Here is a 144,179-nt window from a genome sequence, read left to right as displayed (position 1 = left end):
CCTGTTAAGCAGGTGGGGTAGAGAATATCAGCTGAGATCACTGTGGCCTCAGAAATAAAGAAGAGTTTGATATTATCTATTTATATTCTAGACCCAACATCAGAAATGACCTTAATCTAAGAAATTACAGGCCTTTTTAAAGTTCTAGAAACACAATTTGTCTAGTGAAGGTTTGATACTGGGCAAGATGCCAACAGTCTTAAAGTCAATAAAAGCTATGCCCCAAAAAGGATTTTCTAATACTACAGAACACATATCCTATACTTTGCTGTCTTAAAGAGTTCAAAGAATATCCTCTTCCTAAAGGATGGAATCCTAAGGTAGCAGTTTTACAGCTGTTTAGGGAATTACTTACCTCTGCTATATTCAAATGTGGGATTAAACCTGGTGGGGTTGTGTTTTCCCTGTAGCTCCACTGGAATGTATTATATAAGGAAAGACCAGAATTTGGAACTACACAACTTACTATGGCAGAAGAGGCACAAGAAGCTCAGTTAAAGGCAATTAGAGAAACTCCAACTTGGATAGCCACTTGACCTACAGCAGTAATTTGACCTAAATAGCAGCCAGAAACAAATAGCCTAATATGAAGCAGTGGATATGCTCTAAATGGACACAATGACAGGGAATCCAGAAGTAGAATTAAAAAATAAATAAATAAATAAATAAATAAATAAATAAACCTACACGCAGTGGCCAGCAGGACTGCAATCAAAAGGCTAGAGTTTATAGTAAGGAATCTATCCTTTGGAAGATAGATAATTAGAGCAAAACCAACCTTAGGGAGACTGGAATATAAAGAATTTATTAATTCATAAGAGTTTGGTTTTATAAGGAGTAAGATGAGGAATTCTATTTTAGAATGTTCTACTGAGAGTGGTCTTACCAATAGGACCAAAGTCCAAGTTTTCATAGCTAGCCTACAAAGTTAAGACCAGACTGACTTAGCCCTAAGGTATCCCCCAAATGAGAGGCTGAGTCTATGATATGTAAGAAGGCAATTTAATTGAGAACAGTTCAAAGGAAAAGGAGCATAGGACATGTGAAAATATGAAAAGGAGAAAAGCCAATATGAAGGAACATTTTTAGAAAAACAAGGCAATTGGGGCATAATCCCTTCTGAGACTTTTTGAAGAGCATACAGTGAGGCTCTCAGAATTATTTCCCCAAATATGGATCAGGAAAAGTATTTTCTACTTTGTATCCATTTCCTATTTTAGAATTCCTTCCCCTACCATGCCCACCGGCTTCAAGTTCTCTGCAATCGAGGTTTGCATGTTTAACAGTAACTCTCTGGCCAATTTCTGTATACTAGAAAAGTCAGGGGCAAAAAGGGGGTCCAGAAGATGTCAGTAGGAGGTCAACAGAGGGTGGAAACCCATGTGGATGTGCTAGAAATAAGAATAATTGCAAAACTGGGTGGGGGTGGGTGGGGAGTGGGCAATGCTAAAGAACAAAGGATCATCTTGAGAGCAGCTCCATGGCCATGTGTTTATAATTTTAGCAACAGATTAGTCTTGAAAATGTGAGTGAATAATTTAAGTCAATGAAAGGCTTTAATGATACTCCAAAAAGAAGAGTTAAAGTGAAGTACACAAAATAATAAGTTGTATTTCTGGAGCATTCCCCACCTACACTCTCATCAAGTATTCCTTCTAAACATGTACAATGTTCAACCACAAAGGTGTCTGTTTTAGGTTTTGTTTTTTCCTCCTGATCACATTTCCAATGATATTTTGGTTCCTTGGACACATTTCAACACGTCTTATAGAAAGGCTGCCCAGACAACTGTCTTGCTGGCTCTCTCTTCCATTGTGTTCTGCTTCTCAAATTATATCTTACATTAAATATTATTAAATGAAACTTAAATTGAACCACACCATAAAACTTGCACCTTAGGCTTACACGTGATAACCATGAATTGCTACCCACGTCATCACATGAGGTAAAACACAAAAATGCCCCCCGACTTCATTTCCATGGCAAAATTTATAAAACACTTCTACATACATTATAGAATCTGACTTTGCAACAATCTGGAAAAGGGATTAGAAATGATAGTCTAATTATCCCTATATATGACTTAATAAAATAAGACTCAAAAGAATTTAAACACTAAATCTTGAGATGTATAGAACTAAGGAATGTTAGAGGAGAGATTTAAATTCAGGTATGTTCGTGCCAAAACACCGTTCCCACTACACAAATTGTTTTGAACAATTAAGAATAAATGCAAAAGAGATTTCAGAATTGATGAGAATTGTTTAAATGCTATTTAATTTGGAGGCAACTCCTTACAGATTTTTATTTAATTTCTCTATGATCATCTTTTATTACTAGGAAGATTTGCATGAAAATAGAATCTTTGCTGCTTGAGGCTTTTGTTTTATTCTAATGACCTGATAAAAATAAAAGCTATAATAGGTACAACATTATCTGATTCACCACATAAGGCAATGCTGTTTAAAAATAGGACAAGAGGAGACAAAATCATCTTTTTTACTTTAAGCTAGACACCTTATTTTACCTTGCCTGGAAATCTAATCTGATAAATTCCTTTTGTGCTCAATATATTGTTTTATTTGTTCTGGAAAACATTGCATCTGTTTCCCAAGTAGTGGGATTTTGGTGGCTGATTATTTCAATTAAATTATTGACATTCAGATTTTGCAGTGAGAAAGAAAGATAAAATCAACAAAAATGATGATAAATAAAAGTATGATTCATTTTAGTTTAGAATAAATCAATATACAAATAAGACTACTCTTATTTGTCTTATAGTCCATTACCTTTTGACAAAACACAGCTTTGAAATTTGTGTGCATTTTTTAATATCTTGATGTATTGTTAATTCTATTTTTAATTTTTTTTCGGAATTTGGTTTAGACATATGCTGAATAGGTGCAGGATTGGATCTGGGCTTTGTATGGTTGGAACTTTTTCAATTTGTGTGTGTGTGGTGGGGGGTCAGTCTTTTAAGGAAAAAAATATATGTATATGGACACAATATTATGTGCTTAAGTGGCTATTTATGTAGAATGAGGAAAAAAAAGAAACAGGACTAATTGTAAAAATGTGACAAACACCATTTTCACCAAATCCAGAAAAAAATAAAATAATTTAATCTCTATAATAATTTTGTCTACATTTTTGGCGGCTTAGTCTATGATCACTTGCCTGTTCATATGATGATTTTACTTTTTTTTTTGAGACTGAGAGGACAAGCAAGCATAGGGTGGGGAGAGGAGCAGAGAGAAAAAGAGAATCTTAAGACGCCCCACACCCAATGCAGAGCTTGATGAGACTCAATCTCATGAACCTGAGATCATGACCTGAGGCAAAATTAAGAGTTGGGCACTCAACTGACTGAGCCACCCAGGTCTATCTTACATTTTTATTGAAGACAACAGAAAGATAAACTAATTTTTCTTCTAACATGATTGATCAAAACCTGATAGCATAAAAATGTTTATTTCAACCTCACAATTGTTAACATAATGTAAATTTTTAGAATTGCTGTGTGCTCACTTCAGCAGCACATATACTACTAGAATTGCTGTCAAATTGAGAAAAACCTCTATCAAAGTTCTTTTAGGTGTGAACTGTTAGATTTCAAGGCATTCAAAGTTTTCTTGGGCAGTGAGTAAACTTAGACATTCTTTGAATTGATACACTCATTACCAATTTGTCACTGCTATCCTCATGTCATACACTGGGGAAGAGATGGTCCTGAGGGTGATAGGAGTATTCCTGCAAGTCATTCTTGCATCAAGACAGTAGTGATAACTTAATTATATGTGCAAACCATAAAAATGTGTCCCAATAAACCCATAGTAAACTTCCCCATTAGACACATATCCTAGGTGAACTTCTATTAAGATCCCAAAATTGCCTACAGCCATTCCATACTGTATCATAGGAGACGTGGTATTAACAGAAAAAGCCAGAGAGGAAAGAGACAGTGGTCTTAGTAAATTATAGTTAAAAGACCTTATTTTTAAATGACAATGTAGAACAGATTTTAGGCTCCCCAGCAAGGACCCTGGAAGGAACCCATGCAAGTGAAGGAACTTGAGGCTTAAGCTTCATTAACTTAAGGGTAAATCTCTTTCTTTCTTCCTTTCTTCTTGCCTCTGAGAAGTTTGAGGGGTAGAAAAATTATGAAGACAAGGTGATATTCTGGTTCAAACTTGAGTCTGATAAGTTGTTTTAAATATAGCCTTATCCATAAATAGACAAACACTCAAAAAAATATGAAGAACAAAAATTGTCAGACTAGTTAGTGTTATGAGACTTTTGATAACTGGAACATTGGGCAGTAGTCCCTGCTTGAATTTCCAATATATTGGAAACTAAGCAGAAAAATATTCCCATTCTTAGCCCTCTACTGTGTGTGTGTATGTGTGCACGTATATTCTTGACGGCACCCATGCTAATTCTAACAAGATGGTGTCCTGGGGGAATAAATATGATAGGTTCTCAGATGAAGGAAAAACATTATATTATCCTGAAATAATATAGTGTCAAGTAATGTCCACTAGAGACACTTTGGTAGGTAAAGATCAGTAGCCAGCTGATGGGCCACCCCAGGAAGAACTCCTGGAGTGGAACATGGAGATGGAGAAGCATAAGTATTCATGAGGTTCCATGAGGCTCATATAAATCAATATGCTCAACTTATAGACTAATTTTTTAAATCATTTTCCTCTTCCAAAAATACAGCTATTGAAAATGTAAACATCACCACCCTCCATTTTTAAAATAGAGATTGTCTAAGATGTTCACAAATAAGTAGTTCTTTTTGAGTTTGGTTTACTACTAAATACAGGATGACACTGACTTGCTCCTGATGTTCACCCAGGTTGGTGATTTGTGTCCTCTATAAAGTCCCCAGTTGATAAATCCCATTCAACTCTGAGACTGTGGTTTACCTGTCAGCTCAAAGCATGGTATTCTCCTGATACCAGGTTATAGTTACAGAGAAGTAGCAACTTTTATTTTGTCTGAAGTGGAACTGGTCGGCTCTGGGAACAGACTGCCTAGATTTAAATCCTTTCTTCATCCTTTATTTGTTATGTAACTTTGGACCACCTTTCTCTGACTTGGTTACATCATCTGTGAAATAAAGATCATGAGCAACAATCAGAAGGTTGGGGTAAGGTTTTTTGAGTCAATCTACATAAAAACTCTAGAACTATGTTCAGCACAAAGTATAAACTCAATCATGTTTCCTATAAAGTCTTGGTTGCTGCCTGTGCTATCTCAATTTACTATTTACTTCATTGTGTTTTATTGTGATTTAGTTACAATTCAAGGGTCCACCCGAGGTTCCATCTTCCTGGAGAAATGCAAGTGAACTGTGATTCAGATCTCTTTTGGAGACCCTTAATTATTTTATTTTTACAAAATACTGTTGGTCTTTTCTGCTGCTTTGCCACTGCTGATCATTTCCTCCTTCTATTGATATGGTTCTTTTACTTTATATATCTATTTGGCTTCATCAAAATTTCCTTTACCCTTGCTCTGCACTTACACCCACAAGAAATATGTGTACATACAATTTATAGACATAATGTACACTGAAGAGAAGTTATTTAAAATTTTTAAATATTGGTAGTAAAATACAAGTCAAATTTCTTGGATAACAGTTAATAGATCTAAGGGAACATTATCAAAGCATTTTGGAGATATTGCTAGTTGCTGACATCAATAGTGTGAACATCCTGCTGTGATTTGTCAAGCCTTCCAATCACCAGATTGGAGAAGTATGTCTAGACTGTATAAAAATATGTTGGGCAAGAGATGCTTAGCCACCAAAGTATGCTGTTTAAAAGTTGTGATCTTTACCAGCAGGTATCAAGTCAACCTGACTAGAGGTATTCTGGGCACATATTTCTCATCTTAAAAAAGTACACAGCTGTGTAGGTGGTGGGAAGAGCAATCTACTCACCCTTCATTCTCCTAATTAACACTTACCAGCATTTTTGTTTTCTGTAAAACAAGACTTGTAACTCAGAATTGAGAAGTGTAGGAATAGGCCACTGATAAGATAAAATCTTCAATAATTTCACCTTCCTATGTGTAATAAAGCTTAATTATTGAAGTAAGCTAAGTATTTAGAGACCATTATCAATAAGGCAGACGAATACGAAGAGGTTCACTCAAATCCTTTGGAAATATTTGACTTTCACTTTTGTTAAACTCTTAGAACCTACAAAGAATCCAGAGAAGACAATGTACCACATGTTATTTATGTCATTGAGTTTACCATAATTCCATGTTATTTTCCCTTTATTTCTTCTGCTGAAAGGTGTGAAGTGATAACAGACAAAAGGAATTTGTTTTTACTCAAAATAAATGAGTAAAATATAGAATCAGGTATTTATAGGATTTGAACTCACTGTTGGGTGCAAATATTTGAAATCTAATGCCTTTATGATGTGGAAAAACACTGACTATCCGTAGATGCTTAGTACAACTGATTTTTAAAAACTACTTAATATCTATATGACTCAATGTCTGCCTTAGACTTTTGAGAGGCTCTCACATTCTTCAGTTCAGGCAGGAACTCCCTCCCTACTCAGCTTTTTTCTTCAGTACTGTTAGAAAGCATAGACTCATTTGTGAAGCACAGAAATGATAAAAGAATGGAAACTCTGATTCACAAACACACAAGCATGCAAGCATGCACATACACACACACTTGAAACCCATGTTCACTGCACTTCTCATTATCTACTTCAACAGGCTAGAACTATTTCATAATTACCCTCCTCCTACAACTCCTTTGATAGTGCTAACTGACAAGTAGGAGTGGCCGCTACAATAGAACTCCTCTATGAAATGTTCAATAAAGAAAATGATACTGATATAATAAAAAGAGGGAGGAAAGCTGCCTTTGAAGCATATATAACCACTCCCTCTTTGAAGGTGGTTTAAAAATACATTGACTCTAAAATGCGGCATACTTTCCTTTTTATTTGTAACTGCTGAAGGGATTGATGGGATAGTTCAATGAAAAAATACTGCAAAAATAGAGGCCACATGTATTGAAAATGATGACAATCAGGATTGGTTCAACATAGCATCTGATGAGCAGCCCTCAATGAAACTTTTAATTAAAGCAGTCACAAACTTAGATATGCAGGAATTTTTGTTTTGTTTTTGTTCACTTATTTATCTAAAATTGAACCTAATTTTAAGTATCCATTCTAAGGCTGACAAAGACTTCATTCAGTTTGATTGAAGGGGTTCCTGTGTGCCCCTATACCAGCATTATGTCAAATTTCCAAGAGGCCTTATATAATGCCCATGATTTGATGTTCTGGGGTAGGGTCAAGCTAGAAGGGATGAGAACATCTTATTATTGATGTCACTTTCCAATGGCATCTGTTAATATGCCATTGCTGGTGCCCTCCCCACCCCACCCCCCACACATATACACAGAAACACAGGTCAGTGATGGATTTTCCCATATTCTAGTCTCCAAAACCACTTCAGGTACAGTGATTGTAAATCCTGTGCCTCTATTGAAAACCATCATTCTGATGCTTGTGAATCATCTCAGCCTTGAGAGTCATTTTCTATCTTGAGGCGTAGTCAAAGGTGGTCAATGATGGTATTTTTGTTCTTCCTCATTCCCAATGTAGTTTTTCCCACTGCTTATATTTTAAATGCCAAGTTTTAGAACAGAAAAAATTTACATGTAAAGCTGAAATACCTAAAAATACATTTCTGTGTAGGGAAGGGCTCCCAGAACTGCCACTAAACAGTCAGGTTGCCACCCTGAAGAATGGGAGTAAAAAGGGGCAGGCTTTTATTCTTTTACATTTTCCTATACAGTTCACACTTTTTTTTTTCTACAACACAAAGTGAACTTTGGAGATGAAGGAGATCAGCTGGACTGATCACCGCATGCACTTCCAACAGTGTGTTCTTCCCTAACCCTTGATTGGCCCCTGTGCATACCCGCCTAGGCCACCCTGGAGCAAGCTCCTTCCAAAGCATAAGGGTCTGGCCATGTGTCCCTGGGCCCGTGTCCCTGGGGGAGGTTAGACGGGCCCTGCATGAAGACAGCCTTGTAGGCCGGCCCACCAAAGAGCATGCAGGAACTTGGGAGGAGGCAGCAGGACAGGGTGGCCCTCCATGGCCCTGAGCGCGCGTTAGAGAGAGGATGTGGGCAGGTCAGGCCTATGCAGGGAGAGGAACATGAATTTTTTCCACTCATCTGTTTAGTCCTCTGAAATACAAAAAGCAGGAACAGACTCTTTCTACAGTCATATTCCTTTTGAGAGATCATCCATTTCCTATGTAATAGAGTACTTGATTCAGACCAGAGGAAACAAAGCAAGAGATGGAGTAATAAAGAAATAACTATAGCTATAATATACATTTAGTAAGGATGTAAATATTGAAAGAGAAGTATTTATGCATGTAATGTGTATGACACTTTGTATCAATCTGTAAATTTGTATTGTTATCTTAATTTTATTGATAAGGAAAGTGAGGTTGATTGAAGTAGAACCTCTATACAAATTAGAATGTAATTAAAGATAAATTGCTAGGCTTTAAAAAAAACCCCTACATCTATCTGATTATAAATCCTATGTTCTTAAATTCTGTTAAAATAATCTATATTATCCTATATATTAGAGTAATATGTATACTAGATTAATGGTTCTATGCAGTAAATTTAAGATTTAAGCATGGCATCTATCATATATGTATGCTTGATCTTGATCTGGAATCTAATGAAGTCTAATAAAACTCCAAATAATTCTGCAAATTAGCTGGGAAAGAAATATCAACAACCTTTTAGATAGGATCCAATGGATCTTCCTGGCTACTTTGGGTGGCAATTGTGAAATATAGGTGTACACACTGAAATTTGAAAGTTTGCATAGACTTCCAGGGTTGTCCTTAGAAATTACTGGTTAGTTTTTTTTATTATTATTACCCTCTTTTTATTGACTTGGATCTTACTCCAATTTATCAGAAGGTGTGCTTCATTTATCAGACAACAAAACACAAATATTTAACAACCATTTATGTATGGTGCCTCTAGATTATAGCAGTGGACACAGCTACAGAGTTTGAACAGTAATGCTTCAATCACAGATAAGTTAATAGGGAAATAAATGCTTTTTTACAAGTTTATTAAAAATATTTATAATGCTTCTTTAAAATAACCTAGCATTTTTAATGAAACATAATTACTTAGATTTGTATCCTGTTTTCCTCTTATAAAGCACATAATTATCATATTAAGTTAACTAATTAATAGTACTTTTAAAAGAAATGATAGTCTCAAATATATTTCGGTGAATTTCCCACTAAACTTTAATTTCATTAAAGCAACTGGAATCTTAGTCTGGGAGTTTATTTTCTCAGTTTTTCCTTGCTCATCTTCAAAGTGACCTTACCTTTAAGTGGCCAGCTAGACAAATTCTACAGTCTTTGGTGCTAAGAGTAAGTAATAGGATATTTTAATTTAGCAATTCAGCTTTGTGAAAGAAAAATAAAAATATTATTATTTTGTGTTTAAAATAAAGGCTTTCTGGATTCTGTGCTTATTTGCTAAAAATTTTCCTTATACACAGAAAACATGACCCAGAGTGCACAATCACTAAGGAAGAATACTCTCCAAATAATGGGAAATTAGATAAATTATTACACTTAGTTTTGCTCAGCACACAGTTGTGAGTAAAGCAAGATGGTATCATCAAGAATACTAAAGGAACCATACAGAGGATGATATAAAAACTAACTTGTTTAAGTCTTCCTGGACATTTTGTTCATCAATTACTTCAGACATCTGAGTTGCAGAGCCTGTACCAACTATACAGCTTAAGATTCAGTGGTTTTAAATACATCAAAATGGAATCACCTATACAATGTAATACCTAAATTTTGGAAACAAATGAAGAGTGTAGAAAAGACTCTGATAGTTCCAGGAAGGGAAAAATACACATAAGCAAGATTTATGACATTAAATAAATATAATTCTCATGAGGTAGAAGGAGAACACAATTTTGAAAACAAATTATTGCAGGAACAAATGTATTTCAGATTCTATTTGCTTTAATATCACACAGAGGTTAAAATGTAGTCTAAAATATTATTGAAGGGATCCCTGGGTGGCGCAGCGGTTTGGCGCCTGCCTTTGGCCCAGGGCGCGATCCTGGAGACCCGGGATCGAATCCCACGTCGGGCTCCCAGTGCGTGGAGCCTGCTTCTCCCTCTGCCTGTGTCTCTGCCTCTCTCTCTCTCTGTGTGACTATCATAAATAAAAATAAAAATTTAAAAATAAAATAAAATAAAATAAAATAAAATATTATTGAAAATAATATGCCTATTTAGTTTTTGAAATATTAAATATTTTTAAATTAATCACATGAGAATTGGAAAACAAAATCACCATTTTTATATCATGTAGGATTGTATAACCGTCACAATTAAAATAAAAATAATAATTGACAAATTTATGTTTTCAAAAGTAGAAAAAAAGAGTAAGAAACATAAAATGAAGTAAGAATAAGATAACATAAAATCCCAATACTGATATTTAGCCAGTATTCATGGTACAATAAACCCCAAGTCCATTGTAAGGTGTTGGTGTCTTTCTTGTACTGCTTGTTAAGTATTTTAAATATCATTCCAATTATCATGAAAGTGAAATGGATTAAAATTTCCCAAAACATACAAATGAAAAGTTACAACAAAATAAAACATTAATGACAAAAATTAAAAAAGAACAAGGGCAACAGCATATCCAGTTAAAACAGGATAAAAGATATGATGACTGAAAAAAACTCCACAAGCCAATAACTCTTTCGTAAAGAAGGACAAAAGAACAAAGAAATATAACAAAGTTAGATGACAATCCTGGATGATAGTATTTGATTAGTAGTTGTTCCAAAAAGAGAGAACAGAGAAGAGGGAGGGAAAAATTATCAAAAAATACATTGCCAGAAATTTTGCTAGAAATGTAAGAACATGAGTTTCTCAAATGAAGGGCTCACCTGTGACCTATACATTTGGTAAAAAAGAAGACCCTACCTAAAGAATGTAATATTAAAAATTTAAAAACTCCAAAAAGAGAGCTAAGTAAAAGTTTCTTTTCTTTTTAAGATTTTATTTATTCATGAGAGACAGAGAGAGAGAGAGGCAGAGTGAGAAGCATGCAGGAAGCCTTATGTGGGACTCGATCCCAGGACCAGGATCATAACCTGAGCCAAAAACAGACACTCCATCACTGAGCCACCCAGTTGCCCTAACTGAAAGTTTCTAAAGTGGGAAAACAACAGTATCATGAGATGACTGCAAAGCAACCCCTTCAGAATTTTTAGGGAAAATCATAGTCATTCTAGCTGTCTGCATGAACTAAAATGACAGTTACATGTGAATGTAGACTCAAATCATTTCAGACACGCAAGATCTTAAAATATTTATATCCTGTTCACAGTGAAATAGTCTGCATGTGATTGACTTGGATCTTTTCTGGAGCACAAAAGAGCCAGTGGGTGCTTCTCACCCTTCTCTCTCTTGTTTGTTCCAACAATAAAGCCAAGTTGCCTGTATCTCCCTGGATGAAGCTTGTTCGTACGTCTAGCACCCCAAATTTTATGGTTGCCACCCAAGAAACAGCCCCCAAGTCACTCAGCTCTCATTGTCAACAGGGCTTACACTCATGAGTCTCACAGGACTATTGCAAACAAAGTAACAGGTTTTAAACCCATTATAAAAACAAGCCATCATATTTTTGGTATTAGTTTTGTTTAAACTTCATTCTTATTTTAATTAATTAATTTATGTATGTATGTATTTACTTATTTTTTTAAATAAAGGCCTCTTCAGGCTTTTTAAACATTAAAAAAGTTATTTTAGCAAATACACTCTTCTGTTATTTCACACTCTCGGGATTTTCCAATGTATTAGATAATAGAGTGCTCACATAACTGTAGAACTAGAAGGGCCTCCACAAGATCACAAAGGATATCATGATGCTTCCAGGAGAGACAAGCAAAATTTTTCCACATTTTGCATGTAAATTCATCAAAGATTGAAGAGTTTTCACCAAAGATTATAGAGATAACATAAACAGAAATTTATATGTCTGCCATCTTGTTTCCCTGAACAGTCTTCATTCTACTAGACCATGGTAAAACTGCTGATTTGAAGGACAGGCAGGTAGTTCATCCTTTTGGTCAAGATCGTGATGTGAACTCTGGAGTCAAGCCTCCTGGTTTGGAATTCCGATTTGAACATTTACTAGCTAGGAAATACTGGGCAACATATCTCATGCATACATACTCCACTTTCCTTATTTGTAAAATAATTCACACTTCTTTGGCAACTGTGAGAATTAAGTGAAATTTTTATATTTAATGTACTTAGAACAGGACCTGATACACCACAAGTACTAAGTAAATTAGTACTTAGCTATTATTAGATAGTTTAAAAGCAAAAAAAAAAAAAAAGTGTGGATTGACTCCTCATTCCTTTTGAATTTTTTCTAAAAAAAAGGTAATGAGGTTTCTGTCTGTAGTGTGACTTATCTAGGTCATTCTTTCTCTAGTTTATAATGGCCATAGAGGTCACAAGATCACTGATTGTCTCAATAAAAAATTAGGACCTTATTGCCAATCTAAAAGCTCACTAGCTCTCAAATGACACCAGACATAGGAAAATGGGCAACAAAATAGCCTTTAAACAGTTATTCATAAATTAATCCCCCCTGAAAGATCTGGAGAAATTATAAAATGGCTATTAAACTAGATAATGGTCCATGCAGTTTTCACATTACACAGAAAAGAATACCAATGGATTTTAATTGTAGATATTTTCTAAATGAAGTATTTTATAGATGTTGAAGAAAACATGACATTTTTAATTTTTGATTACACATATGACTTTCTTAATGTATATTGTTTTCTTAATAACATTGCTATTTTTATCCAATTTAAAAATTAATAATTGCCTATTGTAGAAAATTTGGAAACCTAAGTAAAGTATATAAAAAATTCAATCATCTATAATCCCACATCCAATGATAAACACTTTTAAGTTATTTTTCTGTGAGCATATTATACATTTGTATATTTCACACATGCATATGTATAATATATATATTTAAATTACATACCCTCCTGATATTTTTCTTATGTGAGTCTCTGCTCTAGGCACTGAGGATCACATTGGCCCCATTTTAAGGGAGCTTTCATCCTATTACACACAAAAATATGACCATAAAATTTTAACAAATTTACTTCACTCTTTTAGGACTTGTTTTTTCATTCATGTGTGAATGTCTAATCCAGTTTTTATATTGAAACTTTTAACTACCACCCAATTTTAACTTAGCTTCTTACAACTGCAAAGCCATGTCTATCTTTTTGGAGTAGCCCATGGATATAAATACAATTAGCATTTATAGTTAGAACTATTTAACTAAAAATGTGTTTATGTCCAATAGATCTAAGAATGTGATTGTTTTACCAAAGCAGCAAAAGGAAAAATAGACACTGTTCGATTGGGAACATATTGGATCATTTAAACTTGAAACATACTGAAATATATTCAGTTATTATACAATAAAATGCATTTGTAGATGATTTAATTACCAATATATTTGCAAATATGTGCACAGTTCTGCAATTTTCTATATCTCTAACGGGGTTTTTCAGAGCAAAGTTATTTAATTATTTAACTTGGCACAAAGTCTAGATAATTAATCATAATTATTTCAATCCCAAATCAATGTATTGTGAGTCTTTTGTCCCTTAAGATAACCTTTATTTAAATCCAACATAAGATTAGAAAGAGGATTTTTTTTTAAGATTTTATTTATGTATTCATGAGACACACACAGAGAGAGAGAGAGAGAGAGAGAGGCAGAGAAACAGGCAGAGGGAGAAGCAGGCTCCACGCAGGGAGCCCGACGTGGGACTTGATCCCAGGACTCCAGGATCATGCCTTGGGCCGAAGGCAGGTGCTGAACCGCTGAGCCACCTAGGGATCCCCTAGAAAGAGCATTTTAATGTATATTCTCTACCAGTAATTCTGTAAAAGAACCAAGTTTAGTAACACGATTAAAGGCTTATGTTGAGAAATCATGTGTTCTGAACTTATAGGCAAGGAACTGGTTTGCCAGTCCTCTTCTGGCTGCCACCCAAAATCCTAGAGCACCCAGGTTTACTGTTTTCTGTCTGAAAATTTTTTTATTTTATTTATTTTTTGTGTGTGTCTGAAAATTTTAAAGACAAAACTTCTTTTCTTCCTTTTTCTTCCTCTGCCTCCCATCCCTTAAGCAAGCAGTTTCAAGTCCAAGCAATTCTTCATTCTATTGTCTCTTGAGTCTTCTCTTTTTTAAAAAAATTGCCACCACCAATGAGCCCACTTCCAAAGCTTTCCAAACAATTGCCAGTTTGCCCCTTTTCAATTCAACTGTTACTAAACCTCCTGCAAGAAAACTTTCAGCATGTGTTACATAAAACAAAACAAAAAACTCAGTATTACTTTAATCTCTTATAGGCATCTAATGTTATTAACTTAAATGGGATAGGCTTTACTGTAATTTCTTCCTTCATGAATATGGAAGAAAGAGTAGTTAATATTTCCAATTGGCTTCAGAAAGAAAACCCAGAGTGTTTGTGAGAAGACAAAGCTTTGGGCTTCTGGATAGATGAGAACCAAAGGCATGAGCCACCATAGGAATATTCCACCAGTGGGGCCTAACCTCACCTGAGCTGCCTCAGAGTCTACAAAGCTGAGAACTTAGGTAACAGGGACTTGGAGACAGAATGAGAAAATCTAGAGTGGGAATGGTTTAAGTTGCACCCAGCTTCCAGAGGATCATGAGCAAATGCTACAGTAGCTTTGCCTGACAGGTTCAAAGTGGACAGATTGAAAGGTGGGGTTGTGTTGCCGTTACAGGAACATCAGATGCCTTCAGAAACTTTCCCCTAAAGGACCTAGCCTCTTCCTAGCTGCATCTCTGGCTGCAGGACCAAGAAAATGGAAAACAAAGACTTCAACCTAAAGTGTATTATGATCATAACCTAAGTATTTAATAATTTCAAAAATTTCAGATTTCAATTTCAGAATTGCAATGTTTTTTAGAAATTAAAATTAGGGGACAAAATTTAGAAAATTAAAATTTAGGTGGCACAGTCAGTTAAAGGTCTGACTCTTGGTTTCAGCTCAGATCCTGATCTCAGGATTGTGAGATCAAGCCCCATGTCCAGCTCTGCACTCAGCGTGGAGTCTGCTTGAGGATTCTCTCCCTCTGACCCTCCTGCTTGTATTCTCTCTCTCAAATAACTAAATCTTTTTTAAAGAAAATGATCTAAAATTTAGTATCAGAGGACATAGAAACATTATGTGAAGTCCAGGTACCTTAAAAAGTCACCTCTTTTAGATATAATAGTTGTAAGGAAGATGTTATGACACAAAATATAATCTGTAGTATTGAGGGGAGAAAATATTTTTCTGTCTATCTTTCTTAATCAGCATTTTGAAAGACCTTTAATATTTAAGGCAATGTACTAGCACTACAAATGCTAGAAGTGAGAGATAAAAATAGAGTTGAAAACTTCCAATGTGCAATATGGAAAAAAACAAGTATAATAAAATTATTAATAAACATAATATGACACAACATGTTTTACATCTAGAAGGTTTCCTTGATCTGACCCCAACTTGCACATTCAGTATCATTTTGTTTCTTAGTTGTTTACACATAATAGCTACCTAACAATAACAGAAAAAAGTTGAATAAATGGATGAAGACCCCACTGCCATGACATTAACCTGGTCAATGTACTCTTCACAGAAGCCATGAACTTTTATACCATTGTGCCTTTGCTCGGGCCATTACTTCCATCATTTTACAAGGCTTATATTACATTTTGCCTGTTTAATCAGTCTTCAGTGACCATTGTCTCTTGAATCATCTAACCATTCTCTAAACTATTGTACCTTATATTACTCATTTATATTTCTCTAACTCAATTGCCTGTTAACCCAATAGCCCTTAGCCCCTTTTCTCCATTGTAACACAAGTATTGTACTTCTCAAAATATGAGCCTGAGACTACTTATTTAACCTTGTTCTGCCTAATTCTCCATATCTGTAAAGTATGGGTAATAATACTGACTTTCCAGATAATGACTAAAATATTAGATGTAAATGGATTAGAACAGTGCCAGTGCAAAGGAAGCATTCAGTCAATTTTAGTTATTAAACCTCTCTTTCACATACACATATACACAGGCATGTGTGCATGTCTGTGCATGTACACATATACACACACAACAAAACATGCAGGATCTATCTTCTTTTTTTCTCTTCTGTCTTATGTTCTGGCTGCTACATTGAAGAGGAGTGAAGAATATTTACCACTCAAATGTTCACTATAAGAAATGATATTCACTCCAAGGATGCTGCCTGCCAACACTCCCATGGATTCTGATCGATGGGCTGCCAGAACAGAGCTGGGTTCTATGCAGTAGGACAACACCTTCCACCCTTGTTCAGTTCTATCTTTGCCACTTCAACCCTGAAGCATCTCTGACTGTGACAGAGCTTAATCTGAATTCAGGGGACTTGGGAATTGGTTTATCACCCAACCATCCATCTCTTATTCTCTTAACCCCTTTTCTAACCTCCCGAAGACATTTTAATCTCCTACCAAAATTACAAAACTAAATTTCTTATATATATTTGTGAAAACATTGTAAGCAAATACTGATGTGGATATATGTATAGTGTGAGTCTGTGTGCAGGAGCGGTGGGAATGTTATTTATGAGCAGCTTTGGATCTTCAGCTGTTTTAGCAAAATGACCTGATTACTTTACCTCCTTTTTTTTTTTTAGGTTATATCCTCATAGTTATAACTTTTGCTACTCCAATTATTATAGTGTAAACTCTCTTTTACATTGAAAGTTGTAGATATTATCTCCCAGGGTTTTTAGAGCAAAATGTTAACACAAAAAAAATACTATTGTAGGCAATTTTCCATGGGTCTCTGCCATTTCTACACATGTTATATCAGCTTTTGTTCCACAGTATTTTTACAAGGATGTTTGTAGAGCAAGTACTCTTGGAAGACAGAGATGGTGTCTCCTCCCAGATAGGAAGTAGAGAGCAGATTTATTTCCTTATCAGGATTTTTTTTTAAATTTTTATTTATGATAGTCACAGAGAGAGAGAGAGAGGCAGAGACATAGGCAGAGGGAGAAGCAGGCTCCATGCACTGGGAGCCCGACGTGGGATTCGATCCCGGGTCTCCAGGATCACACCCTGGGCCAAAGGCAGGCGCCAAACCGCTGCGCCACCCAGGGATCCCCTCCTTATCAGGATTTTAAAGACAATGCCTCTCTTTAGGACAAAGATCCGGTAGGTTTCCTTACAGCCCATTAAAAAGGTTAGGATATCCCAAGTTGAGGCTTCCACTGTGGTCATATCCACTGAACAATTCCCCATGGACCACTCTATCACAGAATTGCCACAGGACTAAGGATGCATGGAATACTGATATGAACACGAGGCTGCTGCTGTTTGCTCTGCCATAGGTAATAAAGTTCTTATTCTCTGACCCAGAAGTCTTGTGACTTCTGCCAGCATCCATGAAACTGTGACAGGCCAACTTGTTAGTTTGAAAATGGGATAAAATTTCAGACCCTTCATACATAGTTCTTGACAAAGATAAAGAATCCTTATAGACTGACTTAATTCTAATATACAGGTTAAAAAACACTAGTTTAAAAAATATTTATGTAACCTTTTATGCTAATCATACCCCAAAAGAAAAGAATGCCATATCTGAGATATTACAAGTAATAATTTTGAAAATAAAATCGTCAAAAAATTTTTAAAAACATTATGCCTAAATATGCATTATAAATATGTTTTAATTTTCACATATGGGTACACAGATTTCCTTGTTTTGTAACCCAATAGTTTAGCATCTGTTGGGCAGATACATTCAGCTATAGTCTCTGACTTCAGAAAGTTAAAGCATATTTTGTACTGGAGCTCTATGCATTGACAACTCAGGAGAATGAAACTACATGTAATTACCTCGATAGCTTGGTCTTCTCTCTCCCACTGATGAGTAAATATCATATATATTCAATAACTATTGCAAAATTTAATTATGTGATGAGGGACAAAGGGGCTTACTCATTAGAAATTATTATGCTAATAGAAGATGAATTATGTGTGATACACATGCTTGAATAAATGAAAACAGTGGCCTATGCATTATACTCAAAGAAACGAAAATCCCCATGAATGTACTTCAAAAGCATTTTATCCTATAAAGTTGCCCCAACTAATGTCTACTATTTGATACATATGTGAAGCAATGTTAAGAAGTCTGCAAACAAAGGGGATAACTTTTTTCAACTTTAGCACAAGAAAGCAAGACTTCAATTAATTGAACCATTCACTACAGCAGAGGTGTGCAGATTCTTAAAACAGGAACATTTGTAATGATTAGGTTCCAAAATAATATTAAATTTTTCTTTCCTTTAAAGAGATTTTTGGAAGACAGGTTATAAATCACTCAAAAAATTATCAATATGATGGATATAATCTGTATGTATTGGTGGCTGTTTATGTGTCTCTTTCTCTCCTACTTGTCTAATGCTGCTTTTAATATTAGATTTTTTTGTTAGTGAACATTGTGTGCATAAAATAGATCATTGTCCACACAGATTAACCATAGTTACAGATAATGATAATATTGTGAAATGTTCACAATGTCCATAATGGATGGTTTCATATGACTATGCTATATATATTTTCTTCCACAGAAAAATATAAATTTATGTTTCAACCATCCTTAGTATATGCATTATGAACATGGAGTACTGAGGAGTGTAAAGTTTTTACTCATCCATAGCTACCCTTGCTTCTATGCTTGTGACCACTGGTCTTTATGCTTGACCTGCTTTGAGGTGTTTTGATATCATTATCATGCTGGTCTGTTAGGCTGAATTTAATGTACATGCTATTTTTGAAAAGAACAAGACCAGGTCACATTGTTTCTTTTTTCTTTGTTGGAATTTTTTGGCTTTAGAGAAAGAAAATAATCTCCCCGGCATGAGCCAAAGAGTAGAGGACACAGGTGTTTCTTGGTAAGATGTTGTTTTGTTAGTTCCACACTTGTGGATTGTGTTTCAGATCTCAGCAGTCAGCCTTCCTTTTGGATAGACACCTGCTACCCAATGTGGTGGGAAAGTGCAGTCAAATGTGATCTCTCTTCATCATCTCAGCCAAGTGTATGCTGGGCCACCAGTTGTGAGTCAGACTAGATCTTTTTCCAGAGGTACTTGCCACAAAAATGCTAACTGGATATTTTTTAGACCTTTGTGCCTAAAAACAAAGTAATTTTGAATTTAAAGGGAAACTAAAACAAATATTATTAGGAAAGATATTGAACAGAAATCCAGTGATGGAAATACAAATCAATGATGAAGGCAGGGATTGTCAAAAATTTTCAAAATCTCTGTATGGAGAAGGAATCTGGTGACTCAGTAGTCTTTCTAATTCTGACTCAGAAGTCACAGAGGACTTTGAAAGGCTGCCCTTGTGTAGGAGAGTTAGCCTGGTTTCCCCACTCCATTCAGTAATTAAACACTCTAGGAACGTAGACTATATGGCAGTGCAGTAGAGAATGAAATAAAAATCCCTTCTCTCAAATTCTATAACTGCTCTTGGAACTTTATCCTTGTTCAGATGCCTGTATTAAATCTGCTTCTTGTTGCCCAGGCCCATTTCCTCACCCTACCTCTAGTGCCCAAGCCTGAATTCCAAGAAGTTCAGCTCCACATTATTCTTGAACTGCCATCACAGAACAATGGATTCTGAACTGGCCAGTTGGCCCAAATCTATGGAGCCTGCTTTAGCTGAACTCTTTTAGCTCTGCTATTGGTCTAGATAGGTACATAAGACTTACCCATTGATAATTCAAAAGCCAGAGCTTCCTGGGTGAAATCTGAAACTGGACCCCATACAGAGAGAGAGCGAGATCAAACAAAGAAGCAGATCTGAGCAATACAGTGTTGAGTTGCTGATCTATCTTTTCAGGCAGGGTCCAGACATCAGTGAGGCCAAACCACATTTGCTTCAAGATAACTTGTATCAGACCCTTTATAGTTGATTAGGGTAATCATTTGGAGCGTTCTCTTTATGTTGAGTCTTTGCCACAGCTCATGCCTATTCCTAGGATTTGTCAACTTCCCTCAGATCAGCAATGAATTGCCCAACATCTTAAGGGGCTTTTCTCACAAACCATGTCTCAACATGAGTATCAATGTCCCATACCAGGTACTGGGGAAAGACTGGAGTCTTCCTTCATTTCTGCAGTGAATGTGGTCCAGTTAGGGCCTTCAAAGATAAGGGAGTAGACTGTCTAATTCCAACTCCCTAACAATTTATTTTACCTCCCATCATTTCCGAGGTCCATGTCTTCAGGGAGTTCCCTCTCATTGACCCAAGCCTCCTGGCAGGTTAGTACAATCCAATTTATAAGGGAGTGAGTACATTGAGCCCCCAAGAATCATGCAGGGGCTGCTAGAGAACACAGTGTATGGTGATGTTATTCATTTTCTCTGCTTTCTGCCTGGTCAGAGAAATGCCATTCCTGGATACTTTCCCTGGCTTTTTGCTGGATCTTGGCAGCTATATCATTAATCTCACTGAAAATATATTCTTTTATCATAAATATTTCCTAAATTGGGGTCTGTCCTGCTGGCTGGGGCTGCTGTTGCTTCGCCTTTGCTTTCCTTTGTATTAGAGGTTGGACAGCATGGGGCATTTAATCTGTTTCACTATCAATCAACACAACATCCTTTCCTTCACTCTCCTTACTTTCCCAGGGATTCCACCTCAGGCTTTGTCACAGTGTTTGGGCCTTAATCCAAGGTGGCCTACACCCTCCTGGCTTTGCAAGATGGCATGCTAAATTCTCCAACTTATTATCCTGCTCTCCCACCTGTCTGCCAGCCCTGAAGAGTAGTGGACAATGTATATCCTTCTCTAACCTCAGCTCTTCTTCCAACTTTCTGACTTAAACTTCAGCCTCTAGTTGGGCATTGGTCATCAGCTGTGCTACCCACAGAAGAGGCTAGCCCACCACGGTAGCTGCCACAATGTCCTCTGTGCAATTCCTCAAATAAACTGATTAAACCAGCTGGCATTTTCAGGGTGTCCTCATACTCATACAGAAGTTCACAAGTTTCTAACATATAAGCCACTTCTCCCCACATAGAGATCAATGGCCCCACTAAGGGATGGTCCTTCCCCAAAACCTATTTCATTGTTTTCCTGGCTGTCACCAATTGTTGATTTAAAACCTTGGGAGCTTCCTCAGGTGAAATCTGAAACTGACCCCCCCTTCCCCTACACACACACAAAGAGCATGGAGAGACTGAAGAAAGAGTTGGCCACTCTAGATTGATAGGTAGCAGGCTTAATGAGCAAGGGGACTTATATGCAAGTCTTACCTTGGGAGGCTGCAAGGCAAATAGATCTCCACGCCCACCCTCTGGAATCTTAAATATTTATATAGAGGACACCACTGGGTTCAATCCAGATGGTCTCAATAATACCTTACTCTTTCAAGGCTATTTTCTTAAAAATAGCTTCGACTGTGGTAGTGGGAGGTGGAACAGACATTCCAAGGACAAAGGAGGGGAGAAGGTGAGAAGCCTCTGATTGCCTGGGTTAGCTCTCAAGTCAGCCTGTGATCATGTCCTCCCTGTGACTGCCACCAGTACTCAAAGATTCCTGATTTTGCCTGTCTGATACATGGCATCTATCTGGTACCTCATGGCCAATTTCCATAAAGTCCTTGTTAAATAAATGAAGATTGCCACCACAGTTCTAGTAATTCAGTAAATTGAAAACAGATATTCACCATATTATAAATGTGATTATTAAAACTCACTGAATAGGGATCCCTGGGTGGCACAGTGGTTTGGCGCCTGCCTTTGGCCCAGGGCGCGATCCTGGAGACTCAGGATCGAATCCCACGTCAGGCTCCTGTTGCATGGAGCCTGCTTCTCCCTCTGCCTATGTCTCTGCCCCTCTCTCTGTGACTATCATAAATAAATAAAACTTAAAAAAAAATAGTTTCTTTAAAAAAAAATAAAACTCACTGAATAATTGCTTCTAGTCACAGACATATTTTGTGTATCGCTAGGGAATTCCTTGTCTCACTATCACAGCAATAACTTCAGAAAATTTGATGTTAGCAAAAAACCAAAACAATGATTTGATGACTATTTGATTGTATACTTGAATTCTAGATTGCCTTATAACATCTTTTCTTTTCAAACTGAATTAATTTTACCTCTTACATACACACCTGATGTTTATTTTTAATAAGTAAGGAGAGTGTGATAATTACTATATGTAAGGGATGAATAATTCATTAATTCAACAGCAATCCAAAAACAAAGCCAATGTGTGTGGCAGTGTACTAGGTGCTAGTGAAGCAGCTGTTAGCATGGTTTTCTGACCCCTTAAAGCTTATAGCATAATAAAGTAGTGTTGTATTATTGTATACTGACTTGTTATGATTTCAAATCCATGTTTTAAAAGCTTACTTTAGACAAAGCTTGTGGTTTGAATTTGTTTTAAATAACTTATTTTAATGAGACTGATTTTAAGTTGAATATTAGAACTTTCTTATTGAGGGACACCTGGGTGGCTCAGTTGGTTATGTGCCTGCCTTCGTCGCAGGTCATGATCCCAGGGTCCTGGGATTGAGCCCTGCTTTGGGCTCTCTGCTCAGGCGGAGCCTACTTCTCCCTCTCCCCCTGGTCCCCACTCATGCTCTCTCTCTTTCTCTCTCTCTCTCAAAAGAAAAAAACAAAACAACAACAAAAAAAAAAACTCTCTTTTCGAACTCTTGCACCTGGAGTGGAAAGGACTATTGTATCATTGACACCATTAGTAATATCATTGGTGCCCATATCATGTGATGGACTTTGAAGCTTTAAAAGCTAAGGGGTTTGACCAGCAACTTGAGAGTATTTGGTCTGGGAAAAGCTACTCTTTGCTGGTTTAAATATTTCTCTGGAGATATAGAGACACTTGCTCCTGCTGTGACCAAGATACTCTTTGTTGGCAGTGGTGCTAAACCATGCAGCAGTTTCAGGAGAAGGGACATATCTCTTCCTGCCTTGACAAAGCTACTCCTCTTAGCAATGGAGCAAGACATGTAAGTCTCTGGAGTAATAACCTTCGGAGCAGCCCACCTTGCCTGCCAACATCTGTGCTGTCACCTGCTGGCTATATGCCCCAGCAATGAGGGACTTAAGCCTGAAGCTGATACCCAGCTGTTAATCAGAAGGACTGACTCTACTGAGAACCAACCCATAAAAAGGCACACCTCAACTCAGTTTTTACTTTGTTTCTTTCACCTCCCCTTTTTGTACAACAATACTATAATAAATCTGTCAATGCTTTGTGTATGTCATTTTTTTAGTGCCTTATTAGGAGATATTAATTTATATGCTATTGGTCTGTTATAACAAGTATTATATATTTAATTCCCACAGTAATTCCCTTTGTCGAATAAATTACTGGCAAAGATAATCTCAGCCTCTAAACATAATTTGTCTTGAACAAATCATGTACTGTACAACAAAAGTGTTCTCTTCTAGACAGCAGTGTATTCCTCATATGTTTTTATATTCCTCCCCCCTTCTACTTTTAGCATTGTGCTGACATGTAACGGGCCCATGACATTTTATTTTTCCTTGGCCTGTGAACAAAAACACCAGAATGATTTTATACTAAAAAAAAAATGAAAGTAACAAAAATAGCCTGTCTTTTTATATTCTAATAATAAGTATCTCCTCAATAAAACAGTAGACAATGTAATACTTTTTTAAAGGAACTGTTTTTTTAAAGATTTTATTGATTTACTTGAGAGAGCAAGAGAGAGAGAGAGCAGGGGGAGGGGAGGGGAGGTAGGGAAAAACCAATTCCTTGCTGAGCCAGGAGCCCACATTGGGGTTCAATCTCAAAAACCTGAGACTATGACCTGAACTGGAGGCAAATGCTTGACTGACTGAGCCACACAGGTGCCTCCAATGTAATAATTTATTGAGCAAGTACTATATATTTTCAAGGTAAAACAAAAGCAAAGTACATGATTGTTGGTACAACGCTAAAACTCATCATGAAAGCTGTGGAAATGCTAGTGGATAAGTGAAAGATAATATTAAGTTGGTCAAGGACAATCAGAAAACACAGAAAGAGGCAGTTGAGATTTTTAAGAGGTGCAATGGCATTTTAGGCAAGTATTTGAGGGGGTGGAAAGAAAAGAAACTAGTCACCATCATGGGCAAATAATCTAGCATTTGGGAATCAGTCTGTGTTCTAGTTTGGAAGTCCATAGGGTGTAATGAGTGATAGGGTTTGCTCAAGCATTTTGTGAAGGTCCTCAAAGCCACTGGGAAGAGATTTTACTAATATTGATAATCAATAAAAATCTAGAAATATTAAATTATGTTGGAAAAGAAATACTTGAAGGAAGGGAGAGAGATTAAATGGAGATGAGAAAAATAGGCCTAAAAGAAGGTGGCAACAGAAGAGGGATGGAGTCAAGAAATATAAGGAAAGAAAAATATACAAGACTAGGTGGTTGGCTGTATTTAGTTACATGGAGGTGAAGATCTTCTCTCTACCTTCTCTTAAAATGAGTATTATTATTATTACTATGATAATAATTACATGACAGAAGGAAAACCATGTGAAATTATAGCTTTTTAATCTGTCTTCTTCTTCCTTAAAAGCTCCACCATCTCTAGAGATAATAGGCAAAATTGGAAAGCATTCTTACCCTCTTGGTACTTGAAACAGGGATCAAATTATTTTACTACATTTAAGATTATGGGTAAATAAGCAGAGCATACATGTAGTTGTGATTCAGCAAATGAGTTAAATAATGTGTGAGATTCAATGTTATAACCTAAAATACTAAAAATTTGCTGATGAGTAGAATATTATGCTACATATTTGGAATATTAACACATTTGTTTTATATTCTAAGTATTCATGAATATCTTTTAGAAATCAGTCCATTGCATAATAATGATTTAGAGTAGGCACTTTATCTCATTTAAGTAAAGAAAAATTATCAGACTCCTTTTGTTTAAATGCCATTTTATCCATTTGCAGTTAAGTGATCAATAGAGCAACACTAGAAAGTTGCCACTCTTAATGAAGATCTATCTTCAATGGAATTACCTTCCCTTTTATGACAACTTTCATATGAAAGATAACAGAGGGTTCAGTAGCCAAAGCTCTACTTCTCTGGTGATGTTGGCCAACACCAAGCCTTCTGGTGAACAGTGCTGGTCAGTTGAGACCTACTAGAGTTTCTCATTGGACATCTAATAAAGGGGATCATATTACCTGCCCACACTCCCAACAAAAAGTATTCTGCTACTTTGCAAAATATTTGCCCAGAAATATCCACAGGGAACAATGTAGTATATTATCCACATTAAGAAAAGACCTAAAGGGAAATCAGAAGTGAAAGAATAATTAAATGATATTTCTCATGCGTAGTTCAAAAATCCCATTATACGGATACCAGAAGACTTTCCAAATGAAAATTTGTTGAATCGAATGTTGTTTGACTTAAGTGTCACTAAGTTCATTACATGTGACACATTATATGTGTCAGTTTTAATGCAATATGATTTCTATTTCTATATTATGTAAATCAAAGCTTTTGTAAAAGTAGCTATAATGGGAGGAAAAGGAAACTCTTTCTAGAGGGTAACATTGAGGTTCTCACATGCTTTCATATTATAGAGCCTATGAAAAACATTTTGCTCTTTTTTTCCCTAGATTTTCAGTGAATGTCACAACTCAGAAAGATTCTATAGAATCTATAAAGGAAAGGGGAAGGGAAATTCATTTCCATTAATTAGGAAATTCATACTAACGGTAGAAGTCAAGTGCCCATATGTACATTTTAATTTTTTCTTTCACCCAACATTTTATTCTTTTTACTTGCTAACCCCTTAGTCAGCATTACAGATTAATATACAGTGCAGTCTTCCTTGGTGATGTTTTTGGCAGATTTTTTAATATTATAGATAACCAATAACAAACCAAAAATGATTACATATTTTCTTCCCTTTGTAAGTCTTGATATTTACAAATGTGCTTTCATTCATTTAAACACTTGTATATTACTTGTCTATTTCCCCAAGTGAACTGTAAAAGCTTTGCAAGCAGGGATTGTGGTTTATTCTTGTCTATATTCCTAATACATAGAACAATGTTTAGCATTTGAGTAATAGGCGCTTAATACACATAGAATGAATAGACAAATCTGCCTTCATTTCCTATAGAAAGCAGAAGAGGCCCACTAGCTCTAACACTACATTGGCTGTGAATCTCTCTAAAAATAGCTCTTTGGATTTTCCCTTCAACCCAACAGATATAGCAATTAGCAAGTGATAAAAACGAACCTAATCTTAGCAGTTATTTGATGATGACCTTGTTTGTTCTGATGAAGACTCTTAGCTCATATTTTAATGCTGCAGCTTACAGCTGCAGCTTTGTGACATGCAAGGCATAATTTGGAGTTCAAAATTGTTTATCAACTTTATAAAGAAATGTGCTGCAATGAATATGAAGTATGGGAGTGTATAATCTGTAGGAAGTGTGAACATTTTCATTTAAAAATAATCAGAACAATGAAATAGTAACTCAAAGTTTCAACAAATGGCAGGGAGTTTCAGTTGATGTGACAAATAAGCCAGTTTAAGAGCACAAAAGTCAATGGAAATGGTAAAGACCTCTGGGGATTTTAATCTTGTTTGTCAAGAAAAGTATCACAGCTGTTTTTCTAAATCTAGGGAAGATAATCAGTGGCTATAGTAAATAGAAAATGGATTAAATGTGAGAGTGTTGTTCTCCGAGATACCATAACCTGTTATGCCAGAACATGTTGACTTTTGAGAGGGTATAACTCACAATGATATGATGAGATGTAATCCAAATAATGTTTCAAATGAGCACATTTCTTCATCTTATACTTGCTAACCATTTGAGCATAGTGACTTTGTGAGCTTGGAAGCTGATCCAAGCTCTACTAAACTACACAGTATTCCCACGGATACCCTTCCCTGCTGGAAATTCTACCTATGTTCTTGCCATTGTTTCTACATTAAAAGACTTAAAGCTGCTTTTGATTTTTGACATTGTGACCAACAGAGCTACCTGTTTTGTAGGCTCCACCTCTCAATTGTTATTTTCTTTAGATGGGAGATTTTGTATTTTCCAGGAATGATCTAAAATTCTTAGAGGTGTACAAAACAATGTCTGAAGAGATGGAAGACAATTACTGAAAACCTCCCAGGACATAATGCTTGTATATATACCTTATTAAATAGTTCTTTATAATGAAGGAATTCTCAAAATATTTCCAATTTTCCTCCAAAACCTTCACAGAAACTCAGAAAACAGGAAATACACTTTATTTCATCTCAGATTTTCTAACTATTGTATGTGCATTATTTCTTTTTTCATTAAATTGTGGCAATGTTGTGGTATACAATGTATGTACGTTTCATTTTTGTCTAAAATCATTACACTTCTGCAATGAATTCTTTCAGAATATAATACACATTAATCATTATAAGCATATTAAATCTAAAATAAATATTTTTCATCTTGCTGCAAGATACAAGAAATATCAATTGAAAGGTTCTCAAAGTAACAGGGACAGCTTTCCAAATATCTCCCAGATCTAAGGTTTCATCCTTCCAAATTTGTCATAAATGTACTTGCCTGAAAAAGCACAGACAGAAGGGAATTTTCTGTAGCAACCATTGTAGTATGCAGTCTTTGAATCTGTATGCATATCTTTGTTAACTATTTAGAGAAAAATAATGGTAAATACAAAAATACAGTTAACAAATATTCTGTATTCCAAAAATGGGCTTTGGTAATAAAGACAGAATGAGTGAAATGCTTTTTGATGATATATTGACCCTGATTTAAAGAAATAGAAAGTCTGATTTGAATTAGTAACACATAAACCTTCATGAGATAAGAAAATAGCCGCATCACTGAAACTCGGAGATCCACAAATTAAGAAAGCCTGGATGATGATCGAGAAGCAAGGACAGATAGATTTCCCTTACCCTTTCCTGTCTAAATGATAAGTTTGTGTGGAGAAATTGATAGTTAACATCTGGACTACCCTATAATTAGACCCATATGTTATCAGTAAACTGTTGCAAACTTTTCCTAGGGTTAATTGTTTTTATAAACGGTATAGTTGATTATATGGTGCTACTTTACTTTCAATTCATCATTTCCTGACCTTTATAAAGCCTTCAAATGAAAGAGCCTTTTTAAGCAGCGGTGCCTGAAATCAAACAAACGTGAACAGTCAAAGTGCTGATTCTAAGTTCTGAGCAGTCCACTATGGCAGAGATCACTAACTGTCCCCTAATAACAGTGCCCTCTATTTCTTTTTGGTAACAGAATCCCCAAGTTTAGCTGGATCCATGGCTTTTCAAACATAGATGATATTTATCAGCATCCCTTGTAGTGAAGTATGGTGTGGTCACCAAGTTCGGGCCAAAGATGTGAAATGATGCAAGCAACTTCTAGATCACATCTTTAGAAAGAAGTAGTTTGTCTTTCAGTTTTACTCTTTTTTGTCATGGACTGGGATGCTAGCCTGCCAGATTCTTCCATACAGGCAAGGAAAATATCCTCAGAAATGGCAGAGCAGTAAGAGAGAGGGAATCTAGATGCCTAGATGTCCTAATTGAAAAGAATCTAGACTGAAAAATGAAGGTGAGTAGCCTTTTAATTACAGATATATAAATTGTAAATGAATATTTTATCTTGCTTAGGGTACTATTTTTTAATCTCTGTTAAAACAATCAAACTGATACCTTGTACCAACTTGTAGGATTTTCCAGAAAAAAAAAATCATATAGAAAGTAAAAAGAATAGCCTTCATGAAGCACCTTTCAAAGTTCTATGAACAGATACTTTATGATGTCTACACACACACACACACAGGCAGTGCAAGCCTTATGATTGGGAAGAGATATATAAATTCATGCCAAAACTTACTGAGATTACAGACTGGCAGTCTCTTCTCTTAGGATGCACACAAAATGGCTGTGGGGATATGACTAATTCAAAAGAAAACTTAGAATAATAAAAATTGTACAATTTCAAATGTTAAATAATATCTTATGGAGAGTGAGATCTTTAGTAAAAGAACCTAATGTGATGAAGGAAACACATTTAGAATGATTTTTAGAAGGATTATCACTGAAACGTAAGCCTAAATATAGTCAGGGAGCAATTATTCTATTGTAAAAAGCATAACCCGAGGATGTTCTGCTTTTCGGGGGCAAAGCACTATTGTTTGAGCACAAAATAAGAGCTCATAGATCTGTTTTTTTATTTGTGAGCCTTTCAAGTTTTGGCACAGGCTGGATGGTATAGACTTTTGATAAAGCATCAATAAATCTTCTATGAGTAAATTCTGCAATGAAACCACATTCTTATCTTAATTAGGTAAAATATATTAATCCTACCACTGACAATACCAAAATATAGTCAATCACTGCATAGAACTTGATGAAGATCTTTTGTCTCATTCTGCTACATAATTAAGAATTTTTCTTTGACATATGTAAAACCGAGGACCATTACAGTATGAGCTGAGAGTTTTAAGATGCTAGCTTATTTGATATATGCTAGTTAGATTGAAATGCTCTGCTGTGTTGAATGGGATTTAATATAAAGTTAGAGCATTTTTGGATCCCAAAGAAATCATTATTAAAGTAAAAAGAACAGTTTATAGCCAACTTTCACTTATATAATAATTCTGGCACTTGCCCCATGGACAGTGTAATACCTGTAAAAAGATTGTTTGTGTTCCTTACAAATGAGAAGAGAAAATAAAATATGTTATAGTTATGATTTACGCAATACATTTTCAAGTTCCTTTGTACTTAGTAAATCAGTTGATTTTCACAATAAATCTGTAAACTCAGTAAGGCATAAAAAATATATCATCACCATTTGGCAGATAAAACTGTTGAAGCTCAGGAATGTTAGGCGATTAGTCTCAGAGCAAATAATTGCTAGAATTTAGATCAGAAGTCAGATCCCTTGAATTTTAGACTTTAAAATATATTCACCTATGCCCTCATTTAATGGAAATTCTGGCATTATCTTAATCCTCATTTGTGGAAATTTGGGGTTATTTTGAATAGAGTAAGTCTAAACTCATTGTGGTCAAAACTGCTACTTGCGTACCCAGTATCCAACCTCCTCTTCTTTATTACTAATAGAACCCAGATTTTATTTGAGGCCATGGTAAACCCAAGTTAAAAATGCCATGTCAGAAGGTCTCTTGAAAATAGTGGTGGCCTTATAACAGAATGATATAGTTATGGCAAATAAGATGTTAACAAAAGTGTACTGAGTAGGACTTGAGGAATGCTGTTGTTCATTCTGCATATGGTCTTCTCTTTGGTCTCCTCATTCTTCCTGCCTGGAATACAGACTTAATACATGGTGGTGCAAAAGCTATCTTGGAACAAGCTACATCAACTTGTGGTGGTCTGCTTCTGGACTTCATGTCATAATAGAAAATAAACCTCTTACTGTTTTATTTCTTTTTTAATTTTATTTATTTATTCATGAGAAACACAGACAGAGAGGCAGAAACATAGGCAGAGGTAAAGCAGGCTCCCTGCAGGAAGCCCAATGAGGGACTCATTTCCAGGTCTCTGTGATCACAACCTGAGCCAGAGGCAGACGCTCATCCATTTGAGCCACTCAGGTACCCCAATCTCTTACTGTTTTAAATGATCAGATTCAGGCCTATTTTGCTTATAGCTAACGATCCAAGTATTTTTAATCTCAGGGAAATTATATTACCATAATTCTTTCTATTGTTTTTTTTCCCTTGTTTCTTCTGTAAATATTCTCTCAGGAAAACCTTAAGCAAATATATTTTAAACATCTATTATATGTCAGGCACCATCCTACACTGGGGATACAATTTTGAACCAGACAAGTTTCCTGCCTTCATAGAGCTTACTTTCTAATAGAAGAGATAGACTATATAAATAGGTGAAAATTATCGTGTAATTTCAAGTCATGTTAAGAACTGTGAAGGTAATAGACAAGGGTAAAATGGCCAAGAGAGATGGTGGAGCAATGTTAGATAAAGCAGTCTTATTCAGTTAGAAAAAAACAACAACAATCTCTGAGGGAGGAACATTTATTTATTTTTATTTTTTTATAATAAATTTATTTTTTATTGGTGTTCAGTTTGCCAACATACAGAATAACACCCAGTGCTCATCCTGTCAAGTGCCCCCCTCAGTGCCCATCACGCAGTCACCCCCACCCCACCCTCGGCCCTCCTCCCCTTCCACCACCCCTAGTTCATTTCCCAGAGTTAGGAGTCTTTATGTTCTGTCCTGTCTCCCTTTCTGATATTTCCCACCCATTTCTTCAGGGAGGAACATTTAATCAAAAAACTGACCAATAAAGGGTAATGGAAGAGGAATTCAAGCATGGAGAAAAGTTCAGAGGCTTGGGGGCATGGATAAGCTTGATATATCTAAAGAATGATACAAATAACTGCTAGATATCAGTAAGGAAGATCATGGTAGAAGATGAGGTGAGAGATTGTGTTAGTCACTTCTTATGCCCTGTTTCACATCCTCTCAGCGTGGCTGAAAAGTGAAGTAGGAAAAAAAGAGTCCCAGAGGAGGTGAATGAACTTTGAGCATGTGGTCAGAGAAGTCTTTATGGAGATGACACTGGGGCAGAGATCTCAGTAAGGTAAGACAGCAAACCACTTGGATATTGGGTAAGTATATTCCAGAAAGAAGGAAGACCGAAGGCAAAGAACTTAAGGCGGAAGTCTTCTTGATGAATTCAAATCACAATGAGGTTAAGAACTGTTGGAGTGAAATAACAATTGGAGAGGGTAGAAGTTGCTCACAGAGCTCACAGGGGCCTCAGGGAACCAGCGGCCATCTGAAGGATCAGCTTTTATACTGAAAGACATCAGAATCCATTGGAGAGTTCTGAATGTAAAAGGAACATGAATGTAAGTTTTAAAGGAAGCATTTTGAATGCGGGGTTAAGAATAGACTATAGAGGCCAAAGCAGTGGTAGGAAGCCAACTTGAAGGCTGTATATATTAACCAGGATATAATAACTCATGGATCTATTTACAAAGTCTACCATCTTTACATTTATAAATTTTATGTATTCTTACTCTGATTTATGAAATGTTTTCATTTCTATTTCAAAGTAATTAATTCAACATATTTGAAAATATCTAACCTGCCAGATATGCTTCTAATTGAAAATGAAACTTTTATGCATTTTTATAAAATGAAGTTTTTGAATTCTTTATTCTTTGCTTTTTATTACTCCTTGTTCTTTGTTACATATTATGTCAATTATATCCTACTATTTACCTAAAAGAAATTTGGTAGAAATCAAGATAGTCAACAGTGTCATGTAATTGCTGTGATTTTGTGATTGATAATTTGGGTAAGCTATGGAATACTTTTACCTGTTTTTTAAGTGTTTTAAGGATCTTTGTTTATTTTCTAGAATATTCAGGGTTTTGATACTATTTTATAGAGTTTTAGTAGTATCTAATTCAGACAATTTCTCTCAAGTCATCAAAGTTGAAGAAATGCTATTAAAAAAAAACTTTGAAGGGAAATAATGTTATCTCAGTCATTTTGTGAAGAAGGCAAATATTTGAAAACTTTTCTACTTCTAAGGACTTCTTGAGACCATTTAAGAGACAAGAGGATCCTACAAAAGGTAATTTTTTGGTTTACATTTTGCTAGCACCACTTATGTTGCAATATGGAGGAATATTTCTCTGTGTTTGCTTTAGCCCTTAGGAGTCTACTCTAGTTGCATGTTAGGTTGGGCTTTAGGGTATTGCATCACTGAGCTGCAGGTAGATAAACACAAAGAGTTAAATTCTCATCTGTTTTGGTTCTCTCTTAGCTTCAACAGCAGTTGTCATATGGAATGAAAATAAAGTGGAGAAAGGATCGGCAGGGGGAGTCAAAAGATAATACACAGTCAACAAGGTGAGTTTGCTCACTAATGAAGCCATGGCACGGTAACCTTCCATTGCTCTTAACAAAATGGAAGAAAGTCTGCTTAACACTTCACCATATAGCTGCTATTTTTTCTCCTCAGCAGGCTCATTTCTTTAGGGCACACAGAAAATAGACTTTTAAAGGATGCCCTAAACTACTTTTGTGCACAAGGGATATTTGAGGAAGTTTGAGGAAAAATATTATATAAAACCTTTTGGAACAATCTAGGACAAAAATAAAGATTTTTATGATCCATAGTTTTAAAAATTATGATGAATTCAAATATTTAATGGAAAGAGGTTAACTGTAATTGTCCTAAGAAATTTCTTATTTTCTCTATATTCCTAACAAAGTCTTCATTGGTGTATATTCATGATAGAACAGAAGGAAAGATGGCTGTCTCTCAATTTCAGGTAATTGTATTAAATTCAACATCCTTTAAGAGTTGCCAACTCACAGGTCTTCCCAGAAGAAAATATGCCATTGGGGCTATTACATTCATCTTTACCCCACTAGACTATCAGACAAACAACTCGTGAATTTGAAGCTCCTGTTTGGCATACAGTAAGTATTCAATAATGAAAATATTTTAAATTAGTAGTCCATAGTTATGAAATGAGAAAATACATGTCTAATTTTTCCTTATTCTTCATGACCTTCACAATTTTGAGGAATATTATCTAGAATTTTGCAGAATGTTCCCCAGCCTGAGTTTGTCTGATGATTCTGTCATGATTAGAATGGAGTTATAAATTTGGGTAAGTTTAAAATTTGATCATATTGTATCAAAGAGTATATAATATCAATATGACTTACTACTGGTGTCTTTTTTTTTTTTTTTTTTTAAAGATTTTATTTATTTATACATGATAGTCGAGAGAGAGAGAGAGAGAGGCAGAGACACAGGCAGAGGGAGAAGCAGGCTCCATGCACCGGGAGCCCGATGTGGGACTCGATCCCGGGTCTCCAGGATCGCGCCCTGGGCCAAAGGCAGGCGCCAAACCGCTGCGCCACCCAGGGATCCCTACTGGTGTCTTTCTGTACTCTAATCTGTGGAAGTGAGTTACCAAATGTATCTCACAATCAAGAAGCTTATTGATGGAAGTGGTACTTACACATATTATTTGTGAGGTATAAGGAAGATTTGTATCTTCCCCTTTGACTAAGCAGCTTTAATAGGGAGCTTAACTGGCTTCCCAGTCTCCATAAGAACAGGCTTAGTTTTTATGATTTCCTGCTCTTTAACTCACAGAATCCCCATATCCCTCCAGAACCTCATAAAGATGCCCTTGATACAATATTCCTGAGAATGTCTGGAGGCAGATCTGGAAAATCTTCCTTCAAAGCCCTTAATGCTTCTAAAATTTTAGACCTTTCACTAAATCATTTGGAGGTTTTCAGAGATGGGGATCAGATTAACTTAGATGTAGATTTTAATTAACTTACAGTTGGTGACTCCTCCCTTTCTCTGAACTCAAGGTTCAGTCTATATAACATATTATTGACCAAACAAACATTTTGTGAACACCTGCTATATTCATGCCACTGTTCTAGGTCTTAAGGATAGTCCAGTGAATAATACAATCAAGATTGTTGCCCTTTTATTTAAGTAGTTAGAGAGGAAGACAATCTAATAAGCAAATAAATAAAAACAAAATAGAAATAAAACCCACAGAATTTATCCTTTGGGCCATGAGCCTCTAAGAGTAGTACAAAGAACAATGCTTTGCATATTGTAGATAGCCAATAAATGTTTGAATGTTGAATGTTGAAGATATTACTTGGTGGACATAAATGTAAGCAGATTCATAGATTTAAATAATATGAGACAACAACATCAAAATTTTCCTGAAATGATAGTGCATAATTGTCAAGTAGATGGACAACTGCATGAGCATTCATATTTGTATTTAAAACAAGTGTAATTGGACATAAAGTATCAGCTAGATTGCTGTATGAATAATCTGCCAATATCTTTGGATTGCTTCACCATTCTGATTTAGAGCTATTTTCATAGAATATCTTGATATGAGAATAATCCCAAACTGCCAAAAATGGGGTAACTGTGCTTCACAGCACACTTGGGACACCCACTAGTGAGATGAGAACAAATTTGGAGAAATCAAGATAAACCTATGAAAAACTGATTAAGACAATAAAGCTAAGGTCGGAAACATGGAAACTGACTAAGTCAGAAACCTAGATTGGATCCACATTAACGTGCAGTGGCAAAACAAAAGGATCAGATCTGATTTGAAGGAGTAAGGTACTAAAACAGAGAGGAAGATGTTAAGAGATGTCTAGTTATCAGTCAGGGATTTATGATACAGGAAATAGAGCAGGAAAAACTAGACAAGAGACCACTCTCCCAAGAATAATGACTGGGTTTCAAATATAATCCCAAATGTAAACTAGAGGAAAAACAGACAAAAGGATGAGTTGGGTCCAATGGAATTTTATAGAGAACGATGGTAGGGGATCCTGATACCTGGGCACACTCAGGTGTGGCCTCAGGGCACCAGTATGTAAACAGCCTGGAAGCACATTGACCATGAGAGTTATGTGCCTCCATATTTACTCTCATTGGTTTATTAAAGGTTTAATCTAAAGAAGTTCTTCAGTATGGGCAACATGAAGAGGCACAGGCTGACAACCACAATGTTAGTCTCCTTTCTGTATTTCTACTTATTTATACATATATGAAAATTTCAGCATTTGTTATTTAATTTATTCATTCCAGCATTTATTCGACAAACATCTGTGGACCTATTATGTAAACCAAGACTATGTTATCTGTACAATCCTGTTTGTGGTAGAACAGCTATTCATATTTTAGCAAAATACTGAAGCTATCTATATAATGGCCATGTGGGGATTAATTCTATCATGGATAGAATCCCAGGGGCAGCCTGAGGCAAAATAATCACACACAGATGTGCACATGCACACCCATACCACCCCCCTCACACACACACACCCCCCAAACCTGAGGGAAATTTGAGCAAGTCTGTTTTTATAAAACTGAAGTAAGTTGTGTAAGTATTACATGTGAATATACTCTTGAATACTAAATAATTTCTTTTTTAAAAAAATTATTTATTTATTCATGAGAGACAGAGAGAGAGAGAGAGAGAGGCAGAGACACAGGCAGAGAGAGAAGCAGGCTCCATGCAGGGAGCCCGATGTGGGACTCGATCCCGGGCCTCAAGATCATGCCCTGGGCTGAAGGCAGCGCTAAACTGCTGAGCCACCTAGGCTGCCCTACTAAATAATTTCTATTGGTGAATGAAACAGTCTTTATTTGCATTGGACAAGGTCATTGATAAAAAGACAATTACCACTTTTTTGAGCCACAAAGTAGGCAAAAGCAAATCTCTATTAGGTGCCTATCTAGGGTAAGATACTACGTTAAAGGTTCACAAATGGGGACTTCCTTAACTTTTACAACCATCATATCAGATACAGCTTCAGTCCCTTATCATTAACTAATCTGCTACTTAGAAGATTTAACCATCTTCAAGAAATCCTCATGACTTACAAAAATGCTTAATTTTGCTACAATATATTCTGATTCAAGTATACCTTGAGGTCAGTATCCATAATGTGATGATTTCTTCAACTGATTGGGATCTCACCCTCACCATTGGTCTCCTCTCTCTTCAAGTGAGCTCATATCAACTAGTAACAAACCTAACTTGAAGGAAACAAAACAAACAATACTCCTTTCGAAAGTTGCCTTGACAAAAATCGAATAGGACATTGGTCCCTTATGTATAGAAACATTAAGATAAGAAGGTAGTACTTACATGTGTTTTTTTTTTTTTTTTTTTTTTTATGTTTTATACCACCTTATGCGGGAGCATCTTTGCTCTAGTGGTCTAACAGAGACAGAAAACTCCATGACTATCAGACCGAAGCTGCTGCATTATTATTCCCATTCTCCAGACAAGGAAACTGAAGCTTAAGACAAGTAGAAAGCATGATGCTTGTCAAACTAGCAAATAGAGGCAAAGAACCTGTCTATATACACAGTTCATGTGCTTTTTGCACAGTTACTATGATCATGAGTTGAGTTGGAGATGGACTAGAAACAATCTTTCTTCCCAAAGGTCTCTTCTATGATGTCTTTGTTTCTTTTTTTTTTAAAAAAAAACAAGGGAAGAGATGTACTTTATGAGAAAATTGTCAAAAGGAGCAAAAGGACAACCCCAATGTGGAAATGGATTAAAGAAGACCTACGGGAAAATTCAGAATGAAAAGGAATGCCATAGAACCTTTAAAAATAGAGGCACTTCTTTGTCTTGGGGACATTAAAGGTCTTGTCTAGAAATGCCACGTAAAATAAATTGAACCACACTCAGATCATTCACCTTGGGAGAATGAGTCACGCAATGTGCAAACTTTAAGCTGTCACTTTCAAAAACTGTGAGACTGACCTAAGACTTCACCTCTAGCAATCAGAATTGCGAAGTTAAAAAATTAAATGAAATAGCCAGATGTTGCCTTTAGTGGAATTGATGCCTTAGTTTAAACCACTGCTAGTGGAAGAATATACAGAAAAAAACAGCACTGACTTTTATTGACCTGAACTAGATCTCAGAACAGCTTTAATAGGCTACAACTTACCTAAGAAAATAAATCCTATCAAGGAATCTGGACTCTATCCTGTAGATTAAAGTTGGTGTAAGGGCATCATTTAGAACTTAAACCAGAGCAACTCTCCCAAGAGTAGATCCTATTTCGCTCTGATGTGCTTCCAGGTTATTCTATACTTGTCTCTACATTATTAACTTTTTTGTTGTAATGACATACTCCTCTGTATAGTCCTTGACTATTAGCTTTTTGAGGGTGGGAACTGGGTCTTGTCCACTTTTACCTCAGCACATGGCATGGTGCAAGCCACACTGTAAAGTCTTAATAAGTATTAGAATGAGTGACTGGTGTTTTGCCATTATCATGGAACCTAGACTGAAGGGGGAAGAAATTAGAAGAGGAAGAACCATTGGTATTATTACTACTGAGGAGGGGAAATAGAATTAAAATTGTTTGGTAACTAGTTAAAAAAAAGTAAAGACAGAAGGGAGAGATTGATGTTTATGCCTGTGTTTCTTTCTAGGTGACTGTGAGTAGAGATGTAATTAATCAGTATCAGGAATACAAAGATAGAAGCAAGTTTGGAGAATAGGGATAATGACTTTTAACACTTAAGGATTTTATGTCTTATTTGCAAAACTGTGCTTGTATTCATGGCCTGAGTAACAGTTCTGCTTCACCACACACTACAGCATATCACCAATAGCATTTAGTAGTTTTTGCATTAACTTCTTATCCTTACCTCTTCTTATTCTTTCATAATTAACTAAGTAGTATGTTATTCTTTTAGGAGGAGTTATTTTCCTTGCCAAACATTTTCCTGGAGCAAGTCCTTCTGAGTTATTTATGTAAAATGTGTTTAGCTTCGTTGTCATGACTGAAAATAACTTGTTCTCAACCTTCTTAGCAATTTCCCTGAGAAAATGTGCAGCCAAATTCCAGAGAGTGCACAAGTCAATTACCTTTGGTGGGTCTTGATTTAGTGACTGAAGTGCTGTGCATAAGTCATCACTGCTATCTTCTGAGTGTCCTTTTTCAAGAACTGAGGTACATGGGAGAGGTCAGAGATATGGTGGGGAGACAACTGTTTTTAAATCCCAGTCTTGTCACATTTACTTAATCTCCATGAGCTTCAGTTTCTCTAACTGTAATCATATCTTTAGTAATACTCATCGTGCTGCTGTAAAGATGAAAAGAAATAATGTAAGAGGAAGTTTCAAATGCAGATGTCCAATTACATGTCCATTCAGTTGCTGCTTATGCTTGTGTTTGAAGATTTTTGTCTTATATAAAAAAGATGTAAAATTCAAGACTAACTAAAGAACAAATAGAGAGCCACTAAAATGAAGAGATAGAAAACCTTATGATGTTATTTTTTAATGTGAAGGTAACACTAAGCTTGTAGATTGTGAAATATATACTATAAAAGTGTCAGAATTCAAAAATATTTCAGCAAGCTTAAATAGCGATTTGGAAATAATTTAATAGGGTAAAAGCCCAGGGACTTTTAGTTGACTCCTCAGCTCACTGAATAACAATATACTTGCTTAAAAAGGGAATCCAATTCTAATCTGTATTAGTAGAGCTGAAGGGTCCAGAGCAAAAAAGGTAACAGTCCACCATTGTACTTGTCAGTCATCAGAGATCATCATGTAGAGGAAGAGGGAGATTTGTGCAAAGACTGGTATGGTGATGTAATATCATATAAGTGATAGTCAAAGAATTGTGGAAGCTTAAGACAAATATTAATTGTATCTTCAGTGAAATGAAATAGGGGAATAAGGTATGCTTTATTCCCCCATCCCAGTTACCTATTGCAGCATAACCAAACTTAGTTGTCTAAGACAACAAACTTTTAATTATGCTCATGGCTTTTGTAGGTCAGGATTTAGAAAAAGCACAGCAGGAATCTGTCTCTTCTCCATAATGTCAGCTGAAATGATGTCTTAGTTTTTGTTCAAGCTGCTGTAACAAAATGCCATAGACTTATCAACAACAAAAATTCATTTCTTACAGTTCTAGAGAGGCTGGAAATCTGAAATCAGGGTGGCTGGCTGAGTTCTAGTGAGAATCCTCTTTTGGGCTGTGGACATCTGACTTCTCTTTGTATCTTCCATAGCCAAAAACAGAGCTAGGTCTCTAGCCTATTATAAAGATGTACTAATCCCATTTGTGAGGTTCCACTCTTCATGCATGAATTACCTCCCAAAGATAACTTGATGACATAGCCTCACATGCCTCAAATGTTTGACTGTTAGTATATGGATAAGCCAGAGGAGTCACTACCAGGAAATTGTATTAACTAATAAATCTGGATCCTAGGCTAGGATGGCAGAATGACAGACTCAGCTGTGCTGTCAACCATGGCAATTATGGGGCTTCTCCAGCTTCATGACCTCAGGATAGCCTAACTCCTAACATGGCAGCTCTGGGTTCCAACAATAAATGCTCCAATGAATAGGGAAGAAACTCCATGGACTTTTATGATTAGCATTGGAAGTCACAGAGTATCACCTTTGCATAATCTATTGTTTGAAGCTGTCAGAGTCAACCTAGATTCAAGGGAGGGGATATAGTTCTCACCATGCCTTAAAATGTTCAGGGAACCCCAGGTGCCTCAGCAGTTTAGCACCTGCATTCGGCCCGGGCCTGATCCTGGAGACCTGGGATCGAGTCCCATGTCGGGCTCCCTGCATGGAGCCTGCTTCTCCCTCTGCCTGTGTCTCTGCCTTTCTCTCTCTCTCTCTCTCTCTCTCTCTCTCATGAATAAATAAATAAAATCTTAAAAAAAAAAAGTACATGAAGACATCGAGGAGCGCACATGATGAGATGAACATTGGGTGTTGGCAAATTGAGTTTAAGTAAAATTTAAAAACAAACTAAGAGTATTTGAAGACAAGGATCTCGTTACTCTGTGAATCTCAGAAGAGCAAAAAACTTGGAATTTGAATTACTACCATTACTTGGTGACAGTATTTAAAACAGAAAAATCTCGTGAGATTATCTTGAAAGTAATTTTCAAAGCATGGATGAGAAGCCAAGTGAGAATGGTTCAGTATTCATAGGTAGTTCATCATCCTAAAGGTGGAAAGTCACAAAACAAGAGCATGTGTGATATCCAAATTACTTGTATTCTAGACTATGGCTTGTATCCAAGAGGGGATTCATGGCAGGTCACTATATGTAATTATGTATGAAGTTTTCTGAGCAGTCATAATTTCTGCTATTGAATAATGTCTAGTTTATTAGTAAGGAAGGGAAAGTGAAATTAGATCATTCTATTCTTGTTCACAAAAGGGAAAATACACAGGCTAGACTAACTGATAGAAAGTAATAGGAGCATCTTTTATTTGCAGCTATGAATTCATGGGTCCAGTCATTTAGAACAAGATCATACCTAAAAGAGAAAAAAGAGTACTAAGGTTTAGGAGTGAGAAACAAACAACTGACCTAAATGAATTGTCAGTTCAGTGAAGATTTGAGCTATGTATCTAGAGTTGACATGCAAGATCAAGGGTCAGAAAATTTAGAGACAATAAAGCAAAACTACTAGATAACTAAAAACTGGCCAGTTCAAATAAATGCATATCAAGGATGGGCTTTTAGATATTCCATCATGTATTCAGGACAGGTCCATGATCTTAGGTGACAGATAGAGCCCATAGAAATAGGATCTCACAGGGATGAGGTGAAGAAGTCTTATGTCTTTATCCACCTTTATCCATATTTTATGCACCTGCTCAGCATGGCTCACTAAACCATTGGGCATGTATGAGACATGGATCAGGAGGAAGACAAATAACAGTATTGCCAAACCTGTATCATGTTCCATGAATGAGACATAGACAGGAGGAAGACAAATAACACTATTGCCAAACCTGTATCATGTTCCATGAATTCATAGTCAAATATCAGGCCAAGGCAATTATGAATAAGATGGTTTCCAGACCAGATATTTCCAAGAACATCAGGGGCTAATATTTAACTGGCTTCAAATGTGGATCTAGAATAAGGCAGTGAAGAGAAGTGAGGTTGTCTGTGGGCATAAGAGACGTCTGGAATGAGATGGAGCAGATAAAGATTTAAAGAGGTGATAGGACACTTAACACTAAGGAACACATTCCTTACCTCTCTAATGTGTATAAGGGAATTTTGCTAGAAAACTTACATATTATTGCATGGAATTATTATGAGAAACAAATAAGTTTGCATTTTCAAAGTACACAGAAAGTATGTGTTTAAAAAAAACTCAAATAAATATTGGTTGAATAAAATATCTTTCCAAAGTTGTTCCCTGTTTACTCACTGAGCATCTTCATCTTTTTTAGGCCATGTGTCCTTCATTACATGGGCTACTTGCATCTGGCTTTTATATTCTGGTTGCTATATTTAGATATTTTAATTGACTCCTTTCACAGGGCAAGGTGTGTGACTCAATCATTACTCCCAGCTAGTACATTGTTCATTGTAATTTGCTCTTCAGGGTTTAGTGACTTTGCTTGGTTGATCAAATTTGCCTAAAACAGACAAGCCTACACTTCCCAAATATGAACTGTTAAAGAAAAAAAGCAAATTATAATGTCTGTTTGTAAAAGTCTGGAGATTAGTGAATAGAATCTAAGCATAGGGAAGCCCCGGTGGCTTAGTGGTTTAGCGCTGCCTTCAGCCCAGGATGGGATCCTGGAGACCCAGGATTGAGTCCTGTGTCAGGCTTCCTGCATGGAACCTGCTTCTTCCTCTGCCTGTCTCTCTATGTCTCTCATGAATAAATAAATAAAATCTTTAAAGTAAAAAAAAATAGTTTAAGCATAATTCAAGTAATAACTAGTAATTTATGAGTTTAAGTCCAATAAAATTGACTGTATTCTGTGGCTTTGCCAAACATTTTTTTCACTCCTCCCTCTGTTTTTTTTTTCATTTATTTTTGTTTTACTTATGAAAATGGCTTCATTTAAGAAGAGTTTCAACTTTCAAAAAGAGGTTAATCAAACTGTCAGTCTGAGTTAATTAATTTAAACTGGTTTTTATTTTATCCTTTGCTAAAACTAGATTCTCTGAATGAAAAGCAACTCTAAGGATATTGAATCCTCACACACACACAAAGAAAACATTAACTGCCACAGGTAGGCTGATAAAGTCTAAATCACTTAAAAATTTTTTTTTTAGCTTGCACAAATTAATTAGAAACATCTTGGGAAATGGAGCGAAACATAAAAAAGAAAATAAAAATTACCTATTTTTTATATAATATGAATTTTATGTTCTTTCAGATTATGTATGCACATCTACATATCACATGCATGCATATATATAAATATATGTACATTCACATGTACAACACTGTGTATTTTTTAAACATAATTTCAATTAATTTAAAGAATCATGTGAAACACATGTACAAATAATTCTTATAATTGAATTCTTAGTATCTATTTTTCAGTTTATATGGGCCATATGTCCTGTTTGATACTTCAGGTACATTCTTAAAAATAAGCCTGAAATTAAAAAGTATATTAAGTACAAGCTTTTCAATAATTATTTCCTAATATTTTCCTATTGAAATGTTCAAGGGTGTTTATAATGGTGAAAAACCTATATTAGCACAGAAAGCTGGTGATAGTTTCCATCTTTGTGCCAGAAAACATAAGAGCATTCTATAAAACATAAAACAAAGTCAGAGGGAAAAAAATCAACCACTAATAACAAACTCTAGCAGGGGATCCAGAAAAGTGTTCATCCAGTAACTTGAGGTCTGAAGGTGACAAATAACTCTATTAGTGAGAACTGAGGCATGTGGCTATATACCTAGTTGCAGGGAAAGTTGGCAAATACATTTTCAAGCCACCCAGAGCAGTCCTGTGTTCTGCAACTCTATTACTATGGAAGAAGGGAGACTAGACTTTAGCAATCAATCAACAGTGCCACCATATTCTATAATTATTATTCACTGCAGAAAAAGTCATTTTAATGACTACACTTTTGTTCCCTGTAATTTAAATCCCTCCTTTCTCTATATCAAATCAAGTGTCTATAAAAGGCAAGTCTTTACAAGACTTTATAGCTGTTACAGAATAAAAATGCAAAATACATGGACCATAGATTGCACTGGCAACTTTTGATTATATTGGATACTTGGAGTTAAAATTGACCAGCCCAGGGCCCCCACCTTTGACCTGAGGAATCAGAGAAAGAATCAAGTACTTGTATTACAGCTGCTAGAAAATCCTTATTAGCCTTGGGACTGGGTTTGTGAAAACCAATCAAAATGATATTTTCTGTTGTTCTCCCTTTAAATTATACATGTATATAATATATGTATTAAATTATAAATATTTATATGTAAAATTTACCATATTAAATTGTAAATATAAATATAATACGTATTAGGTATACATGTAATATATATTAAATCACTTAATTATATAATTTAATTTTTACATAATTTAATAAAATAATTGCATACGGAATTTAATAAAGAAATAATCTCTAGTATCGAGATAGATATGCATAGAGATCCTAGAGATCTTCTTTTTTTTCCTATGTTGTTCCTTTTCAATTCACCCTGATACTGTTAGATTGGTGAAATATCTTCTTGATTTTTCTCTGAAAATACTGACTAGAAGTTTTAAAAATTTTCTTCTGTCCTTTGAATTTTCTTATATACACAAGAATCTACTTTTAGTTTCTTCATTTGTGTTTTTTTTTCTTTTTTCATGCTCCAGGCTTTCTCAAATGTCTAAGTATTTCCATTTTTCTTGTTGTTTTTTATTGTTTTTCCATTTGTATCTAAGAATGAGAAGTTAGAGAAGTAACCAAGGCAGTACTTTCAAATGACTTGATGCTTGAAGGTCTTTGTTTTGGTATGAATTGTGGAGATACAACAGTACACTTGGCATTCCTAAAGACCAGTAGGAGTGGTGGTTTTACTCTGATGTGAAAACAAATCCTAGATCATTCACTCAATTTTCAGAACAAAAACTTCTAAAAAAAAAAAAAAAAAAAAAGGAACTTCTAATTTTTACTTTGGAGAAAATGCTTAATTATGAGTCACTGAGTGCATGGAGGTGGGAGGAAAGTGAGAATTCCCTATACTATATGTAAACTCTTTATTACCTTTACAGTGAAGCCCATTTTTATTCCAAACCTCTTTCCTATGCACCTTTGCTTGTTCTGGGCTTCTCATTCTAAATCTTTCAATCTCTCATCCATGCCAGCCTACTCCAGGCATATGACATGCTTCATGTTTTTATACAGTGCTTCACCAGTGTCTTCAATCGGCTTTACTTCTTTCAAAAATGTATTTAATAATGTTGATTATGAGATTCAATACTTTTATTTCTTTAATACAATTTTAAGGGACTTAATGAGGATAAAGTGATTAATTCATAGACTAAGTCTACCATCTTGAATCAGTTGCATATTTATATACAAATAGAATATTATTGTACATACTGTTTTGAAATTTTCCTTTTCAGTTAAATAGGTATCAAAAATACATTTTAGGGACACCTGGGTGGCTCAGCGATTGAGCATCTGTCTTTGGCTCAGGACATGATCCTGGAGTTCCATGACTGAGTCCCTGTGAAGAGCCTGCTTCTCCCTCTGCCTATGTCTCTGTCTCTCTCTCTGTCTCTCATGAATTAATAAACAAAATCTTTTAAAAATACATTTTATTCATTAAATACCTTCCTATAACAGTATTTTAATAGTTACATGAAATAACATTTAATGGGTGCATACAAATTAATACACTTATTTGGGATAAATTATTTCCTCATTTTCCCCAGTTTTAAATAGTGATCAATATATTCTTTTGTATTTAAGTCTTTACCCTGTCAATAATTACACTCAAGATAAGTGCCTGTGAGTTAAATTACCAACTGAATAAAAAATACAGATTCAAAAACTGATGAGCTGCCAATTAGTATATACAAAGCTGTGACAATTTATATTTCTTTTTTTTTAAGATTTATTTTTTATGTATTTTAGGGGTAGGGGTAAGGGAGAAGCAGAAAGAGTTTTAAACAAACTCTGTGCTGAGTGCAGAGTTCAATGCAGGGCTCAATACCACAACCCTGAGACCACCGCCTGAGCCGAAACCAAGAGTCATATGTGGAAAAAAAATACCCATTCTCTGGGTTTTATTATTTTCATGATGAGCCAATAGATAGCAATTAGAGTTTATCATTGTTTAATCTGCATATTTGATGACTGCACAAATTGAAGAAAATTTTATATTTTTACTAATTATTTGTCACTTTTGTTGAATTATCTATCTACACTCTTTGCCCATGTTTCTATTAACTTGTTCTCATATTTCTAATTGATTTCAAATATAGGGAAGATATCAAACTTTATCTTTTTACTTTTCTTAATATTTTTCCAAATTTATTTTTAATATTTTTGTTGGTTTTGTTGATTTATTGATCTAAAAGTTATGTTGTAGAGAAACAAAATATATCACATTGATTCTATATTTTATCTCCATTACTATCATGTTTTAAAGTTTGTCTATCTCCAAATTCTATAAGTTGTCACTTTTTTGGTAATATTTTTTATTTATAAATATTCCAGGATCTAATTAATCTACAACCTAACTTGGTAGACCTATGAGCAAGGATTTTCCTTAATTTTTTGCCAGATATTTAGCCAAATGGTCTCCAAACTATTTATGAAAGATATGGATTTTACAGATTGATTTCAACTGCCAAGCAAATTAGAAACATAAATATGTGGAGAACTAGCATCTATTATCTTCTATTCCATTTCGTTTGTACCTTGTGTGTGTGCATATCCTTCCTCACCCTAGAATGAGGCAACAAACATGTGGGCATGCTCAATTTTTCTTAACTGGTATGGAAAATGAGGGAGTCTTTGGTGTAGATTACTTTCTGCCTCTGTGGCAATCGAGTACTTCTCTCATATACACAGCAAGTGAATGTGCACAATACCTATTCAAAATTTCAGAATGTAAAAGACTTCATTTAGCCATCTATCATCCTAACTTAATTAGGATCTAATTCTTGGAGTACATGGATTTTAGGAAAACTAAAACATGTAAGGTATGTATTGTCCTCAAGATTGTCCTGGGAATGCCAAGGGAAAAAAAAATCACACACACAAACCTGTTTCCTTCACAGAATGGTACCAAGAGGCTGAAGAATGAGCAGTTTTAATAGTTTTCATGTGTCCATGAGTCAGGGGAAAGGCTGTGAGGGAATTATAAAGGAACTTGCTACCTTCCTCTTTCCAGTCCCCTATTCCATAAAGCTAGTCTGAACTATGATATGGCCTGGAACCCAGATTACTCCATTTATAATTTTCGTCTAGCTCTACCTTCTCATTCATGTCACTTCCAAGAAAATAACATTATTGAATAACTAAACAGACTTAGTTTATGAGACTTAGGTTTAGTGTTAGTTTTCTCCATTTTCTATTTCCTCCCTAATCTCTTTTAATGTTTATAGCAAGAGCTTCAGTGAAATTGAATTCTGTGTACTGTATGTGATTTTTGAGCCAGCACTCTATAGTTTCTTGATTCAGTTGTTGAGAATTGATTAATAGTAAATACATAATGAAATAGTGTTCAACATGTGTATAACATGTGATGTTAGGTACTTTCAGGGGTTAGCAAATCTGCCTTTGAGGAGGAAAAGAAATATGTATTAATTAGCTAATGCAGATCATAGAACAATAATTATTATAGGTCTTCTTTTAAATTCCACGGTTTTACAATTGGACAAACTGGATTTGAATCCTGTCTTGGCCTTCTATTATTGATCTTACTTTGAGAAAGTCTTTAATCTTTCTGGGTTTCAATTTCCTCATCTTTGAGTATTAAATGAGATACAGGCCAGATGCATAAATGTTCAACAAGTGAGAGTTATTATTTTTACTAATGTTCTTTGTTTTCCTTCAAATGCCCCTTTATTTTCAGCAATGCTACTCAAAGTGTGGACCTTGAACCAACAATACTAGCATCAAGTTTGTTAGGAATGCACATTCTCTGGCCCCCACCTGGACTTACTAAATTAGAAATTGTAGAGGTAGAGCCCAGCCATCCACGGTTTAAGAAGCTGTCCAGATAATTCTGATTCAATACCAAGTTTGAGCTCCCATTGATTTACATCATATCACCATTAGTATGAAATTTTCAATAAATCTTACTGGACCAAAAATAAAATACAACTAAAAACCATCATGGCAGCCACACATGACAAAATAATTATATATATGACACATTCATTCTTAATTTCCATGAACTAAATGGATGTGTTAGCAGTATTTACCAGGATAAGCTAATGATTCACAAGCATTATTCCAAGCATTGATATGCTAATGGTCAAGACTGGAATCATAGACTCAGCTACACCTCATTGCTTTGTATAAATAAGCTCTACGATATTTTATTTCTAATCGTATCTCAAATAAAGGCCAATAATTTGAAATTTTTCCATGTTATTCTCCCTTCAATCTTTTTTTAAAAAGATTTTCATTAAATTGTTTTGAGCATGAGTCAGAAATATCTCCTGGGCTACACCACCAAGTAGTTATCCACATATGGAGAGAGTTGAGATGACTCTGACCTCCAACACTTTGCTTAGAAAACTGCCTTCCCAGAAATTTAATGTGTGAATTCTATGGTTTCAATTTTCCTGCATTATAGGTATCAGCTCAAACTGGCAACTGCAGTCTTTGAGGTCAGAAGACAGTATTAATAGACACACCGTTAGTATTGCAGCTGTGTTAATGTGAAGTTTGAACCCACTGGTCTGAAAAAAAAAAAAAAAGGCAAAATGTATGTGAAACTTTCTGTAACTCCTCACAGTGTGAACTTTTACTCAGGTTTTCAGAACTGACTTCCTCCTCTACCCCACTCTCATTCCCACTGGGTTTTTTTATTCATGTTTTAAAAATTGCAGGAATCTATTGTTAAACATTTATAAGAATTTCTTTTACTTTTTCAAGACATTCAAGTAGTGGTGCCTTTTGAAATATCATCAGATACAGAGCTCCCTTTGGGAAACCATTAAGTCAAAAAATTTACTTTCTTTTCCCTAAGGTAATACAGTGGTTTATCATTCACTTTCTAAATTCCTTAATTTGGTTCCCAAGAAGTTACCATTTTATGTGCATTGTCAAATATCTGATGAGAATCTACTTACTTTAAAGCTGTTAGAATAGTTCTCAAAATTCCTAAAGGGCTTAAGTTTTGAAGGCTTTCTTTAGTGACTTCTTCAAATTTTGTGTTTCTCTTTGGAATGCAAGATAGCAACTGTGAATGGAATGAGTTTGAATTTTTCAGATAGCAGTTTAGTTTTAAACCCTAAAATCATTGCCATTTAGTTTTTAAAAATACATGGTAATATTAAAGGGAAAACAAACATAAAATAAGCATGTACTTCAAGAGCAATGATCATTTTACCTTTTTAAATTATGTGCCCTTTACAAACTTTAGACAGATACCTCAGAGCCAGTAGAGAAACAATGTGAAAAAGGATGGGTTTGGGAGCTAAGAGGGAAATGACTGCTTTACCGTGTATTAACTCTGTCTCCTTGAACATGCCACCTAGTGAACTTTTATAACTACGAATTCTCTCAGATGTACTGCCAAAGATTTCGATTAAATTGCTCTGAGCTAGATTCTAGGCATCCATAGTTTGTAAAGCTCCCCAGGTGATTCCAATGAGCGGCCACCGTTCAGAATCACTGCACAAAGGCATCAGTCCTGCACCTTTCATGGGCTTCAGAAATACCTGTGGAGATTTTCCAAATTTTATATGCCCGGTTTTTAACCTTGGATGACTCTGATTCAATAGAATGGGACAGATTATCCTTAGGAGTTTCAGGAAGATTTTTTGGTGTCACTATTTTAGAATGTCTAAAATCTTAGAGCTGTTCATGTTACCTTAATTCTGCCTCAGTTTCATAATGGCTTCTAAGTGACTTCTACATTTTCTCAGTTGATGACAACCATTTTGTGAAATAGATATGGCAAAAATTGTCACCCCTACTTGACAGATCAAAATACTTGAGTTTAGGAAAACTAGGTAGGCTTACTGTTAGCGCTGGGTAAATGACAAAGATTAAATTCATGTTTGGGTTGTTTTAATGTCAGTAATAACTATTATAATTTATCCAGGGTTTACTATTGCTAGCTATTGTGCTAAGAGATTTATGTTACTTTTTATATTAATTAACTGACTTATGTCAGTTATTGTTTCCTGCTTTTCTTTTCTAACTGAGGAAATTCCAGGAAATAGTATTATTTTATTCAAATGTGGTGGTAAGCCAACTAAGCCTATGTGGAACACTGAAAATTATACTGTGAAATTTCTGCTATTTGCTTACTGATTGGAAGTCCTCACTCATATCAGGGGCCCTTCCAATAAAGAAGAGGAGGCTTTGAAAGAAAGTGTGTCAGGGATATTTATATCCACTGACTAGTGATCAATTCACCTGAATCAAATCCAACACATTACACAATTTTAGTCATGACAGAAGAGTACTGTTTTGAATATGACTGAAATTGTGAAATGTATTCAGTTTTTAAATAATCAGGAAACATGTTTAAAGATCAATATTTTAAAATTCATTGACTTTTTATGAACATAAAATAATAGAAATTCGAGGGATCTCAAAATCTATTACTTTCAAAATCAGGTCTCTATATGTAGAGTTTGCTTGTGTAAAACTTCAAATAATAAATATGATTATAGTTGTTATAAAAATATTGTGTTGAAAACAATATTACAATCTTCCAGAAAACTGTTTCCATACCATGATATCCAGTGGCTTGGTTTTGGTTTTGTAGGGTGAAGATAAGCAAGTTTTTCTTCAACATAATACTTGTAAAAATATTCAAAGCATTTTCATCCCCTCTAATACTGTAATTGATGAAAACACAATTGGTTGACTTTCTGTTCATATTAAACTCTCATTGATTTTTTTTCCTTATGTATACACTTCTTTAGGGAGAGAATCAGACTGAAAAGCTTACCTTTTCAATATTTATCAGAGATTATTTTCTGTTTCAGTCTAGTAAGAATTTCCCTCTCTGCTCCGATCCTTTCTTTTCCTTTTTTAGAGCCTGTGTTTAGACTTGGAAGAGTAAACTATAGTATTAGCCCTCAGTTGAGGAAAGAGACAAAATAAAAAAGTGATTTTTATGACATTTCTATAGATTTATAAGATTCAGTACATATTCCTTTTGTTTAGGGCAAAATTATGAGACTGTTGCTTCCCATAATTTCTCTTTTACAAATGCTAACTCTATGTTATTTAACAAGATGACAATTTCTGCATAGCTGGACTTCTAAGGTGGGCTATGCCTGTTTATCTCATTTTGATGCTTTTATTATAAACTATATTTTCAACAACATAGATCAAATTTTTCAAGATCCTATCTTACAAAAGAAAGACTTCTAATAACTACTTATCTTTTCTATTGCTTCTAGTTATGAAATGACTGCTGTCTGTCTGTGGATTAATTACCTAAGAGAAAAACCATCACTGGAATTATGGAACTTTTAATGTTAAAGAACATTAAGTAACATTTACACCAACACTTTTATTTCAAAATTGGATTAATTTCAATCCAAAAGGTGAAGTGGCTTGCCCAAATCTGGGAAGCTAGGTCATAGTTCAAAGGTGACATAAACTAAGGAAATTATCCTCATCTGTTGTCTAGGTTAATGCTCCATTAATTGGCATCTCTTATATTCGTTATAAAGCCCTTGAGCAATATTAACCCTGAGGAAATTCATGTTTTAATAGTGTGAAATATTGTGTATATGTATTTACAACACAGTATGTTTTCCATGAAAGTATCAGAAATAAAACACTGACAAAGAGTAGAAAAAATGACTTTTAACTGATGAGTCAAGGAAGAACTTTCAGGAAGGATATTGCTTGATCTGCATTTTGAAAGAGAAGCTATTGCAAATATAAATAAACAAATAGCTTCTAAAGGTAAAGTGAGTATGATATGCAAAGATATGCCTCTTTAGGAAACAAGGCCCAATTCTCTGCCTAGAATGTAAATTTTATAAGGAAGAGGAGAGCAACAAGAGATTAAGATGAAGACAAGCAGATGGGAGACCCTATGTATCAAGCAAAGGGGTTTGGACATTAGCCTTTATTTTGTATGCAACTGGCATTGAAATGATTTAAATTTCAATGATTAGAAATTTTATTCTAGGTTTTCTCTTCTCTCGCTGTATATTTTCTGATTCATTCATGATCTACTACATGTGGATGCTTATAAATGTGTTAGTCTATTTAGTCACAGCCTCTATTTTGAATTCCATGATTATTGAGTATTTCTATGGTGAGATGCTGACTAAAGCATAGATTAAATATTAATAATACTGCATGTATTATATTATCTCCCAACTTTGTTCTTATGAGCTATTCCTGATACATGCTAATGATAACAGTAGTTGTCTGGAAAGTGGTTGATTTTTTTTTATCTCTCTCCAACCAGCCAGAAGGCCTTCGGGATGTAATGAGAAAGACCAAATCCCTCTTAAATATTTTCTCTTAACCTATCTCAAAATACGGTATTGATCCTATGCTCATATGCATTTTTCTAAATAAATATACTGTTAGAAAGAAATATCTTTTACATATGGTACATACTATATTTTATGTAGTAAATCAATAGTATTTTCTCTTCAGTGATATAGTTTTACCTAATTTCTAAGGGCAATGAGAAGTCATCACTGTAAAAACCAAGAAACAGAAAAATTTATGCAAGTCCCTCATTTCTGAAATCCCAAAGAATCCTATTTGTTCAGTAAGTTAGACTCCTATCTATCATCTGCTTGATCACTTTTGTGGACACAGGATCTAGTTACCATAGTGTAAAAGAGCTGGGTGATGAAAAATGAATTCAACGTCTTAGCAAATAATCTTTGGAGAAAGTAGTATTTGAAAAAGAACAATCTGGTTAAGATATATGCTTTCATCTGAATGCAGATTAAGGGAATTTGGTTGCCATTGCCCACAGGTACTGGAGAATTACCATTCTTCAGCACATCATGATCATAAAGAGTGGGAGACAATAAGACTAAGTTTATATAAGGTGGCTCAGCATGTTGAGCAAATGTTATTCTCATTACAATGCAGTTTACCTGCAATTGAATCTCAGTTCTGGTCCTCCTAGTTATTTATGTTTTTCTCAACTACTAGATGCTAATGGAAAAAAAAATTACCTCCCAGATTTTGGTAGGATTAGATAAACTTTCTCATTTAAATTAGTACATGTCATTGCATATGTTCAAGAAAGTTTAATTCCCCTTTATTGTCTATACTTTGTTGGGAATTTCTGAAACAATACATTACATACAAATATAATTCAGTTGTAGGAATTAAAAGTATCTTCTGAGCTATATTAATAGACATATAGACAATACTTTAAAGGAATTATACAGGGACATTTCCCATAAAGGGGTAACATAAAGGTGATTCTAAGGAAAAGAATGGCTGTTTTACTGTTACTTTTTTTCCTGTATACTTTATAAATGATAGTTTTGTGTGTTGTATATAATTTTAAGAAAACAAAAGAATCCTAATCATTTATTAGTCTTTTTTCTATAATTAAATATATTAGCTTATAATGCTATTTATGCATATGCAATAAGCCTGATGATCTTCCCATAAGATGGATTTAGACAAACTGAAATTCCAAATGATATGCAAATGAGTTATTTCATAAATGGAGCATGACTCAAAGATGTCAAACTCATTGATTTAGGTTGATGTCTTAGAAAATAAAATATATGAGACAAATAATAAAAAGTAATGCATTCTATTTGCTATAAGAATACACTATGCAAAATCAGAGTGATATCTATCATATGTATACTTATAATATTTCATAAATATATTAGCCCAAATTATAGGACATAATTCCAATGATATTTCTTTCTAAGAGGGAAAGCTTTTCCCACCATTTTGTACTTGTGCTTATTGATTTCCTGTTGCTTCCCATGAATGTAATGTAGGTGACAAAGATGGATGCTGGTGATACACTTACTTATGTGCCATAGCTGTCCCTTTTACAAAGTGGAAAAGTGATCTGCTTATGTAATGTTGCAGACCAGATTCTCCCTCCGACACCAATTCAGAATTCCCCTTGTTATCTTCTGGGTGTGTGAGAAGATATTTAGGAACAAAGTGTATCCCTAAGAGAAAATACAAATAAGCCATACTATTTTCAGGCCAAACTTATTCCTTCATGATTCGTGACACAAGAATACATTTTGTTGGTATTCATACAGATAAATTAACAATGACACTATTATACCATTTCCAGTACACTGTTACATAAGTGGATTTTGCATAATTTATGCAAATAAATTGCTGTATATTCAGCTGAACCATTAAATCACCTCATTTCCAAATATCTATTCAATTAAACTAATGAAGTTGTAGAACATAGTTATAGAACAAATAATAGCAGAATATAGAGACAGCTGTCAATATAATTCCACTCTGATTCATACCTTACTCATAAGCATTTTCCTTGATATTTAGGTATCGGAAACAATGGTAGAGTAATTTTGTACAGCTTCTGGATTCAAGAAATAAGTGTAGAAAAATGAATAATTTTGAGTAAAATCTCCCTGAAATTATGACATAGTAATTTAGTTTTCCAATTCATCATTCCTCTTTTTCTTTTCCCTCTTCTATCCTGAACAAATCCAGCTGCTATTTCTGGTTTCTATATTTTCTTAATAATCTGTCACTCTCCCCTTCTCCTAATGTTGAAGCCTAGTGATATCACTGATCCTATTTCTTCTTCATGTCCCATGACAAACATATCATCAATTTTTGTCAGTTTTTCTTTTTCAATCTCCCACAAATATCCTTGCTCCCTATTCCTATCTGCCAACATATTTCAAATTTAAACTCTCAATTGTGACTAGCTAGACTATTGTAATCTTGCCACTGACTTCGCTATCACCAGGCTCTCGCCCACTCTATCTGGCACCCTGAGACCTCAAGTACTGCTTTGATTGCGACCTTCCTCTGCTAAAAATCTTTCAGTAACTCTCAGATGACTGCCTGATCACTTCACGTTTAAAATGAATAAAGCTATGACCCTGGTTTAAATTTAAATTTTTGCTTCTTTATATCTCACTCTGCCATAAACCCAGGCAAGCTGTTACATTCACTAGCATTCATTATTCTCCAATGGTATCCTTATACTTCTGCATTTGTTAAACCTTCTATAAAGAATACTCTAATCATAACCTCCTCTTATGAAAACCCTACTTATAAGATCCCTTCCTTAAGCAAACTTTCAATGTTTCTCTAATAGTTTTATTGCACTCAGCACTTATCTTAGCATGTTTTGTATTCTACTCAATTATGTAAGTTCTTTTTTGCCACTCTGAGGGCAGAACTAGTGTGCTAATTTTGGCCCTTAATAGTATTTTATAATCATTATGTAGTAGACTTTTATATAAATATACAAATGGCCATTGTATATGTGTACATATGTGTATACATCTGTGTACATACGCATCTCATTATACACACAACACACACACACATATACATTTCTCCTATCACTATTTGTATTCTCCCTCCAGGCTTAAGAGAACCTCAAGCTTATGGCAAAAATCCTGTAATGTTCATCTTGTTAGAATATGAGATCCCTCATTAACTCAGAGTATTAAATGAAACAGTTGAGTTAGTAACCAAATCGACAAAGAACCAGTTGGATATATGTACGATTAGGGACTTTATCATTTTGTTCTTAGATTAATTATATGGTTCATTATACTGGAATGTGCGCTTAATTTAAACTAGTTTTTCCCTTAGACTTTGGTCCTTGCCCTCTAGTTTTATATGCTTTCTCTTTAAAAATAAGAATTGTATTTTACAGGTCTGACTCTGACAAAATAAAGAATTGAGGATGAAGAACTTGGCCCAAACAAAGAGAACAAATGTTAAATGAAAATGGAATACATGATATATCAGTGACTTCTCTGAGTAACAATGAGCTGAGGGTATTTGTCAGCACTACTCTGTAAAGCTAGCAGTTTGCATATTCTATTCAAAATACTAAGGTCACCATAAAATCAGATGAACCTTTTTTCCTCTGGCATCTATTTATTATTATTATGAGAAGATTACTAATCCATGTGAGTAAAAGAGCTCAGGAAAATTAACTAACAATCAAAGTACATATTTATAAATTAACTTTGTCACTTTAAATGTTTCCCCAGCACTAATTTCCTTATTTAAGTTGATGACTTGAGTTCATTTGTTTAAATACCCTTACTCTCCATTTTTCATTAAATTTACTAAGGAAATGGGTGAGGGAAATGTCTATAACAACATTATGAAAAGCTGGCATCTCCAAGCAGAGGATTTTCTGTAAGAAACTTCATGAGACCAGACTGAGGAAAACAAAGACTACAAAAGCAAAGAAACCAAAAGATTTCTCTGGGAAATTAGTGGGCAGAATCTCTAGCAAGACATTCCTCAGGTTTATAGGAAAAGGCAGGATATGGCGGCAGTGAATTGGTCGAACATGAGAAAAAAAGGGATCTCAATTGTATACAGAAATTGTATACAAATTTGTTGACACAATAAGAGCAACAAAAGAAAGACACTTATCCTTCCCCCATGTAACTGTTGTGAAATGTGGTTTGGTGATACCAGACACATCCCTTCCCTGCTTGAATTCTACAGTCTAAACACAAAGAACTTCCCTAATGTGGATGAAGCATTCTCCAGGTTGACTGTCCTTTGTGCTCCAGGATGGGTGCCATATTTCTTGAATCGCATATATCTTCTTTCTGACTTTTCTCCTCTGTTTCACTAAAGCACAGGCATAAGAAAATGAAGTAGTTAGAAGGTGTTTTTCCTCAATTCTTGTCTGCCTGAATATCTTTAAAAATCATTGGCCTAGTATGTAGAAATAACTTTCTCTTAAGCCTTGCAAGTTTGATTCCAATTCCTCTAGGATACAGCACACTGTTGGTTAGAAAATAATAACGTCCGTTTGATGATTCTAGTCTCTTATGGCAAACTATTTTATTTTCTCCTCACTTTTTCCAAAATTATTTTGTTTTACCTTTGTTTTTTCTGTCTCTAATACTCACAGTGATGTGTCCAGCTGTTTGTCTTTTTCATTCATTAAACTACATCTTTGGGAATCCCTGGGTGGCTCAGTGGTTTGGTGCCTGCCTTCGGCCCAGGGCATGATCCTGGAGTCCTGGGATCAAGTCCCATGTCAGGATCAAGTCCCATGTCAGGCTCCCTGCATGGAGCCTGCTTCTCCCTCTGCCTGTGTCTCTGCCTCTCTCTCTATGTCTTTCATAAATAAATAAATAAAATCTTAAAAAAAAAAAAAACTATGTTGTTCAACCCTAAGAAATTTCTTGTATTTTAGTTTTATAATTTCCCTCATCAGTATTAACTCTATTCAATTCTTTCTGCAGCTAATTAGTATAAAGTTAGAGCTTGTAGATTGATCTCAAGTTTATCTCTTTTTCTCTCATATTTCCTGCCCCTCTTTTTTTTTTTTTGGCATATTAAAAAATTTCTTCAACTTTATCTTCTGAACATTCTATTAAATATTTTATAATCATATTTAATTTCTATGAGTTCTTCTTTGTTCTCTTACTGTTTATGATTCTGTCACCAATTCTGATGTGGTGGGGGGGTGGGCAGTGGGGGTTTCTCCATACATTCAGGTCTCTGATGTCTACTGGATGTCCTACCATTCAAGTCAATGCTGAAACTAATTGGAGATGAAAGAGGACCTCAACTACATCCATTTTCATCTCAATCTGTACTTTCTGATTAAATTCTTTCCAGTTTATCTCTTAACTCAGGCAAAAGACTTAGCAGGCAAAACATCCCATGATGGAACTACATCCTCCAGCAATAAGGAGTGCCCTCACACCTGTAAGACTCCAAGTGATTGACCCAAAGACAATGATCAACCTGGCCTTTACTGCCAATCTGCACATACCCACCAACCTTTGTCTCACATTTTCCTTATATAAAACTAGAAGTATTTTCAGCACCTGGAAGATGACCTTTGAGACAGTATTAGTCCACTGTCTTCCTGATATTGGCCTTACTGAAATAAACTCCTTTCTAGTTTCACTACCACTAGTGTCTCTGCCTTTGGATTTTGTCAGCAGCAAGTAACCAAACCTGGCATATTTGGGACTGATAGAATAGGCAGTTAGTTAGAAATCAACTGGAGACAAAGGAGGTGATAAATAGGTGACACATTAGAAGCTGAGGGCACAACATTCTGACTTTGTGGCTTTCAACTTATTGGCCATATGGCTTCCAACACTCCAGAGCTAAACCGAGAGCCACAGGACCAGAACATGTTCTCTTCGCTTCAACCTCTGCCCCAAGGAAACTATTGCTTCATTATAATACATTTACATTGTGGTTTTAACTCCCTCATAAAGGAAGAGGGTTTCAGCAATAACCTTGTAGAGCCCAAAACTCCTCCTCCCAACTGGTAGGAGGAGTCCTTTAGATGATTGCAAACAACTGCAGTCTGATACAACCTTAACTATGACCCATAACCTATGGAAACATAAAAGTAAAAGACAAGGACACCTGGGTGGCTCAGTTGGTTAAGCACTGACTCTTGGTATCAGCTCAGGTCATGATGAACTCAGGGTTGTGAGCCCCATGTTGAGCTTTGTGCTCAGCACAAAATCTGCTTGCTCCTCTTTCTCTGCTCTTCCCCCTGCTGGAGCTCTCTTTTGCTTTCTCTCAAATAAATAAATAAATCTTTAAATAAAATGAAATTAAAAAAGAAAAAGAAAAGACAGCCCCAACCTAGGTGCAGTTGATACCTCTGGGCCTACTCATGCTCCCTTCTTGAGAGGGTCTTTAATAAACTGCTTTGTGCCTCCCACCTTTCTGATTGTCTGTATTTGAGTGTGGATCCTCACATAAATCTCTCTGGAGAGTCCAAGAACTGATACCTCCATTCACACAATGCTGACTCTCCCACTGGTAACAGGACTTCCCCTCCCCAGGGCCAGGTGCTTTTGCTCTACTACATCCCAACTATAGAAATAGCATCAGAGACCATGGGTTAAGAGCTCAGTCCTACAAGACTGCCCCCCTCCCAACTTCAGATACCAATTCCAAATCCAAGTTGTCACTTGGACTCTGACCAACCAGCTATAGATCTTTGGATTTGATTAATTTTCTAGAGTAGCTCACAAAACTCAGAGAAACATTTTTTTCTTAATAGATTACTGGTTTATTATAAAAGAATATAACTCAAGATCAGCCAAATGGAACAGAGGAATAGGGCAAGGCATGTGGAAAGGGGGACGTGGTATGCCACCCTTCCAGCACCATGTATTCACCAAACTGGAAGCTCCCCAAATCCTATCTTTTTGGATTTTGGCACAGGTTTCATTATATAATAATTGACCATTACTAATTAAACTACATCTCCTGCCCCTCTCTCCTCCCCAGAGGTAGAGGTAGGAATGAAAGTTCCAATCCTCCAACCATGTACTTGGCTCCAACCATTCCCTCTCCTTCAGTGCTTTCAGAAAGTCACCTCATTAACATAATAAAAGTTACCTTTACCACTCTCCTCACAAAAAATTCCAAGAGTTTTAGCTCTATGCCAAAAGAGGAAAGACAAAATATGTATTTCTTATATATATGTTATTATGAATCACAATATCACATTGTTCAACATGCTTTTGACTCCCTGAGAATATCAGTTAAAGAGTATTAATGTTTCTGTTAAAATTAATTTTCAATTTTCTAGATTTTGTTTCTGCTTCTTGTTTTTGTCTTATTTAATCTTTAGTTTGTGAGTTTTTTAAAAATATCTCATGAATCTTGGATACTCATTAATATTTAAGATATAGCACCTTTTAAAACATATTTGAAAATTTCAATATAGAAAAAGGCAGAGAAAAATTGATTTATTACAAGCACAGGCTTACACAATTATTGGGGCTGGCTAAGCAAGTACAAAACCTGTAGGAATGGCCATCAGGACTTCAGGAAGGATAGACAGGAAACTCTCGGGCAGGAGCTGAAGCTATACTCCATAGGTAGAATTTCTTCTTCCTCAGAGAAATCTCACTGTTCCTCTTAAAACCTTCAAAATGAATGAACCAGACCCACTAAGATTATGAAAGATAATCCCCTTTCCTCCAAATCAATTGATTGTAGATGTTCATCACATCCACAAAATCCCTTCATGGCAATGCCTACTTTGGTTGAATAACAGGACTGTAGCTTAGTCAAGTTGACACAACAGACTAACCATCACAAGTGGTCAGATGGGATACCCATCTTTTTTGCTGCAAAAGGAAACAGTATAGAGACACAAACAGTATAATGGTGAAGCACATAGACTGGACTTTGGAGTGGACCACCTAGTTCAAATTCTGGTTCAACTACTTCTTGGCTGTATTATGTAACTTGTCATAGGTTTCAATTTTCTGAAATGTAGAATAAGAATAATAACAATACCCACTTTAGAAAGTGTGAAGATTAAATGTACCAGGCATAAAGAATTGCATTGCCTATCATATGGCAAGTACTACATGAGGGTTTGCTTCTGTTCTTGCTGCTGCTGTTACTGCTCCTGTCTTCTCAGAATTCTGTGGCTGGTATGAGGAACAGGAAAGTGAAGGGATCAACTATTCTGCATAAAAGTTCTCAATTAATTTCTCTTCATGATACCAATGTGTCCATAGTGTAAGTTTCTTTGATATTTTGGAAAACTCACTTTTTTTCTTCATGATAACCCATTCCATAAGTACCATCAGTAACAGAATCTCAGGTTGTCTCTACACTCTGCCATAATTCTTGTGTCTTTCAGAAATGTTTCTATTTGTCATTTAAAGATAGACCATGCTGTTATGATTTATTCACCTGTGTTTCAGTCCTTTTGTATTATTTTAATAGAATGACAGTGTGAGCTAACACAGGGATCAGATTGTTACCTTAGAGTCACAGGAATCAGAGACTTTATCCAGTATCAATCTATACTAATAGTTTAGGATATAGATAATTAAGAAGCACAGATAAGGGATCCCTGGGTGGCGCAGCGGTTTGGCGCCTGCCTTTGGCCCAGGGCGCGATCCTGGAGATCCGGGATCGAATCCCACATCGGGCTCCTGGTGCATGGAGCCTGCTTCTCCCTCTGCCTGTGTCTCTGCCTCTCTCTCTCTCTCTCTGTGACTATCATAAATAAATAAAAATTAAAAAAAAAATTTAAAAAAAAAAAAAAAAAAAAAAAAGAAGCACAGATAAGGCATTGAGAGCACTTTCAAATTCTTCATTCCTACATCATGCACATACTCTCTGACAGAATAATACTTGAGGTTTTACAGGGATCTTCACATTTAGGGAGCATTTGAGTTATTAAATATTACTATTTTATATCACAGACACTATATAGCTAATGTGACATTTTAAGTGAATCATGCTTCATAAATTCTCTATTTATTTACTATAAGTATCTTCTTACAAGAGACATTTAGATAAGGGTATCCTGTAGCTAAGGTGTAAATAAAGTACCAAGAGCATTCTGTAGATGAACTATCCTGTTCTTGTACAGATTTATTTTGGCTATTTTAGTTCTTTTGTCTTTTCATATAAATTTTAGAATCAGCTTATTGTTATCTACAAAATAACTTGCTAGGCATTTGATTGGAATTATGAGTTTATATATTAATATGGAGAAAATTAACATCTTAGTAAAATTGTTTTCTAATTCATGAACACAGAATATATTACCATTTATAAAAATCAAATTTCATTTTTTCATAAGTGTTTTATAATTTTTAGCATATAGACATGCTAAAAATTTTAATATTCCTAGTTTACTGGGAATCAACTAGATACTGAATTTTGTTGAAGATTTTTTCTGCATCTATTCAAGTGATCATACAGTTTTCCCTTTCTTGGTCTGTTGATATGGTGAATTGCTCTGATGTATTTTTGAATGACTAGCTTTCACATTCCTGAGATAAATCTCACTTTGCAGTGATATATTTATCTTTTTTGTATTGCTATTCATTGATTTTATTGTATTCACTGATACTTTGTTGAGTATTTTTGCATTTAAATTTAAGAGCAATCTCACTCAGTAGTCTAAGCTTCTTGTAATGTTTTTATTAGGTTTTGGTATTACAGTAGGCTGGGCCTCATAAAATAAATTGAGGAGTAGTTTTAGTTTTTCTACTTCCTGGAAAAAATACTTCTGAATTTGTTTTATTTCTTCCTTAAATATTTGAACAATTCAGTAGTGAAACCATCTAGGTCAGGAATGTTATTTCTTGGAAAGGAGGGAGACCTAAATAAAAATATAATTTGGGAAGATAGGTGGATACATAGACATGTGGATACATGTAGATTAGATATATAGATGAAGAAATTCAATTCAATTCTTCTCTTTTGTTTTCCGTTATTTCTATTATAAGAACATGTTGTTTTTCTTTAAAAAAAAAGCACTTTTAAATTGTAGTGGGATTAAAGAATCCAATTAATTCAAGTGATTATTTGAAAAAACAAAGAATTGAAAATGAAGAAAGTAAAAAAAAATAAAAAATAATGAGAAAGAGCTACACAATAATAATTGAAATAACACATTGGTTCTATAGGAATTAACAGATCAGTCAAACAAAAGGAATATAAGAAATGTGGGAATTTGAGAAAGAAAATTTAGTGATATAGATGGCTTTTATAACAGTGGAAAAAATCTGGGTTGTTCAATTATAGATTTGGGGCCAAAAATTTAGTTGGTGAACTAAATACAAAACAAAACAAAACAAAAATCTCAGGTGGATTAAACACTGAAAGTTAAGATATTGAAGACAGAATTGATATTAGAAAATACAGATGGATATACATGTGCTATGGATTGAATTGTGTTGTGCCCCCACACACACACTCACCCACCCAGAAATCCATATGTTAAAGCCCTAACCTCCAATGTGACTGAGTTTGGATTTTAAGAGGAAACACAGGTGAGACTCTAATCACATAGGACTGGTATTCTCATAAAAAGAGAAAGAGACACTAGATATTTTCCTCTTCATGAATGCACAGAGAAAAGGTCATGTGAATCCACAGTGAGAGGGCAGCAGTCTGTAAGCCAAGAATAGGAGCATCTCCAGAGACTAACTCTGCCAGCACCTTGATCTTGCATCTCCAGCCTCCAGAACTGTGAGAAAATAAGTGTTTGTTATTTAAGTCACCCAGTCTATGGTATTTTGTTATTGAAGCCTGAACAGATTAATACAATATACAAAATATGGCGGAAGTTAGCCTGAACCAATGGCTGGCATGCATATGTTTTGGGGGGCCAGAGAGGAATTCCAAAGTAAATGGACAGATTTGATGTAACGAAAATTTAAATATTGAATCAGTTAGAAAAAAAACTACCAATAACAGTGAAAGGCAGGTAATACACTACAAAATATTTGCAACACATTCTATTAAATTTTCAATAAAATAATAAATAATAAATGAATTCTCTAGATAGAAGTTAAATACATAATTTAGGAAAGAGTGCTATATGTCCAGCAGCATGAATAAAGTGTTCAACTTCAAAAATGACCAAACAAGTTAAAATTACAATCAGAAATGCCATTAGAAATGTTAAAAATAAGGATAATAAACAGTGTTATCAAAGTGAGGGAAAACGGGCATCATATAATATATGTGTAAGAGAATAACCTGAAATAGTTGAGAAGTCAGGTTGTGAACATCTATCCAAATCATACTCTTTCACAAGGTGTTACACTCCTAAAAATTTACTCTTAAAAAAAGTTTCTTTAATGATTAACATTTTAATTACAAAAATGAACTAAAAGTGATGAGGTGTTTTGGTTTTACAAATATATAAAAATATATGAAAAAATGGAGTAGGTTATAAGTTAAAAAGGGGAATTATTGGTTAGAATTTTTCACCATGTAGGGCAGATCTTGGATTAGTCTAATAGCAGAGAAGAATTTGTAAAACTGTTTAGCAGAATTTAGTTGATGAAAGAAAATGCATTTTTCCATAATTTTATTTTAAATAGATATTTCATATGCTTATCATGCTTCTAAATATTAAATAAAACATACTAGCTAAATTGTACCATTTAGTTTTATATGTAAGATCTGCTAGACTCAAATGTTTTAGAAGATGGTATGAACACACACACACACACACACACAGATGCATGCATGCATGCATGTGCATGCACAGTATCTAGGAAGGTTTGTGCCTCAGGAAGGTGATTACCCAGGGAATGTGCAAAATTTCAGCTACATACCGTTCACTGTGGCATCATTCATAATAACAAAAATGTCTATAAAAGAAACTGGTTGAAAAAATTAAGATGAAAAAATATATAACTATTAAAACTATTCTGTAGGAAAGAGAAAATTTTATAAAATTACATGACATAAACATTAAAAAGGCTGCTTCTAACTCTATAAATATTATCATCACATTAGGAAGGATATAAACAAATATTTCTTCAACAAATATTTATCAAGCTCCTATTATATGCTTGATAGTTTAAGGCACAAGATACAGAGCTCTCAAAAGCAAATTATTTCAGTAACCCCAACAGAGTTTACATAGAATTTAAATATGCATTTAGCTAATGTATGTGGAGCTCACAATGAGCATGTGATTTTCAGATTAATACCAGGGCAATGTTTTTATGGACTAGGGGAAGGGCAATTATTTGTTCCTGTGGTTTGGGCTCAGGAAGCTACTTTTGTCTATAACCCAGGTTCCTATTTTCATGCACTTTGCTTGAGATCACTGGTGTAATCCAATCAGTTAGGAAAGACAGAGAAAAGGGGGAGGGAGAAAGTGGAAGGGATCAAAGAGTAAAGACAAGGGGTAAACTGAGGAACTTCTATCATGTTGGTTTTAGTCATTTCACAAAGCAGTCAACCAGTGAAGGTAGCATAATGATGGGAGGAAAGTGACAGTAAGACAAATATATAATATCAGGAGTTAAGTGCTGTGAAGAAGATTACAGCAGGTTAAAGAAGACAGTAGCAAAAAAAAAAAAAAAAAAAAAAAGAAGAAGACAGTAGCAGGGCCCAGTGAGTATGTGTTGTAGGATATGGCGATGTGAAGAGGGTGATGATAAAAGTCTCACTGATTAAGATGTGTAAGGAAGAAAAGTAGTGTGAGCCACTTGAGTATCTGGGGCAAAGTCCCAAAGTGCAGGGAATGGCAATGCAAAGTATTTTGCTTGGTCTCTTCAAGACACAGCAAAGAGGCCACAATAACTATAGTAACAAGACTGGAGAGCCAGGGAGACTAGATATGAGTTTAGAAAGACATAGGGAGAGGGCAGACAGATTAAATACATTCTTGTACACTATCATATGCATTCTGGTTTTTACTTCTGTAAGATGGCTATTTTATCAGATGGATATACTAATGGCCTAAATGGCAGTTATAAAAATTAGTTTAAAAAAATAGTTGTGTGTTTTGCAAATGCAGACTGTGCTACAAAATCCAAAACTAAAATTGTGTAATTAGAAATTTTAAGCATTTTTTGAGAATGATGTAACAAATTTAAGTTAAAGAGATCCAGGCAAGAATAAAACAAAAATCATTATGAGCAGTAAAAAACTGAAGGCAATGCCTTTCCACTTAACATTTCTCAGGCAGCACATGATCCATTTCCCTATGATTTCTATAAGAAAATGTTGTGAAGAGATTTAGTTAGTATTTTACTTCCTTAAATATATAATTCTATAATAATACATTTTATGTAACAGAAAAACAATGTAGGTTGCCTTTAAAATAGATAATTATGTTAAAACACAGTTTTCCCTAACCAACTCCTACCCAAAGAATTCTTGGTAAGTTGAATATTTTTAATATTAAAAAAGCACAATGCCAATTTTTTTCTAGTTCCACATGTAAGAAACTTAAAAGTCACCACTCTGTTCTAACAACAAATAAAAAGCTGAACAAGTTGAAAAATCAGCACCTCTTCTAGCATCTATAATAGAAAAGATAACACAGGGCAAATTGTTGCCCCCAGTACTAGAGAGACCACTAAGGGGGATAGGCAGTGGCTGCTTCCCAGAGCAGTGACTCACACACAGAAATCTCCAGGAAGTAGAACCCAGGTAGGAAAACCTGACTGTAACCAAAGAATTGCTAGAGGCTCAATAACAGACAACTCTGAGTGAGGGGCCAGTCATAGAAGGGTGCTCCACAATATTGTGAGATTTACCTCCAGAAACTTGATCACAGTGTCACAAAAGAGATGGAGAAAAATCCTATCCTGTTTCTGACAGGAGAAGGGAGAAAGGAACTACTTTGAAATATGCAGGAGCTGTTCTTCTCAAGGCCTGTCCTCAAGAAAGAGTAGTTAACCAGAGCATAACCTGTGGGAGTGTTAGCAGAGCCTAAGTGACCTGGGAAAGAGGAATAACTCCAGCCATCTGTAGCCATCCTGTCCTACCTAAGGGAGAAAAAAAAGAGAAAATATCCTGAGAAATAGTTTTGAAGTTTACAGAAGCATAAACATACTAAAAGACCAAAACCTAATCAGAGAACTATAGAACACTTCCCCTACCTTCACACCTCACCACTACATTATTAAAAACCTATTTCCAGCAATTCCTTTTACCAGATACACCATGTCTGACTATCAAGAAAATATTACAAGGCATATCAAAAGACAAAAAACACAATTTGAAAAGACAGAACAAGCATCAGAACCAGATATGGCAAGGATGTTGTATTTATCAGAAAGGAAATTTAGAACAAACATGATTAATATGCTAAGGGCTGTAATGTATAAAATAGATAGGAAGCAACAAACAAAGGGCCATGCATGTTGGCAAATTGAATTTAAATTTTAAAAATTAATTAAAAAAAGAAGGACCATGCAAGCAGAGACAGAAATCCTAAGAAAGAGCCAAGGAGAAATGCTTGAAATCAAAAACACTGTAACAGAAATGAAGAACACATTTGATGGGCCTATTAATAGACTAGAAATGGCTGAGGAAAGATTCTCTGAGCTAGAGGATATAGCAACAGAACTCTTAAGAACTGAAAAGCAAAAAAATAAATAAAAAATAAAAAATAAAAAAAAGAACTGAAAAGCAAAAAAACCCAAAACACAAAAATGAAAGCCAAAAACAAAAACAAAAACAAACAAACAAACAAAAAACAACCAAAAAACAAAGACTACATAAATACATACATACAGACAGACAGAATAGAGTATTCTGGTATGGAATACCAGGGGCTGGAAGCAACTTCAAATGGTATAATACACATGTACTGGGAACTCCAGAAGGCAAAGAAAGAAAAGAACAGAAGAAATATTTGAAACAGTAATGACTAAGGATTTCCCACAAATTAATGTCAGACACTAAACCACAGATCCAGTAAGCTTAAGGAATACTGTCAAAGGTTCAGAAATAGCAAAAGTAAAACTAATGTATCACGCAAGTCATAATTAGTCAAAATTTATTTTGCATATACTGAAAAAGACAATTTGCAAACTAGGAGCACTCAAGTCAATTAAATAAAGAATGAGAATGAGGGATATGTTGTGATAAAGCAGCTTATATAGTGAAAAGACAGTAACTGTTTATTCTTCATGAGGGTTATAAGATTTGAATTCTTTTAAATGATAGAGAATCAGTCACCACCTCACATTGGGAACCATCTCATGTCAACCCTGGGAAACATTTTAAGTTTTGCTTATAATTTCCAGAGGCATAAACAAGAAATGACTCAGGTCAAGTTAGCCTTTGCAAAATAAGCTAAATAAAGTTTTGCATGTATGACTAAACTGGTTCCATCTGCTCAGAGTTTTCAAAGGTTATTTCCACTTATTTTTTATTTTAACAGTTCACCCATTTTGGTCATCTTCTCAGTTTCAGAATGACCAACCATTCTAGCATGGTTCTCAGTTACCACCTTTGATTTAGTCAGTCTGAAGAATCACACATTTGCTGTTTCCATTAGTTTAATCATCAGGCTGGGGAGCCATGTAGTCTCCATCTTCATCATTTATATGGCTATTGTTGATTGCATCCAGTTGTCTGATCCTGATGGATATCAGTTCCCTCGAGGATATACAAGGCACAAGAGATGTTAATACGATGACTATAAGGAGAATAGTAACAAAGATGAAAAAATACTCTAGAGCAGAGATTCCCAGAACCAAGATTTGATCAATTAAATAAGTCAAATGGGTCTCAATTTTTTAGAAGTAATTTACATAAGCACAACATAATGTGTAATCACATAGCCTCATAATTACTTAAGACCGGATAATATGAGGATGTTGGATTTCAAAACATAGTGTTGGAAGTGAGTTTTCACCCAAATTAAGTCTCTATATGTTATGAACAGTCAGGCACTTTAATGAGAGGCATTTCTATGGAAACAAACAAACAAACAAAAACTCAAGGTTAATTGTTTGAACAAATCATAAATTCAGTCTTCGGGTTTAGAGAGCATCCAGTTGAGAAAATTTATAGATTTCAGGTTTGAAGCATCTTCAGATGGAATGAGGTCAAGCAGTGTAATCAGAGATATTTCCTTGTTTGTAGTGTGAATCTCTAGTGATCTTTCTGAGTGGCCACATTACAACAGGCATAAAAATTGTTCACACATGAGCATTATGAATATCTCACCAACATAGTTTCAAAAATCCTCAACAGAATATTGGCACATTTAATCCAAAAACTTATTAAAAGAATTAAACTAAGACTTATCCCAGGTATGAAAGGCTGCTTCAAATTTCAAAAATGACTAAAGAAACCCAACACATCACAAACTAAAAAAGAAAAAACACAAGATCATGTCAATAGACACAGAAAAAGCATTTGACAAAAATCCAACACCCATTCATGATAAAAACTCCTCATAAACTATCAATAGAGGGGAATGTTCTCAACTTGATAAAGGTTATCTACAAACAATCTACAGCTAACATACTTAATGGTGAGAAACTCAAAACTTTCCCATTAAGATGAGGTACAAAGCAATAATGTTTCATCTCATCACTCTTTTCAACATTATACTGAAATACTTGTTAATTCAATAAGGCAAGAAAAGGAAATAAAAGAGGAACAGATTTGGAGGGAAAACCAAACTGTCCCTGTTTGCAGATGATATGATTCTTTCTTTCTTTCTTTCTTTCTTTCTTTCTTTCTTTCTTTCTTTCTTTCTTTCTTTTACTCAGAGAAAGAGAGAGAGAGAGAGAGGCAAAGACACAGGCAGAGAGAGAAGCAGGCACCATAAAGAGAGCCTGAAGTGGGACTCGATCCCAGGTCTCCAGGATCACACCCTGGGCTGCAGGTGGCGCTAAACCGCTGTGCCACCGGGGCTACCCGATGATATGATTCTTAATGTAGAAAACCAAAAGGAGTGACAAAAGGAGTGACAAAAAACTATAACTAATAAGCAATTATAGAAAGGTTGCAGGATGAAAAAATAATATTAAAAAATCAATTGCTTCCCAATATACCAAAACAAGTGAAATTATAAATTTAAAAACACAATATGATTGATCACCAAAAAAAGAGAAATCGTTAGGTATAAATCTAACAAATATATACAAGATCTATTTGAGGAAAACTACAAAAAATTACTCAAGTGAAATTAAAGAATAATTAAAGAAATGGAGAAATATTCCACATCCATAAATAGGAAGATTCTATACTGACAAGATGTCAGGTCTCCCCAAACTCATCTGCAGATTGAATGCAATCCCAAGCAAAATCCCAGCAAGTTATTTTATGAATATTGACAAACTAATTCTAACATTTATGTGAAGAGGCAAAAGACCCAGAATAGCCAACACAATATTGAGAGAGATGAACAAAGTTGAAGGATTGACACTCTGATTCAAGACATAGTATAATGCCACAATAATCAAGATAGTGTGATATTGGTAAAAGAGCAGAGAAATCAATCAATGGAGCATTATAGAGAGCTCAGAAGTAGACACCCATAAATACAACCAGCTTATCTTTGACTAAAAAACAAAGGTGATACAATGGAGCAGATAGTCTTCAAGAAATGGTGCCAGAACAACTGGATACTCACCTGCAAAAAAAATTAATCTAGAGACAAACATTACACCCTTCACAAAAATTAACTCAAAGTAGATCTTAGACCTAAATGTAAAACACAAAACTATATAGCTCCTAGAAGATAACATCGGAGAATACTTAGATGACCTTAAGTATAGTAATGCCTTTTTAGATATATTATCAAAGACGTGATCCATGAAAGAAATAATTGATAAGCTGGACTTCATTAAAATTATTACTTTTTTAATTTTAAAAATTTCATTTAAAATTAAAATTTTCTGCTCATTAAATACAATATCAAGAGAATTAGAAGAGAAACTACATACAGGGGTAAAATATTTGCAAAAGACACATGTGGTAAAAGGACTGTTATTTAAAATATACAAAGAAAACTCAACAAGAGGGTAAGCAACTCAATTTAAAAAATGGCCCAAAACCTTAACAAGTACCTTATTCAAAAAGAAATACAAATCGCAAACAAGCATATGAAAAGAAGTTCCATATCAGATGTCATCAGGGAAATGTAAACTAAAACAACAGTGAGATATTATTCCATACCTAATAGAAGAGTCAAAATCCAGAACACTGACAACACCAAATGCTAGCAAGGATGTGGATAACAGGAACTCTCACTCATTGTGGGGAATGCAAAATAATACAGCGAGTTTTGAAGAGAGTTTGTCAGTTTATTGTAAAATTAAACATGCTTTTACCTTACAATCTAGCATTTAAACTCATTATTAACCCAGAAGAAGTGAAATTTTCCACACGAAAACTTACATATGGATGTTTCTTGAAGCTTTATTTATAATTACCAAAACTTGGAAGCAACTATGATTTCTTTCAGTAGGTGAATGGGTGAATAAACTGTGGTGCACTCAGACAATAAAATATTATCTAGCGTTAAAAAGAAATGAGCTACTAAGCCACGAGGTGACATGGAGGAAGCTTATAGGCATATTACTAAGTAAATGAAGCCAATCTGAAAAGGATTCATGCTGTATGGTTCCAACTATATGACATTCTGGAAAAGGCGAATTATGAATACAATACAAAGATCGGTGGTGCCAAGGGTGTGTTGGGGAAGGGAGATAAGAACATGCAGAGCACAGGGGATTTTTAGGACAGGGAAATACTCTGTATGGTATTATGGTGATGGATATGTTGTCCAAACCCACTGAATGTACAATATCAAGAGTGAATCTTTAGATAAACTATGGTCTTTGGGTAATTATAATGTGTTGATGTAGGTTCATCATTAGTAAAAAAATGTATGATTCTGGTGAGTAATATTTATAATGAAGGAGAATATGCATATGTGAGGGTAGAGAGTGTATGAGAAATCTCTGTATCTTCCTCTCAGTTTCTTTTTGTGAACCTAAAATTGCTCCACAACTACCAAGTAGTTTAAAAAAAACAGGGCATATTGAACAAAGGAGAAGCTTCTCCAAACACATAAGCTACATTACCTTGGATAATATACAGAAATTTTCAGAAAACAGGGACATTTCATAGAAACAGAATGAACTTTGATAAGTCTAAACAAAGAATGTTTTTCTCCTTTAACTATTAAGCCATATTTTGCTTTTTACTCCATATGAGGATTTAACTTCTTTCTTTTTTGCTTTTGGCTAGTTTGCTTTCTATGTCAAAGGAAGAAAATGAAAAATAAAATAAAATAAAAAAGAACTAGCACAGAGCTTCTCTCTTTTGACTTCTCTTCCTTTTCTAGAACACAAAATCCTAAGTTAATTGGAAGGCAGAATTAATGAGAATAGAATAAATGTACTTCAAATAGTTCTTTCACTGAAAATATCACCTTGAGCATAAGTGTTGTTTCTGTTGTCAAAAGCAATTACAGCAAATGATAATAATCTTTTGAACCTATTCTTTATGCACATTTCTGCCTCTAGTTTTTTCTTATTCGTGACCATTTTTATCTTATTTTTTTCTTTTTTTTTCGTGACCATTTTTAAATTTTACTTCGAAAACAGTAGAATGAACTATATTCAAGTCCTAATATAATTTTCTATCATATAGGTACATCAAGTCATGAAATTATACTGCATGTTCCAAATCTACTCTGTTCATATGCTTTAAAGAAATTACTTTATTTATTTATTTTTTAATAATAAATTTATTTTTTATTGGTGTTCAATTTGCCAACATACAGAATAACACCCAGTGCTCATCCTGTCAAGTGCCCCCCTCAGTGCCTGTCACCCATTCACCCCCACCCCCCGCCCTCCTCCCCTTCCACCACCCCAGTTCATTTCCCAGAGTTAGGAGTCTTCATGTTCTGTCTCCCTTTCTGATATTTCCTACCCATTTCTTCTCCCTTCCCTTCTATTCCCTTTCACTATTATTTATATTCCCCAAATGAATGAGACCATATAATGTTTGTCCTTCTCCGATTGACTTATTTCACTCAGCATAATACCCTCCAGTTCCATCCATGTTGAGGCAAATGGTGGGTATTTGTCATTTCTAATGGCTGAGTAACATTCCATTGTATACATAAACTACATCTTCTTTAAATGAGGTTTTTTGATGTTTTGAAGCTTACTTTTACTTTTATGTTTATTCCCATATAGCTTAGTTTCTTATAAATAAATGGTATCTACTGACATCATGCTATGAATGATGAGAAATATGTCATGTACACCAGCTCTTTTCCTTTCACTCTTCTCAAATTGTGTGTATGTGTATATATATATATATATATATATATATATATATATATATACACACATATATATATATTATATAATTGATTTGACATACATAGGTAAACTCTATTTCTTGATCCAACAATTTTAGACAGTACTGTATTTTCAACTATATACAATAAAGATAGTAGCACTATTACATTTTCTTCCACCACTATTCCTATTCTTTTTCACCCTCAAAACTCTCTCAAGTAGATTTGATTTTTTATATTGCCAAGGTTTATATTTACTTTTTTGTGTATAACTATGCTTTTTGCCTGCTCTTCTTGATTTTAAAATTGAAAACCACTAAGCTACATTTGCAATCTTATGATAATGAAAATATTTTCACAAAACCAGGAAGTTTGAGGCAATCCATAGATAAGATGCTATCATCTTAAGTCACCAGCTTTCTGGCACTAAAAGGAGAACATTCAATATCAATTACAATTCTTTAAATGCTCAGAATCAAACCACATTTTGCTGGCCTCCTATTTAGATTGTGGGCTTTCTGTCATGTGTTGTTTTCACCAAAGAAATATACTTGTCCTTTCTCATCCACAGGTTTTATTATACTATTATTTGTTAAACAATTTACTATGTGGACACTTTTTCATAAGCCATCTATACAACTGTCATTTGGATTTCTTTACTTTGGATTTTTTGGACTTGTTTTCCTGTTCCCATGGATTAACTCTACTTGTTCTTAAATTTTCTGACGTCTCCCTTAGTAGATTGCTTTTAGTTTTGCTGTGAGCTGACAATCATATAGTTCCTTTTATTTTTATTTTTCCAGTAAGACAGTAGGGAGATAAATTTCTATGATTCTAAGTATTGGAAAATATATTTATTTTGCTCTTGCAATTTGAGGAAGTATAGAATTTCAGGTGGAACACTTTCGAAGATTTGAAAGCTTTCCCCCACTTCTAATTCCTGTTTGATGTCAATCTGATCCTGTTTCTTTGTAAATAATTGGCTTTTCATCATTGGAAGAATTTTTTTTCTTTATACTTGGTATTATCTTCTAAACATTTTTCATGACATTTCTGGATATGTGTATACAAATTCATCATTATTGCCCTCAGAGTCTTCATATTGGGGAAATTTTGTTTTCATATTTCTTCCATCATTTTTCCCAGTTCATATAATCCTTTTCTAGAATTTATTATAAAAAATGTTGATATTATCTGGCTAATTCTCTGTGTCTCAACTTTATTTTTTCTTGTAATGTTTATCATTGTTACATGTACAGTTCTGTAGCAGTAAGAACATTCGCATTGTGCAATCATCACCACCATCCATGTCGAGAACTTTTTCATCTTATCTTCTCAAACTGAAACTCCACATCCATTAAATAATAATTTTCCATTGCCCACCTGCTACCAGGCCCTAGTAACCACCATTCTAATTTCTGTCTCCATGATTTTCTAAATATTAGTCAATTTGAATGTATCTAGTAACATAGCCACAACATACTAAGACACTCCTCATTGTGCATGGCTTTAAATATGCACAAATTTCATTTGCTATAGTTTAACTAAATAACACCATATTCCCAACATTACAGTTCAAATTTCAGTTAACATGGCATATTTACTGTGAATAAATACATAAAGTACAAAATTTGTTACCAGAGCTCTTTAGTTTCCAAATCACTAAACAAATGCACATAATAATGATCAGTGACAAATCACATCATGTCTTGGAAAGTATGCCTGTGATTGGTTCACTGTGCATCTGTTTTTCAGTTTATGTACAGAAAGAAAAGTGTGCAGTTGTGTTGCCTCCTTGCCTCCAAGTGATAAACCCATGTGACATTTTAAAATATATATATAATTGAAGGAAGAAACAGGCCTGTAAGGGTAAAGAAAAGCAAAGAAGTAAAAAGTTAATAAGACTGGAAGTGAAATAAGAATGGAATGTAAATGGAGTTATGGAGAAAAATCGCTGACTATGGAAATGTTGACACTGCCTCAGTTTGACTGTAGATATTCAGCCAGAGGAAGTAGGTGAATCCGAATTTTTTTTTACTAAAATAGGAAACATGATCATGAGAAAGAATGAAGACATCCCAAAGGAAGTGATGTTGACAACAAAAATTCCCATTAAAAGAACCATCGGAAATATTTCAAAATATTTAAAGTGCAGAGGATAAAATGCTGGAAACTCATCTAAGCTTAGAAAGGAGTGTGACAATTCACCTAGGCATAGATAAGATACTCATTCTGTATCATAAAATATACAATGAAGAAAAGAAGCCAAATAGTGTTCAAGTCTCAGTGTACTCCTAAATAATTTTCTTACAAAGAAATAAAACACTTTAACTATCAGCGTTTCTAATGTTTTAAATTACAATGTACTATAGAAACATGAGTGTTGCTATTTTTCCCATCCCTCTACATATTTATAACTCACAATAAGAATTTTAATGTTTTGACCAAATTTTCTAAAAGTCACAGAACAATCATTTTTATGATTGATTAATAAAATCTTTTACATTATTCAGTTTTCATGAATATTTTTATGATCTTGCATTATCAATAAAGGAAGATTGCCATAAGATACAAAATCAACATAATTAAAGGGGAAAACAAAAAAAGTCACAATATTAATGGGAGATTTTTAAAATTTTTACACAGTAACAAATAGAACAAGACAACAAAATCAGGAAATACATAGATTTGAACTCCTAATATATTAACAAACTGAACCTGAGGATATATACATATCCTCTCTCCAACTTGAAGAATATTTCTCCATTCAAGTTTGCATAAAACATTTACCCAAAGTAACTAAATTATGGTCCAATGAGCAATTCTTAATATATTTCAGGTAATTGAAATGGCTTAAAGTATGATCTCTAACTACAATAGAATTAAGTTATAATTAATAGGAAAGATGAAAAGGAAATCTTCAGTTTTGGAACTTGAGCAATATACTTTTAAGGTTAAGTCATAACAAACTGAATATCACAAGAAGAATTAGAAAATACTTTGAACTCTTTATCAGTGGGAATCCTACATACTGAAATGAGTGACATGTAGCTAATGCCCTGTTCAGTAGAAAATATAAGTCCATTTAAAGTTTATTTCAAAAGCTATATTTCAATAGAAGATAGGCTGAAAAATAAATATCTATGTCAACACTTTAGAAAAAGATTATCAAACTAAAGACAAACAAAGCAGAAGAAAGCAAACAATAAAAATCAGAGCAGGAATTAATTGTAATGAAAATAAATATATATTAGAAAAGGTCAGCAAAGAAAAATAATTGTCCTTTGAAAACTCCAATATAAAAATCCTGGCAAGTATAATCAAGGGAAAAAAAGAGAGAGAGAGAGAGAGAGAAGGCACAAATAACCAATATCAGAAACAAAATGGAGATATCACTGCAGATTCTACAAATACCTAAAAAACAAAATGATATTACAAATTATGCCAGTAAATCTAAAATTTTAAATTAAATGGACACAACTTACTAAATGGACACAATTTACTGATTTTGATATAATAAATAAAAAACAAAAATCTGTATAAGATTATATCTACTTGAGAAAATTAATTTGTCATTAGAAAACTTCTCAAACAGAAAATTTAAGGTCCATGTGGCTTCACTGAATTTCACGTCATGAAAGATATAATACCAAAATAATTCCCACTCTTTCAATGAACAGAAAAATAGTAAAAATTTGCCAATTTCTCTTTTGAATTCAGTTTAATATTAATACCAAAACCTGACAGTTGTATAACAAAAAAGTAAAATTAAATACTAATTTCTCTATTAACTATATATACAAACCCATTGTTAAGTCAGATCTAGTATATACAAAAAAACCATTTTGATTCCATGTTTATTTAGTATCACAATGCCAATCAACACACTTCATCACATTCACAGAATAAAAGAGAAAAATCATAGAATTAGGAAAAATCATCTGATAAGAGTAAACATAAATTTCAACAAAATCGATTGAAATAATTTACTCAATATAAAACTTTTAACAAATCAAAGGTAAAATGAAAGTATTAGATATGACAAAAAACTATGTACAAATAAAACAAACATATTAAATATCTAATAGGAAATGAGGAAATAGACAAGGATGCCTGTTGCCACTACTTCTGTTTAATATTATGCTGGAAATTTTAATTTTATTAAAGTTTAAAATTTTATCTTAAAACAGAATTTTAATGCAAAAAGGTAAGAAAAGAAATTCATGGTATAAAGACTGAAAAAGAAATATTAAAACAGTTATTTTCAGGTGAGATAATCACGTAAACAAAGAAAAATCTAGAGGAAAGTATTAGTATAACAATATTATTATGATCAAGTAATTGGAATATGAAATTTAAAGCTTAATACCTTTTACAGTAGCATCAAAGTTTCAAAACTCGATGGCTAAATCTAACAAATTTTCAAAATCGCTACACAAAAAATTATAAAACATTATTGAGAGAAATTAAAGAATACCTAAATAAATGGAAGGACATGTACTTTATGAATTAGAATATCTAATGTTATAAAAATTATAGTTATTTCCAAATTGATTTATTCCTAATGTAATATATTTTTAAAAGATTTTACTTATTTATTCATGAGGGACACAGAGAGAGGCAAAGACATAGGCAGAGGGAGAAGCGGGCTCCATGCAGGGACCCGGATATGGGACTCGATCCCAGGGCTCCGGGATCACGCCCTGAGCCAAAGGCAGATGCTCAACCTCTGAGCCACCCAGGCATCCCTGTACCTAATGTAATCTTTATCAAAGTACCAGTAAGATTTTGTTTTTGCAATTTGTTTTTTCACTATTGTATAAAACAATTAATATAATATTTAAATGGAAATGCAAAATTCCAAGAACATTTGGACAAAACATTTGAACATTTCCACAAAATTTCCTGACGAAATTTTGGTGGGAAAATTGGATGGAAGAAAACATTTATACTGTTTACAACCAAAAATGGACTATTATGCAGAAAACTAAAAACAAAAAGCTACAACTCTATAAAACAACCCCAGGGGAAGATGAGCAAAATATTTGAACAGGAACACAAGAATATATCCAAATGGACAACAGTCAAATGAAAAGGTGCACACTCTCATTAGCCATCAAGAAAATGCAAATTAAAACCACACTGAGATATTACTTAGTACATCTCAGTATGGCTAAAATGAAGAAGACTGAAAATTTTAACATTGACAAAGACATGGATTAACTAGAGTCTCAAATCTTCCTGGTAAGAAGTTAAAGTGGTAAAAGAACTTTAGAAAATAGTTTTGCAGCTTTTACTAAGTTGATGGCATTTAGTCATTATAACCCGGAAATCCTAGCAAAATGACCTAATGATATGCCTATATACATCATTATTAACAGTAACATTGTTTGTGATAGCCAATTACTGAAAACAACTGAAATCTACTGGTGGATTGAAGTGTCCATCAACTGTAGGATAAATAAATAAGCTGTTATAATATTAGAATTGGAATATATATAGCAAGAAAAATGTATATGCTATTACTACATTTAAAAAATGAGAAAAAAATAATATATTTTCCTTCAAGTTCAAAAGCAGGGAATTCTGCATATAAGGGTAAGAGGGTTAGTTACTGGAAATTAGCCTAAGGGGTGTTCCAAGGGTGTTGCAATTATTCTATTTTTTACCTGGGTTGTGGTAACATGAATATATTTATAAATTCTGCTATAATTTTTTGAGTTGTATGCTTAAGATCAATGTACTGTTCCGTGTTTATGTTACATTCAGGATAGTATTGACTGGCAGGTTAAACCCACCTCTCCAAATTTCCTGTCTACTAGAATGAAAACTCATGAGGAAATTTATAAAGTTCATGAAGATATTAAAAATAAATTAACCAAAAATTTAATATACATTAGAATTAAGTGCATAGAATTTTAATACCTATATTATAATATTCTGTTGTTATATTGCCTTTTATTTATGTATTTTTTAATCTTTCCTTTTTTTTCTTTCATTTTGAGAGAGAGATTCTTATTAAGGAAGGAAGGTAAATATATGTATTTACCTCCATCTGGGACACAGGTAGAACAGTTCTTCTCAAACTCTCTATGTCATTTATATTGAGACTACATTAATCTCACAATCATTTCTTACTACTTAATGAATGTGGTCTTGCCATCTAAACTATAATGTATCTGTGTTTAATTTAACCACATTTTTTTTTTTTTAACTTTGAGAATTTGGTAAGCTCCCTCCTGTTCTGGATTTTACGCTAGAACACATGCTACCTTCTATCTGGAATACTCCCCACTCTCTCTCTGACCAGCTGGGTACTTGTCAGTTTTCAGGTTTCAATTTATGTTAAATCTCTCTGTAATAGGATCTGTTTGTGTCCTCATTCTTAGTGACAAGATTCATATTAACATACACCCTTTTAAATACTCTTTAAATGAAGACTAAATTCTGTTAATGATCATCACAAATACAGGGACAAGGAAAATGCCATGCTCTTGATAGGTGCTCAAATATTTATTGAATAAATGAATGTTAAAGAAAGGTTATCAATTAGTGGCTCAGTGGCTCAGCAATGCTCTCAAGGGTTTAAGCTTTTACTCTCTTTCCTCTCTACTATCCTTAGCCTTATGGATTTTATTCTTTATGTATGCCCCTTTATATGAGGTTTCAATAGGATGATGTCTGGCTGCTACAGGCCTAGACATTATCCTATTTCCACACCTGGATGAAGGCTGTGTATAACTAGGAAGAAAAAGATTTTTGTAGAAACTCCTGGTAAATGTCATTGTCCAGAACTAGGTCATATTATTACTTGTGGCTACAAAAGAGGATGAGAAACAGTATAGCACGCCTTCATACTGTTTAGCAAGAGATGGATAAGGGAGATAAAAATTGGGAATGACTTTTGGGTCAACAAACAAACCTTATAGTCTAACAAAGTCCAAATGTAGATTTTTCTATACCCATGTGGACATATAATAGTATTTTAAGTACTTAATAGTGGACTGATGAATTTCTAGCTCTTCTGTGAATATATACTCAAAACAGCAACAAACTTGCTAATTCTCCCTAAAGACAAGATCATCATCGGACAATATTCCAACCACTTTTGTGTTCAGTCACATGAATAAGTCTGAAATAATGAACAATGCAGAAGGGGTAACAAGTTTCCTTGAAAATAGAATAAAAAACAAAAGAAATAAAGCAGAGTATAGCAAATATATTACATGATTTCTGCCTGGCTTTCATCAAACTTGGTAATTCCTTTTGCTCTGGCACATGTATCATTCATTTTTCATTCAGCACAGACAAATTGAGCTATGGGACATTAGATAACAGCTATAATTTTAAATCATCTCACAGTTCACAACCTCAAGGGGTAATGTTATGACAGAATCAAATTAATCTATCTGATTTTTTTAAATAATGAAACAATTCCCTCTTACCTTTGTCTATTGATGGACCCTTTGATACTGACAATATCCAGACACCAGAAATGTAGTCTTACATGGAGTTATGTCTATCATTGTGGAATTCAAGGTTAGACAAATCATTAAATAATTCAAGAAATTTCTGAATATTATGCCACAGGAATCCAATTTGATTTCTTTTGACATTGGAAGACCTACTTCACTTAAAATCATTGTAACTAATGCATTAGTTTAATAATTCAAAATTACACTACTGAATGACTCACTAATTTTAGGCCTGTCATCATCACTTTTCCATAAAAATGGAGTATGAGAAAAAAAAAATCAAGGTTGTGTATAGAATAAATTCACTGCCTACATAGTTCTAGATTGCTGATGAGTAGTGACCTTACTTACCTAAGTAGATATGACTACCTTTTCAAAACACAAACATTAAATCAAGGAAAAATTTTAAAAATAGATTTTACAACTTTCTTCATTCATTATACAAAGCCTATTGAAGAAATAAAAATTGACTATAGAATAAATAAACAAAAAAATCCATAATCCCACCAGTGGTAGGAAGGTGATCACCAATTGTGCTTTGTTACAAACTTAATGCATTGAGTCTTTCCAAATTATTTTCTTGTTTTGGGTTCTGTGTGTGATCAGACATAACTATGGAGTAGTCATGTTTCTGTCTTCCTCCATTTATGATCACAGAGAAATGCTGTTCAATATTATTGTTCTGTGAAATTGTTTCTGTTCGACAGGACACTGTAGTTTAGTGGTGAGAACCAAGGCAGCTTCCACCATCAGGGGGTTTCCCATTGGTAATTTTGTCTGCTTCAATCTCTTGATCTCCATATTCCAGTCATACTGAAATTTTTGCTGGCCATTCAGCACTGAAAGCTTATTTTAGACCATCTCCTCTGCCATTCCTGCTGTGGATACCACTCTCTCAGACTTTCACATGATTGCAGTCTCCCTAATCAATCTCAAGTCAGATACCACCTCTTCAGAGATACCTTCTATGACTACCTTAGCTAAAGCAGCCCACTTCTTCACCATTTCTAACTCAAGTCCACAGTGTATCTTTTGCATTACTCTTAATGCAGAAGGTAGCTTTTTTCTTTTTAAAATAAAATTTGTATATATTTAAAGTATACAACATGTCAATTTGATATGCATATACATAGTGAGATCATTACTATGGTCAAGCTAGTTAATATATCAATCCTCATATAGTTACTATTTTTGGTGTGTATAGTAGGAACACCTGAAATCTATTCTCTTAGAGATTTTCAGTATTTAATGCAATATTATTAATTATGGTAATCATAATGTACATTAGATCTCTAGACTTATTTATTCTATATAACTCCAACTCTGTACCCTTTGGCCAACATCTCCTTATTTCTTTCACACAGTATTTTCCATAGAGATTTTCAGTATTTAATGCAATATTATTAATTATGGTAATCATAATGTACATTAGATCTCTAGACTTATTTATTCTATAACTCCAACTCTGTACCCTTTGGCCAACATCTCCTTATTTCTTTCACACAGTATTTTCCATAACTATATAATAGTTAACTATCATTGTTTATAAATTATCTGTTAATGTAATTGATTTCTTCTTTGATTGTAGAGTTATTTCAGATAGATTTAGCAAGAATCACCAGAATGAGTCCCATTGAATCCCTTGACTCTGGCACTTGTCCAGTGTGAAATCAGTGACAACAAAATATCCTAACTAGTTTAAGCCTGGACCATGTAATTTACAGTACATTCCCACTCCCAGCTTAGGGGATAGTAACTCTATTGGATTATATGAAGGAAGAATGGGAAAAAAGATGGAGATAAGTTAGGTAATCAGAGACTTTTTTATTAGAAGTTGATGGGATCTGTTGTATTTTCGTTTTTATTTTAAAATTTTTAAAATACTACTCAAATTAGATAAAAATATTGTTTTACATCACTGAAAATGGGCTGACATAGTGCTGGCACTATACTTGGTTGCACAAATGCTTTTACATTCTCAGTGAGATTCAACCTCTGAAAATTCAAGAACCGCTTTCCCATCTCTTTTGTAACCTTCTGTTATACACACTGACATAAATCTTCTTACATCTGATGGCTATTTCCACTTTTCCTTCATGCCTTGAATAAGCCATGAATGTGAACAAAATCACACATTCTCAGTTGTTCTCCTGGTACAAGCAACAAGAACCTCAACACTGTACAAATTATAAGTTCTAGACATATAGCTATTTTTAGGCCAGAACAAAAGTATTCATGATAAAAAAGAAAATAAAACCAAAATAAAGTTTCTAGTCAACTGCTTATCTTCTGCCAAATGACTTTCTTCAGACTAGATTCCCTCCCCTTCTCTCTCCCCTTATAAATTGTCATGATGTTTCTGTGTTTTAACAAGCAAAACACACACTTAGTCTATTTACAAGTCTGTTTAATGTTTTCTCAGTAAACACTGAATACTGGACACAGAAAATCTGACCTGATTCAAATCTGACATTTACTTTATTGGTCCCAAGATTATATGTCTTTCTGGATCTTCTCTACATGTCCAAATATTCCAAACACTCTTTTTCCCCCAAATTCTTGCTGAGATGTATCACACATCATCAAGTAAAAGAATCATTCCTTCTTTAAAAAAAAAAAAAAACTATTCTGAGGTTGTAGAAATGAGAAGTTAATCACAACCCATATTCCACATCTTCAGTAAGATGTCTAAATGTAGATACTGTGGATTTGAAACACAAGGAGATAACCTATGTGCTGGTGTGGCTGCATCTACATAGATGGTATAGTTTAATGGATAATGGCCATGAGCCTAGACTCTGGAGCAAAATGTCAAAGTTTGAATCCAGACTCCACTCAGTTCCCTGATTTGTAAAATAGCAATGAAAATATTACCTACCTCACAGGATTATAGTATGGATTAAATGGATTTATACATATAAAAACATTTTGAATATGTACTAACTACAGCTTAGACATATTATCATCAGTTGTTTATCTGTCATTGTGACAGGTTAATGTGTGAAGTATTACATGTTTTAATATATTTAATTTTAAGATACACCACCATTCAATATAAGGAATATAAATTTGACTTTGCCTCATGGTGGATGATCATCAAGCAAATAATTAGCTTTTGAAATAGGATGAGGCAATGGTTCCATCTTAATTAAGGTCATCACAGTGGGGAAAAACTAGAATGAAAGCAATGAGTCCTCTCAAAAAATGTGCAGAATGACCATAAGTAAGGATGAAATGAGATGAGTCACATTTCAACGAAAGGCCGATTAAGTAACCAACAATTAAGAAGAAAGATTCATTCAAAGTAACTCCAGTCAGGAAATAACTCGTGTCCTTCAACTGATAAGAAGATAAATATTATATTATATATATATATATATATATATATATATCCTAACAGGAATGACGTACTGATATACATAACATGTAAATTCATTTCTTTCAAGGCCAGAAAAGCCCTGGTGTCTTCCGATTTTATAACATAGAGACTTCTTCAAAGTCCCAGGCTTCATTTTCCCTCGAAATGTAAATATATGCCTCCAGAGTTAGGTAAATCCTTCTGGTGCTCTCACTTATATACAGTTAAAAATTAACCTTCTAAAACTTCCTCTTAGCTCAGAATTCCATGTTTTCAGCAAAATTTGTTCAGAAAGTCCCAATTCTGTATAAACACAAATATATGTTCTTTACAGCACAAAAGTACAAACCATTATTTCTCATGGACCTAGACACAGACATTTTCAAGGAAATATTTAAAAATCAAATCTAGCAGTATAGAGAAAGAATAATATACTATAAGCAAGAGAGGCATATCTGAGAAATGCAAAGTTGGTTGAATATATGAAAATCAATCGATCCATTATATTTCCAGTTTAAAGAAAACTACATGATCATATCCAGAGATACAGAAAAAGCATTTGATGAAATTCCAACACCCATTCTTGACTAAAACTCTGAGCATATGGAATGGAAGGTAACTTCCTCAACCTGATAAAGATGTCTCTACAGAAATACTACTTAGCAATAAAAAGAAACAAGATATTAATGCACACAACAACTTGAATCTCCGATGCATTGATCTGAGTACCAGAAGATGGCCCCCAAAATTTACATACTGTATGATTCCCTTTGTATATCATTCTCAAAAATATCAAATTACAGTTTGGGAATGTAGATCAGTCGTTAGAAACGGGAATATATAAGTGTTGAGGGATACTTCAAACATTGGGATACTTGGGATGATGTAACTATTTGGCATCCTGATTGTGGTGCTAACTACACTAATCTTTTTATATATCAAAAGCATAGGAATGTATGCTGAAAACAACAGTAAAAAAGAGGTTTATTTAAATTCCTCTGACTTTTTAAAAGACAATTCTCAAGGTATTATTGGCTCACGCCTTCAGTGTCACTGTTTTGTGATTTCCCACATATTTTCTGCCCCTTTAAAAATATGTTCAATTTATCAATCTATTAATGTTACTAAATAATCATTATGTGGCAAGTATTTTTCTAGATTCTTGATGGTATTAAAAAAACAAAAATTATGGTCTATGTGGGTATTTTTTCTTCTTGATACTTTGAAACATCATCTTTATTACTTTATCTTTTGAAAACAATTCAAAATGCTTTGCTGGTTTTTGTTCTGTTTTGTTTTGCGTTTTTATCAACACATTTACCCAATTACTGGCATACAGGCAACATGTGAATTTGTATGTATCTTCCTTCCATGGACTCCATATTCCCATATATTTTTGTGACTGTGTATAACTTCATCCGATTATACTCCACAGCTATTAGTAACCACTGTTTTCCAGGAACTAACTGAGTTTAAAATAATTTCCACACTGTTGGAAAATGAACCTTGCTTCCATGAAACAAGGAGTCACAACTATATAATAAAAGGTTGGGTTTTTATTATTATAAAGTATTTATTATCTCTCTGTTAACACAGAAACTTAAAGCTTAGGAGACCACTGAAGAAGAAAATATTTGTTCCTAAATTTCAGTGAGCTCTACTTCAGATAGAATCTCCTCCGTAGGGATGCCTGGGTAGCTCAGCAATTGAGTGTCTGCTTTCAGCTCAGGGTGTGATGCCAGGGCCTGAGATCAAGTCCCATGTTGGGCTCCTTGAGGGAAGCCTGCTTCTCTCTCTGCCTCTGTCTCTGCCTCTCTCTCTCTCTCTCTCTTTCTGTGTCCCTCATGAATAAATAAAATCTTTTTTTTAAGAATCTCCTCCTTATATTTAAAACCATGTTAATTAATATTTCCTACTATAAGGACTATTGTTAATATATTTAGGTAGATCAACTGTATGTGGGTTTTTTAGAAAATAAGTCTTATCTTCAAGATACACTGTTGAGATGTTTACTGATGAAATAAAATGGTATTTGGGATTTGCTTCAAAATTATTTGTGAAGAGGGGAGAAGTTGGTCAGAGTACAAATGAAACAAGAGTGAGTATAAGTTGATAACCATTTAACCTGGGGAATGAATACAGAAGACTTCATTCTATTTGCTCCACTTTTGAATACAATTGGTATTATCTATAATACAAATGTTTTTAAAAAAAGAAAACTTAAAATTTTTCTACTATAAGAAACTTTTCATACCTTATCAGAGTTATAGTCTGCTTACCAAAAAATACCCAATCTTAATGCAGGTCAACAAATATTCAACCTTTGGCAGCCATCAATGAGTGCTTGCAATGTAAGCAAAGATATACAAATAGCTTTGAACTCAGAATTGTGTATAAAGCAAAGGCAACAGTTTCTACACACAATTTTTGAATCAAGGCATGTGTTTATTGCTATCATCTTTAAATCAGGGCTATAGTAAGGCCAGTTCACCCCTAGGTCCTTCTCATACTAAGGTTAATCCAGAAAAAAAATAGACATGTCTTCATCCTTAGAGTCAGAGTGTCAGAGGGGCCTAGTCTGTTGAAGATGGGTCTCTGGGCAGCCTATTTCCAGAAAGATCGCTGTTTCCTTGTAGTTTAACCTCCACACAGAACATCCCCTCAGCATCCATATGAGCCATGGGCACATGGCTATAAAGATCCCCAAAATATTTGGGCGTGGATGATACTTAATAGGATAGAAACACAAGAAGTTTTGAGCAACAGGTGCTTTATTTGAGTCCAAAGGATAAATAAAATTTATAGGTACTTGGATCCTTTTGGGTTAACTGTGGGACCCGTTTCAAAGAATTCTGCAGTTTGATATTTGGCAAGTGACTTCTACAAGAAACATGTTGAACCTCTTCTTTTAAGCCTTATCATACACAATAGTACCTCCTTCAGTTCTCTTCCACTTACTATAGCCCTCAGCATTAGTTAATAAATGTTTTGCCTGTCATTTTAAACACAAAATAATTCATATTAAGGTAACTAAAATAAGCACGAAGCTACTTCTGTTGTTTTCATATTTAGCTTTGTGTGCCTAGCTGTTACTGTATCTGCAGAAGTTTTGTTGGCACAATTCCTTCTAAAGTGGAAGTTGGTGGCTTCCTAATTCATTCAACAAGCATTTATTGGGCAGCTCCTTTGTGTCAAGGTCTGTTTTATATCCCTGTGTACAGAAGAGTTTCTTTCCTCATAGAGTTTATATGAGGAAAAACAGATAATATGTAAGTTAATAATTAAGGTAATTTCAGACTTGCATAAGTGCATTGCAGGGGAAAAGCAGAATGATATGATAGAGAAAAACGTGTGTATGGTGTAGGAAGTGTCATTAACAAAGAAATGTCCTCTCCAAAAGCTAATTTTTTTTAAGGATTTTATTTATTTATTCATTAGAGACACTGAGAGAGAGAGAGAAAGAGAGAGAGAGAGAGGCAGAGACACAGGCAGAGGGAAAAGCAGGGTCCATGCAGGGAGCCTGATGTGGGACTCAGTCCCAGGTCTCCAGGATCACGCCCTGGGCATGAAGGCAGTGCTAAACCGCTGAGCCCCCTGGGCTGCCCTGATGTTTTTATCTTAGACCTGAAGTATGAGATGTCAGCCATGAGAAAAATCAGAAGAGGAGCACACGTAGTAGAGGAAATAGAATGTCTCAAGGCCGTAAGAAAATAAAGAACTAAGTTGCTCAAGAATCAGAAAGGAAGTCTATGTGGATGAAACTTTATGAGAATAGGGGACAGACACAATAAACCAGATCATGTAATCCTCTTAAGCTAGCATAGTGAGTCTGGATTTTATCTTTAGTGCAGTGGGAAGCGGTTGAAGAGTTTTATATAGGGTTGTGAAATGATGATTAGTATTAATGTAAGAGCAATATTGTAGAGAATGTATTATAGAAGAGCCATAGGGGAAGTATAGGTATGAAGCTATTGAATCCCTATAGAAGAAATATAAGAGAGACTTATATTAGAGAAGATAGAGAAACATGGACAGATTGAAGATATATTTGGAGATAGGGTTGCTGACTTATTGGATATGAAGAACCAAGAACTGGGAGAAATCAAAGATAACTTTTTTCTTTCTGCTTATGTTGGATGGTGAGGTTGTTATTAAGATGATGAAGGTTGGACATCAAAGACTATGACATCTATAGACATATTTAACTGGATATGCTAATGAGACAGTTGTGTACACAACTAAGTTGTACTGAGCTGCATCCAAGTGTAATGATATACAATAGTGAATCTTTAGCATAGAGATAATTTTAAAATTTCATCTCTTATCATTTTAAATATTAGGAATGAATAGTGTCACTTAGAGAAAGAGTAGATCTAGAGAAGGACACATAATCCTAAACAGATAATTAGTAGAGGGTGAATACTCAGAAAGCAGACTGAGAATATGGCACCAGAGAGGTGGGAAGAAACAGAGCAAAGTGATAGGGGAATCAGAAGGAAATACAGTTTGGGTCCAGAAAGTCGAATGTCACTTCTCTTATACTGGATCAACAATATCCCTATTTAACCCCCTTTAATTCATGGTCTACACAGAATAAAATGGAATTTTGTCTGCATCACTTTTATGTTAATTCCATTCTGTGGATTTCTATTGACCTAAAAATACACTCCAAGTTCCTAGGTTTTCTTCTTAACATCATCCTGGCCGGATCCCCTTCAAGTCTGAGCTAGCTTAACTGTCTTTCTCTGCACCAAAAGATATTATCCTCCATGGCTTTTCCTTATGTTTTCCCCTGTACTTGAAATTCCACTCCTACAACTTTTTTTTTTTAATATTTGGCTATATTCCAATCATCTATCAATAAATATTGGTTGACTAACTTGAAAAACACCTGGCTGTGAAACACGATTTTTTTGAAACACTAAAAATGTCCAGTAAGCTTGCATCTTATTGCCTTCTGCTTTCGCATAATTCTGAACCTAATCAGGAAGGTACCAGCATTTTAGAGAATTACTGAGGCTGGTGGTGCATACAGGTGGGCCCCAGACTTTAGTATTCCTCTCCAATACACCAATACATCTCTACTTAACCATCAATCACATTTTCCCTCCTGTATGAGGCTAACTTTGATACTCTTATCAACACTGAATGCCACCTAGGTCCCTGTCTCTTGCCCCCTGGTCATTACCATCACAAATAATATTGGTGTCATATCCAAATCTTCTCCCTGTCCACATGCTAAGATCATGTCCTTCCACTGTTTCCAGATTACATCCTGTGCCCTGTTTCCTCTCTGTGATTTCTAAGGTCCCTTCCAGCTCTGACATTCTGTGTGTAATTAGAGTACTGCACGTGATCCATCTATAAATACAGCAGGAGTTCAGAGGTTAGAGTAATTGAAGAAAGTTTCCTAGAGGAAATGTGGAGATTGAATAGGGTCTTGAGTAATGGGAAGAATTTAAACTGGCAAAAAAGATTGTCCCAAGCAGGAGAAACTGCGTGACTCAAAGCAGGAAGGTGGGAAGAAAAGATGTGTGCAGAGTGACTGATGAGAGATAAACCTGATTGGTATAGTGTGTGCAGATCCCAGATTCTGAAAAATAAGTCTGAATCAAAAACAAATAATAATAAATAGGAAATAAACAAGCACCTGAGGGTGAGTGAAATGAAATCTGAGTTTAGAAATGGCAACAATATTCTGCCCTAGGATTTAAAAAAGTGTTTGGAAGCCAAAGGAGAGTCTGAATTGAGAAATTTAGAATGAATTCATAACTCCACTCTAAACTCACTTTCTGGTGGTGAAGAATCACTTTAGTGGGTTTCAATATACCTAATTATGCAGCATGGATGAAATAATCTACATGAATTGTTTTTAGGGCCTGACCCATACCTAAAGAGAGGCACTTTGCTGGGTAGTGTTATGCCACCAAAAATAGAAAAGGTGACCCGATCATTCAATCTTTCCTGTAGTTATGTAAAAGAGTTGGAAGCAAGGAGGTTCATATCACAGTTCATATCATATCACAAGGAGGTTCATATCTTTATTTAGATCTGTTAATAAGAAGGAAGGACAGAGGAAAGGAAGAAAGGGAGGAAGGAAGCAAGGAAGGAAAAAAGGAAGGATTGCAAGAGGACAAGAGAAAAAAGAAAAGGAAAGGAGAGGAAAGGAAAGGTCTTTTGTAATCATGCCCTTGCCTAAACCTTGACCATTTACATCACAAAAATTAGACACTCTTCTCACTGCAAAACAGGTAACAGTTATTGTTGACAGCAAAAGACAAATCCTTAGTTTTCCACAACTTGAAATTTATGGCTAATTATAAAAAATAAAATACTTTCTAATGGTAGATACTATCTGCATAAGGCTTAAGATGCTTATGCAGTCTTTAAAAGAAACTGAAAAAAAAAAAAAAGAAAAAAAAAGGAAAAAAAAATAAAATAAAAGAAACTGAAGAAGGAAGTAAATAACATCTAATGGGCACTATATGCTTGGAACTGTTCCAGATACCTAACAAACATCACAGTACAGCAAAACTCAGGAATAAGAATTTTCATTAGTAATAGCATAATAATAATAATAATAATTAATAATATCTTTTCTCATGAAAAAGGAAACATATTCAAAGTTAAAATGATTTACCAATTTATTCAAACTTGAAAATGGCAGAGCTGCAATATGAATCCAGTGAATACCATACTCCCTATCCTTCGTGACCACCACTCACACATGCACACTTTCCACCCCAAAACAGGCCAAATTAGGGTATGGTCAGAAAGCCAGCTGCCTTCAGCTCTTGTTAAAAGCCAACATCTCAGAACCTACCCCAGACCACCTTCACCGTAACATGTTCTTCAGATGATTCTGGTGTGCATGAGTTTGAAGCAATGAAAAAATCAAATGATTCCCATAAGTCACAGAATATAAATACCGCATGAACTTTTTAAAGGAATTCTTCCAAACTACATCCTTGGTGTATGAGCTATTCTTATCTTTTTTTATCAAAATCTAATATCTCAAATTTTAAACTGAAGCCAATTGGCCATTATATTTGACTTTCCAAAATGAGGCTTTTAAAGACAATCCAGACCTGAACTGAATTGAAAAACTGAATAATGGTCAGTGACTGGAGACATAAATAAAGCAAAATTTCAAAGATGGAAACGTATTAGAGCATCGGGAGGTTAACAGAATATGCATAAATCAGAAACAGGAAAGGGATGACAGAAGATTAAGAAAACTGAGTCAAGAAAGGATCTCAGAGACTCAAGTCATGTACACATTTTTAAAAATCAAATTCATTGAGGTTTAGTTTGTATAAAAATAAAATGAATCTACCTAAACGTAGGGTTTGATGAAGTTTTATTACCCCCCTGAATCAACAGAACCTTTATTGTATCTTTAAATGATCACAAGTAAGTCTGAAAAATCACCTGGCATCTTGCTGTTTCTGTAGCTGGACAGATTAGATCTTATTCATAAGCCTGATGAACGGTTCCTTTTTCAAAAACATAGATACCCCAAATTTTCTGATATCCTTATTTTTATGTGGCTTGCTGAATCACAGTAACTGAGTTTGATACAAGTTCAATGTCATTTTCTTCAAGAATTAATTCATCTTTCTGGGCTCAAGATACTGAATAAGCAATGTCGGACCTTATCTGAACTCCACAGAGGTACTTTTCACCCAAGAAATTTTGAATTTCAAGAACAGTATCATTCTCCTGAATAACAAAATTAGTGGGGAAGTGAGCATACATTGACCTCATCTTGTAACAAAGCCCAGTGTAACATCCGATCATGTTCTGTATGTGACTACAGATAGTGTGAACAGTAACCAGATCTTTTCTATACCATTGACCATTTGTCAACTCAGAACCTCTTCTTTTCCTTTCCAAGGAGACTGAGTTCTACAATGTTGTGATTCATGTACCTTTGCAGGGTTGCTTTGGGCCCTTCACAGTAACAGTGGGTCCCTTCTGAGTGAAGTTTACATTTTCTGGAATCTCAACAATCTCATTGCTGAGAATGGTCTTCTTTCTTGCAGTAGATGCCACAAAGAGCTGATTAATTCTGACAAATGCATACAATCATGTAACCCCAAACATAATCACTATCTAGAATTTTTTTTTTATTACCTTGCAAAATTCTCCTGTGCCACTTTGCAGGCAATACTCCTCACCCCTAGCTCCAAGAAACCAGCAATTGGCTTAATTATTCTTCTTCTAAAATTTTATATAATAGAATCATACAGTATTTGAAATCTTGTGGGTCCATGTTGTTGCTTAGAACCAGTAGTCCATTCACTTTAATTGATGTAGTATTCCGTTATATAGGTATACCACAATTTATTCATCAATTCAATTCTTAATGACTATACGGGTTATTTCTAGTTTGGATTTATTAATAAAGCACCTATGATCATTTCAGTGAAAGTCTTTATTTGAACATATATTTTACTTTCTCTTGGATAAATTCATGGAATTGCTGTTATATAATACATGTAGTTTAACTTTATAAAAAAATATTGTCAAACTGCTTTTCAGAATGGTTGGGTGATTTAACAATTCTACCAGCAATGAATGATAATTCCATTTGCTATACATCCTCAACAACAGTTGACATTGTCAGTATTTAATTACTCTAGTAGGCACATACAGGTAACTCAAAGTATTTTAGTTTATATTTCTTGGATGATCAACGATGAGCATTTTTATGTGCTCATTGGCCATTCATATATCTTTTTTTGAGTGTCTATTCAAAATTGTTTGCCATTTTTGAAAATTCTATATTCTAATAGTTGAGTTTTTAAAAATCTGTATGTAATATCTTTGTCAAATAAATGTGCTGCAAATATTTATTAGTCTGCAGTTTATCTTTTCATTTTCTTAATGGTATCTTTCAAAAAGCTAATGTTTTAATTGTGATAAATTCTAATTTACTACTTTTATGGTTCATGCTTTTTGCATACTACCTAAGAAATTTTTGCCTATGCTAAAGTGGCAAAGATTTTCTCCTAAATCTTCTTCCAAAATTTTATTTTATTCTTTTGGTATTTATGTTCAGACCTATGATTTATTTTAAGTTTTGTACATGGTATTAAGAGATGAAGTTATTTTTTTCCAAATGCATATCCAGGTTTTCAACATCATATTTTTAAATTTACCCACTGAGTTTCCTTTACATATATTTAAAAAAAAATCTATGAACAAATTTATGTGTAGGACTAACTCTTACATTTTTCTCTTCTATTGATCTTCATTATCTATGTTGGGCCAGCGGGATCAAGGGGGATCAGGAGGCACCAAAAAAATGGCAGCGGACCCCCCACCTTGTGGCCCCCACCTCGGAACTTTACCACCACCAGCAGACTGCCCAAGGACACATCATCAGGGGGAGCCTGGACCTATGCAGGAAACCTGAACCGTACTTCCCAGACGACCAACTTTTGCCTGGCCTCTCTATTCCATTTCACTACCGATCAGATTACACCTGACAATCTATTCTTTGCCAAAATCACATTGCCTTGCTTGGCATAGATTTACAGTGTACCTTTAAATCAGTTAATTTAAATGTCTGATTTTGTTCTTGTTTCACAAAACTATTTTGACTCTTCTAAATTCTTTCCATCCATAAAATGTTAGTAAGACCTTGGCAATTTATATGGAAAATGTCTTCTGGGATTTTGGTTGAATCTGCATCACATTTATAGATCAGTTTGGAAAGACATGTTAGCAATAACAAAAAAATGACGCCTTAACAACAAGAGTCTTCTAATAAAAAAGCATTGTATGTCTCTCCATTTATTTGGGTCTTTTTTATCTTAGCAAAATTTTGTGATACTCAGTATAAATATATTACACATATTTAAGGAAATTATTCCTACTTCATATTTTTTTTATTTTTTTTTCGACTTCATATTTTAGATGCTACTCTAATTGTATTATTTCTTTAAGCTTGCTTGTTTTCTTTCTTTTCTTTCTTTCTTTCTTTCTTTCTTTCTTTCTTTCTTTCTTTCTTTTTTTCTTTCTTTCTTTTTTTCTTTCTTTCTTTCTTATTTTTCTTTCTCTTTCTTTTCTTTCCTTTTTTTTTTCTTTCTTTTTAGAGAGGGTAGGGTAGGGGCAGAAGGAAAAGAGGAGAGAGAATCGTAAGCAGGCTCCATGCCCAACTGAGCTGGAGCCCAACTAGGGGCTCCATCTCACAACCTTGAGATCACAACCTGAGCTGAAATCAAGAGTTGGATGCTTAACCAACTGAAACACCCAAGTGCCCCTCTAAGCTTTATTTCTAATTGCTTATTACTTGTATGTAGAAATAGAATTGACTTTTGTGTGCTGTTCAAAATTCAATTCTGATAATTTTTTAATCCTTAGGATTTTCTATGTGTTCATGAAGTTCTGCAAATAGTGGACAATTTTGTTCTTCTCCTATTTGCATGCCTTTTTGTCTTTTCCTTGCTTTATCAGTACAGTGTTAGTTGGAAGGAGTAAGAGTATTTGATTTTGCCATGCTTTTGATCCTAGGTGTAAGCTTCCAGTATTTTAGGAATTAAATGTCATGTTTGCTCTATATTTCACACAGATTCCCTTCACTTGACTGGTGCTACTCATATTTTGCTGTTTATCATGAATAGACACTGAATTTTTTCATAAATAAAATCTTTAAAAAGGGGGTGGGGCACCTGGAAGGCTCAGTGGTTCAGCATCTGCCTTCAGCTCAGGTCGTGATCCCCGGGTCCTGGGATGAAGTCCCACATGGGGCTCCCTGCAGGGAGTCTGCTTCTCCTTCTGCCTATGTCTCTGCCTCTTTTCTCTGTGTCTTTCATGAAGAAATAATATAAAATCTTAAAAAAGAAAAGATACTGAATGTTGTCAAATGTGTTATCTGCATCTATGTAGATACTCATATGGTCTTTTGTTCCTTTTTTCTTTTAATGTGTCTGATTTTGTAAGTTAAATTAGCCCAGTATTCTGGAGATAAATGCCTCTTGTTCATAGTATATTATCCTTTTGATATATTATTAAGTTGGCTACCATTTTATTAGGATTATTATGTCTTTATTCATGAGGAATATCAGCCTGTGATTTCTTTACTTACCAAATATTACAAAATGTTTTGTTATAAAGATTTGGAAAGTATGTCCTATTGTAATTTTAAAATATTTGCAGATGAGTTGATTTACTGTTTTCTTAAATGCTTGGTTGTAGTTTTAATCTGCATTTTTGTGAAGACTAATAATGTTAAGCACATCTCTATGCTTTTGAGGTTGGTTCAAGTCTTCTGGATTGTTTTTCATAATATGTTGATTTTTTTTATATGATCTGGAGTTGAGTTTTTTGTCATGTATGCATTGCAAATATTTTTAAACTCTGTGGCTTGTTGATTCATTTTTTTGAAAAATAAAGCATTTTGATGAAGTATAATTTTTTTTTCCTTCATGGTTAGCCTTTATTTGAGTAAACTTTGCTTACTCCAGAATGACGAACATAGTATTCTTTGTTTTCATCCAGAAGTTTTATGTCTCTGGCTTACACATTTAAGTCTGTTATCCATCTCGAATTAATTTTTGTGTCTGTGAGAAAAGGATGAAACTTTTTTTAAATCTAGTTTTTTTGTGCATTATTTAGTAAAAATATTTAATTTTTTCTCATTATATTGATTTGATGTCTTAGTCAAAAATCATTACCTATTTTCCTACATTCTCTTTTCTTTTTTTTCTTTTTTCTTTTTTTTACATTCTCTTTTCTTTGTAAGTCCTTAAATTCTGTTCTTTCTCAAGATCATTTTGGTTATACAAGATATTTTAAGTATCCATTCTAAAATCAGGTTTCACTTACTGAAAAAAAAAAGCCACTGGTATTTTGGTTGAGATTGTGCTATACCTATAGCTTATTTAGACAAAGTGGTCCTTGATTCTCTGGAATAAATTGTATTATGTTTAAAATCCACTTTAAAACTTTTTATAGCTAGTTTATAGAAATACAGTACATTTTTGTAAATTGATTTTGAATCTTGTGAAATTATAATTTTTTAGTTAAGTTCTTATGGTTATTTGTAGGTTGTATGGGGTTTTCTACATAAATAGTCATGGTATCCACAAATATTAACAGTTTTATTCATCATTTATAATATTCCTGCCATTTTTCCTGTCTTATTGCAATAACTAGGATATATAGAACAATATCACATAAAAGCAATTAAATCAGACCTTGCTTTGTTCTTGATTTTAGGGGAAAAGCATTCAATGCATCTCATGACTTATAATATTAGCTCTAGATTTTTGTAGAAACTCTTCATAGAGAATATTTCCTTCTATTTGTAGTTTTATAAATTTTTAACACCGATGTTGAATTCTTTTAAATGCATTTTTCTGCACCTACTAAGATAGTTATTTGGGTTTTCTCTTTTACATTAATGTGATGAAATACACTGATTATTGAATGGTTGAATCAAATTTGTATTACTGGTGTAAACTCCACTTTGTCACAGTGTATTATCTTTCATACACTATTTTTAATACTTTTTATATCTACATTTTTAAGAGGTGAGTTGTTTGCATTTTCATTTCCTTACAAAGTCTTTGCCCAGTTTGGGCATCAGAGTAATGATAATCTCATGAAAATGAGTAAGGAAGTATTCCTTCCTACTTTATTTTCTCAAATAATACATGTTGAATTGGTTTTGTTTTGTTTTTTTCTTTGCTGTTTGGTAGAGTTTATAATTTAAGAAATCTGTGGTGCCTAGAGTTTTCTTTGTGGAAAGATTTTTAATTATGAATTAATTTTTTTAATTGATAGAAGGCTATTGAGTTTTTCTCCTTCTTCTTCAGTTATTTTTTGGTAAGATAAGTCCCTCAAGAAATCTACGTTGTTAAATTTAGTACCATAATGTTTTTCATTATATTTCCTGCATTGTTTTTCACAATATTTCCTGCATTGTCTTTTAATATTTATAAGCTTTTTAGTCAGATCTAATCTTTCATTCCTTTTATCAATAATTTGTATCTTTTCTCTTTTCCTTGATCAGTAAGCTAGGGGTTTTTGTCACTTTTACTGATTTTTTGGGGAACCAGCTTATGACTTCCAGCAGTCTTCCTGACTCTCCCTTAGTCTTTGTAAGCCACAGCTTTACAACCAGTGAAGAACTGAACTGTTTTAGGGAAATCACTATTAGTTCTCCTGCCCTCATCCTAGACTCAGCATTCTACTCTATGAATTTGGTGCAAGCCAGGGGAAAGATTTGAAAGTAAGGTATAGACTTGTGGCTGGAGGAGGCTCAGGATTCTAACCATCATGCCAGCCATTAAAATCTTGGTAGATATCTCTGTATTTCCACATCTGGAGGATTTTCTGCTTTCTGCTACTCAACTGGGGATGAAAACAGCCATGGGTCTTTTTTTCTTATTAAATGTTTATCATTTCTGTATTTTAGGTTTATTTCAGCTCTCTGATAGGTTTTTAAAATATATATAATTTTGAGTATATCTGTTTTGTTCCCCTTATTACCAAAGAGTTTGTTTGTTTTGTTTTTAAATAAAGTCTATGTGATTGGAGTCAGAAAGATCATTGGAAAATTATATACACCAATCAGCCAGGATACTTTCCCAAACTTCTCAATACTATGTCTATTGTTCAATCACAATCACCATTACAACTGTAACATAGTATCTGCTTTTTCATTGCCACTAGATTTATAATCTTTACAAATCTTATATTTATTTCACATTAAATGACACCTGAATTCATTTTTTTTTTTTTTTTTTTTTTTTTGATGTAGGTGTTAGCCAATCTATACTTAGGACTAAAGAATTTCTCAGCATTTCTCTATCCTCTGTGGCTGGTTATACCTAGCAATTTCCAAGCTGATACAATGCATCCTGACTCTTAATGTGTTTGAGAAGATTTCTTTAGTTTTCATTTCATTGCAACATGTATTTCTACTAAGCTATTATTCTTTTTTTTAAGATTTATTTATTTATTTGTGAGAGACCCACATAGAAAGAGAGAGAGAGGCAGAGACACAGGCAGAGGGAGAAGCAGGCTCCATGCAGTGAGCCCGACGTGGGACTCGATCCCGGGTCTCCAGGATCACGCCCTGGGCTGAAGGTGGCGCTAAACCGCTGAGCCACCTGGGCTGCCCGCTATTCTTCTTTTCTTTTTTTTTAATAATAAATTTATTTTTTATTGGTGTTCAATTTGCCAACATACAGAATAACACCCAGTGCTCATCCCGTCAAGTGCCCCCCTCAGTGCCCGTCACCCATTCACCCCCCCCCGCCCCCCGCCCGCCCTCCTTCCCTTCCACCACCCCTAGTTCATTTCCCAGAGTTAGGAGTCTTTACGTTCTGTCTCCCTTTCTGATATTTCCTACCCATTTTTTCTTTTATTAACTTGTTGGGATGTGATCTTCTTTACAAATGGGGTATACTATCTGCTGTATGCAATATATTTACATTTACTACCTAAAAAAGAATTCTCTGAATTTGCCAACTTTACTAACTTACATGCTTAAATTTGACTGTCTAAATAATAATTGAACAACAAATTCCTTCATCTCAACATACCATTGAGATTAGACATATTTAGTTCGTCCTGCCAAGGTGATCAACATAGACCCTACTGGGTGCTCCCTAAAATTGCTTCATTATTCTTTGCAAGTACAGAAAAAGAAAAATTTCTTCCTTATCTCCCTCTTCACAAGGGATTGTAGTTCCAAACAAGACCCCCTAGAGCATCTTTATCAGTTATAAGATCTAGTAAAAACACACTGATTTTTATGAGATCTCTGTGAAACAATTATAGATGTATTATTATCTTCTTTTGTAGTTATTCCTAAATCAGCTACTTTTCTTATCAATTTGATCTGCTTCTAAATATTTTATACTATTAGATTTATGTTCTACCTTCTCTTCTATTTCAATATAACTTGATAACCAATTCTTATTTTTTTTTTTCATAGAAAAGCTTCTGGTTACTTGAACTGTACTTGAACTGCAATTTCCCAAGGCTACATTAAGTCTATTTTAGTCCATCAGATTATGTATTTCTACGTCATATATTAATTGTATTTTCTGTTATTTTTTCATTGGAGACCTGTAATTGGTTTCCTTAATTTTACTTTCTTATCTAGTCCTCAAGGTTCATGTTAGGGCACCTGAGTAGCTCAGTGGTTGAGCATCTGCTTTTGGCTCAGGTCATGATCCCTGAGTCTTGAGATTGAGTCCCACATCGGGGTCCCTGCAGGGAGCCTGCTTCTCCTTCTGTCTGTCTCTGCCTCTCTCTCTGTGTCTCTCATGAATAAATAAATAAAAGCTTAAAAACAAAAGATTTGTGTTAAAACAAAACAACAAAGGAAAACAAAATGAAACCATATGTATGTCTACATAGATTTTATTTTTGAAGATATGATGATTCTGTAAGAGGATTTCTGTGCTCTTCCCAAGTAGAAGCTATTCTTAAAGTCCTCAGGCTAGGTCTTTCATTCCTAAACAGGATTGTCTATTCTTATTGATGGATATGGGAACATACTTAAATTGCTACTTCCCTATTACATTTCACTGAGGTGACACTTTAAAATCTTTACTCAGCTATAAGAAATAGAAGGTACATTTCATTCCTCCGGGCTGCTTCGTATTTCTTTTACGTTGTGAAGAAGTGGATTGCTTCAAGAAGAAGCAGTTGTTAGGATAAGCTTGGTCATGCAACAGTAACCAACAATCCACATTTCAGTAGATTACTCAAGCAAAGTTTTCCTTTATATTCATAATATATATACAACATAGATAATCAGAACAGCTTTATTTATTATTGCCACTCAGGGTATCAAACTGATGAATCCATCAATATTTTTGCTTCCATGATCACTAAGGCAGGGAGAAGGGGACATAGTGAAGTATATCTAGCTCTTAAAAAAACTGGTTGCTGGTCACATTTCATTGGCCAAATTAAGTAATATGGCATAAAAACAAACAAATAAAAAGAAGTATAACCCTGGGATATACCTAAAAAGAAAGAACTAGAATATTTTTTGAATGGTCCTATTGATTACCACAAAGTAACAAAATTCATTGGGCAAACAATAAAATCTGCTAATTATATCTCAATCCTAGACTCAGTTAACATATCCTGACCTGGTAATAAAATGTAAAACCCTAATTTGACATTGATCAATAAAGCAAATATAAAATCACAAATTTAAGGTTACTTGAATTTTTCTTGACTAGCAATCTTTATCTCCTTTATATTTTATACTTATCTTTTGCATATAAACACAGTAGTTATAGCACTGAAAACACATTTATTATATGCCTTTGCATGACCTTTGCCTGAAATATTTTTTGATCTGTTTAACTAAATTTTAAAATTTTTTCAGCCATATGTTTGAGTCTACAGTATTCATGAAAGCATATCATGGGTCACTTCAAGGAAATTAATACAGGTAATGAAATTCATTGTATCACTTTTCCTACTATTTCTACCTCCTGTTTACTTTTTTTTTTTTTCTGTTTACTTCTTTTAGCCTTGATATCCCTGGGTAAAAAAAATTCTTAAACTTAGATCATTATCTCTAAATTTATTGAAGGTGCTGGATGGTCCTAATGGGAAGAAGCTTGTTCTTCTGGGCAGGTTTTTAAAAGTATATCAAAACTCAGTCAAAAACGTTTAGGAGTATATATTTTCTCCAAAGAAACAGGTACAGTTATGAGCAACATAGACATTCCAACTACCAAGGGTTATTGGCAATAAGTAAATAATTTCACAGTTAGTGATTTAATTACTGTCAAAGGCAAAATTAAGCCCAAGGCAAAAATTAATAAAGTCCATTTATTCATCAACTTGTGGAAGGGACTCCATCTGCTATCACTTTCATTTTTGCATGGCTCAAAGGTGTAAGAAAGAGTAAAAACAACAACAACAACAAAAAAAAAAACTGGCATGCTTAGACAGGTTCTGATTGGCAAATACTCTATTAAAGTAGGGTTTTTTTGAACTGAGAAAACTTTCTAATTGGTCTTCAGGAACATCTGGACATCCTTCCTTGGCTTTAGGGATCAATCAAGCAGTTTGAGATATTTCAAAAGAGGAAGGATCACTCAATGTTAGGAGTAGAGGGTTTTCCGAAAACAGTCATTTGCTGAAACGAGTAAGGTTCAATGGAGTTTTTTTTTTTTATCATCAAATTGGCATAATGGTCCTTATGAGGGAGAGTGGCTGCCATGACAGGATATTTCTCAGTACCAATCCAAAGGAAGTATATGGTACTCAGTAATCATCTAATAAGTTCTGTGTCCTACGCTGGGGTTAACAAAGGAGTTTCCTTAAGTAAGTCAGATATCATATAAATTTGAGTCCACGTATATCTGTACATTTTGGTCTTGAATACACAATATTGCAAAAAGTAATTAATATAGTTTTATTTCCATTTATGCTTTAGAAACGCAAATATTTTTTTATGGAAAAAGTGAAGGCAAGTGAATGGCACATTCTCCTCTAGACCTTACACCAAAGTTTTTCAACATCAGTACTATTTACACTTCAAACTAGGCAATTCTTTATTGTGAGGAGTTGTCTTATAACTGTAGGGTGTCTAGTAGCATCATTTCCCTCTACCTACCACATTCCCACCAGGTATCAGTAACACCAGCCTCCAGTCATAAAAATTTCAAAGTGTCACAGGACACCCTCAAAATGTCCCAGGGTGCAGGCGAAGCAAAATAGTGTCCAGTACAGAACTTCTGCCTTAGACTCAGTTAACCATGGCTTGGCAAAAAGCTTCATTATAAGAATTAGACCATGCAAAACAACTATATTTTTCAACTCTATCATATAGAAGTGATATTGACCTCCTAAGTACCTTTATAGTATAAGTGAAATGTGTATTATTTTTCAATAAATATTGTTTTAGTTGTTTTGAATAAATTCATTTGTGGAAGTTGATAGCAATTAATTTAACCCATCATTTTGCCTATAAAAAAAGAACTTTGATAAAAATTAATACTGTTAAGTAAATAAATCTGTAATCTTCCCTTCTCAGATACATGATAGTACTATACTTCCTAGTCCTGTGTTTGCTTAAAGCTAAGTAACTTGCTCCAGCCTTAGAAAAGTGAGCACAGATGTGTACCAATTCTTTTCTGGAAAATGAAATGCCATCCTGAGATCCCCGATCATTCTTTCCTCTGTGTTGGGATTTAACTGTCACCTTAATAATTTTTATCAAAAACGTGCACAAGAGATACTCTAGATTAAAGGCAGTTTTTTTTTTTTTTTAACTTAAAAAGCAAATAACTACATGGATTCTCACATTTCAGGTTTACCCCTGGAGCAACACAATGACAGCCAGACCAAATCTATTCTGCATACAAAGTCTGTATCTCTCATGAGAAACAGAAAAAAAAATTTTTTTCTTTGCTTATATACAGGATAAAGAGGTAACTGCTTCTGTCTTACAAAAAGAAGGAAGGAAAAAATCTTGCTCTCTGAAGATGGAATGAAATGGATCCTGGATTTTCACTCTAACCTTTTAGAATGTAAATACTATCTGCAAGGGCCAGATATGCCTTCCTGCCCGAACTCTCCAACCCCATCATATCTTTGGTTTCTATGACCTAGAAGATATCTTCAAGGTCCTAAACTTCATAAATCACTCCAGTTACCTCACTATCTATACAGTTGTAAATTAATTACCCAAGGCTTACTTATAGCCCAGCATCCCAATCCACAGAATAAAATTGTTTAGAAAGCTCTAACTATATAGAAACAAAAAAGTTTTTCTTAACACTGTGCAAGCTTTACAAATCTTTGTCTGCTTCTGGTACAGGGTAATGCTAACCTTATAAACTAAGTTGGGAAATATTCCCTCCTCTTCTGTTGGCTAGAAGTGATTGCCAAGATTTGATATTATTATTTCTTGAAATGTTTGGTAGAATTTTTTAGTGTAACCCTCTGTGCCTAGAGATTTATTTTTTTTTTAAAGTTTTGAATTACTATTTAATATCTTTACTAGTTTTAGGACTATTCAAAATATTAATTTCATCTAGAGTGAGTTTTGGTTGTTTATGGATTTTGAGGAAACAGATTGAAGAATTTTCAAATTCATGTGTGAAAGATTTTATAGTATTTGCTTATTTTAAAAATATAGTCCTATATTTTAATAAAAATATTTAATAAAAATAAAATACAAGTCCCTATATGCATTCTATATATATGTATCTGTGTACATATATAGATGTAATGGAATATTATTTAGATATTTAAAAAAAGAAGATGAAAACCCTGCCATTTGTCACAATATGGATGGGCCTTGAGATCACTATGCTAACTGAAATAAGATACAGAGTAAGAAAAATATCTTTTCTACTATTAATATTTGATGACATAAAACTTAACATTGTTTCAGCTGAATCCCACAAATTTTGATATGTTGTCTTTTTATTCAGTTCAAAATATTTTCTAATTTCCCTTGAGACCTCTCCTTAGTGCACATATTCTGTAGAAGTGTGTAATTTATATTCCAAATGTTTGGAGATTATGCTTTTATTTTTCTTTCTCTTACTGATTCCTAGCTTAATTCCATTATAAACATGCAGGTTTCAAATCTTTTGTGTAAGTTTGTAATATTACCCAGAATATAGTTTTAGTGTCTGTTCATTGCACACTTGGAAGGAATATGCATTTTGCTGCTGTTGAGTGGAGTATTCTATAAATGTCTATCAGACCTGGTTGGTTCATGTTGTAGTTCAGTTCTGCTATATTCTTACTGATTTTATGTCTATCTATTACTGAAAGCAGAGTCGAAGTCTCCAACTATATTTGTGGATTTGTCCAATGATCCTTTAGATTCTCTCAGTTTTTGTTTCATGTATTTTGAAATTTTCATATTAGATACATACATTTTTAGGATTGCTATGTCTCCTTGGTGAATTTGCCCTTTCATCATTATGCAAAACCCCTCTTTATTTCTGGTAAATATTATTAAGTCACATTGGTTGATATTAATCTAAGCCTTCCAATTTTCTTTTTTTTTTTTCCAATTTTCTTTTGATATGTATTTACTCACTACATCTTTTCTTATTCTTTTACTTTTAATCTAATTATCATTATATTTAAAGTGAGTTTCTTTTCAGAAGTATATAGTTGAGTCACAGTAGTTTACCCATCCTGAAAATCCTTGTTTGCCTTTGTTTAATTGGTGTGGTTTGACCCATGATATTTAATGTACTTGATATTAAGTTTGAACTTAGGTTTGTTGTTTTATTATATCTTTTCCATTTATTGACATGGTTTTTCATTCTTATGACTTTCCTTTCCTGCCTTCTTTTAAATATTTTTAACATTTAAAAATTATTTTATCAATTATATTATTGATCACAACATTTCTTAATTCACTTTGAGTGATTGTCTTCAGAATTAAATACACTACTTAACTTTTAACAGTCTACTTATTTTACCACTTCAAGTGGAATGTAGAAATCTTACCACCACATAAGTCCCTTTTCCTTCTCTGCTGATGTTATTATCTTATGTATTTATATCCACATGCCCTGAAAATCCATCAGATTATTTTATAATTTTGTTTCATATTTTTAAAAACTCAAAAATATTTTAATAGTCTGTTTTATTTACATCAATATTTATAACTTGTCTTGCTCTTTTATCATCCTGATATTCCAAGTTTCTTTCTGGTATCATTTTCCTTCTATCAAAATAAATTTTCATAGTAAAATTTTACAACTGTTATGCAGACTACACATTCTTTACATTTTGAGAAGTTTATATATCATTTTTATATTTGAAGAGTATTTTCACTGAATGTAGTTTTTGAGGATGATGGTAGTTTTCTCCTAGCACCTTACAAATATGGAGACACTTCTTCCTGACCTCTATGAGAAATCTGTTGCCATCAAATTATTATTTCTCTAAAATAATAAATCTAAAATCTACTATTTTTCTTGTTTCTTTCAAAATATTTTCCTTTCTCTTTAATTTTCAGTACTTTGATTATGATGCAATCAGATATGGATTTTGTGTGTGTGTGTGTGGTTATTGTGTTTGTGGTTCAGTGAGATTACTCAGCTAAGAATTTATGGCTTTATCTAAATTTGGGGAGTTTTCTTCCATTAATTCTTCAATTTTTTTTCTACATTTTGCTCTTTTTCTTTTCCTTCTGGACTGCCAATAGCACATCAATTAGTTCTTTTGGTATGTGTCCATGGGTCCGTGAATTAATAGGGCTTTTTTTCCATCTTTTTTTCTATATTGTTCAAATTGGATAATTTCCACTGACCCATCTTCCCTATGTCATCTCCATCTGCTATTAAGCTTATATTAATACTGAGCCCATCCCATGAGTTTTTCTTTTTAAAAATGAACACATGTTAAAGATTTTATTCAGCTCATTAATTACTGAGGAAACCAGTAAGATGTTAAGACCAGTTTATGGATGCCTGGGTGGCTCAGTGGTTGAGCATCTGCCTTTGGTTCAGGGCCTGATCCTAGAGTCCTGGGATCAAGTCCTGCATCAGGCTCCCTGTTGGGAGCCTGCTTCTCCCTCTACCTGTGTCTCTGCCAATCTCTCTATGTCTCTTATGAATAAATAAATAAAATATTTAAAAAGAAAAAGACCAGTTCAGAGATGTGATGAAGTAACTATTTATTTGGAATTTGTAAAAGGATTAAGATAAGATTTTTGGGTTAGATACAAACTAATCAATGTCCTCCAGGACAATAAATTATAAGCTTTGAAGCTATCTTTTTTCTGCCATAGAGATTTTTACTTTTTTCATATCTGCTAAATAAAAAATCCACAACTTAAATATAACTTCACTAACTTCAGGCATTTTGAAGAACAATGTGTTGAAGAAAGTGTATTCCCCTAGACAATCGTTTAGAAGACTTTTGCCCCTAACTGACATTGAAAAGATATGCTGCCCAGCTATTATCTGCCTTATTTCCAGTTTTTTTTTTTTTTTTTTTTTTGCTAAGTTTTCTTAAGAGTAGGAGAGAAGTTATGAGATTACTGGTTCAAAAAGAAACACTTTAAAGACTGTATAATTCCTCACAAGAAAGCCCAGAGTCTACACAATTAGAAAGCAATGAAGTATTGGTGCTGTCCAGTTATACTGAGCAACTACACTGAGGTGTCACCTACTTATCACCTGTGGTCACAAGAGCCTTATGATTACTGGAAAGATGGATTTGATGCTTTATAAATATGTGCATTTTTTTCTTTTTGGCTCTGAGCTCTTGTTTTTGTTGAATTAGTTCAATTTAAAGATCCTCTCATTTTCTTGCTATCATTGTCATTGACAGAAAATGTGTCCCTTTCCATAACTTGCACAACTCAAAAATAAAATAAAACCCACTTACATAGGCATTTATAGAGACATCACTGGAAGGTTTAGGAAGATGAAAAGATTTACATTTCAAGGGTAAACAGCTTAAATATTAGCAATTCGTATTCCCTGATTGATGCTCCTACTTCTGTTCCCTTCTCAGGTATCTTCTCCTCTATTCTCCTTTCTGGCTGACCAGTCAACTTGTTTAATTTTCATTTTTTAAAAAAAATCATCATGGTTGCTAATTAACTCAGATGTTCAGAGTTTTAATTTCACTTTAAGCAGCTTATTTAAAAATGGTCTTGGGGTACCTGAGTGATTCAGTCAGTTAAGTTCCAACTCTTGATTAAGGTTCAGGTCTTGATCTCAGGATCATGAAATGGAGCCCCTGGGTGTGGCTCCCTGCTCAGTAGGGAGTCCATTCCTCTCCTCTGCCCCCTCTCTGCATGTGTTCTCTCCTCTCTCTCGAATAAATAAATCTTTTTAAAAAGCGTTCTTAAAGGAAGTTTGATTCCTCCTATCAGAAAATTTCTGGTGCTAGCTGCTAAATTAAAATCTCCATCCTTGGGATCCCTGGGTGGTGCAGCGGTTTGGCGCCTGCCTTTGGCCCAGGGCCCGATCCTGGAGACCCGGGATGGAATCCCACATCGGGCTCCCGGTGCATGGAGCCTGCTTCTCCCTCTGCCTATGTCTCTGTCTCTCTCTCTCTCTCTATGTCTCTCTGTGACTATAATAAATAAATAAAAATTAAAAAAAATCTCCATCCTTTTTTTATAATAAAGCATTAAATTTGCCCCCTCTGGAAAGCAATAGTGGTTTATGTCAGCCTCCTCTAAGGATCATAGTTTCATAAATTGGAAAAGAAGTTTGTCTCACTCTCAGTTTGAGATTCCTGCCTGCAAGCTGCCTTGTTTCCACTGTTGCCTTCACCACCATCCTTGCAAGTGGATTTGCCTGGGAGGATGAGAAAGAGTGGAAAAAGAAAAAAAAATAAAGGAGAAAATAAAATATGGGGATTTCTCCCACTGTCTCCAAATATTAGGAGGCTCCTTGCCTGTTCTTCAAGTCAGAACTAGAGGGAATCCCCTGGAGTGCTCAACAACATGCATTTACAGATTTGGGCCAACTGCTTAAGCAGGTAGATATACCAAAGTGGGAATAAGATAAAGTCATCACTTCTACGTGGTACTTCAAATTCTGTTCTTCTTCCCCAATCTGCCTGCTACTAATTACTTCTTAGAGTCCTCAAATAGCTTCCCATGAGTTCTGTTCAGGTTTATAGCTCTACCAGTAGGAGAGACAGAGGAAGTACTCTATCTTATCCATAACTAGAATCTGTTTAGTGAATTTGACTAAGAACTGATTAAAATGGCTCTGCTTAAATCTTAATTTTTTTCAAAAGGTTATTTTTGTCAGATAATTTTAATAGCAAGTTTCTGTAACCACTACTCTATCAGGTGTTTGACTGATTCAGTCATCATGATGGCTATGTATGTCATATGCCATATCCCTTGCTCTTTATTTAACTATAAAGACAAATCTAAAATATATTGAATATGTACTCTATGTGCTTTCTAAGCACTTTGCATATATTAACCCATTAATCTTAAAACAAGCCTATGAATCAACTACTACCCTAAATTTATAGATATAGACCCTGAAGCATAGAAAAACTTGTTCTGGTACCCAGCTAAGAGGTAGAGGCAGATTCAGGATACAAATAGTGGCAGAAGAGTTCCACAGTCTTTGTTCTTAATCAATATACTATACTGTCTTTTCTAGTATAAAATAATTAGTATGTAGCATGCTATGAGCTAAATTGTATCCCCTTCAAATTTCATGTGCCAAAGTCCTAATCCCTAATACTCCAGAATTTGACTGTATTTGAAGATAAGATCTTTACAGAGGTGATTAAATCTCTGTCTCAAAGTTAAAATATGGTCATATGGCTAGGCTTTAATCCAATATGACTAGCATCCATATAAGAAGAGGAAATTTGGACATGGACATACATGGACAGAGAGAAAACTCTGTGAAGACACAGTGAAAAGATGGCCACCTAAGAGCCAAAGATAAAGAATTGGAACAGATTTTTATCTCCTGGACTCTCAAAGAATGAACCCTAACAACACCTTGGTCTTGAACTTCTAGATCTCAGAACTATAATTAAAATAAATTTCTGTTGTTTATGCCTCTCAGTCTATACTGCTTTGTTATAGCAATGTTAGCAAACTAATATGGTAGGATAAATTTGATTCTCAAAATAACTAAGAAAATGATTCAAATATTAAAAATACTCAGTGAATATATGTTGATCTATTAAGATTTGAATAATTTAGCTAAGTTGAGGTAGGTAGACAATTAATTAGATTTTTATCTCAAATAGATATTTGTCAATGTGATTTTCATATCTCAAGGTAAGAGTTAGTTCTGTAGAGTCAGAGCTAAACAACAGGAGAACATTGGAGTGAAGAGAATATACCATCCCAAAACAGCCAACAAGATACAAGCTAAAGAGATATAGGGATGGCAAACAAGATTCCTCACAAGGGAATGGGCCATGGGAATGGGATAGGACCATCATTTTTTTCTTTTTTTCTGGCATTTAAACCACTTGTACTGAAAATCTAAGTGTATGTTACAATACATAGATTTTCTTCTTTGCATAGTTTAAAATATGCTGGCATTTCTCTAGAACTTTTTAAATAGTTTAAGATCTACTTCATTTGTCATTTAAAATTTAACTATCTTCTATAAAACTAAATGCTTCTTCTAGTAACACTTTGGTGTGGTTGCTTACTTCTAAAAGATATGGCTAGGGGAAATGGGACATAAGATTGTGGGTGTTAGAATAAATCTCTGAACATGTGGGCTTGTTCCAGAGACTGACTAAGGCTCAAGGGGAATGTTGGCTACAAATTATGAAGATTAGATCTGGTTGCTTGCTCTAACATGATGGCCAGAAGCAAACCTCACAAAGTCTATGCACTTTTTTCTTTTTTTCCCTGTGAGAATTAGCAATTATGCAAGGAGACAATAAAAATGAAAGGAAATCTCTGTAAAAGATGAAAACTCAAGCAAATTCACCCCATCACTATTATAGATACTAAGATCAACAAAGGAACATAAGCAGAGAGAAAATGCATAATAATAGAGAACCACGAAATGGTGCCATCAATGTGCCATAAATGTCAAAGAATTGTTATTTCAAATAGCATATATGAGGCCATATTAGAAGAGAAGCTGGATAATAAATCTCAAAAGAGAAGAAAATTTTGCTTTCCTGGGAGAAAAAAAAGACTGTGAGGTTGGAAGAAGTGATCCAGAAAGGAACCCAGAAAGATTTTAAAATCTGGAGATTAAAGGGATGTAAGGAACAGGGAGGATCATGAAAGAAATGAAAAGCATATTTACATTGAGGTTTTTTTTATCTGCCTGGGATCAAGTGAAAATAAAGCCAGCTGCTCCCAACTGGCAATGGGCAAGTGAGGTCACAGCAATGGGACAGCAGGTGCACAGCAGTGCTTCTCCCTAGTACAGCCAGGTTCTTTTCATATAGTGGACAAGGATACAAGAAAAAAAAATGATATAGCTACAGCTGATGCCAGGAGTTTGAAGCTTAGGCAAACAGAAATTGAGTATGTGCATTGAGTAGAAGAATGACATGGAAAAGAGAAGAAAATTTGTCAAAAATGAATTCTTTCTGGAGTAGAATTCAGTACTTGGGCTTCCTTCCAATCCATCCCACTTCACTCCAAATAGACTGACATATCAACACACTAGTGATACAAAATTTTATCTACACATCCTTCCTCATTTAACAACAGAGAAGAGGATTTCAAGAGCATCTGGGAGGAAAAATAGTAGATAAAATAAAAATCAGTCCACTCTATTTGGGAAGAACATGCCAGTCGTGATAGGATCTTTATTCAACGAAAACAGAAAAAAAGATACCAATAAGAGGTCTGCTAAAACATTTTGCAAAAAAACAAAAAATCACTCACATGGAAAAGACAAGGATACATTTTTTAAAATATTTGTTTACTTATTTTTGGGGGGAGTGGCAAAGGGAGGGATAGAAAGATGACTCCAGCAGACTTCCACTGTGTGAGGAGACTGACTCCAGGCTCAATCCCAGAACTCTGAGATCATGACTTGAGCTGAAATCAAGAGTCAGCTGCTTAACCAAATGAGCCACCCAGGCACCTAGATAAGGATATATATTTAAAACAAAAATATGGTTGATGAAATAAAAATGAAGTTTATAGACTACCTACTTTGTAATCTTACTTAAATATATTGACAAGAAATTTTGGGAAAAAATAGGTGATAAGACTATAGAATATAATAGAAAATTGATTAGCGTATAAGTCAGAGAATGTAAAAAAACTTAATATTCAATAGATTTTTAAAATATTATAGTAGAAGCAATAAAATGTCCTCCAAAAATTTATGAAACTATGATCAGGACACAGTGAACAGTGAACAGAAGTACAAAACATGAACAATTGATTTTGCTAAGGAAACATTCAGAAAAGAAACAGAAATAAATGGTTAAAAAAAATTATGAAGCCAATCATTGTCAGCTGAAGAATGATCTAACAATGATCAAGAGACTAATAATAATCCAGAGAAAAAAAGGAAAAGGAAAACTATTTAACATTTATCTAGTAATTTTGATTAAAAAAAAAAAAAAGATAGCATGTGAGGGCAATATGGCTGCAATCTGTCACTCCATTGATCACTAGGATTGATTTGGCTGATCTAGCTGGCTAGATAGGTGTCCCTTTCCTCCCTCACTGCTCCATGTGCCTTCCTCCCCAAGTAGCCTGCACACTCAGTCAGGGAGGATTGATGACTTTCCTGGATAGATGAGGATCAATCTTCTGTCAAGAATATAGGAATAGCTGAGCTCCCCTATTACAACCTCCAATCTCTCAAGGTTCATTTGTAGGAAAAAATAGGCTAATCAAGCTTCCAAGACTCCAGATAGATTCAAATGAGGCACTGCATGTGGCAATCTGCCTTTCTTTAATAAACCAAAACCAAAAAAAAAACAAGAGAAAGAATTCCTTATAGAAATAAGAGGCTGAACTAATTGAATTTGCCTATCAAGAAACAGATCAGTACTTTGTCTTTCAATTGTCCTTAGGTTGGCTGACCCATTAAACATGGAGGAAACTGTACTGAGGCAGGAAATAAAACCAGATATTAAAGGGGCCCCTAATTTTAAGCTGTTACAACAAACACAAAGAACAAAAAGCCCCCATTATGACCCAGCAATTAATTTCTTTGAATTTCCTATCCCCATTAGCCCATTTGTGTTGTTCACTGAGAATGTCAGCTCTTACATACAGGCAGCATGACAAGCAATCTAGCAGAGGCTGGAAAAGCCTGCATACTAGGGAACAGCCAGTGATAAGCAGATCAAAGAACATAGAGGACCACACCAGGACCCTTTAATTAGAGGAGGAGCCTTTGGAGTCAGTCCAAGTCTGAATTTGGCAGAAAAACGAGAGAGGCTGTGCTAAAGTTAGAGCTGGCAGTCTTCCACTTTCCTGGAGAAGGACCCTTGCCTGACATCTCCTGCTCTTTGAACTTCAAAGGGAAGTTTGCCTACTGACACAAGCAAAATTTTTTTTTTTAAATTCTTGTTCTCTACGCATCTCCTTAGCAATTTTTCATGCTTAGAGTGAGGGAGGAAAAGAGAATTTCCCTCTGAAAATAAAGTGATGCCCTGGACAATTTTTATATAGTACACACAGATAGTAATGTTTAGGAATTTTGACTGCTGATGTATCTGGAGCTGAGTTCGCTGAACAGCAGCACCCTCAAAAGAAGAAACATAGACCTTTCCACTGCTAATGAGTCCAAAGATGCCCATGATCCTGTCATATTATACCTTCAATTTCACAAACTCCTCCAATGACATTGCATAATCTCTCTTATCAAAATTAGTTAACATCAACTTCCGTGGCTTCCAATCTAACCAATTTTGAATACCTTGAATAAAAGATGTTGATAGTAGGCTTATTAGTGTTGGTAGTTTAATTAGATACCAACCAATCATATTATCTCCTCTATTTACTTGTGACTAGAGGGACAAAGAGGGAAGCTTTGCAAAAAACGGCAGATGTTTAGAACAATTGAAAATATCTTCCTTAGATTTTTGTGATGTGGATTAGCAATTTTCTGGAATTTCTTATAACATATATAATCTGCTCTTTCCTACTGTGATTTTGCAATTCAGATTCTAGATTATTTTAAATTTGAATCCTGTTCTCTGAGTAAGGGGTGTTGAGAAGTAGAAAATAGAATTGCTCAGACTTCTTGAGGTAATGGTAGGTAACTTAAAAGAAGAAAATGATGAAGTCACATCTAAAAATTCTTAGCTCAAGGGCAGCCCTGGTGGCTCAGCGGTTTAGCACCGCCTTCAGCCCAGGGCCTGATCCTGGAGACCTGGGATCGAGTCCCATGTCGAGCTGCCTGCATGGAGCCTGCTTCTGCCTCTGTGTCTCTACCTCTTTCTCTCTCTCTGTCTCTCATGAATAAATAAATAAAATCTAAAAAAAAAAAAAAAAAAAATCCTTTAAAAAAATAAAAAAAAATAAAAATAAAAATAAAAATTCTTAGCTCAAGATGAAGAAAACTCAGGGAATTTACATGACTCAGCTGAATAAACAGCTTTACTCATTACAACTATTGGTCTAATACTCTAATTAAATTATCTGAGATTCTTATATAAACATTAGGACATTTATGAGGAAAATTTGGATCCTTAAAACTAACTAAAATGGCAATAAGAAATGGGCCAGAAAATTTGAAGTCTCCTATCTTTTCCAGTAACAGTTTAAAAATATGGCTCTTGAATTCTTTGACATTTCTACCACTGAGACATAGGGTCGATATCCCCTCCCACCAAATCTGGACCCTGAGAATATTTGACTTCAATATGATAGAATTCATAGTATGTTATTTTCAAAGCCTCAGCCTTAGGAAAATTACAGCTTCCACATCCTCTCTCTTGAAATATTGTTTTTGGAACTTGCTACCATATTACAAGGAAGCCCAAACTAGACGTGCAAAGATCATGTGGAATGGCCTTGTGTAGAGGTTCTGGTCCACAAATATCATCAACCCCCAAAGAGGTGAGTAAAGATACACCTAGATGGTTCCAGCTTCCATATTTAAATCACAGTCAGCCTTTGAATTCCGCCCTGAGGCTTAAGAGCTCAGAAAGTAGAGATAAACTGTCTTCAGCATGACTTTCACAAATTTCTAACCCATAGAATCTATATAATAAAGTGGTTGTTTAATGTCACAATACCTTGTAGCATTTCTTTATGTAGAAATATTAACTGAAACTCACCTATAAAAATCTTTACATCTCATCTTCTTGCAATCTTATATTGAGCCTTCTTGCCATAAATGAAAATGTAATTTTTTCTTATATATGATTAAACCGCTGCAGATAATTTGAAGGTGCTTAACTAAGAAGAAGAAAAACCCTGAAATCTGAATCAGACAGAATATATTACAATGGATACAATAACTCAACTAAGATACTATATCCTGTGTTCAACAACCAGCTGCAGTTCCATGCTAGATTGACTAGACAAATCTAAACCGGTCACAGGTAAGGTTAACTGACCTGAAAGGCCAAAAGCAGAGAAAAGAATTTAAAAATGTTAGGAGGAATAAATTTTATGAATTCTATATCTATAAATATGATATTGTGCCCACACACTGCCTCCTTCTTATATGCTTTTAAAATCTGATAGACTTTTTTCCCCCTTGTCAAGGGAATTTTTCAAAAGTGCTGTACTTTTCCTCCTTTATTCATCAGCAATGATGCATTTTCTGATCTCGCTGGAAAGGAAGTCTGAAGGGTCTAAGATAATAAATTTTCTTATCATTAACTTAAGCAGGAGATGACTTTAATAGTGACTTTGGCTCCATATATGGCCTTTGGTACTTAGTGTATAGTTACTGACTTAGCAAACATATTTTTCTTTTTTCCAATACATAGAGACCACACAAAGCCAAGCTATCTCACCTGCTGTGGCAAGAAGGTTCTGCTACTTTATTACTGCCACAATCTAAGCTATAGAGACTTTAATCTCTTGGAGCCTTCCAAGACATTAGACTAGTTTATTATGTTAATGATGAAAGCTTGATAAAACTAAGTAAACATGAGTAGTAAATTACTTACAGCTTTTCAAAAATAGATGGATGATGATAGACAGGAGAAAAATCTCACAACAAATGCAAGACAAAGACACCTCAGTGAAGTTCCTGAATATATATATATATCTAGACTGGTCTGAGATATGCACTATGAAGGAAAGACACAGCCTATGTTCTCTTTTGTGAAAAAGAACATTTAATATCTCTTGTGCTTAGTTGTGATAACCATATTTAGATGCCTTTCTTCCACTTGTCAGACAAACAAGAATATTTTATGATTTATGACTTAATAGAGGTCATCCATGGTAGACAGCTTCTAGGATGATTCCCAATGATCCCATTGGTGTCTAAATCCTTTTTAATCCCATTCCCTTGAGTGTGGACTGGATCTAGTGATGTGCTTCTTACAAACAGAATATTGCAAAATTGAAGGAATATCTCAAAAGCATTCCATCAGGAAATAGCTTCAAAAAGAACATAAAGACACAAGTAATTATGCAAACACAAACCCAGCACCCCATATACATTATATTATGACTTCATGATATAACAACCAGTTGAAAATGGTTAAAAATTTGAGCCTGCTTTATTTTTTATTTTTTTATTATTTTTTATTTTTTTATTTTTTTCTTATCTCTCTTTTTATTTTATTTTTTTATAATGAATTTATTTTTTATTGGTGTTCAATTTGCCAACATACAGAATAACACCCAGTGCTCATCCCGTCAAGTGCCCCCCTCAGTGCCCATCACCCATTCACCCCCACCCTCTGCCCTCCTCCCCTTCCATCACCCCTACTTCGTTTCCCAGAGTTAGGAGTCTTTACGTTCTGTCTCCCTTTCTGATATTTCCCACACATTTCTTCTCCCTTCCCTTATATTCCCTTTCACTATTATTTATATTCCCCAAATGAATGAGAACATACAATGTTTGTCCTTCTCCGATTGACTTACTTCACTCAGCATAATACCCTCCAGTTCCATCCACGTTGAAGCAAATGGTGGGTATTTGTTATTTCTAATGGCTGAGTAATATTCCATTGTATACATAGACCGCATCTTCTTTATCCATTCATCTTTCGATGGACACCGAGGCTCCTTCCACAGTTTGGCTATTGTGGACATTGCTGCTATAAACATCGGGGTGCAGGTGTCCCAGCATTTCATTGCATCTGTATCTTTGGGGTAAATCCCCAATAGTGCAATTGCTGGGTCGTAGGGCAGGTCTATTTTTAACTGAGGAACCTCCACACAGTTTTCCAGAGTGGCTGCACCAGTTCACATTCCCACCAACAGTGTAAGAGGGTTCCCTTTTCTCCGCATCCTCTCCAACATTTGTGGTTTCCTGCCTTGTTAATTTTCCCCATTCTCACTGGTGTGAGGTGGTATCTCATTGTGGTTTTGATTTGTACTCTCCTGATGGCAAGTGATGCAGAGCATTTTCTCAGGTGCATGTTGGCCATGTCTATGTCTTCCTCTGTGAGATTTCTCTTCATGTCTTTTGCCCATTTCATGATTGGATTGTTTGTTTCTTTGGTGTTGAGTTTAAGAAGTTCTTTATAGATCTTGGAAACTAGCCCTTTATCTGATATGTCATTTGCAAATATCTTCTCCCATTCTGTAGGTTGTCTTTGAGTTTTGTTGACTGTATCCTTTGCTGTGCAAAAGCTTCTTATCTTGATGAAGTCCCAATAGTTCAATTTGCTTTTGTTTCTTTTGCCTTCGTGGATGTATCTTGCAAGAAGTTACTATGGCCGAGTTCAAAAAGGGTGTTGCCTGTGTTCTTCTCTAGGATTTTGATGGAATCTTGTCTCACATTTAGATCTTTCATCCATTTTGAGTTTATCTTTGTGTATGGTGAAAGAGAGTGGTCTAGTTTCATTCTTCTGCATGTGGATGTCCAATTTTCCCAGCACCATTTATTGAAGAGACTGTCTTTCTTCCAATGGATAGTCTTTCCTCCTTTATCGAATATTAGTTGCCCATAAAGTTCAGGGTCCACTTCTGGATTCTCTATTCTGTTCCATTGATCTCTGTGTCTGTTTTTGTGCCAGTACCACACTGTCTTGATGACCACAGCTTTGTAGTACAACCTGAAATCTGGCATTGTGATGCCCCCAGATATGGTTTTCTTTTTTTTTTTTAAATTCCCCTGGCTATTCAGGGTCTTTTATGATTCCACACAAATCTTAAAATAATTTGTTCTAACTCTCTGAAGAAAGTCCATGGTATTTTGATAGGGATTGCATTAAACGTGTAAATTGCCCTGGGTAACATTGACATTTTCACAATATTAATTCTGCCAATCCATGAGCATGGAATATTTTTCCATCTCTTTGTGTCTTCCTCAATTTCTTTCAGAAGTGTTCTATAGTTTTTAGGGTATAGATCCTTTATCTCTTTGGTTAGGTTTATTCCTAGGTATCTTAAGCCTTGGGGTGCAATTGTAAATGGGATTGACCCCTTAATTTCTCTTTCTTTAGTCTCATTGTTAGTGTATAGAAATGCCGCTGACTTCTGGGCTTTGATTTTGTATCCTGCCACACTGCCGAATTCCTGTATGAGTTCTAGCAATCTTGGGGTGGAGTCTTTTCGGTTTTCTAGGTACAGTATCATGTCATCGGCGAAGAGGGAGAGTTTGACTTCTTCTTTGCCAATTTGAATGCCTTTAATGTCTTTTTGTTGCCTGATTGCTGAGGCTAGGCCTTCTAGTACTATGTTGAATAGCAGTGGTGAGAGTGGACATCCCTGTCTTGTTCCTGATCTTAGGGGAAGGCTCCCAGTACTTCCCCATTGAGAATGATATTTGCTGTGGGTTTTTTGTAGCTGGCTTTTAAGATGTTGAGGAATGTTCCCTCTATCCCTACACTCTGAAGAGTTTTGATCAGGAATGGATGCTGTATTTTGTCAAATGCTTTCTCTGCATCTAATGAGAGGATCATATGGTTCTTGGTTTTTCTCTTGCTGATATGATCAATCACATTGATTGTTTTACAAGTGTTGAACCAGCCTTGTGTCCCGGGTATTAATCCTACTTGGTCATGGTGAATAATTTTCTTAATGTGCTGTTGGATCCTATTGGCTAGTATCTTGTTGAGAATTTTTGCATCCATGTTCATCAGGGATATCGGTCTGTAATTCTCCTTTTTTGGTGGGGTCTTTGTCTGGTTTTGGAATTAAGGTGATGCTGGCCTCATAGAACGAATTTGAAAGTACTCCATCTCTTTCTATCTTTCCAAAAAGCTTTAGTAGAATACGTATGGTTTCTTCTTTAAATGTTTGATAGAATTCCCCTGGGAAGCCATCTGGCCCTGGACTTTTGTGTCTTGGGAGGTTTTTGATGACTGCTTCAATTTCCTCCCTGGTAATTGGCCTGTTCCGGTTTTCTATTTCTTCCTGTTCCAGTTTTGGTAGTTTGTGGCTTTCCAGGAATGCGTCCGTTTCTTCTAGATTCCCTAATTTATTGGTGTATAGCTGTTCATAATATGTTTTTAAAGTCGTTTGTATTTCCTTGGTGTTGGTAGTGATCTCTCCTTTCTCATTCATGATTTTATTAATTTGAGTCTTCTCTCTCTTCTTTTTAATAAGGCTGGCTAATGGTTTATCTATCTTATTAATTCTTTCAAAGAACCAACTCCTGGTTTTGTTGATCTGTTCCACAGTTCTTCTGGTCTCAATTTCGTTGAGTTCTGCTCGAATCTTTATTAACTCTCTTCTTCTGCTGGGTGTAGGATCTATTTGTTGTTTTGTCTCTTGCTCCTAAGGTGTAAGGTTAGCTTTTGTATTTGAGTTCTTTCCAGTTTTTGAATGGATGCTTGTATTGCGATGTATTTCCCCCTCAGGACTGCTTTTGCTGCATCCCAAAGAGTTGGAACAGTTGTATCTTCATTCTCATTAGTTTCCATGAATCTTTTTAATTCTTCCTTAATTTCCTGGTTGACCATTTCATCTTTTAGCAGGATGGTCCTTAACCTCCACGTGTTTGAGGTCCTTCCAAACTTCTTGTTGTGATTTAGTTCTAATTTCAAGGCATTATGGTCTGAGAATATGCAGGGGAGGATCCCAATCTTTTGGTATTGGTTCAGACCGGATCTGTGACCAGTATGTGGTCTATTCTGGAGAAAGTTCCATGTGTACTTGAGAAGAATGTGTATTCAGTTGAGTTTGGATGTAAAGTTCTGTAGATATCTGTGAAATCCATCTGGTCCAGTGTATCATTTAAAGCTTCGTTTCTTTGGAGATGTTGTGCTTAGAAGATCTATTGGGTATAGAAAGAGCTAGATTGAAGTCACCAAGTATAAGTGTATTATTATCTAAATATTTCTACACTTTGGTTATTAATTGATTGATATATTTGGCAGCTCCCACATTCAGGGCATATATATTGAGGATTGTTAAGTCCTCTTGTTGGATAGATCATTTAAGTATGAGATAGTGTCCCTCTTCATCTCTCACTACAGTCTTCGGGGTAAATTTTAGTTTATCTGATATAAGGATGGCTACCCCTGCTTTCTTTTGTGGACCCTTGAATGGTAAATGGTTCTCCAAGCTTTTATTTTCAGGCTGTAGGTGTCCTTCTGTCTAAAATGAGTCTCTTGTAGACAGCAAATAGATGGGTCCCGCTTTTTTATCCAGTCTGAAACCCTGCGCCTTTTGATGGGGTCATTAAGCTTGTTCACGTTCAGAGTCACTATTGAAAGGTATGAGTTTAGTGTCCTCATGATATCTATTCAGTCCTTGTTTTTGTGGATTGTTGCACAGAACTTCCTCTTAAAGGGGAATTCTCAGAGTCTCCCTTAAAATTTCTTGCAGAGCTGGTTTGGAGGTCACATATTCTTTCAGTTCCTGCCTGTCTTGGAAGCTCTGTATCTCTCCTTCCATTCTGAATGAGAGCCTTGCTGGATAAAGTATTCTTGGTTGCATGTTCTTCTCATTTAGGACCCTGAATATATCCTGCCTGCCCTTTCTGGCCTGTCAGGTCTCTGTGGAGAGGTCTGCTGTTACCCTAATACTCCTCCCCATAAAAGTCAGGGATTTCTTGTCTCTTGCTGCTTTAAGGATCTTCTCTTTAATTTTGGAATTTGCAAGCTTAACTATTAGATGTCAAGGTGTTGAACGGTTTTTATTGATTTTAGGAGGGGGGGTCTCTTTATTTCCTGGATCTGAATGCGTGTTTCCCTTTCCAGATTAGGAAAGTTTTCAGCTAGGATTTGTTCAAATACATATTCTGGCCCTCTGGCCCTTTCGGCACCCTCGGGAACCCCAATTAAACGTAGGTTTTTCTTCCTCAGGCTGTCGTTTATTTCCCTTAATCTCTCTTCATGGTCTTTTAATTGTTTGTCTCTTTTTTCCTCAGTTTCCCTCTTTGCCATCAACTTGTCTTCTATGTCACTTGCTCGTTCTTCCACCTCGTTAACCCTCGTCGTTGGGACTTCTAGTATGGATTGCATCTCATTCAATTGATTTTTAATTTCTGCCTGATTAGATCTAAATTCTGCAGTCATGAAGTCTCTTGAGTCCTTTATGCTTTTTTCTAGAGCCACCAGTAGCTGTATAATAGTGCTTCTGAACTGGCTTTCTGACATTGAATTGTAATCCAGATTTTGTAACTCTGTGGGAGAGAAGACTGTTACTGATTCTTTCTTTTGAGGTGAGGTTTTCCTTCTAGTCATTTTGCTCAGTGCAGAGTGGCCAAAAACAAGTTGTATTGGGAAAAGGAGAAAAAGAAAGGAGAGAAAGAAGGAAAGAAAAGAGAAAAAGAAAAAAGGAAGAAAAAAAGAGAAAAAAAGAAGAAAAAGAGAAAGAAAAAGAAAGAAAGAAAAAAAGGGTGGGGGAAGCAAACAGAAATCAAAGAGCAAAAAAATAAACAAAAACAAAACAAAACAAAAAACAAAACAAAACAAAACAAAAAAAAGCCAACAAACAAAACCACCGGGGAGTATCTTCTGATTCTGTATACTGTAAGTCCCTTGACTTCCCCTGGAACTGGTCCTTCTAGCTGGTCTTCTGGGGGAGGGGCCTGTTGTGCTGATTTTCAGGTGTTAGCACTTGGGGGAGCTGCTCTGCCCCCTGCCTGGTGCAGGGCTCAGTGGGGGTTGTTTACCCCGTGAGGCCCCAGGAGGAACAACCGCAGTGGCGGGGCCAGCCCTGGAGCCCTGGAGTCAGCCCCCGCAGTAGCTCCGGAGCTCTCGATCTGCAGGGCCTGGAGGCTCCGGGGCGGAGCCGCTGATCTGCTCAGCTGGGGCAGGAGCGTCCTCGCTGTCCTGGGCCCTCCTGGCCTCTGCCTGTCCCGGGGGAGGCCGGATCCTGGGCTGTGTCCCGGCGCCCTGTGCTCCCGGGGCCTGCGCTGTTGGAATCGCGCTCCCGGGCCGCAGCCCCCTCCGTGGAGCCCCGCCTGAGCCCCTCCGAGCTGCTCCCGGTCCCGCCGTGCACGCTGCAGCCCTTTAGGGAGCTCGCCCGCGGAGTGTGGGGCTCTCCCGGGGCGCAGGTGTCTGTTAGTGTCCCCGGGAGCCCGAGGGCATCCCCGCCCTCCTGAGTCCTGCTCCAACTCCCTGCGAGCCCCTTTCCGCCCGGGAAGGTCGGTGCAGCTCCTGCTTCTCCGGGACGGGGCTCTCCTGTCCTGGGGACACTCGCCCCGGCCTCAGCCCAGCTCCTCGCGGGGCCCCTCCCCCTTGGAGGCCTTTTGTTTCTTTATTTCTTTTTTCCCCATCTTCCTACCTTGATAGAAGCGTGAACTCTTCTCACTGTAGCATTCCAGCTGTTCTCTCTTTAAATCTCAGGCCGATTTCGTAGATTTTCAGGATGATTTGAAGGTTTTCTAGGTAATTTGGTGGAGACAGGTGATTTGGGGACCCTACTCTTCCTTGAGCCTGCTTTAGAGATAGCATCACACAGTATGGCAGTACCAGCCAAATGTGTTTTGCAGCAGGGTTAAAAACCTTCTCAGGGATTATGAGGTAAAGGAGGGAAAAAAAAAATATTCCCATTGGCAGATCTTCAAAAACTGCACCTTGTTTTTCACTTTACCTGGAAAGGAGTGGTGGCCTCAGGTCAAAATATACTGATTCTTAAGACAGTGATTGATAGTTCAGTCAGATATCTAATAAAGGACTTTGAATAGCAATATTAGAGGATTTTGTGAGAACGAGTTTTGGTTAAAGAGCATCTGGGACCTGAGAATGGACTTAAAGCAGTGCTACAAAATTACTGGCTTCTAATGATAAGACTTAAAAACAGAACAAAGCAAAAGTTTTTCACTGACAATGTTTTGGAAAATACTATAAAGAGTCTGAAAATATTTGTATGCCTCACCAAAAGGCTACCATTGCAAAACAGCCTCTTCAAATTCAGGACAGGATGAGCCTTTATAGATGTTCATTAGCCTTCTTTCCCAACCAGGCCAGTGTTAATACAGTAAGCTCCAGAAACAAAGTGGGTAAAGGGGCAGAGATAGGATAGATCCATAGGTTTAACCACATGGAATTTCATCTCACCAGGCTTGGCTTGGCCCATCCCTCTTGCTGAGACTAATTCTGAACCCATAATATGACACCATGTATTAGGGGCCCAGACAGCTCTCTGGTAGATTACATGTGACCCTTTCTGTCATGAAGGGGGGGGCAAAGATTTGTCCTCACCAAATAGACACCCAATCTAGATTTGAAGTTACTTTCCCTGCCACTGTCAGTATCATTCATCCATGAAATTACTCAATGCTTTATACCCTGCACCCAACCAAGAAACCAATTCAAAATAAAGGAAGTAAGTGAGGAGCTGTTGCTTGTGAAATTCACTGGTTTTCTTTCTCTCCATCAGCTGTAAGCAACTAGTTCTCAAAATAATAGAAGTTGGGGGACAATACATTTGGAATGATAGAATGCTGTTTCTCTCATAGAGATAATCTATTTCCATCTCATAGAGATAAACCCAGTGCCATGAACAAAGGAGCAGTGGTGGATGGGATAAAGGTATCTATCAGGATTATAGCTAATAGCCCACCTTGAAAAATTTAAATTTCTTGGGTTGTACCAGACTAGAGACTTTAGTATGCAAAAGAATCATGGTTTCTCTGAACTGGAGAAATTGAAAGTGTGACTTAGCTTTTTGTAACTCCTAATGTAAGTGGAGAAATTATGAAATGAATATTTGTTGAGGTTATTGAATCTGACCATCCAGAACAAATACAGTGGGTATTATTTAATAATATCCAAAAGAATAGTGATTCCTACTGGCTGCCTCCTGTTCTACCATCTCAATAGTCAAGACTTAAAAAAAAAAATAGTCAAGACTTCATTTTCTTCATATTGAGATCTTCCCTTGCTTCTCCGTGCAAGTTGCCAAGTGAATTCATGTGGAATATAGAAGGGATACTAGAAGTAGTAAGTCATGCCCATACCTCAGTTGCAAATTCAAGGACACTGGATTTTCAGAGTTGCCGTAAAAAACAGATTACATATTAATATGTATGTTTCTTGCATTCCCCTATAATCGGTAGGGTATATCTGTAAAGGAAAATATTATTTTCCTCACAGATACAGAAAACTGAAATTTGATCAAAACAGATACAAAGAATAAGCATTACTAAAATATTTTAGACTCAGAAAATAGAGTACAAATTAGAATCTGTTCAGCTGCAAGTAACATAAGATGTTTTTAAGTAAACCACATAATGGAAAGTTTAAAGTAGAGCCAGCTTTGCTTCATCTCCCTTGAGTTTTCTTTCCTATCTATATCAGCTTTCTACTCAGATGGTAGCTGATGTCTTTCAGCAAATTGGACCTCACATCTAGGCATTGGAACACTGGTAGTAAAATATATCATTACTTATTCTGTGTATCTAAAGCTAGAATATTTTCCCAAGGAACTTCTGGGACTTTTCTTCTCAGAACTTACTAGCCACACTTAAAAAATTGGTCTAATCCTAAATAATGCCTGACAAAGATGATGCACTACACATAGGCCAGTGAAGCTGGGGATATGTTGACCCTGGAAGCATAAGTGTTTGTATAAGAAAACAAATAAAATGTATGAAGTAAAATTGCATTGGTGTTGAAAAGGGTGAAAAGGGCTTATCAGCAATGAACATGACAACAGAGAGCAAAGAACACCAAATGTGAATGTAGAAATAGGAAGTAAAAATGGCTTGTCTCCTGTTGCAAAGGATGAGCACATGTATGGTTATACATGATGATAGATGGATCATAGTATGAATCATGTCTGTTTGGGTATCTTTGGGTATAGAGAAGAATAGTTTATTTGGGTTCACACAGGTTGACAGCCCTATAGCTATGTCTATGCTACACAATCCTTACCTTTGGTCATAACACACTCAATTAATGGTAGACTGTTGACCCACTGGGACCATTTAGATTCTTGTTCTCTAGAATTTGAAGTCTGCATGGAATAAACCAAAGATTGAAAATGCCTGAGGCTGTCATCCTATTTGTATTGAGTTGAAAAAAAAAAAAGATCCATAAACTTCAACTAGTGACAATCTCAGACCTGCTCTTATTCATGCACCTCCTGTGGTTTGTTTGTGCATCTATTTCATCAGTGCTGATTGACTCTAATACTCACCCAGTAATTCCTATTTTTGGCTGAAATTTTGATTTCTGTTGTTGACAACCTGATATAATATTAACTAATACTGGTATGCTATCAAATTGGAAATCACTGATATAGTTCAAATTTTTAAATCTATTAATAAAGAAAGTGAACTCTAGGAAGTGTAAATTGGTTTATATAAGGATACTCAGCTTCTTGGAAATTAAACTGTAGCTAGAACCCACATTCCCTTACCACTGCCAGTGAATTTTTTAGAGATAGATATAAAAATGATGAGTGCCTGACAACACAGCCAACACTCTAGCTTAGAACTTTTCTTTAGAAAGTTTCTACCAGTGTTTTGCAAACACCGTGGGAGATTGCTGACCTCACTGAAAGTGCTATGACCCACTTCTTGATATTATCTAGGATTTAGTAACCTTTTCTTCTTCTACCAGACACATTTTATTTTGAGCCCTCCACCCTTCCACCACTGTAAGTTTTTCCCATTTTAACCTTACAACATTTGAGGAATGAAAAGAGTTCCTGATTGTAAACCATATGGGTACCCCTCCCTTACAGTACAGTCTTGTAATACTAAATAACAACAACTGTCTGTTTTCTCATATAGACTTATGAGGAGAGAAGTCTAAAAAATGCCCTTAAAGGAAAGTGTAATACAACAAAAATGGCAAACAAAAAGCAAACCAGGGACATAAAAATTTTGAAAACTTGTTTGGTAAATTAATCAGACCAACAGGTCCTTAACTGTGGTTTCAGTCTGAATTTATCTGGATTCCGACAACATGCTGACCTTCAATCAATTTGTTTTATTTCCTGGAAATAACATTCTCTGATCTTTGTCAGGTCTCATTCAATTCCATCCACCCTGGCCTTGAAGTATGTCAAACTTCTGGGAAATAGAGCAAGAATGTTTATGTCTATTGTTTTTTTCTAGATTGTGGAATCCAAACAAACATTGATGCTTTTAATCTATGAATCATTCATTTTCAGACAAAATGAGCAAAAAACCAACTAAATCTTTGGGAGAGCACTGACCCACTCTTAGATTCTTAAATTGTAGAAGCAAATAGGATAAATACTTGTCTGCCTTGTGTCCTTCAAGAAACAATGGGTTGTGATTTCTGAGCAATAAGCCAAAAGGATTTTGTAGAAAATAATGATGTTTTATCAATGTGGTTGGCTATAGACTGAATGTGTGACTGAGCCTGGTCAGCAGAATAGAACAATCTGCTTTCTAGTTATTAGAGAGAATGGTTCCAGGATCTGCACCTTTTAGTTCTCTTGGTATAGACTCTGGAGCGGATCACGTCTTCAGTCAAGGGAATTTAAAGAGTTGGATTCAATAACTCTGACAACCCATAGTAAAGGCAGTTTCTTAAATCACTCTGATTCATACCCTGCTCAGGTAAGTAGGATCATATATTCATGTATACTCAAGCCCTGTTTTAAATTCCAGTTTCAGTGACAAAGTTCTTGTCCTGTTTTCTCTGTTACTAACTAAATTCCCTTAATTATCTTTGCCTTATAGACCAGGGGCTGATAAACCACAACCCAGTGGTAAAATCCAGCCCACTTCTTGCTTTCATAAGTAAAGTTTTTTAAACAATCATGCCATACTTATTTGTTTATGAATTGTATATGGATACTATTATGTTAATAATGGCAGAGTTCCATAGATGTGACAGACATTCTATGGCCAGCAAAGCTGAAAATATTATCTGGCTCATTACAGAAAAATGTTCCTGTCCTCTTACCAAATCCCTGACTCAATTTTTTGCAGTTGCCCTAACATCCAGCCCAATGTTCTTTTTTGGGGGGAGGAGGGAATCAGCCCAATATTCTTATCTTTGTGCATCTGATTTGTGCATCTGATATCTATTTGAATATTTTTCTCAGTTTCTTCTGTATTTTTTTATCTCGATATAAGTTTTTAAATTTTGAAATAATTTAAGATTTACAGAAAATTTGCAACAATATTACAGAAAGCTTCTGTATTTTTGCACTCACCTTTTCCCTAATACATTTATCATAACTAAAGAGGAAATATTGACACACTATTATTAACAACAGCTTATAATTTATTCAGATTGATTTCCTTAGCCTTTATCTAATGTTCTTTCTCTGTTGCAAGATTCCATACAGGATATCACATTATATCTGGTCTTCATATTTCCTTCAATCCTTTACCCTGTGATCATTTCTAATTATTTCTTTGTTTTTGATGACCTTGCAAGTTTTGAGGAGTAATGGTCATGCATTTTTGTAGAACATTCCTCAGTTTGGGTTTGTGTGATGTTTTTCTCATGGTTAGACAGGGGTTAAGGGTTTTGAGGAGAAAAAACATAAACATCTTACTAAGGGTTCATAAATTCAAAGTGACTATTGCTGTCATCACCCTTCAGCTACTGGCTAACATAGTGTTTGTTTTTCAGGTTTCCTCACTATAAAATCACTCTTCTCGACTTCTCATATTGTATTTTTTAGAAGAAAGTCTCTATGCATTGTTTTTTGCATTTTTTATTAGCCTTCCTATAACCAAATACTATCTTTATTCTTTGACATCTCCATTTGATTCCTCAGGGAGTTTTTGCTGATGACCACATGGACTCATGCTTATTTTCTGCCACTAGACACTCTGGAATACTACCCTACCATCTCTTAGGCTCCCGCTCAACCCTCATGGTTTGTGTTCTGGTGGACTGATCTACTTTCTCTATTGTTTTCTCTGCTTTGAATTGTGATCTTGCCAATCAAGGTCACTTACAGCAAAAGACATGATTGGGCATAGATTGAGATATGTAAGTTGAAAGAAATGAAATAATCTGTACTTATTATCACGAACATTTAATGACATGAGAAAATCTAATGATGCTTACAAATATGATGAGTTGGTGATGATGGGGGCACATTAAAATGACTTTATTTAGTAGGCACTTGGATAATGGGAGCAAAGGCTGTTGTGTTGAAAAATTTAGATTTGTAGAATTCTTGAGGAGAGATAGGCTCTGGGATACAATAATGGTAATTAACAGCATACAATTATATATGAAAAATAGCACATTGATGTAATTATCTATTTTCAGAAAAGGCAAAAATTTAACCAAGTTTACAATGAATTGGTACAGGAGAGGTCATGAGGACTCACAAAGCAGAACATCAGAGGATGTCTCAGAAAAACATTTTAACCAATACAAAATTGAATAAGGTTTACATAAAAAAAATTAAAAGGAGGATAAGGTGGGGAATCTATTCAAACAAGAAGCCTATTGCTCCTAGACAAATTAGAATATAAGATAAGCTTTGTGAAAATCATGCTGGTGGTCAAGTGAATACTTTTAAGAATTGGAGATCATTACAATGCAGGAAAGCATTTTAGCTGCTACTTAGCTGAAGGTTGGAATTAAAAGTACAGCATGCCCTTGGATCTATTCATAGAAGCTGTAATGTTTATTAGTATGTGAGAGACAGTCATTAAGGTGTTACTGCCTTAATTTGTATCAGGACATATAAGAAATAATTCAATTAGGTATTAAACAGTTTTTCAATTAAATTTTTTTTTCATATTTAATTTCTGACCAATTTGGGATTCATATATAATTTCTTTCTAGTTAACTTAAGTCCATGAACTCAAACTTCTAGCAAAAACGCATTTAAATTTTAGTGACATGTTTTTCTTTTTTACTGAGTGCATTTGTTAGTTTTGAGTGAATTTCGATTAAGAAAAGCAACAAATTACATTGATAAACACTGCAGTTAAGTGCAAGTTTCTGAGGTACAGACTCCAGCTGTGTGTTTTCTCATCTATGAAGAGGTTTAGGAGGGGAAGTTAACCTTGTTCTCCCTGTTCTTTGTATGTGAAGCTCTCCCCTTTGAGATAGGTGATAATTAGAACAAGGAGTGTGGCATTTAACCAAAACATTTGACTACATAATTAGATAGCCTTAGTTTTATTTAGATCGCACAAAGAAGCTGCAGGCTTCCTGAAAGCAATGGGCAGACTCCCCAAACCTCCCTTGGAGATGTTCCTCTGTAGGAGCCTTGCCTGAGAAAAGGCTCGGAGTGGGCTCCATTGATGCCGGCAGCATTGGTGGCTTTACAATGCCTGTGAAGGCGGGATTTGGCTTGCTTTACTGTCAGACCTTGTTTTCATCCTCTTGCTTTGTTTCTAAATACATCCAAATTTTTTTCTCCTATGAAGCACACTGCTCCCAATGGGAGTTCTGAGTGAAAAGCTAAAGCTATAATTTGCTTTAGTGAAATATAGAAAATAAATGTATAAAGTATTTCTCCAGAGGCAGATCTGAATTCTACTGCCTTAAATATTTTTTAAAAATGATTGGTAAATGTTACTCATTTGATCCAATTTTACTCAAAAAGGCACATTGATACATATGTTTAAGTATTTTATATTAGCCATATATTCACAACCTTTGCTTATTGTTATTATTTATTCTTACCCTTTGCAGCCTTTTAAATCTGGACCTCCACTGCCTTTAACTTTTGAATTATTGATACATTTTATAGCTTTGACTTTAGGGTCATGGTGTTCTCATAATTATCTGTGTCATCAATTCCTTATTGATTCAATGATAAGGGTATTGAACTACTGGTCAGCCTTGTAAACAGCATGTTTCTTAGATCAATTGGAGCTTATCTTTCTTCAGACTTCTATGAAAACTGTACAAGACTGAAATAAAGCTAAGAATTCTCAGGCCAAGTAATACACTCATTCATCATCATTTACTTAAGAATCTAGAATATAAAGCGTGCAATACAAAGACACAGATTCAGTCTTAGATTAGCTATATCTTCATTGCATATATTTCTTTCCTCCCCACCAATGGATTAATGATGCCATAATATATGTCTTTATCTAGAATAGTATTATTACAGATGGACATGGAGATACATATAAAAGATTCCTTGAAAGAACCACTTATGGTCTCAACTACTGAGAGCTTCATCAGCCCCTTCCAAGATGGCCCTACAGAAAGCCCCTTGCTCAAGGGTGGTTCATATGCAGTGACTGATGGAGGCCAGGTTATGAAGACCTGGTCATTTTTACCCAATGTGAGATAAAATTGCTGAGACATTCCTGCTCTAGTGCTCCCTACAGACCAAGGACCAAAGTGTTGTCTGGTCTGTTTTGCAGATCAAATTGTTCCTCTGCCCAATCTTTCCTTTCTCCTTTCTCTCTCTTCTACATTCCATCATTATACTCTATCTCAGAGGCTGCTTTCAGAAGAAACTACCACTAATGCCTTGCTGGGATCTAGCCCTTTGTGAATCGTAGTTTGGGTGATGGGCATCTCCAAACAGGCCACTCAGTGCCAGCTGATAGCTACACTACACAGAGATTGTATGGCTGCACCCTAAGACATGACAATAATTCTAACATTCCCTTAAGATACATGACACTTGAAGGGTGACAACAAACCCAAATGTTGTGGCAATATTAAAGGGTGACTAAAACAATAAGTAATGATACAATATAAATAGAAAGTCAAAATTAGAATAATTCCATTCCTTTGGGGTGGTAAAATTAAAGTAGCAAATAAGACATAAGCAAAAAGACCCCTAAGTACAATAGAGTTCTAAGAGGGCAGATGGGGTAAGTGAGGGCCTCCCTGTAAAGATAGTGACTTAACAGGGTGAAATGGAAATAACACATTAACTGATAGAAAACACCAACTGACTTATTTCCTCAGTTCTATAGAATCAACACTTGAAAGATGACCTTATAAAGACCTGGAGAAGAAGCCTCCTATAGAACCCTAGAATCACCTGAAGTCTGAAACCAACACTCAAGGTTTCCCTGGATTGAACAGACCTCAAGAATTCCTCTAGAATAAAGGTATAGTGAAGAAATTTTTGAGATATACCTACTTTAGGCTGCTTTCTGATGAATAGACTAAAGTGAGATTCACTATAAGGAATGCAGAATGAAGTGATACGTGACCTGATAAAACCCAGCCATCCCCAAACAGTCTTCTCTGAGGCTTGATTGGTCCATAAGCACAGGGCAATCATTTCAGTACATGGAGTGAGCTAAAGAGGAGCAGAAATGTGGACAGGATTCCAAAACTTCACCAGAAAGCAGCTTCATAGAGGAAATAAGAATGTTTTGTAATTTATTTAACTCATATTAATGGGGTTCTTTTGCAGAGATGTATGTTTATCACAGCAATAATGAATCATTTAATCTGAAGCTGATAACAATATTTTATGTAAAAGTACTTTGTAAATTTAAAGAGACATAATGTTACTTATCACTGACACAGTGCCTAGAACAACAGGCAATCAATAAATGTCGATTGCATGGTAAGTGAAACTACTAAAAACATTATTATCTTTATTAGTAGTAGTATGAAATTATCCATTTGCCTTTGTTAAACATCAGTTTTTACATGTAGTAATTAATATGTAATTAGATAAAGAAAATATCCTTTTGTATGCTTTCAGAGTCAGCATTCCATGGAAAATATAAGCACAGTTTTACTTTCATTTTCTAAAGGTTTTATTTTAATTCAGTTAGTTAACAGACAAGGCACAATCTTACTTTTAGATAATCCTCAAAAAAGAAATATTTTTTGTTTTGTTTTGTCTTTGGTCCCCATTGTAAGAAATCCAACCCAGAGTTCTGGTTTATTTTGTAAGTTTTATATTTTATGGAAGGCTATTGATTAAGCACCTGCTCCTATAGTTGCTAAAACATAAGGGATCTCTGATCACTTATGAATTCAGAATGCCTCACTTTATGTTCTTTTCAGAGAAGATAATCTCAGATGATCTGCTATCAAACTTTTATCCAGGGCCTGGATGAGAGAAAGAATATTTTTTTTTTTTTTTTTTTTTTTTTTTTTATTTTTTTTTTTTTGAGAGAAAGAATATTTATGGAAACTTGACAGATTTATAGTCCATTCATTTTATCCTTAAATGAAGCTGAGCTCCCTGAGGGAAATATGCAAAGATCACATTATTTGATTTTCTTGTCTAATTACAAAGCTCTTTCAAAGAAAGAATAATATTTAAAAAGTAGTAGTGAAAGATATCCTATTATGTCTTTTTTTTTCTTTCATTTTCTTTTATTTTAGTTTCATTTTTTAAATACTTTTGGCTTTGGGTCTGAGAATCTGCTCAGAAATATGAACCTGCTCCCCAGAAAAATCTATATCTACAAAATCTGTGTATATATACACATTATTTTACCCTTACTTTCACTAGTACATAGATTCTTTGATGCTCATTTATGGACTTGAGGGATCTACAGACAAAAATTGAAACTTCCCTCTAGTAGGCATCTACCCTAATTTCAATGGTTATCTTTAAGCATTCTATTGGCTGTAGGCTTCAGCTAATGTTTTATTGTTACCTTATTAGGGGTTTTGTACGGGATATTGAATTTTCTTGAAGGACTTTTTATGACTTACTGAGATAATTTTCTAATTTGACCTACTAATATGATGATTTAAATTAGAAGATTCTTCTGCTATGAGAAATGTTGGCATCCCTAAAGTAAATTAACTTGGTCCTGTTGTATTTTCTGGTGGATTTGGGAACTTTATCTGTGACCACTTTCAATAAAAATATGCTTTTCATCACAGTACTCAAATGATATTCTGGAGCTGTGATAATATAAAACTTCAAAAACATTGCCAAGAGAAAAATTTTGTCATATGTCTAGCCATATCTATATCTACAGCTATATCCATATCTATGTACCTATATATCTATTCAGTTACCTTTAATGAGCTAATGTGATACTGTTCCATTACTAACATCTCAGTCATTTGTATGTAAGTTCAAAATTTGGGGGTCAATTGCATTTTAAATATTTTTAATAATAAATGTTTTAGTAATTGTGTAACAAAAGGAAAAAAGAAATAAAAGATGCTCACCTACGTCCAAAGTAGGAAATTGATGTCAAGGCCTAAAATACTCTTGCGTTTGAGTCTATAGATTGCACTCCAAACCTATCACCAGAATCTTCAGAATCTGTTCCTGACCTTTGAAATCATAATACTATCAATAAGCTTCTCTCAAGTCACCAATGATGGCTGCTCAAGTTATTGTTCAGAACTGTGCCATGACCCCCAGTGAAGATAGCAGTGAATGATGATAAGAGATTTTGTTTGCAGGAAAAACACCTAAACCAAAAACATAGTCCTGCTTCTAATAATCTTTGGAATTCAACTAAGTATGCTGCTGCATGTTGAGAAAAATAGATGCTCTAGATGTTTCAACAGTGAGAGGCAAATGAACCACAGTCTGACAGAAGAGTTAAGTAGTTGGACATGGCGAAATGGTTTGGGACTATGAGGGAAGATACTATAATTAATGAACCTGCAGGAGAAAATACATCTTTGTACAGAATTTTCAAAAACAGGCCTCTTATGGTTGGAACTATTCATTCATACATCCACCAAAAACAAAACATAGGGTAGATCTATAGGAGAGATCATGAAAAGGTATTGGTATTATTTTGTGTTCACTTATTCATTTGTTTACATATTTGTTCATTGAATGTATATAAATACACTGGTTTAACCACTGTAACAATTAAAGAAAAATATTATTCATTGCTTCTGAAAACCCAAACCATTACTCAATGTTATTGCATCCAATTTCACTCATGATCATTAATACTAATGACTCCCTTCTCTGAAAGGTCCACTTGACATATAGGATTCATTTTATGGCTCTCTGAAACAAGGCAGTACAAATGTATATGTAGGTGAACCCATTAAATTCAGCTTCAGGTGGGAAAGACACCTATAATTCAAAAAGCCCTTATGACTGTAGCTACAGTTTGTCTCCATTACCTTATGAGATGAGATTCCTGACACTTTTTTTTTCTGGTGCCAAGTCATGGCTTTTTTGTGTTCCCCACCCTTGATTTCTCAAGCAAACAAATTTCTCTCCCCTGAACAATTTGCTGTACTAGTGCTGATCCTGCCTCAGAGGAGTTGAAGCGTCTAGTTCAACAAACACCTCTATAAAAAGGAACTGGAGTTGGAAAACATTATAGGCCCAGTTTTTTAAGTCATCAAGTTAGCACATTCCAAAAATTGAGTAGATCCAATCAATTATATCACTTGGTATGATAAAAACTGCAGAATCAACTGGTTCATTTATTAATAACATCAGAATGAACTGCCATTGCTTGTGACTTTTCTATTGACAAGTCATTTAATTGTTAGGCTGCAACCAAAAAATGTGTCATGTTAGGAAAAAAGTATTTTTCTCAACTGAATCAACACCAATTGGGAGAATAAAATTTGACCCAGACTCTTCGCAGAAGTCTGACATACTCGCATAGAGCAGTTATGCTTGTTGCTTCATATTTTGAATTATTTCCCATATACCTTTTCTTTTAGACTTTGCCAATTAAGACATCTTTGTCTTATAATTTTCTTTTTAAAATATTTTAATAACAAAGTGTGCATATGTTTGTGTCTTAGCAGCTGATATTATAATATAAATACATACCATGGTTTCAAATAATGTTTTTAAATGAAAAGTTGACACTTGGGCAGCCCAGGTGGCTCAACGGTTTAGCGCTGCCTTCAGCCCAGGGTGTGATCCTGGAGACCCAGGATCAAGTCCCACATCAGGCTCCCTGCATGGAGCCTCTTCTCCCTCTGCCTGTGTCTCTGCCTCTCTCTCTCTCTGTCTCTCATGAATAAATAAATATAATCTTAAAAAAAAAGAGAAAAGTTGACACTTAAAATACATGGGAAAATTGTTTATTATGAGGGCAACACTTATTTCCTACTCCTCACATTTCCAAGTAGAGGCTATGATGAACTCTCTCTTTTATGTATTTCTTACTGCTACTCACAGAAAATAAGTGAGCTACTTGATAAAGAGGTGACATCTTTAATTTACATTTCTCAATCGGGCGAAGTCAGTCTATTAAAACTTCATAAGCACTGGTGCTTCAGGCTACCTTCTTTTTTCATTCTGATTCTGGGTTAATGTGTCTTCTGAAATCTAAATTTTCTCTCAGATGTGAGGTCCCAAGTTCTAGAGAGAGGGCACAGGAGGGATGGGGATTAGGAGAGTAGGAAGTTTCAGCAAGCCCATTTGGTGACATACCTGAGATTTGTCTGCCACCTCGAATTGTATCAATAATAAAGCTAAGGCTTAGAGAGCCTAGGTGACTCCAGTTGGTTGAGCAACCGGCTCTTAATTTTGGTTCAAGTCATGATCAAGCTCTTTCTCCTGTTCCTCACACAGCATGGAATATGTCCCTCTCTCTCTGCCCCTACGCCTGCTCACACGCTTGTTCTCTCAAATAAATGAACAAGATAATAAAGAAAGCTAACACTTAAATTCCCATCAGTCTGAGTATCTCTCTGTAAATTGGTTCCATACTTGGGCTGAAAATATGGACAATTGACAATCTATTGACAGCCTGTAACCTCTGCAGTCTCAAAATACTGTTTGTTGATTATGCATTTCCTAGCCAATTGATGATAATGATTTTTGGTTATCTGTAGGGTCAGCTCTGTACAACTTCAGGACCACAAAAATCCATCCAGACAGGATGTAAATATTATCCACAAATAGACTCTTGCTTTATGGCTTTTGGAATCCAGAAAGACCAACTTATGCAGAATTTTTTTTCCCTAGTTTTTTTTGTCCTACTTCTGATTGACTATTTTTGATTATTGCCTTTTCTACCATTATTAGTTCTCAGTATATTGTATAATTTCTTTTTATTTTTTTTTTTTTTTGCAATGATATCCAGAAACAACAAAGTGAGTCTTAGCCTTGGACTTATAATTGTTTGCATTTTAAACTTTTTGATAGGATAATGCTAACATCTAGCTGCTGATAAGCCCAGGTTTATCTCACAGTCTATGATATTTTTTTCTTCAGTTAGAACACAGTTTGTCTATAATGTAAATATACAAAAAGAGGTGTATGGAAACACTCAGCATTTTTACTCAACACCAATTTCACTGAGGGACCCTATACATGAAACATTGGCTTTAGGTTGCTCAGCACAGAAAATATAAAGCATTTCATAATGACTTAACTAAGTTTTCATTCTAACAATGATTGTTTTGCTATTTAGAGCAGGCACACCTAAGATGAGCATTTTTGTCACTGTGTCTGTTTGCCACTTTTTATTTTAAGTTAGAGCCAAATCTTTTACGAAAATGAAGCTAGTTCAAGAATTGGGCAATTGAGCTCAAAACAGTCTGTCAATTGTTTTCCTCAAACTTATTTTTCTGACCTCCTCAAAAAAAAAAAGAAAAAAAAAACACACACAACACAATTTATATCTAAAAGAAATATCCATTTCCCCTCACAAACAAACCATGCAAAGTTAACCCTGATGAATAAAGATAGAAAAACATAGGATGAAATCAGCCATTTGGACTTAAAGTGTTAGCAACAATATATAGCATGTTAGCAAATAGGAGAGAATTATTAAAGGTTTTTTTTTTTCAGGGAGAGAGGTAATAGAATAAGTCTTCTGCTTTATAAAATTGCTTATTTTAAGGAATTCTAGCACAATCCATAGGCCCCATTGTTAAAATGGGTAAGCAATATTCCTAAAATTCTCTGTAGTAGGTACCTGACAACTTTGTGGTAACTAGGAAGATAGTTAAATAGATATTCAGAGATAGATAAGTAGGTAGAAATTTTTATATGTATCACTCTCTACATGCTATTTTGATAAATAGTATTTATTATAATTTTAGTGAAACAACAGAAGAAAAGACTGGGGTGAATCTGAGGTAAAACTAAATGATTCAATGATTTTTTTTCAATATGTCTTCACTCAGGACATAGTATTGTAAAACCTTAAGGGAAGATATAGCTCAAAACATTAAGAGGGCACACTCATTATTATTTGTAACAGTAGGTTAGACATTTAGACAGTAAATTTCCTTCCCACAGACTTCTTCTTTGATGCTCTAGCTAATTTATCTCTCCCTTCTCATATGTGTTGCTATCTCATTATCCTGATTTGATTCCTTTAAAGCATATATCCACTAAATAAAATTATTTACATTTTAAATGTGCTCTATCTCTCGCTCTTTCTCTCTCTCCCCTCCCCTAGAATGTAGTACTCCTGAAAGAAAATTTATAACACAGTTATAGGTGCCAAATATTTAATGATTGAGTACAGAAATGATAAGGAAATTAGTACTTTCATACTTCGTCCCACCTCTTCTTTCATCAATATTATTACTTACATTACTATTTTTACATTGTCAAGGTGTGGTACAACTATATTTTGTTCTGTAATCTCAATCCCCACATATTCTTAGTCTCAATACTAAGTCTTACTTACTTACTTACTTAGTCTCAATACTAAGTGAAAATTAAGTAAATCCTCACCCACAGTTTCTCCTTTTCAGGGTTCTGCATTCTGATTTAACACTGAATTATCTGCATTTGGCCAGCAGGAAAATTTTCCAGGAGTCACTAAATGTTATTTCCTTGAGTTGAGTGATGTTTGAGGATATCTATTCATTGTCTTAATACTTGAAACTCATATCAGTTGGATATATATATTATTATTAAGTCACAATATTTTTCCACACAATTTTATAGGCATCATTTCTTTGTCTTCTGGTATTTATGTTGCAGTGAAAAAGTCTGAAGTCAGCCAAAACTTTTAATCCTTACAAATATTATGCCTTTGCTCCTGAATATGTATTTCTGTTTTCTTAGAAATTTAATAACTTGCCAGACCATATACAAATATTGATTATTCTGGACTGATAGATAGAAGATGATAGATAGATAGATGATAGATAGATAGATAGATAGATAGATAGATAGATAGATAGATTTTTTTTTTTTTTTTAAGAACAAAGTGCTCTTCTCATCTTCTTTCTTTCCATTGGTTGGCTTCTCTACTTTAGGAAAACAAATTACACTTATGTCTGTTCACCTTTGTCTCTTCTCACATTACATTTTCTTCAGTGTATTTACTTTTTTCATCTATGTCATCCATTATTTCTCAAGGCTTTCCTATACATGAAGGAGAAATAGTCATTAAACAGCACACAAATAAATATTATAAAATTACAAACTGTGATAAATGCCATACAGGAAAAAAACCTGATGTCCTAATGGAGTTGAGGGAGGTCCTAACTTAGATCTTGCAGTCAAGAAAGAATTCTCAGGTCAAGCAATATTTAAGCTGGGATATAAAGGCTGAGTTGGAGTTCACCAGGTGAAGATTTGGAGAGAATTAATTCATTTGAAGGAAGCAGTGTGTGAGTGGTCTCTGCACTAGTTAAGTATTTAGCATGTTTGAAGAACTGAAAGACAGTCAAAACAGCTGATATGCAATGGATGCTAGGAAAAAGCAGAATTATTTGAAATTATCTTTTAGAAAAAAAGAAAATCATTTGGGATATGGTAGGGGTTTCTATTTGAGTCTTAGATTATGATCCAATCAACAGATTTTTTTAAAGGAAGGAGATGAAGTAAGTATAATAATAAAATATCACTTAGCAATTGTATGAAATTTGGGAGATAGAAAAAAAGATAGAATAAACAGACAAATAGGTAGTTGTATTCTGGATGAGATTGAGTAATGGTTTGCATGATGGAGATAGCAGTGGACATGGAAAGAAAGAGAAATTTAAGACATTTGTGGGAGTTAAAATAGAGAGGATTTTGCAATAGGCTAAGGATTGCATATGTGAGAAAAAAGATAAAAGTAATGTTAAGAAAACCTTCGTATTTCTGATTTGTACAAGTATGGGTAAAGACACCATTTACAAGTCAGGAAAAATGGGAAGAGTAGTATTGTTTACTTGGTGATAAGACTTTGGAACATAAGAGTTCCTCTGTATATATGTTAAATTTGTGATGTCCATTGGATAGCAAAGTGAGATGTGAGGCACACAACTCTATATATGGATTTAGTCCTCAGTAGAATGGTTATGATTGATAGACATAAGATTGAAAATCATTACAAATATGATATATCTTAGTTTAAACTACTATCACAGAATATCATATTCTGGGACCCTTATAACAACAAACCTTTTTCTCATAGTCTGGAAGCTGAAAAATCCAAGATCTAGATACTGGGAGACAGCGTCCAGTTAGAGCCCTCTTCCCGTTTCATAGACATCTGTCTTTTCACTTTGTTCTCAAATGATGGAGAGAATGTAAGCTCTCTGGAGTTCCTTTTATCAGGGCACTAATCTCACTCATTAGCACTTTGCCATCGAGACCCAATCACTTCTCAATGACCCCACCTCCTGTTACCATCACATTGAAAGTTAGAATTTCAACATATGAATTTGGAGGGGCACAAACTTTTAGTCCATAACATGATCTGAACATAGTATTTAATTGCATAGAACTATAAGATATCATCCAGGGAGTGTACAGAGAAAAGAAAATAAGTAGTTAAATATTTGTGAAATATTTATTATAAGTTAGGTACTGTTTAAAACACTTCATTTGGAATGCCTGCGTGGCTCAGCAGTTGGGCATCTGCCTTCATCTCAGGGCATGATCCCAGTCCCCAGATAGAGTTCCACATCTGACTGCTGTGAGAGGAGCCTGCTCCTCCCTCTTCCTGTGTCTCTGCCTCTCTCTGTGTGTCTCTCATTAATAAATAAATAAAATAGAATCTTTAAAAAATAAAACACTTCATTTGCATTAATTCATTAAATCCTCATAGTAACCCTATATTATATGTTACTCTTATCATTCCAATTTTAATAATGAACACTCTAAGGCAAAGAGAAGTAACATGCCCAAAGGCATAGAGCTAATTAATCACATTTCTGAAATAAAGAAAATTAGACAATAGAAAGGAAAAGGGAGAAGGAAAGGAGAGGAAAGGAAGGAGAAAAAAGAAGTTAGTGGGGGCAAGGAGAGAAAATGGAGAGTGACACTAGAAAAGGGGACACTTCAATATGTCACATAATTTTCTTCAAAAAATATGTTATCAAAAGTCACCAGAGGCAAGGCAGTATGATTCCAAACAACACCGACTTTGCAGTTTGCTGTTATGATTTTAGAGTGAAACCAGTTGTGTTATTTTCTCCTTCAGAGTCTATTATAGGTTCAAAAAAGACAATTTGGGTAAAAGATGTTGGGAATTGACCAAGCAAGAAAACAGAAGTATATAGCACCAATTTTGCTTTTATAGCACCAATATTGCTTTTATTAATAATGGAATCTAATGACGGGCACTGGGGGTTATTCTGTATGTTAGTAAATTGAACACCAATAAAAAAAATAATGGAATCTGAGTAAGGAAGACAGAAATGAGAAATGCTGAGAATGTTGTATGATTAAATTGTACTGATATTAAATACACACACACAGTCAGGTCTTGAGGAGAAGGAAAAATAAATATTTTTGTCTACATACTCTCCCACATTCCATAGTTTTCTGATTCATCCACATCATTGGATATTTACACTTACCCACAAACTTCTGTTGTACACTTAGGAGAACACGAGGAAGGCTCATGAAAAGAACAAAAGTGAGAGAGACAATAAGAGGAATCTGGGTTAGTTCAAACTTGGGAAATAATTTAATAAAAGAATTTGGGGCAAAGGGGAAAAGCAATTTTATTTATCCTTTTTACCCTTTCTATTTCAACCACTTAAAGCAGTTTTTGTTTACTTTTCTAGTCTTCATAATATTAAATTTGAATTTATCAAAGTATAATTTCTTTATAGTATGTCAACTGAGCATCAACAGTAAAGTGTTGCAGGAAGGATGCATTTTCCATCCACATGTGGCTACTATGGAGGGGCAATGGAGTCAAAAACAGGCATAAGGTTGAACACAGTAGTATATAGACTTTAATGTGAAGAAAGAAATTCCTGTGTATATTGAATGCTCATAATCTCTTTTTATAATATAACCACATTTTGGGGCACTCATGTGGCTCAGTCAAGTGTCTGACTCCAGTTCAGGTCATGATCCCTGGGTCGTGGGATCAAGTCCTATGTAGTTGGGCTCCCTGCCCAGTGGGGAGTCTGTTTGAACCTCCCCCTCATCCTTCCCCCACTTATGCTCTCTCTCAAATAAATAAAATCTTTAAAAATACATAAAAATAAAATAAAATATACCCACATTCCAAAAGAATGATTGACTCAGGAATTTAGAGGCTTTCTACTTGGTTTCTATACTCAGAATTCCTATTAACTTTCATTTCCTATTAATTTCTCTCCTTAATGAATATTATTTTCTGAAGCTATTTAATAGCCATCAACTTTGAATCAGTTATCAGATTTTCTCCCAAGTCTCTGTTTTTTTCAGCTTTTATTCAAATGGTTTCAATGAGAATCAAAAAATGCACAATACATATGTCAGTCAAAAGACTTTTATTCAAAGTCTGTAAAGAAACATTAAATTCAATATTAAGAAAAGCAAGGACAAAACAAAAGCACCAAAAACGGGCAAAGGATTTGAAAAGACAGTTAATGAAAATAGATACCCGAGTGATCAATAAGCACTTTAAAAAGATGCAGAACATCATTAACTGTCAGGAAAATGCAAATGACAAAAACATAACATAGGGACACCTGTGTGGCTCAGTGGTTGAACATCTGCCTTTGGCTCAGGTCATGATCCCAAGGGTCCTGGAATCAAGTCCTGAATCAGGCTCCCCACAAGAGGCCTCCTTCTCCCTTTGCCTATGTCTCTGCTTCTCTCTCTCTGTGTGTCTCTCATGAATAAATAAATAAAACTTTTAAAAAAACACAGAATATATAACTATGCACATATTCAAATGAAAACACACACCACATGTTGGCAAGGATGTGGAATAACTGGAATACTCATTTTTTTGCTGATGGGAATAAACAATGGTACAGTCACTCTGAATAATGGTTTCTTGGTTTCCAAATAAGTTAATATATACCACCCAGCTACTATACTTCCAGGTATTTACCAAAGATGAAAGAGAAAAATACATTCTCAGAAAGATTTGTATACAAATGTGCCTAGTTTGGCCAAACACTGGAAAGAGTCTAAATATCTTTCAATAGGTGAATACAAAAACAAATCACAGTACATCTATAATGAGCTGACCACTTTTTTTTTTTACTATTTAGCTGCAAAAAGGAATATACTATTTATATACACGATAACATGGGTACGTCTCAAAATCCTGCTAAGTGAAAGAAGCAAGGCAAAATTGAGTATATGCTCTATGATGTCATTTATATAAAGTCCTAGAAAAATGCAAACTCATCCATAGTGACAGTAAACAAATCAGTGGTTGCCTGGGGATGGAGGTTAGAAGGGAAGATGGATTGCCAAGGGGCACAAGGAAAGTGGGCATAAGGAAAATGATGTTCATTATCTTGACTGTAGTGATGTTAGTATATCAAACTCTGATTGAATTGAAAACATGAAATATGTTTGACTTGTTTTATTTCTATAGGACTAAATTATGTTAAAAAAAAGTCAAAGAATGTCCTCCCTTCCCTCATTTGTATTGTAAATGCTATCATCTTTATGAAGCCTCATCTCTGAATGTCCCAAATGCTTTCTGTCACTCTCTCCTACAGCTGCATGCCTACACTCACCTCTATCATAGAAATAATCACATAATAATATAATTGGTTTCAGGGAAAAATAGCTTTAAAGTGACATCTGAAATTTCTGCATAGATATTGTCTCATTAAATTGACTGCCTATGCCCATGTTGATAGTTGTAACTACATCAACATAGCTGTCTGTTCCCCCCAGTCCCCGCTAGGCAGTAGGATCCTTGAGAAAAATCATCTCCAGTTAGCCATCTGTTCCAGCATCCAGCAGGCTGAGAATCACACAGTAGGTGTGCAGTCGACACCTGCAGGATGAATGGCTAATGCTTATGACATTTGCTCTGCTATATGGAGTTTTTCTGATACGTTTCTGTGCTCTTGACTCTGTCCTCTACCGCTGCGATTGCTTTATAATTGAGGTGTTGCTTTTGACAATTTTCATGACCCATAAAATTTACAATTCCCTGGGAAACATTCAGAAGAAATGATATGGGGGAATTATTTCATCCAGCACCTTCAGTGTTTACATGATAGGTTTTTATCTGCTGTGATACTCATCTTCTGTGAAAAAAAATCTTAAGTTTTCCATTTGTTTACAAAAATCATCTTCTGTTGTCCTCAATTGCGGTTATTTCTGATTCTGCCTTCTGAACTGCAGTATTTACACACATAATCTCTATTCAAAAGAATAGAGCACACTTTTAAAGCCATTATCTACCACTGGAGGTGTGTTTATTATTGCTTTCTGTACCTCTATTGTCTTCTCAACTAGGAATCCATAACACAAAATCCTGCAAAGCTTTTGTCAGAAATGTCATAAAAGAATATGTTACTAGAGGAGATGTGAAAATTTCATTTGGGCTTATTTACCAATTGAGAGAGATAGTCAAGGTTGGGACAATATTATCAGCAAAGACTGCACTGCAAATGGTAATAGGGATTTTTTATTAGCTCTTTCTTCAAGAAGAGAGAAATCTAATAGAAAACATTTTTGCAAGATAAGTGCATTAATATACAGTTTTGTGCTAGTTTTCCACTGCTATTGCCTGTTGCCCATTAAGTATATTTATGGAATACTTAGTGACAAGAAAATTGTTTGATGGACATATCCCCCATAATGAGATTTTTCTGAAATTGTAGTGTTATTTTAAGTAAAATCTGGAAATGTCCACAATAATATTTCCAGACAAAAGGAGTGGATCCAGGGGAATTAATGTAGACTCATTTCACCTTTAACATCCTGGGAAGTAACAGCATATTTGAAGGGAAAAAATACTCAATTCCGCACTAATAACCATTTTTATTTAGAAAAAATACAGATATAGATTATTGGCACATAAAGATTCCAAAGGTTCTTAGGCTACCTTGTTAAGGCATTTGAAATTCCTTGTTTTATGGTAAAAGTAAGTGGAGGCTTGAACATAGATACCTATTCAAGTCCTAAATCCTAACTGAAATGACCAAAAAGACATATAAAAATAAGGGAAGTTCTTTATCACATATTCGGTAAATGCCAGTCTAAATCTACTTCTACCTTTCAAAAGAAATTGATCTTGTCAAGGTCACAAAGGACATGACTTCCAGGATGCTAGGCTGAAGAATCACTTTCTAACAATTCTGTAGCTCTAGACACAGCTAACTCCTCCTTTTCTCTTGCTTTTTCACTATGTTCTTTTCAATCTTCTTTGCAGCTTCTTTTCTTCCAAAATGCAATGTTGGAATGTCCCTGGGCTCAGTTCCTGGTACAGATCAAACGTCTGTATCCTGACCCCCACCCCCCACCCCCCTAAAAATACTCTTGCATTAAAAGCTAATTTCTGAAGTGATAGTACTTGGAAGTGGAGCCTATGAGGGATGATTAGGTCATCAGGGTCCAGCTCTCATGACTGGGATTATTATCCTTGCAAAAGAGACCCCAGAGAGCTTTCTCATCCCTTCCACCATGTGAGGATACTGAAAGAAAAGCCATCTGTGGTCCAGTAAGCGGGTATCACCGGACACCAATCTGCCAGTGCCTTGACCTTGGATTTCCCAACCTCTAGTATTGTGAGAAATCAATTTCTGTTTATAAGCACCCCAGTCTGTGATATTCTATCATAGCAAATCAAATTGATTAAAAAGAGCTCCTTATCCATTCATTTTTCCCTGTACACATATTTATGAGATGATTTCATCCAATGCCTTGGCTTTATATAATATCCATTTGCTGATGAAGTTCAAATTTATATTTTATTTTATTTTATTTATTTTATTTTTTTTTTCAAATTTATATTTTAAAATCTGACCTCAAACTTGTATCTCCAACCATCTGCACAACATATCCACTAAGGTATTTTCTTATTTGGCTTCTGCTAGATTATGATATAGTAACCAACAACCCCCAAGTCTCAGCATATTACACCAAAGGTTTTTTTTTACACTCTCAATAAGTGTTGCTTCTTCATCAGCTGAAAAGCTTGGATCCATGTGTGTTTTTCATCCTTGAATCAAGAACAAAGGGACACCCTCTATCTGGGGTATGCTGCTTTCATATCCTTTTACCCACATTTCATCAACCAAAGCATATCATATGGCCAAACATGATATCAATGGGGCAGAGGAACATAACTTTCACACACAGAGACAGCAAATACTTGAGAACAATTAATATAATTTGGCACAAATGTCTGATAAGAATTTCAGTTAACATGTCCAAAATTTAAATATCTATTTCTCTTGCTTCAGAATACATGGTCCAGGGTGATTCTTCCCATTTCACCAAATTCTATCTCCATCTCTCTACTTGACCCAGCAAGAGATTTAGAAGGAAGCAGTGATTCATTCATTTCCCCCTGCTCATCATCCAATCCATCATTAAATCTTCCTGATTCTAGAGACATGACAAAAATCCGGTTCTCTCCCACTGTTATCATACTAACATAAAATACCACCCCTTCTCTTCTGGACAAAGACTATAGATTTCCAAACATATCCTCCTATAATCCTTTTACCATACAACAGCTAGCATTTTCTCTTTGAATTATAAATTGGATGATTCTCATCAATATTTAAAATCCTTCAGTAATTTCCTATCACAGTTATAAAAACATTCACCTCCTTACGGCTGAGTACAAGACCATGTGTGACCAGACTCATCAACCTTGTTAACCTCAAGTGGAACCATTCTCCTGTTTGCCACCGTACTCTTCTTATACTGGCCTTGAATCCT

The sequence above is a fragment of the Canis aureus genome, chromosome 12 (genome assembly GCF_053574225.1).
Source record: "Canis aureus isolate CA01 chromosome 12, VMU_Caureus_v.1.0, whole genome shotgun sequence".
NCBI lineage: Eukaryota > Metazoa > Chordata > Mammalia > Carnivora > Canidae > Canis > Canis aureus.
Note: the sequence above shows the minus strand (reverse complement) of the source record.